General features: G+C 40.1%; 3 protein-coding genes, 2 long non-coding RNA genes and 5 pseudogenes across 6 annotated transcripts; 3 read left to right on the plus strand and 7 right to left on the minus strand.

The window, feature by feature from the left end:
- The first annotated feature begins 5712 nt into the window (after window positions 1-5712).
- Window positions 5713-6395, plus strand: LOC129366345 (uncharacterized). Its single transcript, XR_008606609.1, has 3 exons — window positions 5713-5917; window positions 6007-6173; window positions 6250-6395. It is a non-coding gene; the product is annotated as an uncharacterized LOC129366345 (long non-coding RNA).
- A 7812-nt stretch (window positions 6396-14207) lies between these two features.
- LOC129366654 (general transcription factor II-I repeat domain-containing protein 2B-like) lies at window positions 14208-19246 on the minus strand (annotated as a pseudogene).
- Window positions 18594-40632, minus strand: LOC129366344 (NACHT, LRR and PYD domains-containing protein 12-like; annotated as a pseudogene).
- Window positions 40633-46661: 6029 nt separating this feature from the next.
- LOC129366342 (NLR family CARD domain-containing protein 3-like) lies at window positions 46662-54521 on the minus strand (annotated as a pseudogene).
- Window positions 54522-56310: 1789 nt separating this feature from the next.
- Window positions 56311-58343, plus strand: LOC129366347 (uncharacterized). The gene is made up of 3 exons (XR_008606611.1): window positions 56311-56426; window positions 57971-58192; window positions 58274-58343. It is a non-coding gene; the product is annotated as an uncharacterized LOC129366347 (long non-coding RNA).
- Window positions 58344-60114: 1771 nt separating this feature from the next.
- On the plus strand, window positions 60115-65550 carry LOC129366337 (uncharacterized). 2 transcript variants are annotated; one of them, XM_055040116.1, is made up of 8 exons: window positions 60115-60135; window positions 60225-60429; window positions 60795-61023; window positions 61112-61176; window positions 61350-63321; window positions 63424-63489; window positions 63601-63690; window positions 63815-65550. In XM_055040116.1, exon 5 carries the CDS (start codon window positions 61826-61828, stop codon window positions 62858-62860), a length of 1035 nt encoding a protein of 344 aa, XP_054896091.1. In that variant the 5' UTR covers window positions 60115-60135; window positions 60225-60429; window positions 60795-61023; window positions 61112-61176; window positions 61350-61825; the 3' UTR covers window positions 62861-63321; window positions 63424-63489; window positions 63601-63690; window positions 63815-65550. The 2 variants fall into 2 exon arrangements, with proteins under 2 accessions (XP_054896091.1, XP_054896090.1); XM_055040115.1 differs by lacking the exon at window positions 60115-60135 and having other exon boundaries at window positions 60173-60429.
- Window positions 65551-88606: 23056 nt separating this feature from the next.
- LOC129366656 (NLR family CARD domain-containing protein 3-like) lies at window positions 88607-93659 on the minus strand (annotated as a pseudogene).
- A 2323-nt stretch (window positions 93660-95982) lies between these two features.
- Window positions 95983-97724, minus strand: LOC129366657 (protein TsetseEP-like). The gene is made up of 3 exons (XM_055040628.1): window positions 97566-97724; window positions 97225-97434; window positions 95983-96106 (listed from the first exon to the last, which is right to left on the minus strand). Exons 1-3 carry the CDS (start codon window positions 97652-97654, stop codon window positions 95983-95985), a joined length of 423 nt encoding a protein of 140 aa, XP_054896603.1. The 5' UTR covers window positions 97655-97724.
- Window positions 97725-106367: 8643 nt separating this feature from the next.
- The window catches only part of LOC129366658 (NACHT, LRR and PYD domains-containing protein 3-like), a 42228-nt pseudogene continuing 4416 nt past the window's right edge, over window positions 106368-144179 (minus strand).
- LOC129366341 (uncharacterized) lies at window positions 117957-125294 on the minus strand. The gene is made up of 5 exons (XM_055040120.1): window positions 125246-125294; window positions 121881-122012; window positions 121621-121746; window positions 118678-118808; window positions 117957-118556 (listed from the first exon to the last, which is right to left on the minus strand). The coding sequence occupies exons 2-5, from the start codon at window positions 121967-121969 to the stop codon at window positions 118237-118239; spliced, it is 666 nt and encodes a 221-aa protein (XP_054896095.1). The 5' UTR covers window positions 121970-122012; window positions 125246-125294; the 3' UTR covers window positions 117957-118236.

Below are 144179 nucleotides of genomic sequence, written 5' to 3' on the forward strand. Positions count from 1 at the left end.
ATACAGTTTTATATGTCAAAATATACAAAAAAACAGAAAATTAAATCACTTGTTAGAATATATTTACAAAGTTTTTTCCACGCATTTTTAAACTTTCTAACATCTTTCCTGCAGTTACAGGGTGAGTCTTTCTTCTGGTACCATAACAAATTAAAGGGAAGCAACATGTGGTATAACTTAAAATAGGATTTATTTAACAAAAATCATAGCTGGTTGGAGAGGAAAGGGAAAAAAAGAGAAGTTGACAGACAGAAAGAAAAGGGCTGGGTTGATGAGAAAAAGGTGGTGCATTTTAAGCTGATCTGATGTCATTCATGGAGACACTGGCCAGCTCCCTCCACTTCCAATCAGCACCAATGAGAAGATCTAGAGCAAGGATGCTAAACCCCAAAGCAATAGCCTTGGGCCATAACAGGACGCAGAACTGCAGGAGGGTGTTGGAGTCCCAGCATGTGAAAGGTCTGACCTCGAAGAGGGGGTGTCAAGAAAATCTGAGATCATCCCACTTCCCCATGCTGGAGATTTTAGTTAACAGTAACAACAAATAAAGTTACCTTTAAAATTGGTCACACAAGTGACATCTAGTAGACCCAGACTGCAATAAAATATATCTGGTTGTGTGTTTTGTTTTTGTCTCCTGCAAACAGCTTTAATTATACTTATTTTTCTATCTAATCATCAGAAATCATAGTCAGAGTGTCAGGATCCAGGGTTGTTAGGTTCTCGCTGTAGGGGTTTTGGGTGCGTGCACCACCTCTGTTTTCCCACCAGATGGCGCCATCAGTTTGACGGAGGGCGTGGATGACTTCATCCACCACACGGGCCTCGGATTAGCTCATCAGCGACAGGTTTTGAGGAGCGGTCTGCCAGTCCTTCGGCGCCTGAGTGTTGCCCAGTTTATGGTACCTCCGAGCCTCCTCGAGTTTGTACTCTGTTTTTTTTCTCGCTGTCTGACCCGTCAGTGATTCCTTTGTCTACCTCTCCGCAGTCCCCTTGGATTTCCTCGACTGGAAGACGCGCCGTTTCTCGCTCCTCCCGGATCCCGAGCCTACCTGTCTGCCCTCCAGCGCGCACACGCCCCACCCAAACCCCAGAGAGACCGGACCCTGGACCCAGCAGCCACCCGCCGCTAGCTTTTCACTGCTCTGCTCAAGTAAGATCTGTCCAGTGTTATCGACACTCCACTTTCCCACAGCCTTCGAACTCACCTTTCCTGCTCTGTACTCCTAGTGAGCCGATCGCTTCCTGATCCTTCCCTTCCCGTGGACCAGACCAGAGTTTTCATTCCCTGCCACTGTGTTCCGTTTCTTTCTCAAATAAATTCACTATATTTTCACCCACCGTATCCTAGTGTTGTGTTCTGCATATGGGCTAGAATCAAATCCTCCCAATATGACAGAACACTCAGGCCAACCACTCAGCCCCGCAGACGCAATACGGAAAACGCTGACAGAGCAGCAGTCTGTAATCCAAACACACGAGTCTGCAATACGACAACTCCACACCCTACAAACAGAAACCAACCAGCGTCTGGCAGATCTAACAACTTTCCTTCAAAACTCTCTACCGCAGATCCCGGCTACAGCTCCTGCTCCCTCTCCCGCTCCGGCTCCGGCACCCTCAGTTCAGCCCGTGTTTTCCGACGTCCGACTTCCTGGGCCGGAGAGATTTTCAGGTGACCGGAATAAATGCAATGGTTTCCTCCTGCAATGTTCAATAATATTCAATCATTCCCCGCAAAGTTTTACACACGATGGCGCTAAAATAGCTTACGTCCTGTCTCAGTTATCTGGTCAGGCCTTATTATGGGCAGAGACTCGTTTTCCTAATCCCACTGATTATGGTTGTTCCTTCGAGAGTTTCATCAAGGAGTTTAAGCTGGTTTTTAGCCTTGACTCCGACAAGGCTCATAACTCACGAGAGATATGGGACTTAAAGCAAGGCAAGCAGACAGCGGCAGACTTTGCCATAGAGTTCCGTATTAAAGCGGCTGCTACAGAGTGGAATACAGCAGCGTTAAAAAGCGCATTCTACCATGCACTTAATGAGTCGCTAAAAGACGAACTAGCCACCCGGACGAACCAGGACTCTAGAAGAGCTAATTAACCTGGCGATCAGACTCGACAACCGTCTCCGCTCCCGAGCCAGAATCAGAGATCGACGCAGCTCACCGGAGAGAGACAATGGTGGAGCTAGCATCGCCCGGGTCGCCCTCCTCTTCGTGCTCCTCCGGCACCGGAGCCCATGCAGTTAGGGGGAACGCGGCTCTCACCGGAGGAGCGACAACGCCGTTTCTCTGCTCGACTCTGCATTTACTGTGGTTCCCCCGGTCATTTCCGTGCGTCGTGTCCCCTCCGTTTAAACTCCCAGGTCCGCCAGCAGAAGTGAGGAAGCTGGCGGACCACCAGAATAGTGAGAATCTTCCTCAGCTTTTACTGCCTGCCACTTTAAGATATGCGACTCAGTCTTTCTCCGTATCTGCCCTAGTTGACTCAGGTTGCGAACAAAATTTATTGGACGAGGCCTTAATCAAACAAATGGGGGTGGAAACCGTGCCGTTGCCGGTTCCGTTCAAGGTCACCGCCTTGGATGGGAAAACCTTACAATCCATAACTCACCAGACCAAACCTATCCACCTAATAATATCCGGCAATCACACTGAATTTATTTCATTTTTTGTGTTCCCCACCTCCAACTCTCCAATGGTTCTCGGTTTTCAGTGGCTTCAGCAACACAACCCTCAGATTGATTGGTCAGCTAAGCGCATCACCTCCTGGTCCGTCCGTTGCCACTCTTCTTGTCTCCATTCAGCGCTACCTCCAGGACCACCACCGTTCAGCAGCAGGAGGTTGACCCCGTAGACCTGTCTACCATACCTACCGATTACCATGACCTTTCGGCCGTTTTCAGTAAGTCTAAGGCGCTCTCTTTACCACCGCACCGTCCCTACGATTGCTCCATCGATCTGCTCCCCGGAGCTCCTTTGCCGTCCAGTCGCCTTTACAACATTTCCCGTCCGGAGAGAGAGGCCATGGAAAGATATATTAAAGAATCCTTGGCTGCTGGAATAATTCGCCCGTCTTCATCACCCTTAGGAGCGGGTTTTTTCTTTGTTGGAAAGAAGGACGGGTCCCTTAGGCCCTGTATTGATTACCGAGGCTTAAACAACATCACTGTGAAAAACAAATACCCGTTGCCCTTACTATCATCAGCGTTCGAACCCGTTCATGAGGCCACCATCTTTTCTAAGTTGGACTTAAGGAATGCCTACCATCTGCTTCGCATCCGTGAGGGAGATGAGTGGAAGACTGCTTTCAAAACGCCTATTGGCCATTTTGAATATCTGGTGATGCCATTCGGACTGTCTAACGCCCCCGCTTTTTTTCAGGCCCTGGTCAATGATGTTCTCCGAGATTTCTTGAATGTGTTTGTGTTTGTTTACCTCGATGACATTTTGATTTTTTCCAAGTCCTTAGAAGAACACAGACATCATGTCCGGCAAGTGCTGCAGCGGCTGCTCGAGAACAGATTATATGTTAAGGCTGAGAAATGTGCTTTTCATCAGACCTCTGTGTCATTTCTCGGATTCATATTAGGGGGCGGACAGGTGAGGCCTACGGAGGAGAAGATCCGGGCGGTTCTGGAATGGCCGACTCCTGAGACCCGCAAGCAGTTACAGCGCTTTCTTGGTTTTGCCAACTTTTACCGGAGATTCATTCGAAATTATAGTCAGACTGCTGCACCCCTTACAGCCCTGACCTCTTCTAAGATCTCGTTTCGTTGGACCTCTGACGCAGAGGCTGCGTTTACTCGTCTGAAGCACCTCTTTGCAAATGCACCAGTTCTCATTCAGCCGGATCCAGCCAGACAATTCATCGTGGAGGTCGACGCATCAGATATGGGAGTAGGAGCAGTCTTGTCTCAGATTTCACCTCTCGACAATAAAACTCACCCCTGTGCCTTTTTTTCACGTAGGTTAACTCCCCCCGAGAGAAACTACGATGTGGGGGACCGAGAGCTGCTCGCCATAAAGCTGGCCTTGGAGGAATGGAGACATTGGCTGGAGGGGGCGGAACTCCCCGTGCTGGTCTGGTCCGATCACAAGAACCTTTCCTATCTGCAGTCAGCCAAAAGGTTAAATGCCCGACAGTCACGCTGGTCACTTTTCTTCTCTCGTTTCAACCTGTCCATATCCTATCGTCCTGGTTCCCGAAATATAAAACCAGATGCCCTGTCACGTCTCTATTCTTCCGATGATTCCGACAACCTTCCTGCCCCCATTCTGCCACCCAGCTGTACCGTGGGAACTGTAACTTGGGAGATTGAGGATATCATCAAGCAAGCACAACAAAACGAACTGACACCAGACTCCTGTCCACCCAACAAAATATTTGTTCCGTCCTCCGTACGCACCCGCTTTCTTCAATGGATCCACGCCTCCAAATTTTCAGGACACCCTAGGGTGAGCCGGACTATCGCCTTAGTCAACAGAAGGTTCTGGTGGCCGTCAGTCCACAAGGATGTCCGTGAGTATGTCCTGGCCTGCACTACCTGCTCACGCAACAAGTCCTCCCATCAACCTCCGCCTGGTCTCCTCCAACCTCTTCCCATTCCTAAACGCCCCTGGTCCCACATCGCCATAGACTTTGTTACTGGGTTACCTCCATCTAAGGGCATGACAGCCATCCTCTCCATAGTCGACCGGTTCTCCAAGGCCTGCCATCTCGTTCCTCTTCGCAAACTTCCTTCTGCCTTCCAAACGGCTCAACTTCTAGTGAAACATGTATTCCGGCTTCATGGCATCCCGGTGGACATACTGTCAGACAGAGGTCCACAATTCACCTCTCAGGTTTGGCGCAATTTTTGTTCAGCATTAAATGCTAAGGTTTCACTAACTTCAGGTTTTCATCCCCAGTCCAATGGGCAGACTGAACGCCTCAATCAGGACCTTGAAGCCACTCTCCGCTGTTTCACATCCTCCAATCCTTCCGACTGGTTCCAGTATCTTCCTTGGGTAGAGTATGCTCACAATTATCACGTCTCATCCTCCACAGGCTTATCGCCATTCGAAGCATCCATTGGCTACCAACCACTCCTGTTGCCGTCCGATGAGGAAGACATCTCAGTCACTTCTGTCCGTCACCACATCCGTCGCTGCCACAAGGTTTGGAATTCCACCATCCACAATCTTAACCTCACCACAGAACAAATCAAGCGGCAGGCGGATCGTAAGAGGCGTCCTGCCCCTGTTTACTCACCCGGTCAACAAGTCTGGTTGTCGTCCCAGGACATCCCGCTCAAATCTGTGTCTAAGAAGCTCTCTCCCCGTTACATTGGCCCTTTTGAAATTGAAACGATAATCAACCCATCCGCTGTTCGCCTCCGTCTACCCACTTCCCTCCGCGTCCATCCCACCTTCCACGTCTCTCGGATAAAGCCCGTCCGGACCAGCCCGCTCTGCCCTCCAGCCGAACCCCCTCCGCCTCCCGTGACATTGCTGGTCATCCCGCCTATTCCGTCCGCCGGATCGTGGACTCCCGTCGACGAGGTCGGGGTTGGCAATATCTTGTTGACTGGGAGGGCTACGGTCCGGAGGACCGTTCTTGGGTTCCGGGTTCATTCATATTGGACCCGTCACTTGTCTCGGATTATCGTGCGTCGCTTCCCTCCAGCTCGTCTAGGCCGCCAGGTGGCGGTCATTAGGGGGGGGTACTGTCAGGATCCAGGGTTGTTAGGTTCTCGCTGTAGGGGTTTTGGGTGCATGCACCACCTTTGTTTCCTCACCAGATGGCACCATCAGTTTGACGGAGGGCGTGGATGACGTCATCTCCCACACCGGCCTCGGATTAGCTCATCAGCGACAGGTTTTGAGGAGCGGTCTACCAGTCCTTCGGCGCCTGAGTGTTGCCCAGTTTTGGTACCTCCTAGCTACCTCGAGTTTGTACTCTGTGTTTTTCTCGCTGTCTGAGCCGTCAGTGATTCCTTTGTCTACTCACCTCTCCGCAGTCTCCCCTTGGATTTCCTCGACTGGAAGACGCGCCGTTTCTCGCTCCTCGCGGATCCCGAGCCTACCTGTCTGCCCTCCAGCGCGCACACGCCCACCCAAACCCCCAGAGAGACCGGACCCTGGACCCAGCAGCCACCCGCCGCTAGCTTTTCACTGCTCTGCTCAAGTAAGATCTGTCCAGTGTTATCGACACTCCACTTTCCACAGCCTTCGAACTCACCTTTCCTGCTCTGTACTCCTAGTGAGCCGATCGCTTCCTGATCCTTCCCTTCCCGTGGACCAGACCAGAGTTTTCATTCCCTGCCACTGTGTTCCGTTTCTTTCTCAAATAAATTCACTATATTTTCACCCACCGTATCCTAGTGTTGTGTTCTGCATATGGGCTAGAATCAAATCCTCCCAATATGACACAGAGAGAGAGATGAGACAGGAAGAGCAGGTTTCCTGGAAAAAGAGGAAGTAAGTTTCCAGCTTGTAGCTGTATAAAAATAGCTGAGACTATTCCTTGTTTAAAAGCATAAAAGTTTTAAAGGATAAAATCTAAACATTTTGAGTAATTAGATAAGATTTAAAGTAAAGTACTGATATTAATATTGGTTTACTTATAACAATACTTACTTACACTTGGAAAAACGTACAAGTAAAACAAGTAACTGTAACTTTGGTATCAAATAAGAAAAAACTAAAAGGTTGTGGTTATCATAATATTATAAATGAATGTTAAATCAGAAAAGCTAAAAGGTTATAGATGTGATTTTGACATTGAACTTGAAGAGAAGTAAAATGTGTAACTGCAATTAAAAATCACTGATGTGTTGGAAGTAGATAATAGGTGAAAGGTTAGGGGTAAAATGGGGACTAACGGAAAGCAGAGATGACCAATGTCTTATTAGGACCTAGATTGTTGAACAACTTAAACGTGTCAGAGAACGGACAACAACGTTGAGCAACCCTGGCTTAGACTTAGACTAGACTGAGACTCATACTTTATTGATCCCTTGGGAAGACTCCCTCAGGAAATTGAAGTTACCAGCAGCTTACAGGCAGAAAAGTGGCATGCAGTGCGTAAAATACAAAAGAATACAAATACAAATTAAATACAAAGGTACACACTAAATGTGAGTAGCCAAACCTAAATTAAGCAAAAATAAATAAGAAATAAGAATATAAATAAAATATAAATAAAAAATATAAATACAACACAAAAGAGACATTAGCCAAGACATCAGGACAAGTCCTCTAAGACCTTTTGTCCTGATGGCTGAAAAGATGACATGAGTTCATCTGTCCAAACAAGTTACCAATAAAGCAAGCACAGCAACAGTGTTAGCCAATGAAAATGTACTGAAAGCGGGTATAAACCCTATATAAGGGGAGAGCAAAAGAGGAATCTTTGGTTGGATCCTCCAGGCAGCTTCGAGCCAAGACCAAGATGGACAAAGAACTCTTCAGCTGAAGAAGAGCCGGGGCCATAGAGCCGAAGACTGTCCTGCACATGGGGACCAACCCATCAGCCCTGCAACATGTGGCTTCAAATCGCACTTCTCTCATCGGCTGGGTTCAGACCCCAAAGACAATGGTGAAGACCAAGGTAAAGATTAAGACCAAGGCAAAGATAAAGACCCAAGTCCTGTGTGACGTCATCATCCATGCAGAGATTACAGCTCATCAGACCAACAGAGATCCCTGCCTTCGTCAATCAACCTCCTCCTCCTGCTGCAACACCTTCTTCATCATCGATCCAGTTCTGGGGTTCGAAACACCAAACTTCGTCTGTCTCTCTAAAGGTTCCCATTTTAGTTCTTAGTGTCAGCGTTAGGGAAATATAGGCTAGATGATTGATTTTTTTATTTATTTGATTATTCTGCTACTTAATTAAGCTGTACTGACCCTTGCAAAATTGCTTTACCAATAAAATAATAGCATAAAGAAAATCTAAAATATGTTGTGGACATTCAATTAATGAGTCATCTCAAAGTTCTTTGATGGTGGTAAAATAGCTGTGATGTTTGATTCTGGGGAAGAAAAGTAGGTAATGTTTTATAGATTTTTTTAGCCCAAATCTAAAACAACATCCTTGGGACTCACCCGAGTCATTAAAACCATCCTGGTTCAGTAACAAGTGGAAGTTGTAATAAAGAGAAGGAGCGACCGTTAACAGATGTGCTCTGTGAAACTAGTTGGCTGTAGGCTGCTCAGTCTGGCTAATTCACGGGGGAAGAAGGGTGAGACATCTGGATGTAGGTCGTAGAAATCATGCGAATCCTTTCTCGAAACCAGCTTAAATGGAGTTTACTTCAGTTCTGGATAGGGTAAATCTCAGCAGATTTAGGAAACTCAATTTACCCTTTAGATGGAGAGATGGTAGCACATCTCCCCTCTCAAGAGAGGAAGAAGTGACTGAGAGAGTAGAGAGTGAAGGAAGGGGGGAGGAGAGGTGTCGTGGCAACTACAGTTATCAGATGTAAAATATAGCAGAGATGCAGCGATCAGACCTTTTCTGTCCAACACTGATCTCCAGTTTTTATTCTGCTCTGATCTTTCAGTTCCTGACATTTTTTCTCCAAAGAGTAAAATGTTCTGCGGGTTCTGAGTTTCAGGTAGAAGTTCTGAATGAAACAGAAAATATTAAGATTTTCCCACTTTATGCTTCAAAGCATTGACCTCTGACCTTCATGGGAGGGGAATGTTTTACTTTAACTAGGATTTTCTGAAAGGCAGAGTTGATGAAAAAATATTTTTAATGCAAATATTTAAATTTAAACAGGGAAAGAACAAAATGAGCAGCAAATGAACCAAATGCAGAAGAAAAAATGTTTTATTTAAAACACATTAAGAAGAACTACATCAAATTTACAAAAGGAAGATTTAATATTCAAATCTGACATGTTGAGAAAAATAGGAGCCAATAGAAACAGAAAATGATCAGATTGAGAAAAACTGATCAATATTTCAATAAAATCTGATGAATGAAAGGACAAGAAAAGAAAAATAACATCTTGATATTCAGTGTGAAGCTTTGAATGGAAACAAATAGAAAAACATGAGGATCCTGGAATAATCCTAAATAATTCTGGAATAATCCCAGTTTCCATCTTTAAAGGACAGGAAGAAGAAAAAGTTTCCAAGGACTCAATCAGAATCATTTCACCAAGAAATAGATTTTAGAGACTGAACTATCTGTTCAACAGTGAGAGAGTTTCTCTGACAAGACAAAAAACTTTAGACTTTTTAGACTCAAATCAGCTCAGAAACACTGAAGAGGAACCAGAACTGGACCACAAGAGCCGAAATCCAGGAATCAGAGGTTCAGTGAATGTGATGTTGAAGGTTTGGAGGAGGATCAGTGAGTCAGAGGAGACTCTGTAGAAGGACAGAATGCCAGCAGGACAGTCCACATACACTGCTACTCTGTTAGAGACAGAGGAGGAGAGACGAGTTCCTCTGTTATTGTGACAAACAGAGTAACCATAATCATCAGAGCAGATCAGACTCCAAGAATGATCATTACATCCAAACCAACAGTATCTACTGTCTCCTTTCCTCCTGATTCTTCTGTAACTCACTGATATATTAACATCTCCTCTCCACTCGACCCCAGTAACAGCGACCAGTCAGACCAGTTCTACACAGCAGCTGAGGACAGTAATCAAATCTGTCTGGATGATCAGGATATGACTGAAGCTTCTCCTCATATGTCACCTTCCTGTTGTCTTCAGACAGTTTGAGGAATCTGCTCACTGTGTTTGTGTCGATGGTGAGTTGACAGGAATCTGATGGAGAGAACAAACACAATCCAGCTGCAGTTATTGATCATTTATTGACACTTTGACTCCTGAATGAGTGATGTGACAGTTTGAAGATGGTTGAATGTGAGCTGCTTTGTTGTCATGAATCAGATGAAAAACACACTTACATTTCCATGGACCTGGAGTCAAGAATCGGCCTCCAGCAGGCTCCACCCTGAAAGGAGGAGGGGGGTCAGACCATCAGTCTCTTTCAGCAGCAAACCACTGGCAGCAGCCACAGAAGAACCTCCTCTGAAGCAGAGTATTTCTTCAGGTCAAACACATCCAGATCTTTTCCTGATGACACTAAGATGAAACCCAGAGCTGACCACTGAGCAGGAGACACTTTATCTGTGGAGAGACTTCCTGAACTCAGAGACTGTTGGATCTCCTTCACTAGAGAAACGATCATTCAGTTCATTCAGACAGTGGAACAGATTGATGCTTTTCTCTGCAGACACATTCTCACGAATTTTATTCTTAATGTACTGAACTGTTTTCTGATTGGTCTGTGAGCTTCTTCCTCTTTGTCATCAGACCTTGTAGGAGTCTCTGATTGGTCTGCAGTGAAAGTCCCAGGAGGAACCGGAGGAACAAGTCCAGGTGTCCATTTGGACTCTGTAAGGCCTGGTCAACAGCTCTGTGATGGAGAGACTTTAGTTTAGGTTTATTAAATAATCTAGATTTTTTAGATGTTTCTTTTTCTTCCATCAGATTGACACCAGAGTTGATGAAGGTCAGATGAACATGAAGAGCAGCCAGAAACTCCTGAACACTCAGATGGACGAAGCAGAACACCTTGTCCTGGTACAGACCTCTCTCCTCTTTAAAGATCTGTGTGAACACTCCTGAGTACACTGAGGCTGCTCTGATATCGATGCCACACTCTGTCAGGTCTGATTCATAGAAGATCAGGTTTCCTTTCTGCAGCTGATCAAAAGCCAGTTTTCCCAGAGACTTGATCATCTTCCTGCTCTCTGGACTCCAGTGTGGATCTGTTTCAGCTCCTCCATCATACTTGACCTTCTTCACTTTGGTCTGAACCACCAGGAAGTGGATGTACATGTCAGTCAGGGTTCTGGGCAGCTCTCCTCCCTCTCTGGTCTCCAACACATCCTCCAGAACTGTAGCAGTGATCCAGCAGAAGACTGGGATGTGGCACATGATGTGGAGGCTTCGTGATGTCTTCATGTGGGAGATGATCCTGCTGGCCTGCTCCTCATCTCTGAATCTCTTCCTGAAGTACTCTCCTTCTGAGGGTCATTGAACCCTCTGACCTCTGTCACCATGCCAACACACTGAGGAGGGATCTGATTGGCTGCTGCAGGTCGTGTGGTTATCCAGAGAAGAGCAGAGGGAAGCAGTTTCCCCCTGATGAGGTTTGTCAGCAGAACATCCACTGAGGTGGACTCTGTAGCATCAGTCAGGATCTCCTTGTTGTGGAAGTCCAGTGGAAGTCGACTCTCATCCAAGCCATCAAAGATGAACAGAACCTGGAAGTGTTCAAAGCTGCAGATTTCTTTGGTTTCACTAAAGAAATGATGAACAAGATCCACCAAGCTGAACTTTTTCTCTTTCAGCACATTCAGCTCTCTGAACGTGAATGGAAATATGAACTGGATGTTCTGGTGAGCTTTGTCTTCAGCCCAGTCCAGAGTGAACTTCTGTTAGGACTGTTTTCCCAATGCCAGCCACTCCCTTTGTCATCACTGTTCTGATTGGTTGATCTCTTCCAGGTGGGACTTTTAAGATGTCTTCTTGTCGGATTGTTGTTTCTGGTCTGTGTGGTTTCCTGGATGCTGTTTCAATCTGTCTGACCTCATGTTCATCATTGACCTCTCCAGTCCTTCCCTCTGTGATGTAGAGCTCTGTGTAGATCTGGTTCAGAAGGGTTGGACTTCCTGCTTTAGCAATTCCCTCAAACACAGACTGGAACTTCTTCTTCAGAACAGATTTAAGTTGATGTTGACAAACTGGAGCAAAATATCCTAAATTAACACAAAAATGAAAATAAGATTTGAAAAGAAATTATGTTTTGAATTTGATTACATCACTTCAGCAAATGTGTAATTTATCCATCAAATCGAATCTCTGAAGAAATCCTCTTACTGGTCTGCAGACAGTCAGCCAGCTTTTCCTCCTTCATCCTCCTCAGGAAGTTCAGTGTGATCTTCATCACTGCCTCTCTGCTGCTCCTCCTCTGCTCTTCATCATCACCTTCCAACACCTCATCATCTCTCTGACTCTCTGAATGTTCTGGGTAATCTGGACTCAGAACTTTCTGGATCTTCTTCAGTTCTTTCTTCACAAAAGTAACAATGTTGTCCTCCAGCAGCTGGAACAGAATAATAGATGAAGGAAACATCAGAGTGAAATCATGGAGCCAAACACCAGATGGATGTTGGACAGACTGACAGTCCTCTGATCTACAAAGTGCAGCATGAAGGTGACTTTGAACAGAACTCATGGAAAATAGTTGTTGTTGTTCATATACAGACCATAAATATGGAGTCCAGCTGTGTTTGATGCTGCTAGAAGATGGACCCCTGGGAACCTCTGAGCTCTGCTGGTCCACTCTGTGGAGGAACCATGAACAATTAGGAAGTCAGGAAATATTCATCCAGCAGTATTCACAGAGGAAATCACCAGGAGTTTCAAATTAAAAGTCCTTGATATATAAAAACAGAGCATCACATGAACATAATTCAAAGTTAGAAAGAGGAAGATGATCTACACTGATGAATACCAGTAACACCAGAATAATCCAGTGGACATTTTAAAAAGTTGATTTTGAACTTGGACTCCAAACAGTCCAAACTGTAAGCAGATCTGATGCTGGTGGAGACGGTTTCCCAGAGCTTGGGGACAGTGGAAGTGAAGGCTCTGTCCACACAGGTCTTCAGGACAGTGTGGGACATCCATAAGGTTCTGATGACTAGATCTGAGGTGATGTGGACATGGAGGAGGTCTGAAATATGTGGATGTGTCCATGTGGGATCCTCTCCTGGATGTTATAGTGAGGATTTAAAATGGATCCAGTAGATCCCTGGAAGCCAGTGAGCTCACATTGTATCTGTCCACACAGAGACAATCAGAAGGTAAAGGTCCATGAAGTGATATCTGGATGTGAGCAGTGAACCAGGTGATCTAAGTAGTTGTAAAGATTTAATGTTCCTGCTGATCCCATTAAGAACCAGCAGAACCTCTGATGGTCCACATCAGCTCAGTTTGGTTGAGTTCCAGCAGATCTCACCAACCACATCATGAAGCTTTCCTTCCCTGCTGAACTGCTCTCACAATGCACACAGGAACCAAGTCCTGATGGACCAGAATGGCTTTACCAGGTATTTCCCAGTGGAAATGTGATCCACTGTTAGTCTGACATAGAGCCAGGAAGCAACAGAACATCATCATCAACATCCAGAGATAAAGATATGAAGGTGTTTTCATGAGAACAGAGCAGCTGATTTCTGTAGATAATGGATCAAACCTCTGAAAATATAACTGGAAACATCTGAGTTCTTACTGGTTCAGTTTCCAACGTTACAGCAGTTAGATACAGCTCACCTCTTGATGATGGAGATCCAGGAGATTTAAAGTCAATGAAACGATTCATTGACCTGTCACTCTTAAAGGACACACAGCTGGGTTCTGGTTCCGGTTCTGGTTTGAATCTCTGATGGATCCTGAAAGAAAACTCTCATTAGAAATTTTCTGTTTGCTTTCAAGACAATTTTTTATGTGACTGTAACATAAAAACAGAACCAGACAGATCATCAACCTGATGTTCTAAATCAGGGGTGTCAAACTCATTTTCACCGAGGGCCACATGGCATCATGGCTGTCCTTAAAGGGCCAGATGTAACTTATAAATGTAACTAAATGTAATCGAATGTAATGTAAAATAAATGTAACTACTCCTTAATGTTAAATAACTCATTATTTATTATAACTTATTCAAGTGACAATTACAGTTGCATAGAAAAACATGTTTGCTTGTTGCTAACATAAATCCTTTTAAATTTTGTCAGCTTATGAAAACACACATAACTCCATCAATGAAGGATCAAACTGTTCAAGTGAATAAAGAAAAATAACAAATAGTGAAATAGCTTTGAAGTTTAAAACTGAGCTGCAAAGAACATGTATGACACATGTATCATTTTACAAAAAAAGGCTACACACAGCCTTGCATGCAACTGATGGTTTGATGACAATTTGCCTGCATACACTCATAAGACCTGCAAACATTAAATAATTACAACAGCAGCTATAGATAAATAATATGTAATCAACTAAAAACACCAAAATAAGGTTGACTCAGTTCACAAATATTACTCAAGTTTTTTGGTTAGTCTTTGATGAGGAGATGCTGCCTGTCCTTGAACACACCCAAGTGGATTCTCTCTCTGCTATCGATTGATCATGTTCTGAAAATGATGAACACAAAACAAAATGCAAGCACAATCATTAAATTGAACACAGTTCAACTGTTCTTCTTCTTAGTTGAATTACATTTGATTATATTTTAGTTTTCAAAAAAATGCTAACCTGTGTGTTTCTGACCAGATGTCTGACATCTTTTTCCGTTGCCAGTGTGTCTATGTCTGGCTTCAGGTCCTGTGCTGAGGCAATGCGTAGAACAGCATGGAGGTTGTCCATGAGGCGTGATCTGTGCTTGTTTTTGTTCAGATTCATTATGGACAAAAACTGTTCGCACAGATAGGTGCTTCCAAACATGGACAGAACACGGGCAGCATGAAGTCGAAGCTGTGGAATTAAACCAGGGGGCATCAGACGGTAAAAGTCCTGAATTGCAGCATCTTGGAACTTTGCTCTCAGGCCACTGTCCCTTTGAAGCTCAATTAGCTCCATCTGAAGGTGTTGGGGTGGTGAAAAGATTGGCAAAGATGTCAAAGCCAGACTGTTGAAGTCAGAGATCAAACTCAGTCTTTAACCAGCTCAGTTTGGCAGCTAACTGAACACATGAAAAGTCTCGGGCAACGAGGCTGACATGCTCTGACAAACAAGAAAGTGGACAAGATTGTCCTGTTTCACTTGCCGCATCCATAAGTCCAATTTACGCTGGAAAGCCGCGTGATGACTTGTTTGCGTCCCTGCAGCTTCTGATTCAGCTGGGCGAGATGGTCGGTTATATCACACAACACAGCAAAGTCACACAGCCACTTGGATCTGATAGTTCAGACATGAGTTTTCCTTTACTCTGCATAAAAAGAGCAATGTCTTCTCTGAGCTCAAGAAATCCCTATAGGACTTTGCTCCTACTCAGCCACCGTACTTCTGTACGGTACGGCACATCCCCGTGTTCCGAGCCCATCTCCAGCAAAAACTGCTGGAACTGACGGTGATTCAGGCCATGCACCCGAATGAAATTCACTGTTTTCATGACTGTGGTCACAATGTCCTCCATCCCCAGCATCTTCCCACACAAAGCTTCTTGATGGATAATGCAATGATACTTTATCAGAGGCGTGTGACAGTTCATTTCTTGCATTTCCCTCTTCATTAGTCCAACCAAGCCCACTTTTCCTCCACATATTGCCGGTCTTGTGCGAAATTCGGTTCCCCTGTGAAAATCTGCTCCCCCTGCGTCGGGAGCGCGCATTACAGCCAGAGAGGCGAAAGAGGCGGATCTGATCATTTTCTCGGTAAAAACAACTAATATAACCATGTCAGTGTTGTAACATTCAGTTTAATTTGCAGCTGTTGTTTAAAAATTGTATAATAAATAAATAAACAAGATCTTCTGACGCTGTTTTGTGTTATTTTAAACACCAAGAGAATCGCTCTTTTTCCAACTTTTCTCACGTAAGCCTGGCAGAAATAAGTCAGTCACCAAACAGTTTTCCCAACACGTAGTGTGTATGTAAAGGTTTTTGAGAATTTGGAAACAGTTGTTCTTTATTCCCCAAGGTTATGGGGTAAGGAGAGGAAAGAATGGATGATTCAGCAGCCTGAAATAATCTGTTCCCCCTCAAAATGGGAACAAATTATTTTACCTGCAAATGCTTAACTGTGTTTATTCCTCTCATCAACAACAATAATCCTGTGATTTTGGTAGCATTTGCTTTTTTTTGCCAGAGTTATGAGGGGGGAACCATATATTTCAGCTGTTTTACCTCACTGAAATTATCCGTTCCCCCTCAAAAACATGGAAACAAATTTATTTATCAACAGTAATCATCAACAGCAAACTGGCTGTTTTCAAACAGCAAGTTTGAAAACATTTCATCACTATTCGCAAGAGTTATGAGGAGGAACCATACATTTTAGTCATCTGAAATAATCCGTTCCCCTATATAACAAGGTAATAAATCAATAAATCCATTGAATTTTTGATAGTTGGTCATTACTTTTCTACATAAAAATAAAAAGTTATTTAATTGTTTAACATCCAAAATAGTTCAAATAAATATGAGTGTTGTTTTGATGTTATTTATAAAAAAAAAATTCTGTTTAAATGTTTCTCTACCAATTTACAAATATTCTAGAAGATAATCTATCTTACAATATAAACAAATAACGTGTTTTATGGAAAGTCAAAATCACGTGATCTTCTTCCTGCAATCAATTATGCAAATGTGCAGGTGTTCTCTGTTTTCCTCGGATAGCTTATCACGTTTTTGCTTAAAGTTAAGCCAAGTATTTCTTTAAGTCGACACTTTTCGTAAATATGGACAGTGTGGAATATGAAACACTCTTTAACTAAAGTTAAAGGCGAATATCCACCACACTTGACAAAGCAAAAAAAATATGTCATTCGAAGGAAAGCCTCGTTTTGCAAGATTGAAGGTAAGTGTCTTTATCTTCAATAAAATTGTCTTGAAGATAACCTCGACATTAATATGTATTTAATAGTGGAATGTTATCTAAAGACAGTTACATAACACTCAATACGTTTTTAAAATTGAATAATGCATTTAATGTAGATTGATATGTGTCCACACGAACGCTCCAAGTTATAACGTAGTAATTACGTACAATCTTCTTGTCTGCAGTTGTTATAAATGTGAATTACACTTGTACTCCATTTTTACTTATAATTTTTGTAGTATAAAGTTTGCTGTACTAATAAATTAATAAATAAAAGTCATAAATCTAACAAAGTGGACAATTGTGAACAAAAAACATAACGTAAACAAATTAAAACACATTACTTCCCATTAGCAGTGTTTAGTTTATTTTTCAAAATTTTTTACCTTAAAAAATGAAGCAACTACATCTTATTTCATTTTGTGTTTATTTCATGTTTCTTGTTTCAACCTCTACGTGTAACTCATGCAGTAGTTTGCATTTTCATATTTTCATAAATATAAATGTTTTGTGACAATATAATTTCATGCTTCAGTCTGATTTTTATTGGTGTACTCTATCTTTTCCAAGGAAATGAGCTTTTCTATATTCGACAAAAAGGCAGTCATTCCTCCACAACGGTCAAAGTTGTTAAAGGAGCTGAAAAAGCTGGAAGAATATGTGTTGACTTCCATGCCAGCCCTACTGACATGGAAGTTATTTGTGCACATTGTGGACAAATAAAAACAACTGATGCCATCTCCAAGAGATTTTATTGGCCAGGAATGTCCGTGGACATCAAGAAATGGGTATGTTACATAAAGCATAGGATTAAGTAAAGAATTTTCTTTAGTAATACCAACTAAAACATTTACATTTTTGGCAAATAAATGTGTAAGCCTTATTCATATTAACAATATGAATCTGTAATTGTACAATAATGTCAACTTTGCATGTGCAAAATTCTTTTTTTGATTTGGTCTTTAATTAACTTCATAGGTCTCTGAGTGCTCATCCTGTCAGGCGAGTTCCCAAGCACTGAAACAACCGTCAGTGTACACTCCCATAAAGGTAAAATAATTCATAGGAAAAAGAAACATATTCATTGAAATACATGATAGTGGGCATCAGTGGTTGGTTGTCCTCTTTGCCTGTGTTCTCATAATTAAGTTTGTGCATCAGTTTGAAGCACCAAAAAGGATTTTGACTGACCAAGGGAGATAATTTGTAAATTCTGTAAGTATTTGTTTTCAATCTCTTACAGAAATTTAACACTCTTAATGTTCTTCTTTTACGCTATTTTGTTTAAATTTACTGGCTGTTTTGTCTTAGTTATTTTTTTAACTATATTTTCAGATAAACCAAGAAGTGTGCAAAATTCTCAATATAAAAAGAAGTTTGTGTTCCCCATACCATCCCCAAACAAATGGATTGGTTGAGAAAATGAATGGGACTATTCAAAGGTGAGTACTGTGTCCAATGCATACAAGTTCAAAGAAAGATCACAAAACAAAATGTGTATTTGATAAACTACTTTCATAATAAGGCAAATTATAAGACATCTTGTCTTATGTGTGACATATTATACCTTTCACGTATCTCAGAGCTCTGAGTAAGGTTGTGGATGGCCATCCACACACGTGGGATGAATATTTGGATGCTGTGATGTTTGGGATACGCACCAAAAAGCAAATTACGACACAGTATTCCCCATACTTCCTCATGTATGGAAGAGAAGCGCACTATCCCTCGGAAGTCCCTGAGCATTACATGGTAGGATTATTGCAAATTTTTCAATGTCATGGTTGTGGACAGAAGTCCAACAGTATAGTATTAAATTAACTCTTTAGTTTCTTCAAAAAAAAAAATTATGTTTTGTTGCTTAGTCAGGAAAACTTCACATTCGAATTAACGTTCAGTTATGTCACCAACTTATGTGAACCATGTTCTTGAAAGTGTGTCACTCACAAAGCACTTTCTTCAGAGAAGTTTTAAATTTTTTTATTGAACAATGTGAAATTTGCATAAACACTATCAAGTGACATTAAAAGGATTATTTTGCAGAATATGTTACAATAACTCACTGTAGCATGTCATAGAAATTATGCCGATATGCTGTGTAAATGACAGATTTGAACTGACATTTGAAATATTACATTTGTGTTGAAAGATTGACGGTGCTGTGGAGGACATCATTGGTGGAGGAGCTGGCAGAGGACCTGAAAGTCCAAGAAACACTGCGGAACATTGTTATTGAAAGTGTTTCCAAAAAACAGGAAAAAAGCAAAGGGCAGAGCACAACAGAATGCTACAGTGTTTAAACCTGGTGACCGAGTGTGGAGGCAGAATATACGGAGTCAGCAGAGAAAAGGTGGGAAGTTGGATGCTGGTTTTCTGGGCCCCTTTACCGTCATAAACATCCAAGGAAAAAATGCCGATATCAAAGATGACAATGGTGTGGTCTTCAAGAAAATAAACACTGACCATCTGAAAATGTACATTGCAGAGAGTCCCCGAATGCCACATTATTTAAAAAATCAAGGAAGTAAAAGAAATTATGCTCAACCCCTTGCTGATCCAGTGTCACCTCCCCCCGCTCCATCACCTCCCCCTGCTCCATCACTTCCCCCTGCTCCATCACCTCCCCTGCTCCATCACCACCTCCTGCTCATCACCATCTCCCTCTGCTCTGCCATTGACTCCTGTCCAGTCAGCTATCCAGAAAAAAACTCAGCTGAGAAATGTAAATTTGTGAATGGCTACAAGTTGTTCTACTCTGACATAAATAAAATTGGTCCTAATATGGAACTGGAAAGTCAGGTAAGTACAATGGCTATATTTATTTGAACTTTCACAACTGATACAGTATTTAAATTATCTTTTTTATCATGGTATATTTGCAGTCTATTAATGCATTTCTGGCAGTACTGGTGAAGGAATACAACAGCCAGAACACTGGAGAGGCTGCCTTCATCGATTCCTTTATGGTGACATCAATGTGGCAGAGGAAAAGTCCCAGACTAAGAAAGGTAATCTTATACATTCCACTGTGTGTTTTTTGTTACTCTTACATGTGTAATAAGTATTTTTTAATCAATGAAAAGAAAATGTGTTAATGGTTACATGTTTTCAAAGATTTTTATGTGTCACCTATGGATCAATAAAATGCTAGTGCAATGTGTCTGTGTGTGACACTAAACATGTTTTGGTCTTGATAGGACATATATTTTAATATCTTTATTATTCGCAGATGGAGCCAATGAAATATATTATTATTGTCGGAGTCACATGAAAACCACCACTGGACTCTAGTGGTAATAATTATTTTTTACACTTTGGCTATTATATCATTCTTATGTCATAGACAAAAGACCACATGAAAACTATGGTATGCACACTTTATAGGTAATCTACCCAAAAGAGAAGAAGTCTCTGTTCTTAAATCCCCTGGGGGAATCTAAACAAGATACAAAAATGCTTACAAGTCACGAGGTATGGTTGAAAATGTAGTGCAAACTGAAGCATGACAATAAATAAAGTTGTTCTTACTAATATGTCTATATTTACAGAGCATTTATGAGGAAAAGGAGTGCAGTGTCTCACGCTGGAAATGTGAGACAGTAAAGCACCCTAAACAACCAGACAGCACCTCATGTGGTGTTTTTGCACTGAAGGTCCGTAAATATTGTCACACAGTGAATAACTTTACGATTTTTATATTTTTTTTGGAGAATATACAGTGACTTACTTTCTTTGTCACTTCAAATTAGATCTATCACATTAAACATTACATTTCAGTTTGCGAAAAAATCCTGGCTAAGACATTGTGGACTTTCCAGTATCCAGAGCTGACATAAACAACATGAGGTTTGACATAGCTCTCAGACTGATCCTTAGCAGTGTGAGGATAACATTAACATTATTGTTTTGATTGTTTATAAAAATTGTGATTATAATTACCAATATTTTTATTGTTTGCAACAATATCTGTACTGAGCCCAAAATTTATCCATTAACATTAAATGTGAACAAAATTATGAAAGGAAAATTTTTGTATATGAAAAAAAAAAACCAAAAATAATTTCATTTTATATGGTTATATTGTATGAATTTGATTTTGTGGATATGTATGTAATTATTATTATTATTTTTTTTTTTCCTGTTGTGGGCAACGGGGCCCGGCGAATACCCGTGGTTAAACGGACGGCGGAGTCCGGCAGTAACAGGCGCTTAAATTCCGTGTCAAAGGGAAGGGGGAAGAAAGGGAAAAGAGAGGGAGGAAAAAAGGAGAAAAAAAAACCTTGGTATTTTATTCTATGTTGCATGCCTTTGTGTTTTGTGTTTATGATGTAAAGCACTTTGAAATGCCTTGTAGCTGAAATGTCATTCAAACTGCATTTGCCTTGTTTTACTTTTTACTTGTACTTTTCATTACATTACTTGAGTACATCCATTGTTACAGTAATTTTCATACTTAAGTACAAGACATTTCAGATACTTTAAGACTTTAACTCAAGTAACATTTCAATCAGTGACTTTTACTTTTACCAAAGTCATATTTTGGAGCGGTACCTATACTTTTACTTGACTCCGAGATTTCAGTACTTTATACATCACTGGAACTATCTGTTCAACAGTGAGAGAGTTTCTCTGATAGGAGGAAAAACTTTAGACTCTTTAGACTCAAATCAGCTCAGAAACACTGAAGAACCAGAATTGGACCAGAACCCAGGAATCAGAGGTTCAGTGAATGTGGTGTTGAAGGTGTGGAGGAGGATCAGTGAGTCAGAGGAGACTCTGTAGAAGGACAGAATGCCAGCAGGGCAGTCCACATACACTGCTACTCTGTTAGAGACAGAGGAGGAGGAGAGACGAGTTTTTATGTTATTGTGCCAGACAGAGTAACCAATCTCAGAGCATCTCAGACTCCAGGAATTATCATTCCATCCAAACACACAGTATCTACTGTTTCCTTTCCTCCTGATTCTTCTGTAACTCACTGATATATAAACATCTCCTCTCCACTCGACCTCCCAGTAACAGCGACCAGTCAGACCAGTTCTACACAGCAGCTGAGACCAGTGATCAAATCTGTCTGGATGATCAGGATATGACTGAAGCTCGTCCTCCAACCGTGTCACCTTCCTGTTATCTTCAGACAGTTTGAGTTTTCTGTTCACTGTGTTTGTGTCGATGGTGAGTTGACAGGAATCTGATGGAGAGAACAAACACAATCCAGCTGCAGTTATTGATCATTTATTGACACTTTGACTCCTGAATGAGTGATGTGACAGTTTGAAGATGGTTGAATGTGAGCTGCTTTGTTGTCATGAATCAGATGAAAAACACACTTACATTTCCTCAGACCTGGAGTCAAGAATCGGCCTCCAGCAGGCTCCACCCTGAAAGGAGGAGGGGGTCAGACCATCAGTCTCTTTCAGCAGCAAACATGGACATTACATGTCTCTCAGACACACATTGTCCTCCACTGAGACAGGAACAATCAGTAATGAACAAATTGCAGATAAATCATGTTTTATTGTGTTTTCTCTCTCTGACAGTTTAGATTAAATTTGTGATTTTATGCATCAGAATTTCAGGATGACCTGCGTCTCTCTATCATCCTTAACTACAGTCATTTTCAATAAATTACAATATTTATGAAAAGTATTTCAGTAACTCGGCTCACAAGTTAAACACATCATACAGATTAATTCCCCACAAACTGTTTTAAAGCTTTTATTTGTTAATGATGATGATTTATTGCTTACAGCTCATGAAAACATTTCTGATCAGATTACAGATCAATAAAAACAATGAATATAGAAATGTGGGTCAAATGAAAAATATGTTTAATTTCTGCTGAAGTTGTTTTACAACCTGACAAACGAGCCTCATTGGAACCATATTCTAATTTATTGAATATGACTGTAAATATGAGATTATTGACATTAATCCAGTAACAGGATGTGGAGGAGTTTAACGTTACTGGGACATTCATGGCAGGAGACGCTGCGCTCCATGCAGATCAACTTGTGCTGTGATAAATAACTGAGGTGGAATTGGTGACTGTGGAACCGTAAAACTAAACTGGAACTGGTTCAGACTGAAATTGTGAGCTTTTAAGTCCCCAATCCATCCAAAGCTATTACAATCAGATTCATGATGTTCCCAACAGTCCTGCAGCTCAGCCTTAGTTGGATGATGGTAATTATGTCCCTGTAGATTTACCCAATACACATTCATCAGCTTCAGTCTTCTTCATCTTAAAGGAAGCTCACCAGTTTCAACTTGCAAAGCAGCTAAAGGAGATGATCTGAAAGCTCCACAATATGTCCGTAACCCTTGTGTTTGTTCGCTATCAAGTTTTCTCCACTGATGGTCAGCAGCTGCTATATATGCTACACCTGCATATCTAAGGAAGATCTCATGAGAGCCTGATAAACTCCCAACAACCACTTCTTGAAGCTCCACATTCCTGTCCAGAAAGACAACAAATTATTCACTTTTTACATTTATTTTGAACTAATTCTATTTACTGTCTCCAGGTTAATTTTTCATCAAAGATGACGCCTAAAAATCTCACTTTATTCACTTGATCAAGCTTCTGATTATAAGTTTTAAATTAACCCTCTTCTGTAAAAACATCACTTGAGACTTTACAACTGACATCCTAAATCCCCATTTATTTGCCCAACTTTCAAAATGTCCTCCTGCATCTTTTTCTGTAAATATATGAGATTATGCACCCCAGAGAGCCCCATCATCAGCAAATAAAGATTTCCCTATACTTCTATCTATCTCATCAAAAATATCATTTACCATAATATTAAAGAGAATTGGACTACACACACGACCTTGTGTGGTAGTTTGTGTATCTAGAGGAAAAAGCAACTCTAACTTCCATTTCTCTACCAAACAGAAAATCTAAAACAGTTAAAAACCTTCCCCTAAAACCAAGTTTTCTGGTTTAATCAACAATCCGTCTTTCCATAACTATCATATGCCTTTTCTATATCAAAGAACACAGCTATCACCATTTATTTGTTTGAGCTTTCCTTACTTCTGACTCCAGGCACAGTTTCGCATCCATCGTATTTCTTCCTGCACAAAAACCACTTTGATATGGACAGAATACATTTTTACTTTCAAGAAAATATGATAGCCTTTCTGTTACTATCCTCTCCATTATTTTCTCAGATTGAGATGTAAGAGCTAAAGGTCTATAGTTTGAAGGGTCTGTAGGATTTTCACCTGGTTTCAACACAGGAATTATAACTGACTGTTTCCATGCAGCAGGAATTATTTCTGTCTCCCAAATCAGATGAAAACATTTTAAAATAACAGTAAGCGACATATCATTTAAATGTTTAAGCATTATATAACAAAGTCCATCTTTTCCTGGTGTTGACTGTTTAGCATTAAAGAGCTTTTTTCAGCTCATACATAGTAAAAGGCAAATCTAGCTCTTGATTTGAGATGATTTTATTAGTGACTCCTGGATTTTCAGCTAAAATCTAAAGAAATCATCTTTTCCCCATCTGTGATCCTTCTGTAAGGTTTCAAAACTCTGCAATATCCCTTTGTGGGAAAATGAATATAGTATGTAGTTAGTCCTGTTGAGGTCCATAGTTTGAATCTGTTATCAGTTCTGTTTGGTGCAAAATCTGAGTCATAGGCACACCATCTCATAATTTTAGATACGTCTCCGATTCTGCAGATTTGAACCAATTCCTGCCAGGACTTAAGAAAGCGACCTGTTATGGAGTCTTGTGGGATCTGCTGTTCTTCCTGTAATTTATAATCACTAAGTAGGGCTGTTATTGGGATTCCTTTTATCGTGGTGCCTTCTATGTCCTTCCATGCTGTGCTGTATGATGGTGAGCACAGACAGACTAAAGGTCTCAGTTGGGCTGCATGGTAATATTCCTGTAGGCAGGAAAGGCCCATTCCTCCCTTTTCTTTTTTTAACTGCAGTTCTAAACTTAATTCTGGCCTTTTTACCCTGCCATAAATACCTCGCTATTAATCTATCCCATCCTAAAAATTGTGTAGGTGGGATTCTGACAGGTAAACATTGAAATAAATACAGCAACTGTGGAGGATTTCATCCTGATGGATTCTATCAGGGAGCTTAAACTTAAAAAGGGAATAACATTTCATCTGTGTAAATCAGATTTTATTTTCAAATTTAGTGGCCCATAATTTATATCATATAGTTTTGAGAAGTCCCTCGGCAGAGAGACTCCCAAATACTTGATAGACTCAGCCCCCCAATTCCAGTTGTACTTTGTTTTAATAGAAGACGGTGTTAAATGTTGATACTTGGGTTTTATTTATGTTAATTTTGTAGCCATAAATCAAACTAAACTCTTCAAGTAACTTCATCAGTTTGGGGAGAGTCAGTGTGGGCTGTGTTATACTTATCAATAAATCGTCTGTGAACAAGGATAGTTTCTGCTCCGTCATTGTAACCCCCTTTATATCCAGCCTTTGCCTGATCAGCTGACTCATGAGATCAATAAACAAGGCAAAGAGGAGCAGCTCCCTGTCTCGCACATAAAACTGAACACAATTTGTCCATACAGCTTCCTAGGTAGGGGTCTATTAACCTGACCCTGTTGAGTCCCCACCAGGGGGTCGAAGGAAAAAGTCCCCCCTCGGTCCAGAGGGACAGGCCCTTATCTGCAACAGTCACATGTTGGAAAAACAGAAAAGGCAACAAAAATGTCCCAACTCCAAAGAAAAAAAGGTTCTGGTTGAACTGAGTTATTTTATAGTTTTTTTCACCACTAATTACAGATTTGGTTGAAGATATTTCACATTTCCTCCCGCCATCTTCGGTCTGGGGAAGATCCGCTAGATCCCAGAGGGGCCCTGGATCCCAGAGGGGCCCGCTAGAATCCTCTTCTCAGCAGGTCCTCTGATGCCTCCTCCACCGTATTGTAGGTTTTGGATCCGTCCTCGTATCCAACGCGTAGCCTCGGGGGGAAGAGGGTCTGGTGGAGGATGTTATTTTCCTTCAATACTTTGCAGATTTCTGCATATTCCCTTCGTCTCGTTATGACCTCCTCCGAGAGGTGGATAGTCGTTATCCAGGTTGATGTGATTTTCTTGTAAAGCCCTTCCTCTGCCAGGCTTTGCGGAGAATCATCTCTTTAGTTCTAAAGCTCAGAAACTTGATAATGATGGAGCATGGCGGCGCGTCGGCTGCGGCCCCGCTGACCAATGAGCTCTTTCGATGATGTTCAGGGGAAACCTCGTTCAGCTCAAGACCTTGACAGAGAAGGTTTTTGACAAATGGGATCATTGTAGATTCTTTCTCGGCTCCCTCTCAAACCCATTATGTTCTCCCGTCTGGATCGATTCTCCAAATCTGTCAGCTTGTCCTCCAGCTTAGCGTGTAGCTTTAGCATAGCCGTTATGACCTCCTCCGTATTTAGGATCCTTTCTTCTGCTTTCTCGATTCGTCCCTCCACCTCCTCCATTCTGGTATTCACCTTTGCAATTTCTTCTTTTATCATCTCCAGTTGTTCTTTATTTTCTTGGCGAAACCATTTTAGTTCTCGCAAGATCAGTTGAGAGTCGGCCATTTTTAGGCGTTGCACCTCGTGGCTTGTTAGCTTCAACATGTTAGCTGCTATTTGCAGCTGCGTCTCTTTAGTCGGCATTTATTTCTCAAAATAGTGGTACGATCTTATCCCCTCTTAATTATTATATTGGCATATTTACCCAGATTTCATGGGGAAAATTTCTATAATTACTCTGGTTCAACCAGGAGCGCTCTTGCTATGTGACCATAGTGGTGGTCGTCCAATCCGGAAGCTGTTTTCTTCTCTTTTTATGTAATTTATATTTGATTAAATCCTGAAAGTTGTGAGTTTTGTTTAAAATCTAAAGTTCTTTATTTTTCTCTCCCAGAACTTTAAACATCCATCTGACCAACATGGAGTTACTTTTCTTCTCACCTTTGCTTCTTGGGGCTGATTGGTCTGGAGCTCCATCAAATATTGTTTTAAAGTCTTTCTGCCATCAGTAGATCATCATGGAAATCTAACTGAACTTCTGTTACTAATTTAGTCAGAGACCCTATTAAACCGTCCCACTCTTTAATTTTCCTTGTGAGCCGTTCTTAGTCTGGAGAATATTCCAGAAAACTGGGTGATGATCTCTGCCTCCAGATGAGGCGTCTAAATATTTAATGATCAAATTAAACATTCAGCTTCAAACTAAATGTTTCCCAGCAGACTGACTAAAGACATTTCTCCCTCTTCCTGCTCTATCAGACCTTCTCTGCTCCTGCAGCAGGTTCCTCCATACCTGAAAACTTCCAGTCTCCAGTGTGGATCCATCAGTCCAGCCGACAGCAGCTTCACTTCTGAGTCTCCTGGATGATTGTAGCTCAGGTCCAACTCTTTCAGATGGGAGGGGTTGGAGGTCAGAGCTGAGGCCAGAGAAGCACAGCCTTCCTCTGAGACCAAACAGCCTGATAAGCTGCAGACACACAATTCATCACATGATGAGAAAATGAGAACATGGAGGTAGAGACCAAGGACTGAACGGATGGATGGACGGACGGACGGACGGCCCAGAGTTACCTGAGAGTTTCCAGGTTGCAGTTTGGACTCTTCAGTCCAGCAGAGAGAAGCTTCACTCCTGAATCCTGCAGGTTGTTGTTACTCAGGTCCAGTTCTCTGAGACTGGAGGACTGGGAGCTGAGAACTGAGGACAGAGCTTCACAGCTTCTCTCTGAGAGGTTACAGCCACTCAGTCTGAGGAGACAGGGAGGAAAATATGTTATTAAATAATTCATCAAAATGTCTTTTTTCCAGTCAACAATGTTCCTCTTTACTGATTTCATGAACTGTTTTATATATAATCATGTTGCCTTTTGTTGTGAACTGGTTCAGTCTATATTTGGGTCTCCAGCCATGAAGGACTGAACTAAAGGCAACAAGGAGGCTGGCAAGAGAAATATTAAATTCCTCTATGAACTAAATGAATCCATGTCAGTTTTAACAGAAAGAGTCCAATGACGCCTGAGAATCAAGGCTGGGCTGAAGATCAGCATCAGGCTCAGTTTGAGGATCAGCATCAGAGATGGTTTGAGGGAAAACAGCAGCTTGAATCAAAGCAGAGCAAATCTCCAGTTTTTTATCTTTACATGTTTTAACTGTTGGATACAGAGATGGAAAACTGAGCAGCAACTGACAGAAAACTATGTTTTGAATAAGAATCAAATTACTCAATAAAGGGAGTGAAAAAAATCTGTGTGTATAAAACTGGATTTGTAAAACTTAACAATAAAATTAATATTCTTTGCACAAGTCACCTGGTTGACACACACAAAACTGCATTTACACACAGATCAGGTTATGAGTGCACAAGTATTTCTGAGACTCACTTCAGCTTCAGGAGATTCCAGATTTGTGTGTAGATGGTGCATTTACATGCTAGTACAAAGCTGGGTCATCTGAGTTTTGATCCTAGTCTGGTATTTTTATCCTCCAAACGTTTCACTGTGCTTGTGGCAAATACCATAGTTCAGTGGAAACAGTAAATCTCAGCACTTCCTTATAATGTCCCAAATTATTTATAGACATATTTTGCATTTTTGAGTGTTACAGGCAAGGATGTAACTTTGTGTTGCAAGTTGGTGGGATGAAGAGGAGAAGGGGTCAGAAGGTCAGGGGGGTTGGGCTGCAGATGCAACTAATGTCACTGGACGACTTTTTCTTTACTGCTAAGAATAAAGCCAAAATTTACATGTGAATTCCAGACACTCATATTCAATAAATTAGGATCAAGCTTGTCAGATTAATAATACCTTTTGAAAATAATCTATTAGAAGGTATTAAACATATACAAAATATAAATAGGTTAAAATAAATGTAATCTAATTAATCTATATAATTTCTTTCACTTGCTGATGGAATTAGTAATAAAGTGACTTTTCAGTCATATTCTAATTTATGGAATGAGTCTGTATAGTTACTTAATTTTTACCTATTGAAAACAATTTCAAAATTCAGTCATATTTTTTGTGAAGAATTATCACATAGTTTTCTTTTAATGTCTGATTTTATCAAGTGGTAAAAACATGAAACAACATGTAACAATCAAAATGTTATCAAACATTTCAAAAGTAGAATAAGTAACTTCTGTGTAACCAAATGAATCCTTGTCAGTTCAAACTTTACATTTAACAATGATGTGATTCTGACTCCACAGCTGGTTGTAAAAACATTTTGTCCTGCTGATTCACACATAGCAGATGAGATATGATGTGTCTTTAAAAGAGCATTTCTCCCTCTTGCTCCTCTATCAGACCTTCTCTGCTCCTGCAGCAGGTTCCTCCATACCTGAGAGCTTCCAGTCTCCAGTGTGGATCCTTCAGTCCAGCCGACAGCAGCTTCACTCCTGAGTCTCCTGGATGATTGTAGCTCAGGTCCAACTCTTTCAGATGGGAGGGGTTGGAGGTCAGAGCTGAGGCCAGAGAAGCACAGCCTTCCTCTGAGACCAAACAGCCTGATAAGCTGCAGACACACAATTCATCACATGATGAGAAAATGACAACATTGAGGTAGAGACCAATCGATGGATGGATGGATGGATGGATGGATGGATGGATGGATGGATGGATGGATGGATGGATGGATGGATGGATGGATGGATGGATGGATGGATGGCTGGATGGCTGGATGGATGGATGGATGGATGGATGGATGGATTTATAACATGTGGATTAAATAATAAAGCCAACCAACTGCTAGGATCTGTAATTATGCTTCTTTTTGCACCAAAGATGCAGCAATTTGTCAAGAGCCCAGAGTTACCTGAGAGTTTCCAGGTTGCAGTTTGGACTCTTCAGTCCAGCAGAGAGAAGCTTCACTCCTGAATCCTGCAGGTTGTTGTTACTCAGGTCCAGTTCTCTGAGACTGGAGGACTGGGAGCTGAGAACTGAGGACAGAGCTTCACAGCTTCTCTCTGAGAGGTTACAGCCACTCAGTCTGAGGAGACAGGGAGGAAAATATGTTATCAAACAATTTATTAAAATGTTTGTCTTTTCTCCAGTCAACAATGTTCCTCTTTACTGATTTAATGAACTGTTTTATATATAATCATGTTGCCTTTTGTTGTGAACTGGTTCAGTCTATATTTGGGTCTCCAGCCATGAAGGACTGAACTAAAGGCAACAAGGAGGCTGGCAAGAGAAATATTAAATTCCTCTATGAAGTAAATGAATCCATGTCAGTTTTAACAGAAAGAGTCCAATGAAGCCTGAGAATCAAGGCTGGGCTGAAGATCAGCATCAGGCTCAGTTTGAGGATCAGCATCAGAGCTGGTTTGAGGGAAAACAGCAGCTTGAATCAAAGCAGAGCAAATCTCCAGTTTCATCTTTACATGTTTTAACTGTTGGATACAGAGATGGAAAACTGAGCAGCAACTGACAAAAAACATTCTTTTGAACAAGAATCAAATTACTCAAAGTATTGTATAAAATACTCTAAATTAAACTCATGTCAGGTAAAACAAACATTGAGAAAACCAATGAAGTGGGAAATACGCATCTCACAGTAAGACATCTATTATTATTTTACTCTATTATTGAAAAACCATTTGCATCATAACTGATAGAATATAATGGACAGAAATCTGGTTTCACCAGGATTGAGAAGATTTTACCTGAGAGTTTCCAGGTTGCAGTTTGGACTCTTCAGTCCAGCAGAGAGAAGCTTCACTCCTGAATCCTGCAGGTTGTTGTTACTCAGGTCCAGTTCTCTGAGACTGAAGGACTGGGAGCTGAGAACTGAGGACAAAGCTTCACAGCTTCTCTCTGAGAGGTTACAGACACTCAGTCTGAGGAGACAGGGAGGAAAATATGTTATTAAATAATTCATAAAAAATATTTTACTTTCCAATAAATTATGGCCTTTTTTGAAAGATTGAAGGAACTATCTATTGTTGCACATATTTATGTTGCCTATTGTGAATTGATTTGGTCAATGGTTGGGTCACAATTTTTGAAGTACTGATCTAAAAAGAACAAGGAGGCTGGCAACAAAACTTATGAATTCCACAATAAAAATAAATTCAACCAGTCTCAGTTTTAGCAGAAAGATGAGTTTTGCTTCTTTAATAATGTATAATGATGATGAGGTTGTTATGGTGATAAAGTTAAATATTAATAGACTTTCTTCCCAATGTATCCCTGTGGGAAACATCTGGGAGACAATGAATCAATAAATAAACTAAAGCAACATGAATCAATATTTAGAACATCATTAAATGTTTTCACTTCATCAATAACAACTGCAGTAACAATCTGTGTCCTTACAGAGCTTTGTTGGAGGCTTTAACCACTGGCAGCAGCCTCAGAAGAACCTCCTCTGAAGCAGAGTATTTCTTCAGGTCAAACACATCCAGATCTTTTCCTGATGACACTAAGATGAAACCCAGAGCTGACCACTGAGCAGGAGACAGTTTATCTGTGGAGAGACTTCCTGAACTCAGAGACTGTTGGATCTCCTCCACTAGAGAACGATCATTCAGTTCATTCAGACAGTGGAACAGATTGATGCTTTTCTCTGCAGACACATTCTCATTAATCTTCTTCTTGATGTACTGAACTGTTTTCTGATTGGTCTGTGAGCTACTTCCTGTCTCTGTCAGCAGACCTTGTAGGAGTCTCTGATTGGTCTGCAGTGAAAGTCCCAGGAGGAAGCGGAGGAACAAGTCCAGGTGTCCATTTGGACTCTGTAAGGCCTGGTCAACAGCTCTCTGATGGAGAGACTTTAGGTCAGATTTATTAAGTAATGAAGATTTCTTAGACATTTGTGTTTCTTTCATCAGGTTGACACCAGAGTTGATGAAGGTCAGATGAACATGAAGAGCAGCCAGAAACTCCTGAACACTCAGATGGACGAAGCAGACACCTTGTCCTGGTACAGACCTCTCTCCTCTTTAAAGATCTGTGTGAACACTCCTGAGTACACTGAGGCTGCTCTGATATCGATGCCACACTCTGTCAGGTCTGATTCATAGAATATCAGGTTTCCTTTCTGCAGCTGATCAAAAGCCAGTTTTCCCAGAGACTCAATCATCTTCCTGCTCTTTGGACTCCAGTGTGGATCTGTTTCAGCTCCTCCATCATACTTGACCTTCTTCACTTTGGTCTGAACAACCAGGAAGTGGATGTACATGTCAGTCAGGGTTCTGGGCAGCTCTCCTCCCTCTCTGGTCTCCAACACATCCTCCAGAACTGTAGCAGTGATCCAGCAGAAGACTGGGATGTGGCACATGATGTGGAGGCTTCGTGATGTCTTCATGTGGGAGATGATCCTGCTGGCCTGTTTCTTATCTCTGAATCTCTTCCTGAAGTACTCCTCCTTCTGAGGGTCATTGAACCCTCTGACCTCTGTCACCATGCCAACACACTGAGGAGGGATCTGATTGGCTGCTGCAGGTCGTGTGGTTATCCAGAGGAGAGCAGAGGGAAGCAGTTTCCCCCTGATGAGGTTTGTCAGCAGAACATCCACTGAGGTGGACTCTGTAGCATCAGTCAGGATCTCCTTGTTGTGGAAGTCCAGTGGAAGTCGACTCTCATCCAAGCCATCAAAGATGAACAGAACCTGGAAGTGTTCAAAGCTGCAGATTTCTTTGGTTTCACTAAAGAAATGATGAACAAGTTCCACCAAGCTGAACTTTTTCTCTTTCAGCACATTCAGCTCTCTGAAAGTGAATGGAAATATGAACTGGATGTTCTGGTGAGCTTTGTCTTCAGCCCAGTCCAGAGTGAACTTCTGTGTTAGGACTGTTTTCCCAATGCCAGCCACTCCCTTTGTCATCACTGTTCTGATTGGTTGATCTCTTCCAGGTGGGACTTTAAATATGTCTTCTTGTCTGATTGTTGTTTCTGGTCTGTGTGGTTTCCTGGATGCTGTTTCAATCTGTCTGACCTCATGTTCATCATTGACCTCTCCAGTCCCTCCCTCTGTGATGTAGAGCTCTGTGTAGATCTGGTTCAGAAGGGTTGGACTTCCTGCTTTAGCAATTCCCTCAAACACAGACTGGAACTTCTTCTTCAGACCAGATTTAAGTTGATGTTGACAAACTGCAACAAGATGTCCGAAAATAACACAATAACAAAAATCAAACATGAAAGAAAAATCATCTTTTGAATTTGATTACATCACTAAAGCAAATGTGTAATTTATTTATCATTTCAAAGTTCTTTATAAATCCTCTTACTGGTCTGCAGATGGTCAGCCAGCTCCTCCTCCTTCATCATCCTCAGGAAGTTCAGTGTGATCTTCATCAGTGCCTCTCTGCTGTTCCTCCTCTGTTCTTCATCATCACCTTCCAACACCTCATCATCTCTCTGACTCTCTGAATGTTCTGGGTAATCTGGACTCAGAACTTTCTGAATCTTCTTCAGTTCTTTCTTCACAAAAGTAACAATGTTGTCTTCCAGCAACTGGAACAGAATAATAGATGAAGGAAACATCAGAGTGAAATCATGGAGCCAAACACCAGATGGATGTTGGACAGACTGACAGTCCTCTGGTCTACACAGTGCAGCATGAAGGTGACTTTGGACAGAACTCATAGAAAAGTATTTGTTGTTCATATACAGACCATGAATATGGAGTCCAGCTGTGTTTGATGCTGCTGGACAGATGGACCCCTGGGAACCTCTGAGCTCTGCTGGTCCACTCTGTGGAGGAACCAGGAACAATTTGGAAGTCAGGAAATATTCATCCAGCAGTATTCACAGAGGAAATCACCAGGAGTTTCACATTAAAAACCCTTAATATAGAAAAACAGAGCATCACATGAACACAATTCAAAGTCAGAAAGAGGAAAATGATCTACACTGATGAATACCAGTAACACCAGAATAATCCAGGAACCGTTTTAAAAAGTTGATTTTGAACTTGGACTTCAAACTGTCCAAACTGTCAGCAGATCTGATGCTGGTGGAGACAGTTTCCCAGAGCTTGGGGACAGTGGAAGTGAAGGCTCTGTCCACACAGGTCTTCAGGACAGTGTGGGACATCCATCAGGTTCTGATGACTAGATCTGAGGTGATGTGGACATGGAGGAGGTCTGAAATGTGTGGGTGAGTTCCTTGTGATCCTCTACTGGATGTTATAGTGAGGATTTTAAAATGGATCCTGTAGATCCTTGGAAGCCAGTGAGCTCACATTGTATCTGTCCACACAGATACAATCTGAAGGTAAAGGTCCATGACGTGATATCTGGATGTGAGCAGTGAACCAGGTGATCTAAGTAGTTGTAAAGATTTAATGTTCCTGCTGATCCCATTAAGAACCAGCAGAACCTCTGATGGTCCACATCAGCTCAGTTTTGGTTGAGTTCCAGCAGATCTCACCAACCACATCATAAAGCTTTTCTTCCCTGCTGAACTGCTCTCACAATGCACACAGGAACCAAGTCCTGATGGACCAGAATGGCTTTACCAGGTATTTCCCGTGGAAATGTGATCCACTGTTAGTCTGACATGGACCCAGGAAGCAACAGAACACCATCATCCACATCAAGAGATAAAGATATGAAGGTGTTTTCATGAGAACAGAGCAGCTGATTTCTGTAGATAATGGATCAAACCTCTGGAAATATAACTGGAAACATCTGAGTTCTTACTGGTTCAGTTTCCAGAGTTACAGCAATTAGATACAGCTCACCTCTCTGATGATGGAGGTCCAGGAGATTTAAAGTCAGCAAAAGGAAGATCCATTGACCAGTCACTCTTAAAGGACACACAGCTGAGTTCTGGTTCTGGTTCTGGTTCGGGTTTGAATCTCTTATGGATCCTGAAAGAAAAACTCTCATTAGAAACTTTCTGTTGTTTGCTTCCAAGATAATTTTTATGTGACTGTAAACTAAAATCAGAACCAGACAGATCATCAACCTGATGTTCTAAATGATTCCTATCAGAACCGGTCCAATCCTCCAACATGTTCCTGATCATTGATTCTCCTGAATAATGTCCAGCCTTCTTTAAAGAGCAGAAAGATTTGTTTCTGAGACCAACATGTTGGTTTAAATGACTGAGAGAACAGTTTGGTGATCTTAGTGTTGAGCTCTGACATGGAGCAGAACCAGGAATCATTTCCACTCTGACCATCCAAGGAGGATCTGATGGAGCTTCAATCTGAACCAGATGGTCCGTTAGAGACACTGAAGCCCACTGCTCAATCAGACCCACTAAATATTTAGTTTCACTGTAGAAATGGTGGATAATCTGCCATGTTGGATGATGTTTGAACTTCAGAGGTGGAATCATAAAATAATTCATAGAAAATATTTTATTTCAGAATGAATCTGTCTTTTCTCAGATTTTAGAGAAAGATGCAAATATCAACCTAGAAATAAAATTCACTTCTGTCTAATTAGGCCCGAGAAGCAAAGCGCTGCAAAGGCCTACTGTTCCTATGTTTTTTGCCCTCCTAAAGAGGGACATTTTTAAGGCCTTTTTCATTTTCAAGGACTCACCAGACTTGGCGCACGCGTCAACCCTTTTAAAAAATTTCGTATTTTAAGGTTGATGCAGAAATTGCAAAAGTAACGGCTCGACGGCGCCACCTAGCAACTTTCAAAAGACCCTGTGCTATGACCTTACTTCATCATAGAGACATTAAATTAATTTAGTACACTTGTATAGCTCCCCAAGATGCTCAGGAATTACAATCAACGTCGTCGTGCAAGTATCACAGGAAGTCGGCCATTTTGAATTGAAGTACTGATTTTGACCCCATTTTTGCTGATTATGGCCTTCGCATTTGATCAAACTCCTCCAAGGGATTTTGATGGAGCGGCTTCAAACTTGGGTCAGTCTGTTCATAATGCATGTCTGATCTAAAGTTATCAAATGGGGAGTTTTTGAGCATGCTGAAAAAACCAGGAGTTACCAGGGGTCAAAGTTCTCCTACTCGCCATGAAAAAAGAAACTGTTATATCTCCTACAGCAAAACTCACAGCACCACCAAACTGTCACTGATTGATTATCAACCGGTGTCCGAAAAGACCAAATGATCAATGATGACATCACTTAGGTCACGCCCCCTGACAACAGGAAGTGTAATATTTTACAGTGATCGGCCGCAGTGAAATATTAATGAAATCTGTATCTCTTTCACCTAATCAACGTGAAACTGTGTACGGAGACAGAAGATATGTTGGGGTGTTGTGGATTACAACCCTGAGCGGTTTCGATGGAGCTGGTGGATGTGGCGGCGTGGCAAAGTGACCCGTCATGCAATTGCCATATGTTTGGCTCTGAATTCCACTGTTTCAAGCCAAGCTGCTCAAAACTCACTAGGATGAATCCTTATTCACTCCACAAGAGGAATCCATAACAAAATTTGATGGGCATAGCCTCATTTCTCTATAGCACCCCTAGAATATTTTAAATCATCAGCCCCAAGCTATGCTTTAACCTAAAAATATGAAACTTGGAATACATGTGTATCTTATCTGGATATATAAAATAAGTCTCTTGGAACCATGGTTTAACCCAACAGGAAGTCGGCCAATTGGATCATATTTTCTTGTTTATAGATGTCCCACAGTTTTTGAGACACAGATTTCAGGATCACTAAGCACAAACTTGAGGCGTCGAATGTGAAAAGTTAACGAAACAGTTCATGTACATCAAAGCACGTGGGCGTGGCTAAGAGTCAAACTTTGACTATTCGCCATGAAACATCAAGGTTCAATAACTTACGCATGCAAAGTCACAGCTGCATCAGACGTCCTATGTCTCTCTACAGACCAGTCTTGAACACATTATCATGTTGAATTGATGACATCACCTTAGCCCCACCCCTTTCCAACAGGAAGTCACCTGTTTCTTTTTTTCTGTATCTCTTACTTTTACTTTGTTATTTATATGTGTTTCATCCTGTACAATCTGACTTCAAATGATAATCTGGTTAACGCGGTGAATGCTGGCTGCTGGCTGAACCGTGTGGGCGTGGCCAAATGGCAAATTGCAATTCCTTGCCACATGTATTCAATCGTCTCTACATCACACGTGGATCATCCGGATGGCGTAAAACCGGATGTGCGTCAAATGTGATTTCACTCCGCTACATCCCCTAGGTTAGGGGCGCCCAAAGTCGGTCCTTGAGGGCTGGCATCCTGCATGTTTTAGTTCTCTCCCTGGGTCAAATGATGGCTCGTTAGAGGCCTAACAAGAACACCGACATACTGAAAAGGTTGTTGGTACTACCAGGGAGAGAACTAAAACATGCAGGATGCCGCCCCTCCAGGACTGACTTTGGGCCCCCCTGCCCTAGGTTAATCCGTATACTGTAGCTCCTCGCCACATCGGCCAATCAATGCCAGATTATCTGTGCGTTGTCAGGGGGTGCCAGCAAACGCATCAATGAGTATCCCCCGACGAACGGGCGCGGGAACAGCGTCAGCGGTGACCAACAGGCCGGCGCGGCCATTGGCGACTTAATTAAAATGCTTTAAGTATGCTGACAATAACTGTCCTGTTAACCAGCGAAGCTCTGGGTAGAGACTGTGGATCTAAACCAGGGGTGGGCACTCCTGGTCCTCGAGGGCCGGTCTCCTGCAACTTTTAGATGTATCTCTACTTCAACACACCTGAGTCAAATAATGAGGTTATTAGCAAGGCTCTGGAGAACTTGATTGCATTTAGGAGGTGATTCAGCTATTGGATTCAGGTGTGTTAGACCAGGGAGACAACTAAGAGTTGCAGGACACCGTCCCTCGAGGACCAGGAGTGCCCACCCCTGATCTAAACGGACCTGTTTGATTTTTATACAAAGGATCCAGTTGAACTTTATTGTGTTCATAGTAACATGTTCATTATTGGAACATGTTTCCATGGTGACATCATACGTATTACATCTTTGACGTATGAAAAGAAAAATAACCTCAAATTCAGTCCAATGTTTTCATGACAACAGAACCCAACAGAACTTATCATCACATGGCCACAATAACAGATATAAACAGAAGTTACAGCAGTTAGAAACAGCTCACCTCTCTGATGGTGGAGATCCAGGAGATTTAAAGTCAATTAAACCATGCTTTGACTTATTGCTCTTAAAGGACACACAGCTGGGTTCTGGTTCTGGTTCTGGTTTGTGTTTCTGATGGATCCTGACAGAAACATGATGATTAAAACTTCATCAGCAAAGAGGAGCAGCAGCAGCTTCATCACCACGTCTGTTCTGGCCTGATATAGTGAACGCTGTGTGAAAAGGGCTGTGGACAGTTAGAGATGGTGACCTCACCTCTGACCTTTGCTCTGGCTCTCATCTTCCCCACACAGAGTGGTTTTAGAGGGAGGGACTCCCTCCTCTCTGTCCTCACACTGATCCATGCTGCTGAATCCACATCAGCTCACACACACTTTCTAGCTTCACCTGCAGAGGAAACACACATCATTCAGCTGCACATCAACTCTGATCATCCTTTACATCATTAGTGCTGGAAAAAGATCAGCTGCTCCTCCTCTGATTGACTCTTCTTCTCTGCTTCATATCAGTGTCAGGTGAATGCAGTCAGACAGCAGAGAGGCAGAGGAAGCTGCCATCAGCTGCTGCACTTCTACTATCAGTCCACTAGATGGAGACATGGAGCAACATTTACATTCACTGATTCAACCTGAACAAGTCTTATAGTTCAGTTATTAATTTCTACAAGTGGATTATTTGCTTAATTAAAGATGAACTATTTAATCATCTGACTGAATCAAACCCATTTTAATAATATTTTATTTTGAAAGGAAGCAACAGGAAACTGTTGCTGACATTAATGGTGGAGACTAGAGTTCAGTACCAGGAAATAAAAACATGAATCAGTTTGGAGAGGAAAACAGTGAAACATCAGCTGTTCATCATGTTGATTGATTCCAGTTCATCAATAATCTAATAATCCTGTAGATTAGCCTTCAAACAGCAGATATTAAAGTTCATCTGAAATCAGAAATAAAACTTTTCTCCAAACATCAGAGATTAGAAACAATCAGGAAAAAGTTAAAGTGAAGAAAAAATTTAAGAAATAAACAAATCAAACTTACAGTTTGTTCAAACGATCCAAAGAGTTAAAGAAGAAAATTTAAACAACAAACTCAGACCAAACTAACGGTCTGCAGCCGCAGCCGAACATGCAACATGAAACCGGAAGTAATTCACGGATGTTTCGTAACTGATTGTAACACGTGGCACTTTCCTTCTCCTTCTTCTTCTTAATATTTATTGGCGGTTGGCCAGAAACGTTAGGTGAGAATTCGCGCCACCACCTGGTAAGGAGTTTGGTCCACTTGACAAAAACAAGAAGAAACAAACTATGTCCTATTATATAACTTAATCTGTTTCAAAAATCTAACATAGCCTGATATCTTCTGCTTCCTGAGTCCTTTTGCAGTAAATCAACAATATTAAATTTTCTTTTCATGTTTCTGAGGTTCGTAATTAACTTGTTTCTCTGAATCATATAATTCCTGCAACTCAAAATAACATGTTCCACTGTTTCATCTTCCCCACAGTCACATTTCTCTGCCTGATGTTTCCCTATCAATAATATTGATATATTCAATCCACTGTGTCTGATTCTAATAATTATCTCTTCTCTCCTGTTTCTTTCTGTTCTTCTCATTTGTCCAATTCTCTTTTGGATTTTATAAAACCACCTTCCTTTCTTTTCTTCTACCCATAACTTTTACCACCTCTCTTTTCTTTGTTTTATTACATCCTTTATTTCTATTATAACTAACATTAATATTCATCCTTAACTGATTGGTTCTCTCCTTAGCCATCCTGTCTGCCATTTCATTCCCCTTAATCCCATAATGTGCTGGAACCCAAACAAAATTTACTGTTAGTCCATCATATTGATTCTGTAGAGAGTTTATTGTATTTCATTTAATATATCTGGTTTACTGTCTGACTGATTATTTTGCAAACTGACTAATGAAGAGCTAGAATATGATTTTAATGGTTTTATTCTTCCAGCCATTGAACAGCTAAAAGCAAAGCAAAGCATTTCTCCTGTTTACACAGAGACTCCATCACTAATCCTCTTTCCTACCTTCATTTGAAACTATGGACCAGTAAACGCTATTCCTGCCCTATTAGCTGGATTTTTGATGCATCTGTGTATATTTGTAAATAGTTATAATATTTATTTAAGTATTCTTGTACTATGTATTCATTCATAATGTGAATTTTGTCTTTGTTCTTTTTTCCTAATAATGAAAAATCCACTTCAGCATCAGGAAGGATCCGAGGTGGAACTGCAGGTAATGAATCTGACATATAACTGATTTAAATCAATTTCATTAAATTTAGAGTTTATTATCCATCCAAAGCTCTTTAACTGTTTCTTTTCCTTTTCCCATCCAGGTTTAAGTGCCTCTAATGTTGGATGATCTTTTCTTTGTCCCTATAAATTTGACCAGTAGTTTAAAGATAATTGATCCCCTCTAAGTTTAAGAGGCATTTCTCCCATTTCAGCCTGTAGTGCTGCTGTTGAAGATGTTTTAAAGCTCCAGGTCATTTTCATTTTGGCCTGATGTTGGATAATATTTCAATCTGGATGGACTCACACAGACAAAAATAGCAGTTAGAAGATTTAATGGTACAAAGTTCTTTGGTGCTCGAACCCGGTAGACGGTTTCTGAGCTGAGGATCACCGAGGGCAGGCAGTCTTCTCTCCCTAAAAGAGGCCCGGGTCGAGGCCTGCTGCTGCCTGCAGTCTGCAAGATTGAGGCACAGCTGTATTGCGGGGGCCCGAGGGGCGCGTGCTGCGTTTTGAGCTGTGAAAGATGAGTTAGCTGCACTAAGCTGAGGGCCGAGGACCGCTGGTCTGGCCGGATCTCTAGTTAATGTGTTAAGAAAGGTCAGTGCTCCATCAACAGGCATTTGAAAGATACTCACGTTGCGGATAGAGAACGTTGGGCTTCAGGCACAGCCGAAAGAAGAGGTCTTGTGCGAAATTCGATTCCCCTGTGAAAATCTGTTCCCCCTGCGTCGGGAGCGCGCATTACAGCCAGAGAGGAGAAAAAGGCGGATCTGATCATTTTCACGTCGCTTCTGATTGATTTCTCGGTAAAAACAACTTATATAACCATGTCAAAGTTGTAACCTTCAGTTTAATTGGCAGCTGTTGTTTAAAAAAGAAAACACATTTATCTGTTCAAAACATTTATTCAGTGAGGGGATGGTGGGCAAAAACATATGGTTCCCTCATCATAACTCTGGCACACAAGGAGCAAATTCTACCAAAATCACAGGAGTTATTGTTGATGATGAGTGGAATAAACAGCGAAAGAATCTTGCTGGTAAGTTAAGTTGTTCCCATATTATGGAGGGAGAACAGATTATTTCAGGCTGCTGAATTATCCATTCTCTCCTCTTATTTATTCCCCATAACTTTGGGGAATAAAGAACTGTTTCCATATTCTCAAAAACCTTTACATACACACTACGTGTTGGGAAAACTGTGTTTGGTGACTGACTTTTATTTCTGCCAGGCTTTACTGAGAAAAGTTGGAAAAAGAGCGACTCTCTTGGTGTTTAAAATAACACAAAACAGCGTCAGAAGATCTTGTTTATTTATTTATTATACAATTTTTTAGAGAACATCTGCCAATTAAACTGAATGTTACAACCTTGACATGGTTATATAAGATGTTTTTACCGAGAAATCGATCAGAAGCGACGTGAAAATGATCAGATCCGCCTCTTTCGCCTCTCTGGCTGTAATGCGCGCTCCCGACGCAGGGGGAACAGATTTTCACAGGGGAACCGGTCTGACGTAACTGCTGAGAAAGGCCAGCGGCCGAGCAGTGGAGAGAAGCTGTAGGAACACTTTGGACAGCAGTGATGCTTCTGAGCTGAGGGTCACCGAGGGCAGGACGTCGGCTCGGTGAAGCTCAGGCAGTCTTCTTCCCCCGGTTCGAGTCCTGGTGATGGAGTGAGCCTGAGGCAACGGAATGCAGAGGGAGCCTGGAATGTGACCGCTGGGATGAAGGAGGAGTTGGGGAGGTGGTGGGTCGAAGCCCAGCTGACGAGCTATGGCAAGCCGTTTTAACATAAATTCGGTTTTGCCGCCCTTACATTCCAGATATCTGAAATTGTTTTATGACCAGACGTTTTAGCAATTTAAGATATCTCCAATTATATTTTGACTAGACAAAATACCTATTTGAGATATCTCTAATTACATTCTGACTAGTCAAAATGACGTCAAATTTACCATTGAGTTGGATGAGGACTTGAATTCAAGATATCTACAATGAATTACTGACTATCTGAAAGACACATTTCAGATAGCTACAATTTAATTATGACTAGTCAAAAAGTAAATTCAAGATATCTCGATTGTAGTTTTCACTAGTCATAATTCTAATTAAAGATATCTCTAATTAGTCCATAATTCAAGATATCTTAAATGTATTTTTGGATAGGACAAATGTAGTTTTGACTAGTGGAAATTAAATGATAGATATCTTAAAAGCAAAAAATGACAAGACAAAACTAAATGAGAGACATCTTGAATTATAATTTTGACTAGTCAAAATTCCTTTTAAGATATATCTAAATGAATTAGAGATATCTTGAATTATTCAACTTTTCTATTTAAGATAACTTGAATTAATATTCTGTCTAGTCAAAACGTGTCTAGTCAAAACGTAGCATTTTGGCGGACATCATTCTAGCCTGAGGCTACTTGACTGTGCTGTTCAGTGGTTCACAATGTCAGGTCAGTCCAGCTCAAATACTCGTGTTTTTAACACAATATTCAGCACGGCAGCTCGTGCTCGACATGAATTAAGAAGTACCGATAAGTTAAGAAGTATGGATAATTTATTCTCTGCAACAACAAGACTTTTTGACGTGAAGTGCAGAGAAGTCAAGGTAAGTGGACAGAGAGCCAGTCCATCGCAGTCTTTGTTCATTATGAGAAATCAAATTATTGGCTTTCACATTTTAATTTAATTTCACTGTTTTCATAATTATGTGAGAAGCCGTGGTAGGCGTTCCTTATTGAAACTTGTGAGAGTGGCAACCCCAGTTAGCATACTCAATGTTACAGAATATCAGTTAGCATGAATGGAGCATCAATGGTGTGATTCTGTTAGTCTAATTGTCTTTCTTGCTACTAGTAGCAGAAAGAGCAACAATATGTAACATTGATGTTTAGTGAGTAAATCCTTGGTGTTTATGTCCAGCAGAAACAGAAGAGGCTCCATGGGGAGATCTGTCCTCAGAATGTCCTCAATCTCCTGTTTCATTTCCTCCCAGAAGGTTTTTATTTGTGGTCAGAACCAGAAGACGTGTGTGATGACTGACCATTCAGCACATTCCTCCAACATCTATCTGTGGTTGGAATCCTGGGAGTGAACGTTTTTAATGGAGATCTATTAAATCTGGTTTGTACTTCCCAGTCAAACTCTTTCCAGATTTGGTTTCCTATCCCTTTATGGCACAAAAACGCACAGAAGAAAACTCCACTCCATGTTTTATCAATCTCCAGTTCAGTCCAGTAAATTGATGCTCTCAGTTTTCCCATCAATCCACCAATGGAGACTCCAAACTGTTGATGTCGTCTCTTCCAGAATCCAATGTGATCATGTTGATCCGGGTGGATTCCACATCCAGAGGTTCTGCTGCTGTCAGGACCGTCCTACCATCCAACCGGGTCGTGACCCTAATCTGTTGTTCAGATGTTCTTCATCTATTTGGATCCTTTGAACAAATAATAAGTTTGCTTTATTTCCTAGTTGAACCTTTTTTTCAGGAGCTTTTCTGCTTGTTTTTTCTCTCTGTTTGGAGAAAATGTTCATTTCTGATTTCTACTCAAAGTTTGATCTCTCTTCCTTTTAATCTACAGGATTATTAGATTACTGATGAACTGGAATCAAACAACATGATGAACAGCTGATGTTTCTTTTTCTTCTCTGAATAAACTGATTTATATTTATGCTTCATGGTATCAAATTCTTGTCTCAATCATTAAAGTCAAAATCAACAGTTTCCTCTTACTGCCTTTCAAAATAAAACAAATATTGTTAAAATATGTTTGATTCAGTCAGATTATTAAATAGTTAATCTTCTCCACTTGTAGAGTTTAATGATTGTGAACTAAAATACTTCCTGTTGTTCAGGTTGAATAAGTGAATGTAAATGTTGCTCCATGTCTCCATCTAGTGGACTGATAGTAGAACTGCAGCAGCTGATGGCAGCTTCCTCTGCTAATCTTTTTTAGCTGCTGTTGCCAGTTTCATCTAACAGAGCTTGGAAATTAATTTCTTTCACAACAATTTGTGCCAACCTGGACACTCGGCTCCAGAGAGTGTCCAGGTGAAAGAGAAAAGAAAGAGAAAGACAGAAAAATGCTAAACAAATGGAAATGCTTCTATTTCTGAACAAGAATCTTTAGTCTATAAATTATAGGCCTCCATCTAGAAAAACAACAAAATGAACCCAAATCGATTTCTATTGGCTTCTTCTTCTTCCCTCTGTCTGAGCCTCGCTGAGGTGCATCTGACCTCTGACCTCCACCCTGTCCTCCTATAGACCAGATGATGTCCCTCTCACACCACCAGCTGATGAAAGTGATCCAGTAGATCCAGTGGATCAAGAAGATCAGGAAGATGAAGAAAACTTTCATCATCTCCAGGCACTGAAGTGTCTGTTGATCCTAATTTTAATGTTTGACCCCAGAGAACTGATGAAACTTTTCCATCCAGGGTACAACTGTCAGGTCTCCTGTTGGACATTTGGACTGAAACTGTGTGACTGAACTTTAAGAACCTCTGCTGGTCTGCTGTCCAGCATCAGCATAGAGAAAGAAAATATAAATAGGATTCAAAGCTGAGAGAGGAGAAGACACAACTCTGAACTGGTGATGCTTGTTTCATCTGTTGACAACATGGATATCAACTGAGGAACGATCTGGACAACCCAAAGATCCAAGACCAGAACCAGTTGGACGGACAGAGAGCCGGAGGAGAGAGACGGGGAGGATTTCACTGCAGCGACGCCGACAGCAGGAGGGAGAGAGAAGAAAAAGGAGACATTTAAGATATACACACACACACACACACACACACACACACCCCCCCCCCCCACACACACACACACACACACACACACACACACACACACACACACACTGCTACTGCATGAAGACTGCTGGCTTTTAGCCCCGTTCATATTTATAAATTCTTTAGTGAGAAAAGAATGACTTCAATAGATTTTACGCTCAATAAATAGAGAAACTCTTTCAAACTCTTTTAATTCTAAATTCTGAACAGAAGGACCAACACTAATGATCCTCTAAGTGTCCATGAACCACAGATTGAGAAACTGTGAAGGGAAACTGCAATCACTTCAATTCTGCAATGAAATAACTAAATTGACCCTCAGATGGTTGAGTTTTATTTTTGTTCTCCTTGTTGAAGATCTATGCTGTAGTTACATATTACTATGGGAATAAACAAAACATCTTTCAGGGTTAAGAATCTGAGATCATTAATACTGCAGTGTTTATAACATTTTGGTAAACCAGATGATATTTATTGCATTTAAACTGAATAGAAGAAAATTCTTATAAAATAGAGCTGTGATACATTTGAACTAAGATGTTAAAAATACCTTTTGTTTTCCTGGAACTATTTTTTATAACAAAATCTAAAATTAGTGAAGCTTCAGCAGAAACTTGATCAATTTGTTGTTGTGATCCTAAATTATATTGAGATTTCTGCTTTGACTGTAAACACATCACTTAAAACAGGATCCTGTAGATTAGAGTTCAGTTGAAACATTAAAACATGTTAAAAGGAGAAAAATCAGACAATCTTGAAGCTTCAGTCAATTTGATAATTACAATTTGAGAAAATAGACAAAATGAGGACTGAATGGAAATTATTAACTGGGATGAAATTTTGACTGGTTCCAAATTCTGACTATTTGTTTGTCTGTTTCATGTTGGAGTGAATGTTTGTGTGTTTTGTGTTTGATAAATATTGTTCACTAAACTAAAATTAGTTAGTGGTGTTTGATTAAGCAGCTTTAGTGAGAACGCGAGCAGCAGCGTTCTGCATCACCTGCAGCTGTTTGATTGATTTATTGGACAGGCCTGTGAAGATGCTGTTGATCCAGTAGCTGCTGCTTGCATTCTCACTAAAACTAGGAAGATAGAGACATAACACCAGTTTTAAAGTCCCTCCACTGGCTCCCTGTAGCTCAAAGAATAGACTTTAAAATACTGTTGTTAGTTTACAAATCACTGAACGGTTCTAGCACCACAATACAGCAAAGATCTGCTTTTGTATTAACCTTCCCAACCTCTCAGTATTCTGGTTCTGGTCTGCTCTGCATTTCCACTTTGGTACCCTTTGCAGCTCAGTGTTAATCTGTTTAATCTGAGAGATTAGCTCCAGTCTAACACTGCAGTGAGGATTAAAAGAGGTCAGATAAGGTGAGGGACGGAGGAGAGGTCACCATCAGGAAGTTTGAACCTCTGCAACAAACTGCATTTTAATCACAACCAGCTGCTGATTTTACTGTGTTTTGGGATTTCCAATTAAATCCTTTATTTTCCACTTTGGGTTGAATCAGGTGTGGCCCACATTGGCGCTGTGGCGGGTCATATCCATGTTGATTTATTCTCAGCTAAAAACAGGTTTACTTTTTGTTATCAGATGTAAAATATAGCAGAGATGCAGCGATCAGACCTTTTCTGTCCAACACTGATCTCCAGTTTTCATTCTGCTCTGATCTTCCAGTTCCTGGGATTTTTTCTCCAAAGACAAAAATGTTCTGCAGGTTCTGAGTTTCAGGTAGAAGTTCTGAATGAAAAAGAAAATATTAAGATTTTCCACTTTATGGTTCAAAGCATTGACCTCTGACCTTCGTGGGATGGGAATGGTTTAGTTTAATTAGGGCTTTCTGAAAGGCAGAGTTGATGAAAAAGTCTTTTTAATGTAAATATTTAAATTTGAACAGAAAAAGAACAGAATGAGCAGCAAATGAACCAAATGCAGAAGAAAAATGTTTTTATTTAAAACACATGAAGAAAAACTGCAGCAAATTTACAAAAGGAAGATTTAATATTCAAATCTGACATGTTGAGAAAAATAGGAGCCGATAGAAACAGAAAATGATCAGATTGAGAAAAACTGATCAATATTTCAATGAAATCTGATGAATGAAAGGAGAAAAGAAGAGAAACAACATCTTGATATTCAGTGTGAAGCTTTGACTGGAAACAAAGAGAAAAACATGAGGATCCTGCAATAAACCTGGAATAATCCTGGAATATCCTGAATAATCCTGGAATAATCCCAGCTTCCATCTTTAAAGGACTGGAAGAAGAAAACGTTTCCAAGGACTCAATCAGAATCGTTTCACTAAGAAATGGATTGTAGAGACTGAACTATCTGTTCAACAGTGAGAGAGTTTCTCTGACAGGAGGAAAAACTTTAGACTCTTTAGACTCAAATCAGCTCAGAAACACTGAAGAACCATGAAACCAGAATCCAAATCCAGGAACCAGAGGTTCAGTGAATGTGGTGTTGAAGGTGTGGAGGAGGATCAGTGAGTCAGAGGAGACTCTGTAGAAGGACAGAATGCCAGCAGGACAGTCCACATACACTGCTACTCTGTTAGAGCCAGAGGAGGAGAGATAAGTTTCTATGTTATTGTGCCTGACAGAGGAACCATAAATATTAGAGCATCTCAGACTCCATGAATGATCATTATCCCCAAACAAACAGTCTCTACTGTCTCCTTTCCTCCTGATTCTTCTGTAACTCACTGATATATCAACATCTCCTCTCCACTCGACCTCCAGTAACAGCGACCAGTCAGACCAGTTCTACACAGCAGCTGAGGCCAGTAATCAAATCTGTCTGGATGATCAGGATATGACTGAAGCTCCTCAACACGTTTCACTTTCCTGTTGTCTTCAGACAGTTTGAGTTTTCTGTTCACTGTGTTTGTGTCGATGGTGAGTTGACAGGAATCTGACGGAGAGAACAAACACAATCCAGCTGCAGTTATTGATCATTTATTGACACTTTGACTCCTGAATGAGTGATGTGACAGTTTGAAGATGGTTGAATGTGAGCTGCTTTGTTGTCATGAATCAGATGAAAAACACACTTACATTTCCTCAGATCTGGAGTCAAGAATCGGCCTCCAGCAGGCTCCACCCTGAAAGGAGGAGGGGGTCAGACCATCAGTCTCTTTCAGCAGCAAACATGGACATTACATGTCTCTCAGACACACATTGTCCTCCACTGAGACAGGAACAGTCCAACATGTGGATTGCAAACTGCAGTGGATGTAGGAAGGACAGTTGGTGCTGCAGCACAACTCATTTCTCCAAACACAGGAAAAGCTCCAACAGAGAGGAGAAAGGAAATCCCTCAGTAACAACCTGAAGAAACTCACTGAAGCCTAAAAGGACATCAGGAAACTAAGGAAACATTTCTGGAAGCTCAACCTGATTTAATAATCAGCATTAAAATACAATCAATCTAAACTCTGATCAACACCTGGATACCTGATCCATCCACACTCCCACACACAGATGAAGGAATGAAACACTAAACAGCCCTGCTGCTGAAAACCTGCTGTGGCCTCACTGTAATATCCAGAAATACAAACATTAAAAAGGAGAAGCTGCATCACATTCAACAAAGATTCAACAAGAATCAAAGATTTGATCTCTGAGCTCAGACTCAAACCAGGGAGAGGCTTCCATCATCACACACCTCTGACAAACACCTCCAACCTTTCAGCACTTCCTCTACCAACCAGCACCACCAGGTGGCGCTGCACACATTTTACAATGAGCCCAAGAAGAAGAAGCAGCATCCTGAATCCAGCAGCTGCAGTAATGGCTTGAAAGTGTCCAAGGAGCATCTGGAACCAGAACCAGCAGATCCAACAGTCCAGAGAGTCTTTGTTTGCATCTTTCCTCTCAGATTTCCAAGCTGCTCTGAGAAGGAAATGACATCATCACTCTACTGATGATGTCACGCTCTGATGTCACTGATCAGGAGCTGCTGGTCTTCTACATTTCCAGCATGGAGGACAGAGAAGATCTCAGCTCTGATGAGGAGCTGGCCTGCCTTCACACTGATAGAGGTCAAAGAAATATTTCCAGATGAAGTCAGACTAAAATGTTGGATTGTCCTGCTGTTGCAATCAGAGGCCAAGAAGAAGCTTCAAGTTCTTCTCCTGTTCAGCTCCACGTTCCTGTCAGAGACTTCAGCTCCTCATGAGGAGAACAACTAAAGCCTGGAACAGACTGACACCAAACATCCTGACATCTCATCCCTGAACAAAGCTTTGCAGCATCAAGGTGACTCTTAGCACCATATATGGACAGATTTCCTCTAAAGGGGGCGGAGCCTGGATTGGAGGAACCAGCAGCTGCTTCCAGGAACAAACCTTGGGAACCTCTGGAGGAGAACATGGAGATGAGATTCCTGCTTTAATCAGTGGATTCATTGATAGAAAACAAGACAAATGAAATATCTGAGAGCTGCAGCTCCATTTTCTACAGATCTGCTGGAACATCAGATAGAAATGAAGAATTTCATCATTTCACATCAAATCTGTTCATTTTCCACAGACACAACTGAATTATTGATCTGAACTGGTTCTAAAGGTCTGGATGGTAAAAACATCCATTGTTTTTCTGTCTCATTAGCTTCCAGAAAGAGTTGAAATGTTTCAAAAGCTTTTATCCAGCAGCTCAGTAAAGATCTCTCCTCTTTCCAACCTGATTAGTCCATGAAGCAGAACATCTCTGCTGCTGCAGCAACAGGAGGAAACTTCTCCAGATCTCAACTTCTACACTCTGACTGCTTGGAAACGATCAGGGAGGAACAGCCTTTTCTCCAGGCTGTTCCTCCTGACTCTAGCGCCACCTACTGGCTGTTCACCTGAGGTGGAGAAAGAACTCAAACAATGAACTGAAGTAAACTACAAAGAAACAGACAAAATGTTCTCTAGTAAAAGAACCACAATAACAGTTTCACTGGAGTAAAAGTAATGAAGCACTGGCTTTATAAATACTTAAAGTTATTAAAGTAAAGTACTTGCTGAATGTATTACCTAATGGCTAATATAATATCATTAAGTGCACTGATCAATATTTAATTTTAATACATCAGTAATGAGCCATTTAATGATCAATGCTGCAGATAAATCATGTTTTATTGTGTTTTCTCTCTGTGACAGTTTAGATGGTAATAAAATCTAACTGAACTTCTGTTATTAATTTAGTCAGAGTCCCTATTAAATGATTAAACCATCCAACTCTTTAATTTTCCTTGTGAGCCGTTCTTAGTCTGGAGAATATTCCAGAAAACTGGGTGATGATCTCTGCCTCCAGATTAGGCGTCTAAATATTTAATTATCAAATTAAACATCAGCTTCAAACTAATGTTTCCCAGCAGACTGACTAAAGACATTTCTCCCTCTTCCTCCTCTCTATCACCTTCTCTGCTCCTGCAGCAGGTTCCTCCATACCTGAGAGCTTCCAGTCTCCATGTGATCCTTCAGTCCAGCCGACAGCAGCTTCACTCCTGAGTCTCCTGGATGATTGTAGCTCAGGTCCAACTCTTTCAGATGGGAGGGGTTGGAGGTCAGAGCTGAGGTCAGAGAAGCACAGCCTTCCTCTGAGACCAAACAGCCTGATAAGCTGCAGACACACAATTCATCACATGATGAGAAAATGAGAACATGGAGGTAGAGACCAAGGACTGAACAGATGGATGGATGGATTTATAACATGTGGATTAAATAATAAAGCCAACCAACTGCTAGGATCTGTAATTATGTTTCTTTTTGCACCTTAGATGCAGCAATTTGTCAAGAGCCCAGAGTTACCTGAGAGTTTCCAGGTTGCAGTTTGGACTCTTCAGTCCAGCAGAGAGAAGCTTCACTCCTGAATCCTGCAGGTTGTTGTACTCAGGTCCAGTTCTCTGAGACTGGAGGACTGGGAGCTGAGAACTGAGGACAGAGCTTCACAGCTTCTCTCTGAGAGGTTACAGCCACTCAGTCTGAGGAGACAGGGAGGAAAATTTGGAATTAAACAATTCATAAATATTTACATCTTTATTTCCAATCAACAATGTTCCTCTTTACTGATTTAAGGGACTGTTTTATATATAATCATGTTGCCTTTTGTTGTGAACTGGTTCAGTCCATATTTGGGTCTCCAGTCATGAAGGACTGAACTAAAGGCAACAAGGAGGCTGGCAAGAGAAATATTAAATTCCTCTATGAACCAAAAGAATCCATGTCAGTTTTAACAGAAAGAGTCCAATGAAGCCTGAGAATCAAGGCTGGGCTGAAGATCAGCATCAGGCTCAGTTTGAGGATCAGCATCAGAGCTGATTTGAGGGAAAACAGCAGCTTGAATCAAAGCAGAGCAAATCTACAGTTTCATCTTTACATGTTTTAACTGTTGGATACAGAGATGGAAAACTGAGCAGTGACTGACAACAATTATTATTTGAACAAGAATCAAATTACTCAGTAAATGTATTGTATAAAGAAATCTCCTCTTGTTTGAGGAAAAATTACAACAAAACTAATGTTGGAAAAAACAAAAAATTCGCTCCTAAACTAGTCCAAAAACAAGCATTAGCCAAACATTAAAATTTAACCCAGTATTTAAATTAAAGAGTTGTGAAACTTAACTCTGATAGGAAACAGTTTCAACTGATTTTCTCTCTCCAACCTCTTGGTTCCACATGGAGGTATATTTGGCCCCCTGCTGCTCTGAATACCATGTTATTGTGATTCCAGTAGATGGGTTGGTTTCCCAGGTTCATTCAGAACCATGTAAAAATGGAGCTATATGGTAATAGGATGTTCTTTGCAAAGATACAAAGTCAAAATTAACAGAAATTATTTTAGTTATTCAACTGTCATAAAAGACAAAATGATGTTCAGAATATCAAGTTATATTTTCACCATGTGATTCATTCATTTATAAATCCCATCGTTCCAAACTAAATATTTAATTGTCAAACTACAAATTTAGCTTCAAACTAAATGTTTTTAGTCACCCAGCAGACTGACTAAAGACATTTCTCCCTCTTCCTCCTCTATCAGACCTTCTCTGCTCCTGCAGCAGGTTCCTCCATACCTGAGAGCTTCCAGTTCAGTAGGAAATAAAAATCAACATCAGTCACATATACAATGGATGAGGAAATCTAACAACTGCTGGGAGGAAGGATCTGCACCAGGATGCAGCAACCTGTCAAATATCCAGAGCTTCACTATCAATTTTAGCCTGAACCCAACCTTTCTAAATTTCTCTCTTCTTGGTTCATTCAGGCTGCAGCAAAGGAAAAACAGCCATGTTTGTTTGTTGAGACTTAGCATGATTACCCATCTCACAGTAAGACATTTATTATTATTTTACTCTACAATTGAAAAAAACATTTGCATCAGAACTGATAAAATGAAATGGACAGAAATCTGGTTTCACCAGGATGTAGAACATTTTACCTGAGAGTTTCCAGGTTGCAGTTTGGACTCTTCAGTCCAGCAGAGAGAAGCTTCACTCCTGAATCCTGCAGGTTGTTGTTACTCAGGTCCAGTTCTCTGAGACTGGAGGACTGGGAGCTGAGAACTGAGGACAGAGCTTCACAGCTTCTCTCTGAGAGGTTACAGACACTCAGTCTGAGGAGACAGGGAGGAAAATATGTTATTAAACAATTCATAAAAATTAATATTTTTTAATGTTTCTCGTGGACAGAGAAGGATCTATCTTATTTTATACATATTTATGATGCCTTTCATTGTGAAATGGTTCATTCTATAATTGGTCCTCCAGCCTTACAGTTTAGAACTACAGCCAACAAGGAGGGTGGAAAGAAAATTAGAAAATTCCACAATTAACTAAATTAATACAATTTAAATTTAAACATAAAGAGGGGTTTTGCTGCTGTAATATGTAATAGTATTCTCTGTTGCTGTATCTCCTTTACATATCCCCCCAGTGAGACACTTTGAAGAGACAATGCACCAATATATAAACTGAAACATGAATTTACATTTACATCATTTTATGTCTGTCAAAAATAACTGCATTAACATTCTGTGTCCTTACAGAGCTTTGTTGGAGGCTTTAACCACTGGCAGCAGCCTCAGAAGAACCTCCTCTGAAGCAGAGTATTTCTTCAGGTCAAACACATCCAGATCTTTTCCTGATGACACTAAGATGAAGATCAGAGCTGACCACTGAGCAGGAGACAGTTTATCTGTGGAGAGACTTCCTGAACTCAGAGACTGTTGGATCTCCTCCACTAGAGAACGATCATTCAGTTCATTCAGACAGTGGAACAGATTGATGCTTTTCTCTGCAGACACATTCTCACGAATTTTATTCTTAATGTACTGAACTGTTTTCTGATTGGTCTGTGAGCTTCTTCCTGTCTTTGTCATCAGACCTTGTAGGAGTCTCTGATTGGTCTGCAGTGAAAGTCCCAGGAGGAACCGGAGGAACAAGTCCAGGTGTCCATTTGGACTCTGTAAGGCCTGGTCAACAGCTCTCTGATGGAGAGACTTTAGTTTAGGTTTATTAAATAATGAAGATTTCTTAGATTCTTGTTTTTCTTCCATGAGGTTGACACCAGAGTTGATGAAGGTCAGATGAACATGAAGAGCAGCCAGAAACTCCTGAACACTCAGATGGACGAAGCAGAACACCTTGTCCTGGTACAGACCTCTCTCCTCTATAAAGATCTGTGTGAACACTCCTGAGTACACTGAGGCTGCTCTGATATCGATGCCACACTCTGTCAGGTCTGATTCATAGAAGATCAGGTTTCCTTTCTGCAACTGATCAAAAGCCAGTTTTCCCAGAGACTCAATCGTCTTCCTGCTCTCTGGACTCCAGTGTGGATCTGTTTCAGCTCCTCCATCATACTTGACCTTTTTCACTTTGGTCTGAACCACCAGGAAGTGGATGTACATGTCAGTCAGGGTTCTGGGCAGCTCTCCTCCCTCTCTGGTCTCCAACACATCCTCCAGAACTGTAGCAGTGATCCAGCAGAAGACTGGGATGTGGCACATGATGTGGAGGCTTCGTGATGTCTTCATGTGGGAGATGATCCTGCTGGCCTGTTCCTCATCTCTGAATCTCTTCCTGAAGTACTCCTCCTTCTGAGGGTCATTGAACCCTCTGACCTCTGTCACCATGCCAACACACTGAGGAGGGATCTGATTGGCTGCTGCAGGTCGTGTGGTTATCCAGAGGAGAGCAGAGGGAAGCAGTTTCCCCCTGATGAGGTTTGTCAGCAGAACATCCACTGAGGTGGACTCTGTAGCATCAGTCAGGATCTCCTTGTTGTGGAAGTCCAGTGGAAGTCGACTCTCATCCAAGCCATCAAAGATGAACAGAACCTGGAAGTGTTCAAAGCTGCAGATTTCTTTGGTTTCAGTAAAGAAATGATGAACAAGTTCCACCAAGCTGAACTTTTTCTCTTTCAGCACATTCAGCTCTCTGAAGGTGAATGGAAATATGAACTGGATGTTCTGGTGGGCTTTGTCTTCAGCCCAGTCCAGAGTAAACTTCTGTGTTAGGACTGTTTTCCCAATGCCAGCCACTCCCTTTGTCATCACTGTTCTGATTGGTTGATCTCTTCCAGGTGGGACTTTAAAGATGTCTTCTTGTCTGACTGTTGTTTCTGGTCTGTGTGGTTTCCTGGATGCTGTTTCAATCTGTCTGACCTCATGTTCATCATTGACCTCTCCAGTGCCTCCCTCTGTGATGTAGAGCTCTGTGTAGATCTGGTTCAGAAGGGTTGGACTTCCTGCTTTAGCAATTCCCTCAAACACAGACTGGAACTTCTTCTTCAGACCAGATTTAAGTTGATGTTGACAAACTGCAGCAAGTTGTCCTAAATTAACACAATAACAACATTCATATATGAAAGTAAATCCTTTTTGAATTTGATTTTGTCACTTCAGCAAATGTGTAATTTATCTATTATTTCAAATCTCTTTAGAAATCCTCTTACTGAGCTGCAGAAGGTCAGCCAGCTTTTCCTCCTTCATCCTCCTCAGGAAGTTCAGTGTGATCTTCATCACTGCCTCTCTGCTGCTCCTCCTCTGTTCTTCATCATCACCTTCCAACACCTCATCATCTCTCTGACTCTCTGAATGTTCTGGGTAATCTGGACTCAGAACTTTCTGGATCTTCTTCAGTTCTTTCTTCACAAAAGTAACAATGTTGTCCTCCAGCAGCTGGAACAGAATAATAGATGAAGGAAACATCAGAGTGAAATCATGGAGCCAAACACCAGATGGATGTTGGACAGACTGACAGTCCTCTGGTCTACAAAGTGCAGCATGAAGGTGACTTTGAACAGAACTCATGGAAAAGTATTTGTTGTTCATATACAGACCATAAATATGGAGTCCAGCTGTGTTTGATGCTGCTGGGCAGATGGACCCCTGGGAACCTCTGAGCTCTGCTGGTCCACTCTGTGGAGGAACCAGGAACAATTAGGAAGTGAAGAAATATTCATCTGGAGGTGAGCAGTGAACCAGGTGATCTAAGTAGTTGTAAAGATTTAATGTTCCTGCTGATCCCATTAAGAACCAGCAGAACCTCTGATGGTCCACATCAGCTCTGTTTGGTTGAGTTCCAGCAGATCTCACCAACCACATCATGAAGCTTTCCTTCCCTGCTGAACTGCTCTCACAATGCACACAGGAACCAAGTCCTGATGGACCAGAACGGCTTTACCAGGTATTTCCCAGTGGAAATATGATCCACTGTTAGTTTGACATGGAGCCAGGAAGCAACAGAACATCATCATCAACATCCAGAGATAAAGATATGAAGGTGTTTTCATGAGAACAGAGCAGCTGATTTCTGTAGATAATGGATCAAACCTCTGGAAATATAACTGGAAACATCTGAGTTCTTACTGGTTCAGTTTCCATCGTTACAGCAATTAGATACAGCTCACCTCTCTGATGATGGAGATCCAGGAGATTTAAGGCTGGGTGGTTCGTCCTTTGACATGTCACTCTTAAAGGAGACACAGCTGGGTTCTGGTTCTGGTTCTGGTTTGAATCTCTGATGGATCCTGACAGAAACATGATGAATTAAACTTAATCAGCAAAGAGGAGCAGCAGCAGCTTCATCACCACGTCTGTTCTGGCCTGATATAGTGAACGCTGTGTGAAAAGGGCTGTGGACAGTTAGAGATGGTGACCTCACCTCTGACCTTTGCTCTGGCTCTCATCTTCCCCACACAGAGTGGTTTTAGAGGGAGGGACTCCCTCCTCTCTGTCCTCACACTGATCCATGCTGCTGAATCCACATCAGCTCACACACACTTTCTAGCTTCACCTGCAGAGGAAACACACATCATTCATCTGCACATCAACTCTGATCATCCTTTACATCATTAGTGCTGGAAAAAGATCAGCTGCTCCTCCTCTGATTGGCTCTTCTTCTCTGCTTCATATCAGTGTCAGGTGAATGCAGTGAGACAGCAGAGAGGCAGAGGAAGCTGCCATCAGCTGCTGCACTTCTACTATCAGTCCACTAGATGGAGACATGGAGCAACATTTACATTCACTGGTTCAACCTGAACAGGAAGTATTTTAGTTAGTTAATTTTTAAACTCTACAAGTGGATTATCTGCTACATCAAAGTTCAACTAATTAATAATCTGACTGAATCAAAGACATTTGAAAAATAATATGTCATTTTGAAACAAAGCAGTGAGAAACTGTTGTGTTTGACATCAATTGGTGAGTCTGGAGATTGATTTCAGGAACTAAAATGATGAATTATTTCAGAGAGGAAAACAGTGAAACATCAGCTGTTCATCATTTTGATCGATTCCAGTTTATCAATGACCTAATAATCCTGTAGATTAGCTTTCAAACAGCAGAGATTTTAGTTGTTTAGCTGAAATCAGAAGTGAACATTTTGTCCAAACATCAGAGCAGAAACAAGCAGGAATATCCTGATGACAAAGTTCAAGTAGGAAACAAAGCAAACTTACAGTTTGTTCAAATGATCCAAAGAATTGATGAAGAAAATCTGAACAACAAGCTGAGACCCAACAGAACCACGGTAAATCCAGACTGGTGCCACAAATAAACAGGTTAGTTTAAACTTTCAGTTTAAATTTTCCAGTCCTGACTTGTTTCTCCTTCAGAGGAGAAACAAGTCAGGACTGGTCTGACTGAGTGGGAGACAGAGGAAAGTTATTATGTTGACGCCTGAAGACAGGATCACTTCTCATAAAACTGGATCTGCTGTTATTCTGCTGATCCAGGTTCTGTTCAACACCAATGGAACCAGAACCTTTTTAACTTGGAACCAACTGAACTCTTTGAGTAAAATGAACTTTGTTCTTTTATTTTAAGAACTACTGACAACATTTCATTTTAATTTATTAGCAGAAAATGAGAAATGGTGAAAATAAGGAAAAAGATCTTCAGACCTCAAATAATGCAAAGAAAACAAGTTGATTTAGAAACAATACTAATATATGAACTCAGGAAGAGATCAGAAATCAATATTTGCTGAATAACCAGGAGGTTTTCAATGAGCTTCAGTGCAGTGGCCTCTTCTTTTCTTCCAGAGCTGCATGTCAGAGACGGTCAAAAGTGATCAGAACCAGAACCAGTTCTAAGGTTTCATTATGAATGACTTTAGGGTTTGTTTGTTTCTGCTCACCTGGAACACCAGCTGGGTGGAGTCAGTCTGAGTTCCTTCATCATCTAAAGAGAACATTGAAGATCCTCCTGGAAAAATGGAGCTTTGGAAAGAAATCAGCAGGAAGTGAAAGAAAAATGGATCTTCATCACTTGTGAAGTGGACGACATCAGAGTTGGATTCAGTGGAGTCACATGAAGAACAGAAAACTGAGGCTAGAATAATAAACATCATGCTAAATATCAGCTGCAGCTAATCTGTCAGAAGAAGCTTCAGGTTGAATCTAAAGGAGGCTGAAGATCTCAAAGTGGATGAGAGGAAACCTGATGAGCTCTACAGTCCACTAGATCCAGATCAGAACCCTGGAGAACATCTACGCTGGAAGCAGAACCACAAGCTAGAAAATATCCAGGTTTCTATCCAACCTGAACACAGGAAGTCCTTTCTTCTTCTGCTGCAGCTGAGAAGGTCCTGCTGCAGAACTGGAGCCACACAGTTCCTCCACAGCAGAACAGAAGAGGTTCTGGAGGAGACCAGGGTCCACATCTGGACTCAGAGTTCTCCTGAGCTTCAGCAGAGCTGCTGGCTTTGGTTCTGATCCGCCTCTGTTCTGGTGTCTGATCTCCAGAGAGGATCTGAACCGACCCATCAGAACTCAGTGGAGGTGGTGGAGGATGAGGATGGGGCGCGGCGAGGTTTTTGCTACCAGAAACATCGAGCCAGGAGAATTCTTGCTGGAATATGTTGGAAGACACATCACTGGCTCTGAGGGAGAGAAACTGTTTGAACAGTATTCAGAAGTGGATGCAGCATTTTTGTATTTTAACAAATTCCAAGGACAAACCCACTGGTAAGTTCAAATAAACCTCCAAACTATGAGTCTAAGTCCAGGAAAAAGTATAATTTTGTCTATTTATTCATTTTTTTATAGCATTGACGGCAGTAAAGATACAGCAAGACTTGGAAGATTCATGAATGATGACCATGTCAAACCAAACAGCAAAATTAAAATTGTAAGTATCATAGTCAGAAGTCACTCTTTGTTAATTTATTATCTGTTTCATTAAAAAAAAAAAACAGACTGAAATTAATTTGTGTTTGTGCCTTTGTGATCAACACGTGTTGGATGAGCAAAAAAAAAAATGCATCTCTGTCCATTTGCTATCACAAAAATACATGCAGGGGAAGAAGTGGTCTTTGATTATGGTGATCCTAACTGTGAATGGCGACAGGTATGTAACTTTTATTTACATATATTTATATTTTCTTCAAAGCATGTTTTCCCAAATAACATAAATCTTAGCGATTATATCTTCATATTTGATTTTTGTGCTATATAAACCTTCACAAATTCCTTTAAACATCTGAAAACTCAAAATTCAAAGTAAAATTTCAAAATACTGTCCATGATTAAACAAACCATTGTTTTAATCCTGCATAATTCATTTAATGCTGTAATTGTAATTTGTTTTAGAAGCCCGCTTCATCATCTGGGAAGAGCAGATGGAAAAGAAGGTAAAGATGTGTGGCAGTTTCATTCTTCATCTACATTCACTGGAGAAATTCTATAATTTTTCTAGTATATTACATGCTTGTTCTATGTATTTAATTGGTTTTCTATCAACTAATTGAGATTTTTTTTGCTCAACATTAAAGGAATCCCGGTGGAAGAGCTCTCTGGAAAATCTGCAGACTGAGCCTGACGTGAAAAAAATTGATGACCTTGTCTACAATCTGAACACTAAGATTAAAATGGATGCAATGGAGCAGAAGTCTTTTTAGGACTCTTGTCTGACCGTGCTGTCGCAGTGAAGAGAGTTGTCAAACATGTTGCCAAAAACGAATTGAAAATTCCAAACTTTTTATGTTCAGAAAAATTACAGATGAAACATTTGTTGCAGCTCCTTGCTGTGTTGGAAGACTCAGACTTTGTCTATTTTCTCTCCCCTCTTTGTGAGTATAATCTCAAGGACTTGATCGAGAATAAGGATTTTCCGGAACGACAAAACCTGACTGACCAGTGGAGATTGAAAATCTGCGAGGAGTTATTGCTTGGACTTCAGGAACTCAACTCGCATGGAATTTTGCACATGGATCTGAAGCCTGAAAACATCCTGTTTGGTGAATTAAGCTGAATGGGCAAATTGTACTGTACTGTGTATTTTATGGTTTCTCCTACATAGTATGTTGTTTTTAAGTTATTTAAATGTTTGTATTATCATTATTATTATTATTGTTTTAATTTACACACATATTGAAACACATAGAAAGGTGTATATATGTGTGTGTGTGTGTGTGTGTGTGTGTGTGTGTGTGTGTGTGTGTGTGTGTGTGTGTCTGTGTGTGTGTGTGTGTGTGTGTGTGTAAAACAAAAGTGCACACTTTGATAAGATTATGTTGTGATAATTTTATGACAAATTATATTTTATTTGTCTACAGATATAAACAATAAGATATATATTGGAGACTTTGGGGCAAGCAAACTGGATCCAGCACAAAGCACCACATTTTCCAACATGGTTGTAACTGTATCCTGGATAAGTTATGAGTATGCTATGGAACACAAATACAAGAAGGGTCAGAAGTCCAGGTATGTTGACATTGAAATACTAATAAAACTGTCGGGTGTTGGAGTTAGGCTGGGTGGGGAACCTTTTCTTTCCCACCAGATGGAGCCAGAGGGTGGCAGTCGTTGGAGGGTGGATCCCGCGCACCTGTGCGTAATCGCATCATCGCAGCCAGCATAAGAAGAGCGGGCAGGCGGTTCTCCAGCTTGAGTGTTATCCTTCAATGGTACTCAGAGCCCCCTCTGAACCTGGTGTCGGTGTTGTTGTGCGTGTTTGCAAGCAACTAGAGACTATTCTGAAATTTCTCTCTCACAGGATTATCTCCCGCGGAGCCGCGGAGAAGTTCTTCCTGAGACCGTGAAGCCTGATCCAAGAACTGCCGAGACTGGCCGAGACCCGCTCTTTACCTGCCTGCCCTCCAACGGCAAACCCATCTGACGCCAACCCTCGGATCTGGACCGGACCCCTCCACCTGTCAGTCACTCCCCCCCTCCTCCCAGCGGAGACCACATCCATACCAGTAAGCCCGTTCCTGTACTCTGTTGATTTTTTCCGTATTATTTCACTTACCTCATCTCTCACCGTATTTAGCACGGAGACGACCCTCACCCAAGACCCCCCTCCGAGACACATCACAGAATTTCTATTTATTTTTGTTCCAATAAACTTATTTCATTTTTCCAAATCGCTTCTCCTCGTTTGTGCGCCTGCATGTGGGTCAGGCGTGTTGCTTCAAATATGACAAAAACTGCATATGATGTTTGTTTTTTGCTTATCATTTTTCACTATGCATTGTTTGGCAAGTACATTTTCAACAGTTTATTAAAGAAAGGTTATTATTGTGACTGCTACAGAACATTGTTTTAATGTAATCTGTAATTTTAGGTTGCGGGATGCTTGTTGCATTACATCCTGACAGATGGCCAACATCCCTTTCAAACCACAACACCATACTTTGAGAAACCCTTTCAGATATTTGAAAATGTCAGAATGGGAAAATTCACTCTTCTATGTGATGAAAAATGGAGCAGCCAAACAAATATGATTTCCCGGATGCTGAGTACATCACTTAAAGATCGTCCCACCATTGAAGAAGCCCTTCAGGCATTCATGTGTGAGTACCATTGCTTTAAATATGCCATATAATGCTATGGGCTAAAAATACTATTTAACTCATCAAAACTGATTAACTTTGTTTACAGGTTTGACACATCAGGTAGAATATACTGAAATCACAAACAACACTGGGTCTGAGAATCAAAATAAAGTAAGCAATTATTTTAATTACTTTAGGGTAGAGCAATACAATGATCATTTCATATAAGAGACTACAGATCTTTCCACAGTGGAGATTTTGTCTTACTTTGTATTCCACAAAATATATTTATTGTTACTTGATATAGACATTTATTCACTACTTTTTGTTATCATTACATACAGGATGGATCCCATTCAACAAATTTCAGTGTTGAATCCTCTGATGGCACAAACAACCAGAGTATGGTTACAGATCTTGCTGACACTGCTCCCAGTAACCTGCTGCCTTCATCTCCGACAACAGAAGAGGAATTTTCTGATTGTGGAAAGGTAAGAAAGGGTTTAATTACTCAAGAACAAGGTTCCCTTTCTCAGGAAATGTCAGAGGATGATGACCAACCACCAGGGGGAGAAGAAAGTGCAACTGAAGTACCCCACAGAAAACCACCTTCGACAACTGACATCATATTTAAAATGTCATCCAATACTGCACATGTGTGTATGACAAGAAAAACTGTTGTCTTTACTGTGAGAAGCTTTACTCAAAAATAACAAGACATTTAAAACAGAGGCACTCAGACAAACCTGATGTGGCCAAGACGCTTGCACAAAAGCAAGGATCAAAAAAGCAGTCCTTGCTTTTTAGTAAAATAAGAAACATGGGAAACTTCCAACCCAATTGTTCTGTTACAAAGTCTGGAAAAGGACAAATCATTCCAAAACGGCAAGCAACATATCCAGCAGCTGCATCCGACTACTTTCCTTGCAAGTTTTGCTTTGCTATGTATGTCAAATCAGATCTCTGGAGACATCATAAGCACTGCAAACTTCGCTCAAAAGAAGACATTGCCACAAGAAATGTTCAGGCAAGTTCTTCCATGTTGCTGCCCACGAACACTGTGATTTCCACTGGACTTCAGACGGTTCTCCAGGAAATGAACTATGACAATGTAACTCAATTATTAAAGGCTGACTCCCTTATTATTTCACTGGGTGAGAGAATGTTCCTCAAAAATGGAGAAGTTGGACCGCATCGAGCAGACATCAGAAATAAGATGAGGGAACTTGCCAGACTTGTTCTGACAGCAAGAAATATTGACAAAGACATTGTCTTTTTGAAATACTTGATCTGTCCAGGAAAATTCAACACAGTCCTCGAGACTGTAAAACAGGTGACTGGCTTTAATGCAGTTTCCAACAGGTTCACAGTGCCCTCAACTGCACTGAAACTGAGGCATTCTCTTGTGAAAGTGTCATGTATTTTGCAAGGAGAGGCGCTGCGTCAAGAGAATCTTGATTTAAAATCAAAAGCACAGCAATTTGTCGAGTTAATTGAACTGGAATGGTCAACACATGTGTCATCTAATGCCCTGAAAACACTGTATCAGAAGAAATGGAATACGCCACAAATACTGCCTTTGTCAGAAGACATCAAAAAGCTCCAGGACCATCTGAGAAACCTTGAGATAGTCCACAAAAGAAATCTCAATGATCAGCCAACACAACATTCATGGAGTCAACTCTCTCAAGTCACTCTGACACAGCTAATACTGTTCAATCACCGTCGTGAAGGAGAAGTCTCAAGAATGGAACTCCGAACATATTTAGAAAGGAGCACACACTGTAAGTACGATAAAGTTTGGAGAGCCTTTCAGCATTTGAAAAAAAACTTTGTGAGAATCTCACCAGAGTAGAGATACGGGGAAAGACGGGCTGCAAAGTGCGTGTGCTGTTCCCAACAAATATAAAAGAGTCTGTGGATCTTCTGATTAAAACGAGAGAAGAGGCTGGAATCTCCTCCACCAATCCCTACATTTTTGCTCTTCTATTTTTTGGATCCCAAGAGAGCATTTGTGGATGTGACTGCTTAAAACGGTTTGCAGAAAGCTGTGGAGCTCAACAACCACAGAATCTCACGTCAAGCAAACTACGGAAGCATGTAGCTACAGTTTCACAACTCTTAACCTACAAAACCATAAACTAGACCAGCTGGCAACATTTATGGGCCATGACATGGAAACCCACAGGGAATTTTACAGACTGCCTGAAGAAACACTCCAACTGGCAAAAGTCAGCAAACTTCTTTTTGCTCTCCAAGGTGGGATGAGCAAATTTAAAGGGAAATCCCTAGAAGAGATTACACCAGACATCAACTGTAAGTAAAGGATTTAAAATATGTCTCTTTTGAATTAAATAATGCAATTTGTTAGCAAAAAATAAATGTGTTTAAATATTTTTTGAAAACATTTTGTTACAGCTGCGGACTCCAGTGACTCCGATGCAGACTTTCAAACTAAGGGAACGGTTAACAACAGTCAAAAAGGTAAATTTTCCCACTCCTGTGGTAAAGGAAAACATCTGCACTTAATGAAGTTTTTAAATTATATTGTTTTAATCTGATGTAAACTTTTCATTGCCACATATATTTTTTCAGAAACTTCCAAGGTTGATCACGGCAAAGTGAGACCATCATCCAAAGCGACTGAGGGCAGGAAAAAGGCATCATGTCCATGAAGTCAAAAAGGTATGTTTATTCAGTCCTTTCCATAATATCCTGTCTGCAAAAAAACTTGACTTTTATTTCCTAAATTTGGTGTTGGTGATTTTTATAATCAATTTATTCATTCTTTTCTCTCATTTTCTTACAGGCAAATCCAAACGGCAATGGACGGAGGCAGAAAAAAAGATTCTCATTCACCATTTCAAGGACTCCTTAAAAGAAATGAAGATCCCTGGGAAAGCAGACTGTGAGAGATGCTTGAACGACAATCAGATCCTAAGGGATAATGGGAGAAATTGGAAAGCTGTGAAATATTTTGTACACAACAAAATAACAGCTGTGAAGAGGACTTTGTGCCAAGAATGACAGCGCAAATGCTTGGAACCATGTATTCTTTCACATAATCACAAATATTATGAAGCATCAATTTTTTGTCCCTGAAAGCTGACAGCTTCTTTAATGGAGCATCAGTGTTTTGGGCTCCAATGCTGGTAGCTCGCATTACGGAGCATTAGCATTTTATGCCTAAAAGCTGATAGTTTACATCAGGGGTCACCAACCTTTTTGAGACTGGGAGCAACTTCACGGGTACAGAGCAACACGAAGGGTACTTGTTTGATGCAGCCTTTATAAGTATATAAAAAAAATCCCTTCTCACCCACCGCGGGTGGTTCTTATCCTCTGAGCTCGGTCCTCTACCAGAGGCCTGGGAGCTTGAGGGTTCTGCAGTATCTTGGCTGTGCCAAGGACTGCACATTTCTGGACTGAGATGTCTGATGTTGTTCCTGGGATCTGTTGTAGCCACTGCTCCAGTTTGGGGGTTACTGCCCCGAGGGCCCCGATGACCACAGGCACCACTGTGGTCTTCACCTTCCAGGCCCTCTCCAGTTCTTCCCTGAGGCCCTGGTATTTCTCCAGTTTCTCGTGCTCCTTTTTCCTGATGTTGCAATCACTTGGTATTGCTACATCTACCACAACGGCTTTCCTCTGTTGTTTATCCACTACGACAATGTCTGGTTGGTTCGCCATTACCATTCTGTCTGTCTGGATCTGGAAGTCCCACAGGATCTTAGCTCTGGCGTTCTCCACCACCTTTGGGGGTGTTTCCCACTTTGATCTTGGGGTTTCCAGTCCATATTCTGCACAGATGTTTCTGTACACTATACCTGCCACTTGGTTATGTCGCTCCATGTACGCTTTCCCTGCCAGTATCTTGCACCCTGCTGTGATGTGCTGGACTGTCTCAGGGGCCTCCTTGCACAACCTACACCTTGGGTCTTGTCTGGTGTGGTAGATCTGGGCCTCTATTGCTCTGGTGTTTAGGGCCTGTTCCTGGGCGGCCAGGATGAGGGCCTCTGTGCTGTCCTTGAGTCCAGCTTTTTCCAGCCATTGGTAGGATTTACTGATATCAGCCACTTGGGTTATTTGCTGGTGGTACATCCCATGTAGGGGCTTGTCCTCCCATGATGGTATCTCTGGCACCTCAACCTCCGTTCCCTGTTGTCTGAGACATTCACTGAGCACATTGTCTGTTGAGGCTTTGTCCCTGATGTATTTATGGATCTTAGTTGTTTCGTCCTGGACAGTGGTTCTCACACTCACTAGTCCTCTGCCTCCTTCCTTGCGGCTCGTGTACAGTCTCAGGGTGCTGGATTTGGGATGGAACCCTCCATGCATGGTTAGTAGCTTTCTAGTCTTAATATCTGTGGCTTTTATCTCCTCCTTTGGCCAGCTAATTATTCCAGCAGGGTATCTCATACCATGAGAGATACTAAGTTGCATAACATGCCGGCTCAGACGTCGCCCGGCCAAACAAGGTCTGCGTCAGTTGTTGGGGAACCAGAGCACCTTGATGACAAATGGGCTACTGGAACAAGACGGAAATGGGCGAGAGAACATATATATATATATATATATATATATATATATATATATATATATATATATATATATATATATATACATACACATACATGTTGAGAAAAATAGGAGCCGATAGAAACAGAAAATGATCAGATTGAGAAAAACTGATCAATATTTCAATGAAATCTGATGAATGAAATAAAAAAATAAGAAAAACAACATCTTGATATTCAGTGTGAAGCTTTGACTGGAAACAAAGAGATAATCCTGGAATAATCCGGGAATAATCCCAGCTTCCATCTTTAAAGAACTGTGTTAGGGTTAACACCTGTTGAACATACTTAAACAAAAACAGAAAAGACAAGAGTCAGTTATTCTTTCTTACTCGCGAGGAGAACGGACAGAGATGTGCTTCAGTTACAATCTCCTACCGCTCTGAAACACATTTGTCTGCTCCTCTCTTTTTATTGTTTTCAGGATCCCTAATCACAAGGACACTGTAGCTCTAAAGAAAGGGGAAAACAATTCATCACACAGCTACAGTGCCAGTTCTTATTTCCTAACTAAGTCAAATACTCAAGACCAGGAGACTACAATCCCTCTGGGATCTGTATTTCTTTTATCTTTGAATCAAGGAGTCTGTCACCTCGGAGACGGATGGCCAGAGCGACACCCAGCCTGGTAGGAAGAATGGGTCGTTTGCATACAATCCAGAGTCTCAAGACCTGAACTTTACGACCCCAGAGAGACAACAAACAACTGCAATCTCAGGAAATGCAAAGACAGTACCTTGAGAATGTGTATTGTGTTTGCCACTCCTTCTATGCAACACAATTATCTTGCACGTGATAATCTCGTTCCGTACACATATGGTAGTAAATCTTCACAGTAACAGTTTTACAGCATTCCAGCAACTCAACAAAACAGAGCACTTCACCAGAAATAACCCTTCAGGAAAACACTATCTCTGCTTAATGATCAGAGTAAATCAACAACATAGAAACATTCTTAATCCTATAATGAGATTAACTTAAAGGAAAGCATAAAATAAAGATACATTGTAAAGATCAATGAAATAACAAATATTTGATTAATTATATCACAATTTCTCCAACAGACTGGAAGAAGAAAAAGTTTCCAAGGACTCAATCAGAATCGATTCACCAAGAAATAGATTGTAGAGACTGAACTATCTGTTCAACAGTGAGAGAGTTTCTCTGACAGGAGGAAAAACTCAAATCAGTTCAGAAACACTGAGGAACCAGAACTGGGCCACCAGAATCGAAATCCAGGAATCAGAGGTTCAGTGAATGTGGTGTTGAAGGTGTGGAGGAGGATCAGTGAGTCAGAGAGACTCTGTAGAAGGACAGAATGCCAGCAGGACAGTCCACATACACTGCTATTCTGTTAGAGTCAGAGGAGAAGGAGAGACGAGTTTCTCTGTTATTGTGACAGACAGAGTAACCATCAATATCAGAGCAGCTCAGACTCCAGGAATGATCATTCCATCCAACACACAGTCTGCACTGTCGCCTTTCCTCCTGATTCTTCTGTAACTCACTGATATAAAAACATCTCCTTTCCACTCGACCTCCCAGTAACAGCGACCAGTCAGACCAGTTCTACACAGCAGCTGAGGACAGTTATCATATCTGTCTGGATGATCAGGATATGACTGAAGATCCTCCACATATGTCACCTTCCTGTTGTCTTCAGACAGTTTAAGTTTTCTGTTCACTGTGTTTGTGTCGATGGTGAGTTGACAGGAATCTGATAGAGAACAAACACAATCCAGCTGCAGTTATTGATCATTTATTGACACTTTGACTCCTGAATGAGTGATGTGACAGTTTGAAGATGGTTGAATGTGAGCTGCTTTGTTGTCATGAATCAGATGAAAACACACTTACATTTCCTCAGACCTGGAGTCAAGAATCGGCCTCCAGCAGGCTCCACCCTGAAAGGAGGAGGGGGGGTCAGACCATCAGTCTCTTTCAGCAGCAAACATGGACATTACATGTCTCTCAGACACACATTGTCCTCCACTGAGACAGGAACAGGCCAACATCTGGATTGCAAACTGCAGTGGATGTAGGAAGGACAGTTGGTGCTGCTGCAGCACAACTCATTTCTCCAAACACAGGAAAAGCTCCAACAGAGAGGAGAAAGGAAATCCCTCAGTAACAACCTGAAGAAACTCACTGAAGCCTAAAAGGACATCAGGAAACTAAGGAAACATTTCTGGAAGCTCCACCTGATTTAATAATCAGCATTAAAATACAATCAATCTAAACTCTGATCAACACCTGAATACCTGATCCATCCACACTCCCACACACAGATGAAGGAATGAAACACTAAACAGCCCTGCTGCTGAAAACCTGCTGTGGCCTCACTGTAATATCCAGAAATACAAACATTAAAAAGGAGAAGCTGCATCACATTCAACAAAGATTCAACAAGAATCAAAGATTTGATCTCTAGCATAAGAACCACATTAACATTTTTACTGCAGTGAAAGTAATAAAGTACTGGCTTTTATAAATACTTAAAGTATTAAAAGTAAAAGTACTTACTGAATGTATTATGTCATGGCTAATACAATATCATTAAATGTACCGATCATATTTAATTTGAATACATTAGTAATGAGCCATTTAATGAACAAATTGCAGATAAATCATGTTTTATTGTGTTTTCTCTCTGTGACAGTTTAGATTAAATTTGTGATTCTATGCATCAGAATTTCAGGATGACCTGCGTCTCTCTAGCATCCTTAACTACAGTCATTTTCAATAAATTACAATATTTATGAAAAGTATTTCAATAACTTGGCTCACAAGTTAAACACATCATACAGATTAATTCCCCACAAACTGTTTTAAAGCTTTTATTTGTTAATGATGATGATTTATTGCTTACAGCTCATGAAACCATTTCTGATCAGATTAAAGACCAATAAAAACAATTAATGAAGAAATGTGGGTCTAATGAAAAATATGTTCAATATCTGCTTTATTTGTTTTAAATCTGACAAACTAGCCTCATGGGAACCATATTCTAATTTACTGGATATGACTGTAAATGTAAATCTGATTCTTTCTCTTATTACGTCACATGCAGGGTCTTTAAGTATTTTTAAAAGCCAGTACTTTCTTACTTTTTCCAACATGTTGGGAATTTTTCCCAAACTTTATTGAACATTCCCAAAAGCTTTTCCAAGTACTGAAAACCTGAACACATTAGTCTTTTCTTGGATCTGTCTAAAAGGTTTTATTATTGTTTTTTAATTTCTACCAGTCAACAGAGAACAAATCTACTTTTTCACAATCATTCACTGCAATTCTTCATTTCCTCTGGAAAACAAGGGATTTCCATTCTCTCCTGATTCCTTTCATTCTTTGATCATTTTCCAGATGTCGCCCCCTGGTGGAGATAAAACTACTAAATGGATGAAACTGTTAAAATTTTTCACTTTCTTTCTTTGCCTCATGAATTCTTTTCTTCACTTTTTATGTCATTTATATTTGATTAAATCCTGAAAGTTGTGAGTTTTGTTTAACATCTAAAGTTATTTATTTTTCTCTCCCAGAACTTTAAACATCCATCTGACCAACATGGAGTTACTTTTCTTCTCATCTTTGCTTCTTGGGGCTGATTGGTCTGGAGCTCCATCAAATATTGTTTTAAAGTCTTTCTGCCATCAGTAGATCATCATGGAAATCTAACTGAACTTCTGTTATTAATTTAGTCAGAGTCCCTATTAAACTATTAAACCATCCCACTCTTTAATTTTCCTTGTGAGCCGTTCTTAGTCTGGAGAATATTCCAGAAAACTGGGTGATGATCTCTGCCTCCAGATGAGGCATCTAAATATTTAATGATCAAATTAAACATTCAGCTTCAAACTAAATGTTTCCCAGCAGACTGACTAAAGACATTTCTCCCTCTTCCTCCTCTATCAGACCTTCTCTGCTCCTGCAGCAGGTTCCTCCATACCTGAGAGCTTCCAGTCTCCAGTGTGGATCCTTCAGTCCAGCCGACAGCAGCTTCAATCCTGAGTCTCCTGGATGATTGTAGCTCAGGTCCAACTCTTTCAGATGGGAGGGGTTGGAGGTCAGAGCTGAAGCCAGAGAAGCACAGCCTTCCTCTGAGACCAAACAGCCTGATAAGCTGCAGACACACAATTCATCACATGATGAGAAAATGAGAACATTGAGGTAGAAACCAGGTCTGAACGGATGGATGGATATCCATCCATCCATCCATCCATCCATCCATCCATCCATCCATCCATCCATCATTCAGACCTTGGATGGATGGATGGATGGATGGATGGATGGATGGATGGATGGATGGATGGATTGTAACATGTGGAATAAATAAGAAAGCCAACCAACACTGCTGGGATCTGTAATTATGCTTCTTTTTGCACCTAAGATGCAGCAATTTGTCAAGAGTCCAGAGTTACCTGAGAGTTTCCAGGTTGCAGTTTGGACTCTTCAGTCCAGCAGAGAGAAGCTTCACTCCTGAATCCTGCAGGTTGTTGTTACTCAGGTCCAGTTCTCTGAGACTGGAGGACTGGGAGCTGAGAACTGAGGACAGAACTTCACAGCTTCTCTCTGAGAGGTTACAGCCACTCAGTCTGAGGAGACAGGGAGGAAATCTGTTATTAAACAATTCTACAAAATTGATGTTGTTTCAAATCAACAATGTTTGTTTGGACAGAGAAGGATCAATCTTATTTTACACAACCTTTGCATTAGTTGTGAACTGGTTCAGTCTATAGTTGGACCTCCAGCCTTAAAGGACTGAACTACAGGCACAATGAGGTTGGAAAGAGCATCTTAAAATTCCACAAAATTCCTATTTCATTTTTAACAATGCAGAGTTTTGCTGCTTTGATATGTACACTATATCCAGCTGCTGAAGGAAGTCTGTTTTTTTTTTTTGCCCCCCCCCCTCCCCCAATGGGACACTTTGAAGAAACATTGAAACATGAATATTTCCCTCATACTTAACAGATTTCTGTCTGTCAATAACTACAGTAACAGTCTGTTTGCTTACAGAGCTTTGTTGGAGGCTTTAACCACTGGCAGCAGCCTCAGAAGAACCTCCTCTGAAGCAGAGTATTTCTTCAGGTCAACACATCCAGATCTTTTCCTGATGACACTAAGATGAACCCAGAGCTGACCACTGAGCAGGAGACAATTTATATGTGGAGAGACTTCCTGAACTCAGAGACTGTTGATCACCTCCACTAGAGAACGATCATTCAGTTCATTCAGACAGTGGAACAGATTGATGCTTTTCTCTGCAGACACATTCTCATTGATCTTCTCCTTGATGTACTGAACTGTTTCCTGATTGGTCTGTGAGCTACTTCCTGTCTTTGTCAGCAGACCTTGTAGGAGTCTCTGATTGGCCTGCAGTGAAAGTCCCAGAAGGAAGCGAAGGAACAAGTCCAGTGTCCATTTGGACTCTGTAAGGCCTGGTCAACAGCTCTCTGATGGAGAGATTTTAAGTCAGATTTATTAGGTAATGAAGATGTCGTAGATATTTGTGTTTCTTTCATTAAGTTGACACCAGAGTTGATGAAGGTCAGATGAACATGAAGAGCAGCCATGAAACTCCTGAACACTCAGATGGACGAAGCAGAACACCTTGTCCTGGTACAGACCTCTCTCCTCTTTAAAGATCTGTGTGAACACTCCTGAGTACACTGAGGCTGCTCTGATTCAATGCCACACTCTGTCAGTCTGATTCATAGAAGATCAGGTTTCCTTTCTGCAGCTGATCAAAAGCCAGTTTTCCCAGAGACTCAATCATCTTCCTGCTCTCTGGACTCCAGTGTGGATCCGTTTCAGCTCCTCCATCATACTTGACCTTCTTCACTTTGATCTGAACCACCAGGAAGTGGATGTACATGTCAGTTAGGGTTCTGGGCAGCTCTCCTCCCTCTCTGGTCTCCAACACATCCTCCAGAACTGTAGCAGTGATCCAGCAGAAGACTGGGATGTGGGCACATGATGTGGAGGCTTCGTGATGTCTTCATGTGGGAGATGATCCTGCTGGCCTGTTCCTCATCTCTGAATCTCTTCCTGAAGTACTCCTCCTTCTGAGGGTCATTGAACCCTCTGACCTCTGTCACCATGCCAACACACTGAGGAGGGATCTGATTGGCTGCTGCAGGTCGTGTGGTTATCCAGAGGAGAGCAGAGGGAAGCAGTTTCCCCCTGATGAGGTTTGTCAGCAGAACATCCACTGAGGTGGACTCTGTAGCATCAGTCAGGATCTCCTTGTTGTGGAAGTCCAGTGGAAGTCGACTCTCATCCAAGCCATCAAAGATGAACAGAACCTGGAAGTGTTCAAAGCTGCAGATTTCTTTGGTTTCAGTAAAGAAATGATGAACAAGTTCCACCAAGCTGAACTTTTTCTCTTTCAGCACATTCAGCTCTCTGAAGGTGAATGGAAATATGAACTGGATGTTCTGGTGGGCTTGTCTTCAGCCAGTCCAGAGTAAACTTCTGTGTTAGGACTGTTTTCCCAATGCCAGCCACTCCCTTTGTCATCACTGTTCTGATTGGTTGATCTCTTCCAGGTGGGACTTTAAAGATGTCTTCTTGTCTGATTGTTGTTTCTGGTCTGTGTGTTTTTCTTGATGCTGTTTCAATCTGTCTGACCTCATGTTCATCATTGACCTCTCCAGTCCCTCCCTCTGTGATGTAGAGCTCTGTGTAGATCTGGTTCAGAAGGGTTGGACTTCCTGCTTTAGCAATCCCTCAAACACAGACTGGAACTTCTTCTTCAGACCAGATTTAAGTTGATGTTGACAAACTGCAGCAAAATTGTTCTAACAACACAAAAAGTAAAATTAGTAACTAAACAAAATGATGTTAATAAATGTGATTCCATCTCTTCGAACAGCAGATCAAATCTTTGCAGAAATCCTCTTACTGCTCTGCAGATGGTCAACCAGCTTTTCCTGCTTCATCCTCCTCAGGAAGTTCAGTGTGATGTTCATCACTGCCTCTCTGCTACTCCTCTTCTGTTCTTCATCATCACCTTCCAACACCTCATCATCTCTCTGACTCTCTGAATGTTCTGGGTAATCTGGACTCAGAACTTTCTGGATTTTCTTCAGCTCGTTCTTCACATAAGTGACAATGTCTTCCCCAGCACCTGGAACAGAATAATAGATGAAGGAAACATCAGAGTGAAATCATGGAGCCAAACACCAGATGGATGTTGGACAGACTGACAGTCCTCTGGTCTACAAAGTGCAGCATGAAGGTGACTTTGAACAGAACTCATGGAAAATAGTTGTTGTTGTTCATATACAGACCATAAATATGGAGTCCAGCTGTGTTTGATTCTGCTGGGCAGATGGACCCCTGGGAACCTCTGAGCTATGCTTGTCCATTCTGTGGAGGAACCAGGAACAATTAGGAAGTCAGGAAATATTCATCCAACAGGTAACATTAAATCATCAAAAGTTTCACAATAAAAGCCCTTAAAGCAGAAAAATAGACACAATACAAAGACTTAAGAAAGAGGAAGATTAACTACATAGATGAAGAAAAGTAACACCAGAATAAACCAGTAGACATTTTAAAAAGTTGATTTTGAACTTGGACTTCAAACAGTCCAAACTGTCAGCAGATCTGATGCTGGGTGGAGACAGTTTCCCAGAGCTTGGGGACAGTGGAAGTGAAGGCTCTGTCCACACAGGTCTTCAGGACAGTGTGGGACATCCATCAGGATCTGATGACTAGATCTGAGGTGATGTGGACATGGAGGAGGTCTGAAAATATGTGGGTGTGTCCATGTGGGATCCTCTCCTGGATGTTATAGAGAGGATTTTAAAATGGATCCAGTAGATCCTTGGAAGCCAGTGAGCTCACATTGTATCTGTTGACACAGATACAATCAGAAGGTAAAGGTCCATGAAGTGATATCTGGATGTGAGCAGTGAACCAGGTGATCTAAGTAGTTGTAAAGATTTAATGTTCCTGCTGATCCCATTAAGAACCAGCAGAACCTCTGATGGTCCACATCAGCTCAGTTTGGTTGAGTTCCAGCAGATCTCACCAACCACATCATGAAGCTTTCCTTCCCTGCTGAACTGCTCTCACAATGCACACAGGAACCAAGTCCTGATGGACCAGAATGGCTTTACCAGGTATTCCCAGTGGAAATGTGATCCACTGTTAGTCTGACATGGAGCCAGGAAGCAATAGAACATCATCATCAACATCCAGAGATAAAGATATGAAGGTTTTCATGAGAACAGAGCAGCTGATTTCTGTAGATAATGGATCAAACCTCTGGAAATATAACTGGAAACATCTGAGTTCTTACTGGTTCAGTTTCCATAATTACAGCAATTAGAAACAGCTCACCTCTCTGATGGTGGAGATCCAGCAGATTTAAAGTGAATGAGAAAATTCTTTGACCTGTCGCTCTTAAAGGACACACAGCTGGGATCTGGTTCTGGTTCTGGTTTGCGTCTCTGATGGATTCTGACAGAAACATGATGATTAAAACTTAATCAGCAAAGAGGAGCAGCAGCAGCTTCATCACCACGTCTGTTCTGGCCTGATATAGTGAACCTGTGTGAAAAGGGCTGTGGACAGTTAGAGATGGTGACCTCACCTCTGACCTTTGCTCTGGCTCTCATCTTCCCACACAGAGTGGTTTAGAGGGAGGGACTCCCTCCTCTCTGTCCTCACACTGATCCATGCTGCTGAATCCACATCAGCTCACACACTTTCTAGCTTCACCTGCAGAGGAAACACACATCATTCATCTGCACATCAACTCTGATCATCCTTTACATCATTAGTGCTGGAAAAAGATCAGCTGCTCCTCCTCTGATTGGCTCTCTTCTCTGCTTCATATCAGTGTCAGGTGAATGCAGTCAGACAGCAGAGAGGCAGAGGAAGCTGCCATCAGCTGCTGCACTTCTACTATCAGTCCACTAGATGGAGACATGGAGCAACATTTACATTCACTGATTCAACCTGAACAAGTCTTATAATTCACAATTAGTAATTTCTAAAATTGGATTATTTGCTCCATTAAACATGAACTTTAATCATCTGACTAAATCAAAGACATTTTAATAATATTTTATTTTGAACGGAAGCAACAGGAAACTGTTTTGATATTAATGGTGGAGACTAGAGTTCAGTACCAGGAAATAAAAACATGAATCAGTTTGGAGAAGAAAACAGTGAAACATCAGCTGTTCATCATGTTGATTGATTCCAGTTCATCAATAATCTAATAATCCTGTATATTAGCCTTCAAATAGCAAATATTAAAGTTTCAGCTGAAATCAGAAGTGAAACTTTTCTCCAAACATCAGAGATTAGAAACAATCAGGAAAAAGTTAAAGGAATGAAAAAGTTAAAGAAATAAACAAATCAAACTTACAGTTTGTTCAAACGATCCAAAGAGTTAAAGAAGAAAATTTAAACAACAAACTGAGACCCGACAAACAGACTGGAGCCACACCTGAACAGGTAAATTCAAACCGAAAGTAAATGTGATGGACGTTGTATAACTGATGACGTCACAGATCACCTGACTTGTAGTTTTTTCCTTCAGAGCAACAGAACCAGAAAGTAGAAGCTCTGAGGTAAAATCAGAGGCAGGTTGATAAATCTTCATGAGGAAGGAGAGATGTTCTGATGAAAATGAGGGTGTACTTAATTAACATAACATAATAACAGAAAATCTGTTATTAAACAATTCTTCAAACTATATTTCTTTTTCCCAGTCAACAAAGTTTTTCTTAGACAAAGAAGGAACTATCTAGGATTTCTATCTATCCAAATTAAAGCAGCAACAATCTGTGTCCTTATAAGAAACATTGTTAGAAATGAAAGAAACTACAAACTAATAAAACTAATTAATTTAGGATGAATATTAAAACTATTGTAGTTCAGTTAGAGGGATTTCTAGTTTGCAATAATTCAGTGAGGAGAAAAGTTTTTTCTCTCTTTAAAATATTTGCTAAACAAATAAAATGAGATTTATGATGTTTTTTTAGTTTCTCTACAAACTTAGCTGGAAATCCTTGAAGATGTTTTAGAAAAATAAACAGGAAATATTTTGCTGCTTTGATTTGGATGATTTATGTAGAAAAGAGTGAAAGTTTGAAAAGTTTTTTTTCTGTCTGAACTTTTTTCAGTCTACACTTTGTATTCTTGCCATTAACAGTAATTTGAACTATTTCTATAATAAAATTGCCCCTCCCTCTGCTTTTTGGACAGCTGGCTAAAAACCCTTGATCCACCGACTCTCTTTTTAATTTCTGCTGCTCCAAGTCGTTAAGATGAGTCTCTTGCAATAGAGATATTGAACTTTTAAGCCATTTTAATTCAGCTAATATTTTCTTCCTCTTTATCGATGGCCCAGTCCTCTCACATGATAACACACAATATTTAAATCACTCATAATATATAGTTGTTTTAATCATGTCAACCTCGACCTCTACTTTTTGACCCTTTGACCTTAATTCTGGATGTTGCATCTGATGTGTTTCTGCTCCTGTTGGTCACTCAGTGTGGCCACAAACATGTCAAAGAACAAGAACATAGTAACACAGAAATAGTTTGAACACATGAAGCCCAAGGACTCCCATCAACCCGCCTGGTTCTATTAAGACCACATATAATCTGTGGTGGCCTCCTGACCAGCCCCGATGTAACCAAGGCAGAGCGCCGTGTGCCCGTAGTCGCTCTGGGGAAAAAGCACTAAGTGCTTCCAGATCACAAAGAACAGCAATAATTCCCTGCTGAGATCTCCACCCAATTGGGAGAACGATAGTAACCAGGTGATATTGGCGACCCGTGAGATCAGAACCATTTGAAATACAGAGTCACTATATAACTATGTAACATTGGCTGTTTCCATAACGTCTTCTTCTCCCCTAATAATTGTTCCTAAAACATCCCTTATATCCTCCAGAGTTCCTCTGTTTATCAACATTTTGTTCTCCTCAGTCTTCAATGTAAACTTTTAGATGTGCATCAGGTTGTCCCCTTTTCCATGTCTCCTGTTGTTGACTCTCGGAGTCCAGGCCTCTCTGGAGGCTCCGCTTCCATCCTCTCTCTCTCACTCATCTGCACCGAGACGTCCAACCTCTCCAACGTCTGTACCGCGTCCACAAGAGGAGGGAAGCTTTTCGTTCCCAAGTCCATTCTGAGTTGTGCCGGAAAACCACATTTTGCCTGTTTTCGTTTAAGTTGCTTGATGAAGCTCCGCAGTCTCACTCTCTTCTTTTGGAGCTCTGGAGAGAAGTCCTAGTCAAAGTATATTGTTTTCCCTTGGTTCTGATTCTGATTCATTCCTTTACAAAGCCGATCATGTCCTGTTTCTGGCTTCCCTCCCTCCAGAACCTGCTAGATTCTTAGATGGTTCCCGCGCAGACGGTTCTGTGGGTCATCACATTGGTTAGTGAGTAAAGCCTCACGTCTCAGCAAGGACCGAAGCACTCTCTCGTTTCTCCGGCTAACTCCTTCCGCCGAGCCGGTCCTACTTTCTGCTTCTTCCATTCGTTGCTCTAACGTGTCCAAGATGTTTCCAGTCTTGTTAGAGCAGCTTTCGTCTCAGCAAACGCTCTCTGGTTCTTCTTCTTCTTCTATAGTGTTTCTTGGCAGTTTACAAACTTTGTGCATTACCACCAGATAATTTAGTGTCTTTTAAATATTTAATAAGTGTTTGAATTATATCAATTGATTGCTGCTTTCCTAATAAATTATCCATATTTACTGACCTCCCATCATCCTTTCCAATTCTTTCCTCTCTTTATATATTTCCTACAATAAATCAACATTTTCTGTTTCCCTGCAATAAGAACAATCACCTGATGGATGTTTCCCTATTAATTTTAATCCTCAACCTGTTAATCCATACTTCCTCTTTACTATTCATTATACTATTGTTATTCATGATGACCTCCTTCTGTATTTTATGTCATTTCTTTCCTCTTTCTTCTAAATTCCATCTCTCCTGCCACATGTTATTTATTTTATCTTTAATAATTACTGTAATTTCTGTTGTACTTGGTGGGACTTTATATTAACTTCTGTCTCTTTAACAGCTTCTTTAGCCAATTTATCTACTTTTTTATGACCTGCAATTCCTTTATCTGCTGGAATCCATGTGAATACAATATTTATTGGTTTTTGCTTTATACCATATATCAAATAATGAACTTCATCCAGAAGAACTTGATGACTATCAGATTTTTCACTTATAATTCTGATTAAACAAGACATTGAATCTGAACATATATCAGCCTTACTGGACTTCACCTCCAGCAGCCACTGCAATGCCAAAATAACTGCCAACATTTCTGCTGAAAACATTGATAGATTATCTGTTGTTTCTTTCATGATAACTTTTTGTTTCAGAATATAAACTGCTTTTCCAGTTTTACCATTTTCCTCTTTTGATGCATCTGTATATACATTATTTCTAAATACTGCTGAATAATTTGATATAAACCTCCACATGTCTGTTCTAGTTTTTGGTTTCTAAGTGTACTATTGGCCTTTCAAATGACCATGGGCCAATTTTAGATTTAATTAGTTTTACAACTTGCTATATTGTGTATCCCCAACTGATCTGTGTAAATATTTCCTTCCCATCCAAAACTCCTTATATTATGGCCAAACTCCCAACATTCTCTGAATATTTGTTTAGTGAGTGATTTTCTTCATGCCCTTGTAAATTTATCCAATATATTGCTGACAGTTTCATTCACCTTCAGTCTAATGGCATTTATCCAGTAATGACCTGAAGAGCAGGAATTGGAGACGTTCTAAAAGCTCCACAACAGATCCTGAGGCTTTAGTTTGGATTTGATCTGAATCTAATCAGGAATTTGCAGCTGACTTATAAACATTACATCCATAATCCAACACAGAACAAATTAAAACATCATATATTCTTTTCAAAGATGTGCTTGATGCCTCCAATCATTCGCTGACAAACATCTCAAAATATTAATGCCCTTTTTACATTTATCAATAATCTTCTGAACATGCATCTTAAATGAAAGTTTTACATCAAACCATATGCCAAGGTACCTTACAATATTTACCTGCTTTAACTTTTGCCCATATAATCTAAGATCTACTGTAGGATTAATTATTTTCTTTGAAAAACTTATTACTTGTGTTTCTCAACAGACAAATGAAACCCCCATTCATGCAACCATCTTTCAACCCTATTAATTGCTGATTGGAGTCTATTTTTTTAAATAATAATATTGCCTCTTCTCACCTATAATGCTCCATCATCTGCATATCAAGCTTTACTAATTCTAAAATCTGTATGATCAAAAATATCATAAATCATTATATTAAAAAGCAATGGGCTACATACACTGCCTTGTGGAGTTCCATTTTGTATAGCATATATATTTGAATCAATTACTCCAACTCTTACTTCTATTGTTCTATTCTTTGAAAAATCCTTAATCAAATTAAACATTTTTCCTTTTATTCCCATTTTATCCATCTTAATTAATAAACCCTCCTTCCAAAGCATGTCATACGCTTTTTCAATATCAAAAAATGTAGCTAGGAGAATTTATTTATTTATCTGAGCCTTTTTTATCTCAATTTCTAAACAAACAATTGGAACTATAGTTGTCCATCCTGAAATCACTCTGATAAGGAGATAAAAACCTTTTTTTCTAATTCATACATTAATCTCTTAGTTTTCATTCTCTCCATCAATTTACATAAATTAGATGTAAGAGCTTTAGGCCTATAACTTTTTACCGCTACTTTATTCTTACCTGGCTTTACTATTGGTAAAACGACTGAATGTTTCCAACTGGAGGGCAATTCACCTTGTTCTCATACTTTATTGTATAACTTTAAAACTTCTCCTTTAGCAGCATCTGATAACTGCTCCATCATCCTATAGCAGACGCCATCTTTACCTGGGGATGTATTCTTAACTCCAATCAAAGCTCTATTCATTTCAAACAATGTAAAATCTTTATCTAAAACACCTAAAATCTCTCTATTATCTTCAATCATTTCCAATCTCCATGATAATTCTTTCTTTGGTCAATTTTTACAACTACGTAGCTCCACAAAGGATCTAGCAAACATCTGCTTTTTCCTTGTTTGTGAAAGCTTCACACTGATTCTCTTTAATTATAAGTAAAGAAAAATCCCTTCTGATTCCTCCCATCTTTCTAATCATTCCCCAGATCTCGTTACTTTAACTTCTGTTCCAATTATATTTAAAAAAAAAAACCTCCAATAATTCTTTTTAGATAATTTAACTATTCTCTTAAATTTAGACTGTGATTTTTGTATAATATTAAATTATCGCATGAATGATTGAATTTTAACCTTCTAAATGCTTTATTCCTAACTTTTATAACTTCTTTACATTCATTGATTCACCAAGGAACCATTTGCTTTTCCTTTAATCCAGTAGATTTGCCAATGGTCTTTTCTGCAAATTCACATATTATATTTGTAATCATTGAATTTAATTCTTCAATATCATTGCTTAAATTTGGCATAATCTCAATAAGTTGATCACTTGCCATCTTATGATATGTTGCTCAATTAGCCTCCCTCATTCTCCATTTAGATACCAATTTTCTTCAGTTACTACCTTAAAACTGCAACTTAAGCAGAATAGGATGTTGATCACTTCCAAGGTGTTATCATTAATTACTTCCCATTGTAAATAACTACCAAATAGTAAAATTCTCATTTTGTTCATTGGTCCAACAGTGACACCTATTAGTTGATTTGTGCTTTTATTTTGAAGAACGGTAGATTTTTTCTTTGTGTATTTTGTTATACGCTTCCTGTTTTGCTAACCACGAGTCAGTGTTAGAGCCTTAAGAAAACCGATGACAATCTGTAAACTAGCGCCCTTGGAAAGCAGAATGAGGTATGAGTGATAAATTGTGATAAAACAAGTTTATTTAAAAGTAGTAGGAACGGCAGTAGTTTATTGTTTATTAACAAAACTGTGTATGATAACGAATTTGGACACGACGTATTTTTTGTACGTGTGGACGTTTATGTTTATTTGTACAGGGATTGAGCATGCCCAACAGTTATGTATCTTTATTTTATGTACAGTTTTCATGGTGTCTGACAAGGAACGTGAAGATTAAACTGCACCCGTTTGGAACTCCCTGCGTCTGGCTGTTTATTCCAAGAGGCCGCTACAGTGAAAACTCACCGCAAGAGACCAGATCTTTCTGCAGTGAAGACGACAGCATCTTACCTGGAACCCAGCTGTCGCTGCTTGCATCAATGATGTCACACAGGCAAGATAAAGCATCAAATTAAAATGGACAATCACATGAACAAGCTCACAGCATTACTGAATTGGCATAGTGTGTCAAAGGATAGTTAAAAGGTCTTCGGTGAACCAAAGCAGTTACAGGAAGCAAATAAGATGTCATTTCCAACAGAGGAAACGGATAATCCTGTAGACATGCCGCTCAGGTCTAGCTCCAGAGAAAGAAAACTAACAGAAAAAGGCCAAGAGATGCACGTCCAAGAGAACAAAAAACGTGAGAAAGCGTTTCACAAGGTTTATGATTCTTGGAAGTGGGTAGCAAGGGAAACGAGGAAAAAACTAAAGGCCCTCTGTACATTAGAAGACCTCAATGATTTAAAAGAAAACATTCAAGCAAAGTACGATGCTGTAAGAATGCAGTACGAGCCCATCCTACGTAACAGTAACACCACAGCAGAGATTGTCAAAAAGATGGAAGCTTGTGTTACACTCACAAAGGAAACTTGTGACCTTATAAACAATCGTACAGAGACTATTGATAAAGATTATAATAGTCATCTTGAGAAAGAAAGAGTGAGAGAAACATTAAACAAAGATGAATATGGCTCTATCTTTGGTCACACTCAAACTGAAACCGTAAGCTCATCAAAATCTTCAGAGAATTCAAGCAGCAATTCCAGTTCATCTAGTACCAATAACAGCAAAGTAGATGCTCAAGCAGAGCTAGCTGCTAAAGTGGAGCAATCAAAGGCCACCAAAGAAATTCAAGCACAACAAGCACAGCTCCAAAAATTAGAAAACGAATGGAAACTTAAAGAGTCAAAAATGCTGTCAGAAATGAAGCAAAAAGAAGTGGAAATGCACCAACAGCTGGATCAGGAAAGAGCAAAACTGCAGCGGTTAAAAGAAGAAAAGGAAATAGCTGTAGCAGCGGCTCGTGTGAGAGCATATGATGAATTTGAACGCTGTGAAAACAATGTTGAAGATATTAATTACAGAACTAACCCTGTCTTCTCTAGAGATAAACCCTGCTTGAATCCAGAAGCTACATCGTTCCAGCCTTACCAATCAGCTCCTGAGGTGACAATAAATCCAGAGTCATCCAATCTAGCTGAAGCAATCGCCAGCTCATTAAGTATGAGTCGCTTACCGGTCCCTGAACCAACTGTATTCAGTGGGGATCCTTTAAGGTTTACTGATTGGAAAATGTCATTTATGACTCTCATTGACAGAAAGCCCCTCCCAGCTAGTGAGAAGATGTTTTATCTCAGAAGTTATATTGCTGGAGAAGCACGCAAAGCTGTTGAAGGTTCTTTTACCGAGACTCAGAAAGTGCTTACATTGGAGCTTGGAAAGTTTTGCAGGACAGACATGGGAACACGTTTATTATACAGAAAGCTTTTCGTGACAAGCTTGCAAGATGGCCAAAGATCAATGCAAATGACTCACTTGCACTACGTGAATTTTCTGACTTCCTCCAAGGTTGCAAAGAAGCAATTCCACATGTCAAGGGATTAGCTATCCTCAGTGACTGTGAAGAGAACCATAAGTTGCTCAAAAAATTACCTGAATGGATTGTTCGCAAGTGGAGTCGAATAGTTGTGGATGAACTTGATGAATCAGGTGATTATCCAGATTTTAAATGCTTCACAGAGTTCTTAAGCAAAGAGGCAAAAATAGCCTGTAATCCCATTGCCTCACCCCTGATGGGAAATTTCAAGTTTGCCGATGACAGAACCCAAAGGAGAGCCAAGACTTTCAACACAAATGCACAACAAAAGAGTTTCAGTCATGGAATGCAAGATACAAATGACTGTAAATCAAAATCATTGCTATGTTTGTAAAAGTGAAGCTCATGGCATCACCAGATGTCCCACTTTCGCTACAAAGAGTGTTGAAGACAAAAGGACATTCATACACGAAAATCGGCTCTGCTTTGGATGCCTGAGAAAAGGTCACGTGACCAAGGAATGTAAGAGACGACACACATGCAATATATGCAGACGTCGTCATCCAACCTGCTTACATGAAGAGAGGAAGGAAAGACATGTGGAGACAACAACAAATAACTCCACTTCCACAGAAGAACATGCAAGCCAAGAAACACAGAGTCGTGTCCCAGACATTAACTCAGCATGCTTCTGCCACTACCAGTATTGTACCAGTACTTGTGTCTTCACTACGAGAGCCACACAGAGAAATATTAATATATGCAATGCTGGACACACAAAGCGATTCAATGTTTTGTTAGAAGATGTAATTGACAGACTGAATGTGAATTACCATCCAACAAAGCTGAAACTGAGTACTATGACTGCTGTCGACACAATCATTTCCAGCAAGAGTGTTCATGGTCTACAAGTTCGAGGACTTAACTCTGAGAGTAGCATCCAACTACATCAAGCTTATAGCAGAGATTTTATCCCAGTGGACAAATCTTATATCCCGACGAAAGAAACTGCATTAATGTGGCCTCATCTCAGAAACTTGGCAGATAAGTTACACCCCGTTCAGGACTGTGATGTAGGGCTTCTCATTGGATATGACTGTCCAGCTGCTCTAGCTCCACTTGAAGTTATAACAGGTGATAAAAAACAACCATTTGCAAAGAGATCAGAACTAGGATGGAGCATAATAGGCTCATCAAACCCCCACCTAGACAGACAAGGAAGTCGAAGTTTTGTGCATCGACTCACAGTAAAGGAGCTACCAATCCTGTCTTCAACTGATGTTTTAAAGGTCTTAGAGTCGGATTTTATGGAGAGAAGTTACGACGAAAAATATGTGTCCCAAGATGATGTTAATTTTATACAGTTTCTCAGTAACAACATCACACAGAGGGATGACGGGCATTACGAGATGCCTCTCCCGTTCAAAGGCAACAGCCCGCCTAACCTACCAAACAACAAAAGACTAGCCCAAGTTCGCCTGCAGGGTCTTAAGAAAAAATTAAAGACCAGCAAACAATTCTATGAGCAATACAAAACATTCATGGAAGAAACTATAAATAAGGGTGATGCAGAGCCTGCTCCTACAACATCTGAAGGAGAAACAGAGTGGTACCTTCCACATCATGGCATCTACCATCCCAGAAAACCAGATAAGCTGAGAGTTGTTTTTGATTGTTCAGCCAAATTCCATGGTGTTTCACCTAACGACACATTGCTAACTGATTAATCAATCAATCCTTTGTTAGGAATACTATGTCGCTTCAGGAAAGAGACCATAGCTATAATTTGTGACATAGAAAGAATGTTTCACCAATTTTCTGTCACTCCTGAATCCAGAAATTATCTCAAGTTCCTCTGGTGGAAAGGTGGAGATTTGGAGAAAGAACCACAGGAGTTCAGAATGGCAGTTCACCTCTTTGGAGCTGCTTCATCTCCAGGATGTGCCAATTTTGGGTTAAAGCATCTGGCACAGCAACACAAAGCTAACTATCCTCAAGCAGCCACATTTATTGAGAAAAACTTTTATGTGGATGATGGCTTAGTCAGTGTGCCATCAGTTGAGGAAGCCAAGAAAACTGATCATTGAATCACAAGAGTTGTGTAAGAAAGGAGGCTTAAGGCTTCATAAATTCAACTCAAACAAGGACGCTGTTATCACCTGCTTGGATTCTTCGGAAGTAGCAGCAGCCATTGAGCCTCATGGTTTGGATCCATCCTCATCTGAGCGTGCACTCGGTATTCAGTGGTTGATAAAAAATGACACCTTTGTTTTTAACATCGGCTTAAAGGATCAACCTTCAACCCGCCGCAGCTGCTTGTCCTTCATTGCTTTGCTTTATGACCCTCTTGGCTTAATTGCTCCATTTAGCCTTAGTGGAAAACTGATTCTTCAAGAGCTTTGTCACAGAGGCATAGGATGGGACGATCCTCTCCCAGAAGACATAAAGCCACGGGGGAGAAATGGACACATGATCTACTGAAATTGAAAGAGATCTCAATTCCCAGATGTTATCACCCCCCTGACTTCCACAACATTGTCAGAGTAGAGCTGCACCATTTTCTGATGCTAGTTGTGTAGGATATGGTGCATGTTCTTACCTGAGATACATAAATGACGAGGATGAAGTCCACTGCAGTCTTGTGATAGCAAAGGCAAGGGTTGCTCCCTCAAAGATCACAAGTATTCCAAGATTAGAACTTACAGCAGCAGTGATTTCTACAAAGGTCAGTGTTATGCTCAGATGTGAACTTGACCTGAAGATTGATCAAGAATTTTTCTGGACTGACTCACGAGTTGTACTAGGGTACATCAATAATGATGCTCGCAGGTTCCACATATTTGTTGCCAACCGTGTTCAACTGATTAGAGATAACAGTGATCCTAATCAATGGCATTATGTTGAAACGTCAGAAAACCCAGCCGATCATGCATCCAGAGGTCTTTGTGCTTCAGATATTCATTCGACAAACTGGCTGCAAGGTCCAAGGTTTCTTTGGGAGCATGAGTTACAACTGACATCCAGCACTCCAACAGAATTACTTGTCGGTGATCCTGAAGTAAAGACAATTCAGGTGCTAGCAACTGAAGTCAAAGATAGTAATGATATCCTCAATCGCCTGAATCGATTTTCCTCTTGGACAACACTTCTCAAGGAAACTTCTCAACAAACAAACTGGTTAACAAAGCCGTGTCCCACCCCCAACGGTGTTGTCACTGCTCACTCCTACAAACAGGAAAAAGGTAAATGAAAACGTCACACACTCGAACCAACAATTTTCCAAATTGCAAAAGTCTTGTGTTTGACGAGCCCCCATTTGTTACGGCCCGGCTCGGAAAGCCGCAACAAATTAGGAGGACACGGCAACCAGTCAGTGTTAAGCCCATGAGAGGCGTTTATTTTTTAAAAGAATGGAGTTGTCTAGGAGACATCAATAGACGGCCAAGGGGTGATCAGTCCGCGCCCTCCAGTCTGGACTCACCCTGGCCTGGATCTCCGGGTCGTCTGCACATGGTGGCTTCTGACAGTCACACACATGAATGGAACGGCGCTCCTTATATACCATCCAGGTGTCTGATGGAAGCGCCTCCACATTGAGGACCTTAATTGATAGTAAATCACATGACACACAGGACTGCACAGCAGGGCCGTTACAGTGGCCAAACAACATGGCGCTCAGATCCGTTCGCCTAGAGCAGTGACGTCACGCTGCAAAGCTCTATGGGAGAAGACGAAAATGTTTTTATAATTAATCTGCTGTTTCGCTGCCTCTGACTGCAGACTGAAGCTGCTGTGAATAAAACATTAAAGTTCATTAGAGAAAACTCTCTTTCTTGGTGACTTTTATTGGGTTTCTTTTTATTTGCCACCAAGCGGCTCCACGCTGCCTCCACTTCTCTCAGCTTTCTGCTCCGTTCTGCTTCCTGAAACGTTTTGCTAAAGTAATGAAAACCCAACAGCACGAAAAAATGGAGGAAAACCAGAGATTTAAAATATGAGGGGATGAAGCATTTTAACCCCTAAACTGATGCTTCAGCTTGATTTAGTTTTTCATTCTCAGAAGAAAAATATTTTGTGCCAAAAAGTCCCAGATGATCTGATATTTCTCAGATAATATTGTATTTCAGCAGTTTTGCAAAAAAAATGCTGAAGAGAATAATGATTGTTAGATTGTATGTTAGGAAAATGATTATCTTAGTACATTTACTTTATATTGAATGGTTATGTTTTCATATTATTCCGTGTGTTTTCTTTCCCTTTCCTTTATTGTATATTCTTAACTGTCTTTTAGGGTTTTCTCTTGATGGTTGGAAATGTCACACATTTCTGTGTTAACAAGCCACAATGATCTTTATCTGTATCCTGAGAGTGGTCATTGTTGTGTCCCAATGATGGGACATCAACGGAAGACTCCCAGAACATCCTGTAGGATAGTGTACTGGTCAATTGTTTGCATGTCTGAGTGAGAAAGCCAACCTCTTTGTGTATTCACATAATAATAAAAGGCAGTTGGGGACTGAGAACCGACGGAGTTGACCTCAGACAGCGTTTGGCAGCGGTTCTCTGCGTCGGGCTCTTCTCCCTTTTCTGCGTAAAAGTAATTTGTGTCTTTCGTTGATTCTTGCAGGTTGGGGAACAACATAAACCCAACACTTATATACCATCCAGGTGTCTGATGAAAGCACCTCCCACATTGAGGACCTTAATTGATAGCTAGTAAATCACATGACACACAGGACTGCACAGCAGGGCCGTCACTTAAGCATGCAAATCCTCAGATTTTGTTAATTCAAACAAGGATTAAATTTCTCATTTAATTAATCTAAAAAACTGAATTTAAATGTTTTGTCACATGTAAGCAAATTTATAAAATGTGATTATCTAATTTGAAACATGATGAATGTTTTTCTGTTGTGTAAAAACATTTGAATGATTGATGAGGAAAAGCCAAAAATAAAAGAAACAAAAAAATTCAATTGGCCGAATCTGATTTTTATTTTTTCAGTTAAGACAATTTAATTTATTTCAAATTAAGGTACTGCGGATTAGTTCATAGTTAATAAGGAAGAAATACTTTGTTTGAAACTTGACTATTTTGCTTCTGTGACAAAAAGTTTGTTACATCAAAACATAGTCATGGATTGGAATGGCCTAGTCAAAGTCCAGACCTGAAACCTACTAAATCTTTTTTCAGACTTGAAAATAAATGTTTATAGATAATTTCCATCCTTCTGACTGAGTTTAGATGTTTTGTAAAGCTGCTGTACTTCCAAATAAAAATAAGCAAGAAACTGATTTCTGATTTTTTGTTTTCCAGGTTGACATTCTGAATGAAACCGAAACTATTAAAATTTCTTCATTTTATTATTCAAAGCATCATCATCAGCCCTTCATTACAACTAATAACTAGCGATCAGACCAAAACCTGGGAGTAGTGATGGACTCGGACTTGAACCTCCAGAGCCACATAAAGACAATTACAAAGTCGGCCTTCTATCACCTGAAGAACATCTCCAGGATTAGAGAACTAATGTCTCAGCCAGATCTAGAGAAAATCATCCATGCGTTTATCTTTAGTCACATTGATTATTGCAACAGTGTCTTCACAGGTCTGTCCAACAAATCAATCAAACAGCTGCAGCTGATCCAGAAGCTGCTGCTCACGTTCTCACTAAAACCAGGAAGATAGAGACATAACAGCAGTTTTAAAGTCCCTCCACTGGCTCCCTGGAGCTCAAAGAATAGATTTTAAAATACTGTTGTTAGTTTATAAATCACTGAATGGTTTAGCACCACAATACATCAAAGATCTGCTGTTGTTGTTTCAACCTTCCAGACCTCTCAGGTCTTCTGGTTCTGGTCTGCTTTGCATCCCCAGAACCAGAACCAAGAGAGGAGAAGCAGCTTTCAGCATCTATGCACCAAAACTTTGGAACAAACTTCCAGAAAACTGTAAAACAGCGGAAACCCTGACTTCCTTTCAATCTCGACTAAAAACACACCTGTTTAGAACTTTATTTGAAATGTAATATGTAACAATGTATTGTCTATTATATGTTGCATGACTTTATGTTTATGATGTAAAGCACTTTGAAATGCCTTGTTGCTGAAATGTGTTATACAAATAAAATTTGATTGATTGACTGATTGATCAACTGGTTTCAAGATGGGAATGTTTTACTGTAAATAAGTTATTTATGAAAGTCAGAGTTGAGATTTTAAAAAATCTGTTATTGACATTTAAACAGAAACAGAACAGGAAGGAAAGCAAATTAATCAAATATAGAAAATGTGTTTATTGTTCACTAAATACATAAAGTTTAACTGCAGCAAAAATACAAAAGGATCATTTAAGATTTGAATCCAAGATGGATTAAAGAACATAGAGAAAAACTGTATTAAATTAAAATAATATTTGACTGGAAACAGAAAAACAACCTGGAATAATCCTGGAATAATACCAGCTTCCATCTTTAAAGGACGGGAAGAAGAAGAAATTTCCAAGGAATCTTGTTGGAGTTTCCCCAAGAAATAGATTGTAGAGACTGAACTATCTGTTCAACAGTGAGAGAGTTTCTCTGACAGGAGGAAAAACTTTAGACTCAAATCAGATCAGAAACACTGAGGAATCAGTTCTGGACCACAAGAACCCAAATCCAGGAATCAGAGGTTCAGTGAATGTGGTGTTGAAGGTGTGGAGGAGGATCAGTGAGTCAGAGGAGACTCTGTAGAAGGACAGAATGCCAGCAGGACAGTCCACATACACCGCTACTCTGTTAGAGACAGAGGAGGAAGAGAGACGAGTTTCTCTGTTATTGTGCCAGACAGAGAAACCATGACGATCAGAACAGTTCAGACTCCAGGAATGATCATTACATCCAAACCTACAATCTGTACTGAATCCTTTCCTCCTGATTCTCCTGTAACTCACTGATATATAAACTGGTCCTCTCCACTCGACCTCCCAGTAACAGCGACCAGTCAGACCAGTTCTACACAGCAGCTGATGATCATCAAATCTGTCTGGATGATCAGGATATGACTGAAGCTCCTCATGTGTCACCTTCCTGTTGTCTTCAGACAGTTTGAGTTTTCTGTTCACTGTGTTTGTGTCGATGGTGAGTTGACAGGAATCTGATGGAGAGAACAAACACAATCCAGCTGCAGTTATTGATCATTTATTGACACTTTGACTCCTGAATGAGTGATGTGACAGTTTGAAGATGGTTGAATGTGAGCTGCTTTGTTGTCATGAATCAGATGAAAAACACACTTACATTTCCTCAGACCTGGAGTCAAGAATCGGCCTCCAGCAGGCTCCACCCTGAAAGGAGGTTAAAATAGCAAATAGATAGAAATATTATACTTTTGAATTTCCATTTTTCTTTCTTTATAAATGGTTTTTTCTAGATGCTGCTTCATGTGTCATATATTTTAACTCAATTTTATCAAATTTGTGAGTTTGCTTTAAATCCAAAGTTAGTTATTTTTCTATCTGAGAACTTTAAACATCCATCTGACCAACATGGAGCTCATTTTCTTCTCATCTTTGCTTCTTGGTGCTGATTGGTCTGAAGCTCCATCCAACATGGTTTTAAAGTCTTTCTGCCATCAGTGGATCATCATGGAAATCTAAATGCTGAACTCCTCAGAGTCTTTGATGAATAATGTGACAGTTTGAGGAAGAATCTGAATATTTTCATTAATATATTTTAGGTCCATTAAAGATCCTCTACTCTTTAATTTTCCTTGTGATAAGTTCTTAGTCAGGAGAATATTCCAGAAAACTGGGTAATAATCTCTGCCTCCAGATTATTAGTCTAATAATCTCATTTCATAATCATCTGAATTCTTCCTGGACACTATAGTGTTAAATCAAGGACTGATCCATTTCCTGGATCAACATCTGTTCTTGTTTCTCTTCCATCATTCAAACATCATCAGTTTGTTTCCTCTAAGTATTATTTTACTGTTTGTTCATTTACATGTCTTCTGTTTTCATCCCATTGTATTTGCATTGGGATTATCTAAATATTTGATGTGGACTAACTGATTCTAATCTAACTTTCATAATTATTATCTCTAGATAATTTCAGCTCATTTATTATTGTCTCTATTGCTACATAATCTAGATCAGTTTCTCTACTTCAAGGGTCTCAAACTCCAGTCCTCGAAAGCCGCAGTCCTGCAACTTTTACATGTTGCTCTGCTGCAACACCTGAATATAATAACTAGGTCAATAGCAAGGCTCTGGAGAACTTATCTACACAAGGAGGAGGTAATTAAGACATTTCATTCCAGCGTTTTGTACGTGTGGCACATCGAAAAACTGCAGGACATCAGTCCTTGAGGACAGGAGTTTGAGACGCCCTGCTCTGCTGGTTTCTCTGAACATAGAGAATCTTTTCTAAATGTTGCTCATCTTCCTTTCACTGAAACATTTCTACTTATTCTAAAATCTACATTTGCTTCAGTACCAATAATATCTGATTTACGATGTTATTAATCTTCATATTTTAACTTCCTGTCCATCAGCCAATCAGCTTCTTGTATTTCCTCAGTAGATCATCAGTGGAAGCCCCGCCCAGCCCATGATGCTCCTGGTTTGTGAAGACAGAGAGACAAACTGAACTCTGATAGGAAACAGTTTCAACTGATTTTCTCTCTCCAACCTCTTGGTTCCACATGGAGCTATATTTGGCCCCCTGCTGCTCTGAATACCATGTTATCGTGGTTCAGTAGATGGGTTGGTTTCCCAGGTTCATTCAGAACCATGTGGAAGATTCTTATAGTTTAAATGGGCTGCTATTCGAAAAGTTACACAACCAAAATGACCAGAGATAATTTGAGTTATTAAACTGTAATAAGAGACAAAATGGGTTCAAAATGTTATCCATTCATTTATAAATGACATGACTGTATACTAAATATTTAATAAGCAAACTAAATGTTTGCTAGCAGACTGACTAAAGACATTTCTCCCTCTTCCTCCTCTATCAGACCTCTCTGCTCCTGCAGCAGGTTCCTCCATACCTGAGAGCTTCCAGTCTCCAGTGTGGATCCTTCAGTCCAGCCGACAGCAGCTTCACTCCTGAGTCTCCTGGATGATTGTAGCTCAGGTCCAACTCTTTCAGATGGGAGGGGTTGGAGGTCAGAGCTGAGGCCAGAGAAGCACAGCCTTCCTCTGAGACCAAACAGCCTGATAAGCTGCAGACACACAATTCATCACATGATGAGAAAATGAGAACATTGAGGTAGAACCCAAGGTCTGAAATGGAAATGTTCACAACAGGAAGATACTCAAGAAACTACTGCTTAACCTATTAATAATATGAAATAATAAAACTGTACATTCTTTTGTAGGTAATGAAAACCAACATTTCCCTCATGATGGTTGAGAAAGTCTAACAACTGCTGGTTGTAAAGATCTGCATTGATGCTCCTCTGTTCAACTAGGATGCAGCAATTTGTCAAATATGCAGATTTACACTATCAGTCAAAGCCTGACCTCCACTTTTCTTAATAAATCTCTTTTTGGTTCTTTCAGCCTGGAGTAAATGAAAATTATCAATTAATATGTGTTGAGATTTAACCTGGTCAACCATGCAACAGTCAGACATCTATTTTTATAACATATAATTACATCAATTTTAAAAGCAGGTAATAAACAGAAATCTGGTTTCACCAGGATTGAGAACATTTTACCTGAGAGTTTCCAGGTTGCAGTTTGGACTCTTCAGTCCAGCAGAGAGAAGCTTCACTCCTGAATCCTGCAGGTTGTTGTTACTCAGGTCCAGTTCTCTGAGACTGGAGGACTGGGAGCTGAGAACTGAGGACAGAGCTTCACAGCTTCTCTCTGAGAGGTTACAGCCACTCAGTCTGAGGAGACAGGGAGGAAAATATTTAATGATTCTTAAAATGTATGATTTTTGTCCCCAGAACAAATTATATCAATATTACTTTTGAACAGATTAAAAAAATATCATATTTTCCACATCATTAAGATACATGTACTATGAAATGGTTTATTCTATATTTGGGCCTCCAGTCTTAAAAGACTGCAGTACAGCAGCCATCAGAGGCTGGCAAGAGAAACATTCATTTCTGCAATGAACTGCATTAATCCAGTGTCGGCTTCAATAGGAAAATTTATTTCTGTTGCTTGAACATGTAGCATTATGAATTGTCACCTATGAGAGCTGGTCTCTCTTTTACTCATCATCTGCTAGCAGCGAACATTGCGGAATAAACAAACTGATAAAGCATGACTCAATATTTATCTCATCATTGACAGATTTTTATCAAAAACAAATGCAGTAACAATCTGTGTCCTTACAGAGCTTCTTGGAGGCTTTAACCACTGGCAGCAGCCTCAGAAGAACCTCCTCTGAAGCAGAGTATTTCTTCAGGTCAAACACATCCAGATCTTTTCCTGATGACACTAAGATGAAGATCAGAGCTGACCACTGAGCAGGAGACAGTTTATCTGTGGAGAGACTTCCTGAACTCAGAGACTGTTGGATCTCCTCCACTAGAGAACGATCATTCAGTTCATTCAGACAGTGGAACAGATTGATGCTTTTCTCTGCAGACACATTCTCATTGATCTTCTCCTTGATGAACTGAACTGTTTCCTGATTGGTCTGTGAGCTACTTTCTGTCTGTGTCAGCAGACCTTGTAGGAGTCTCTGATTGGTCCGCAGTGAAAGTCCTAGGAGGAAGCGGAGGAACAAGTCCAGGTGTCCATTTGGACTCTGTAAGGCCTGGTCAACAGCTCTCTGATGGAGAGAGTTTATATTTGGTTTGGAAAAAATTTAGATAAAAATGATGGTTGATTTTCTTCCATCAGGTTGACACCAGAGTTGATGAAGGTCAGATGAACATGAAGAGCAGCCAGAAACTCCTGAACACTCAGATGGACGAAGCAGAACACCTTGTCCTGGTACAGACCTCTCTCCTCTTTAAAGATCTGTGTGAAACTCCTGAGTACACTGAGGCTGCTCTGATATCGATGCCACACTCTGTCAGGTCTGATTCATAGAAGATCATGTTTCCTTTCTGCAGCTGATCAAAAGCCAGTTTTCCAGAGACTCAATCATCTTCCTGCTCTCTGGACTCCAGTGTGGATCTGTTTCAGTTCCTCCATCATACTTGACCTTCTTCACTTTGGTCTGAACCACCAGGAAGTGGATGTACATGTCAGTCAGGGTTCTGGGCAGCTCTCCTCCTCTCTGCCCTCCAACACATCCTCCAGAACTGTAGCAGTGATCCAGCAGAAGACTGGGATGTGGCACATGATGTGGAGGCTTCGTGATGTCTTCATGTGGGAGATGATCATGCTGGCCTGTTCTCATCTCTGAATCTCTTCCTGAAGTACTCCTCCTTCTGTGGGTCATTGAACCCTCTGACCTCTGTCACCATGCCAACACACTGAGGAGGGATCTGATTGGCTGCTGCAGGTCGTGTGGTTATCCAGAGGAGAGCAGAGGAAGCAGTTTCCCCCTGATGAGGTTTGTCAGCAGAACATCCACTGAGGTGGACTCTGTAGCATCAGTCAGGATCTCCTTGTTGTGGAAGTCCAGTGGAAGTCGACTCTCATCCAAGCCATCAAAGATGAACAGAACCTGGAAGTGTTCAAAGCTGCAGATTTCTTTGGTTTCACTAAAGAAATGATGAACAAGTTCCACCAAGCTGAACCTTTTCTCTTTCAGCACATTCAGCTCTCTGAAGGTGAATGGAAATATGAACTGGATGTTTGGTGGGCTTTGTCTTCAGCCCAGTCCAGAGTGAACTTCTGTGTTAGGACTGTTTTCCCAATGCCAGCCACTCCCTTTGTCATCACTCTTCTGATTGGTTGATCTCTTCCAGGTGGGACTTTAAAGATGTCTTCTTGTCTGACTGTTGTTTCTGGTCTGTGTGGTTTCCTGGATGCTGTTTCAATCTGTCTGACCTCATGTTCATCATTGACCTCTCCAGTCCCTCCCTGTGATGTAGAGCTCTGTGTAGATCTGGTTCAGAAGGGTTGGACTTCCTGCTTTAGCAATTCCCTCAAACACAGACTGGAACTTCTTCTTCAGACCAGATTTAAGTTGATGTTGACAACTGAAAAAATTTGTTCTAATAACACAAAAAGTAAAATCAGTAACCAAAAGATATTATTTTCTGAAGATGATGTTGATAAACATTATTCCATCTCTTCAAACATCAGTAAATGTGCGATTTATTCATCAGGTCAAATCTTCATAGAAATCCTCTTACTGTTCTCCAGACGGTCAGCCAGCTTTCCTGCTTCATCCTCCTCAGGAAGTTCAGTGTGATCTTCATCACTGCCTCTCTGCTGCTCCTCCTCTGCTCTTCATCATCACCTTCCAACACCTCATCATCTCTCTGACTCTCTGAATGTTCTGGGTAATCTGGACTCAGAACTTTCTGGATCTTCTTCAGTTCTTTCTTCACAAAAGTGACAATGTTGTCCTCTAGCAGCTGGAACAGAATAATAGATAAGAAAGTGGTCAGAGTGAAATCATGGAGCCAAACACCAGATGGAGGTTGGACAGATTGACAATCCTCTCTACAAAGTGCAGCATGAAGGTAGCTGAACAGAACTCTTGGAAAAGTAGTTGTTGTTCAAATACAGACCATAAATATGGAGTCCAACTGTGTTTGATGCTGCTGGGCAGATGGACCCCTGGAACGTCTGAGCTCTGCTGGTCCACTCTGTGGAAGAACCAGGAACAATGAGGAAGTTACAAACTATTCATCCAGCAGAATTCACAGAGGAAATTATCAAATGTTTCACAATAAAAACTCTAAAAGCAGAAAAATAGGCCATCACATGAACACAATACAAAGACATTAGAAAGAGAAAAAAGATGAACTACAAAGACGAAAAACATTAACACCAGATTGAACCAATACACATTTGAAAAAGTTGATTTTGAACTTGGACTTTAAACAGCCCAAACTGTCAGCAGATCTGATGCTGGTGGAGACAGTTTCCCAGAGCTTGGGGACAGTGGAAGTGAAGGCTCTGTCCACACAGGTCTTCAGGACAGTGTGGGACATCCATCAGGTTCTGATGACTAGATATGAGGTGATGTGGACATGGAGGAGGTCTGAAATATGTGGGTGTGTCCATGTGGGATCTCTCCTGGATGTTATAGAGGATTTAAAATGGATCCTGTAGATCCTGGAAGCCAGTGAGCTCACATTGTATCTGTCACAGAGACAATCAGAAGGTAAAGGTCCATGAAGTGATATCTGGTGAGCAGTGAACCAGGTGATCTAAGTAGTTGTAAAGATTTAATGTTCCTGCTGATCCCATTAAGAACCAGCAGAACCTCTGATGGTCCACATCAGCTCAGTTTGGTTGAGTTCCAGCAGATCTCACCAACCACATCATGAAGCTTTCCTTCCCTGCTGAACTGCTCTCACAATGCACACAGGAACCAAGTCCTGATGGACCAGAATGGCTTTACCAGGTATTTCCCAGTGGAAATGTGATCCACTGTTAGTCTGACATGGAGCCAGGAAGCAACAGAACATCATCATCAACATCCAGAGATAAAGATATGAAGGTGTTTTCATGAGAACAGATCAGCTGATTTCTGTAGATAATGGATCAAACCTCTGGAAATATAACTGGAAACATCTGAGTTCTTACTGGTTCAGTTTCCAGAGTTACAGCAACTAGATTCAGCTCACCTCTCTGATGATGGAGATCCAGGAAATTTGAAGTTAATGGGAAGATTCTTTGACCAGTCACTCTTAAAGGAGACAAAGCTGGGTTCTGGTTCTGGATCGGGTTTGAATCTCTTATGGATCCTGAAAAAAAAACCTCTCATTAGAAACTATCTGTTTGCTTTCAAGATAATCTTTTCTGTGACTGTAAAATAAAAAGTTGTAAACCAAAAACAGAACCAGTCCGATCATCAACCTGATGTTCTAAATGATTCCTATCAGAACCGGTCCAATCCTCCAACATGTTCCTGATCATTGATCCTCCTGAATAATGTCCAGCCTTCTTTAAAGAGCAGAAAGATTTGTTTCTGAGACCAACATGTTGGTTTGAAATGACTGAGAACAGTTTGGTGATCTTAGTGTTGGGCTCTGACATGGAGCAGAACCAGGAATCATTTCCACTCTGACCATCCAAGGAGGATCTGATGGAGCTTCAATCAGAACCAGATGGTCCGTTAGAGACACTGAAGCCCACTGCTCAACCAGATCCACTAAATATTTAGTTTAACTGTAGAAATGGTTGATAATCTGCCATGTTGGATGATGTTTGAACTTCAGAGGTGGAATCATAAAAATTCATAGAAAATGTTTTATTTCAGAATGAATCTGTTTTTTGTCAGATTTTAGAGAAAGATGAAAATATCAACCTAGAAATAAAATTCACTTCTGTCTATTTGTTCTTGTGTTAATATTAATATCAGACTAAATAAATTAATGTTTCATTTGGAAAAATTAGGCTAAAACAAAACAGAATAAAACAGAGTTAAATGTTTCTGGTCCAAATGTCATGTCAACATAATAGTTTATAAGAGTGAGTCCTGACTGAGGATTTATAAGATTCTTTCTGTATGGAGTCAATAACTGTCCAATGAATGATGGTTAAATTCATGTCAGGTAAACATCAGATCAGATTTTGAGATTCTGTTAACTAGTGAAGCTCTGGGTAGAGACTGTGGATCCAAACAGACCTGTTTGATTTTTGTACAAAGGATCCAGTTGAACTTTATTGTGTTTATAGTAACATGTTCATTATTGGAACATGTTTCATGGAGACATCATAAGTATTACATCTTTAACATAATACAAAAAAAGAAAAATAACCTGAAATTCTATCCGATGTTTTTATGACAACAGAACCCAACAGAACTTATCATCACAATAACAGATATAAACAGAAGTTACAGCAGTTAGAAACAGCTCACCTCTCTGATGGTGGAGATCCAGGAGATTTAAAGTCAGGAGAAATTTCCTTTGACCTGTTGCTCTTAAAGGACACACAGCTGGGTTCTGGTTCTGGTTCTGGTTCTGGTTCTGGTTCTGGTTCTGGCTCTGGTTCTGGCTCTGGTTCTGGCTCTGGTTCTGGTTCTGGTTCTTGCTCTGGTTCTGGTTCTGGTTTGCGTTTCTGATGGATCCTGACAGAAACATGATGATTAAAACTTAATCAGCAAAGAGGAGCAGCAGCTTCATCACCACGTCTGTTCTGGCCTGATATAGTGAACGCTGTGTGAAAAGGGCTGTGGACAGTTAGAGATGGTGACCTCACCTCTGACCTTTGCTCTGGCTCTCATCTTCCCCACACAGAGTGGTTTTAGAGGGAGGGACTCCCTCCTCTCTGTCCTCACACTGATCCATGCTGCTGAATCCACATCAGCTCACACACACTTTCTAGCTTCACCTGCAGAGGAAACACACATCATTCATCTGCACATCAACTCTGATCATCCTTTACATCATTCATGCTGGAAAAAGATCAGCTGCTCCTCCTCTGATTGGCTCTTCTTCTCTGCTTCATATTAGTGTCAGGTGAATGCAGTCAGACAGCAGAGAGGCAGAGGAAGCTGCCATCAGCTGCTGCACTTCTACTATCAGTCCATAGAGACATATTCAAGCCTTTATCACGTCTGATGGGATTTAGAGGAATTTGGATAAAAAGGAAAAATAGAGAGCAAGGAAAAATGAAAAACTGGACGCATATTTTGTGTGTTTTTGTTGGCAATGATTCAGGCCCGCACAAAACTGCCAATCCAGTGAAGGAGTTGGATTAAAAAGTTAATATTCTGACTGAATCAAACACATTTTAATATTTTATATTGAAAGGAAGCAGCAGGAAACTGTTGCATATGAATTTAATGGTGGAGAGCTCTTTTACAAAAGTCTGATTCAGAAATCCAGGATGAGAGATAAAGCCAAGCTTGACACAACACCATCAGTTCATTCTAGTTTTTTATCCATTTCACAAAAACAAACCAAACTAAGGAGGTGTGACTCACTTAGTTTGAGCCCGGCCTAAATAATCAGATGACTATATGTTAACAAATGTCTTAAAGAAACCATGGGTTCGCTCACAGGCTCACTGATGCTATAATAGATAATTTCCATTCACCAAACCGCACACCAACAAATGTTTTGATGGAAGATTATGAGGAATTGAAGAACATCAAACTCAAGGCAAAAATACTGCTGGTACAATAGTAACCAATAGTGGATTGAATGATTGAAGGCATAATTTGCTCAAATGTACATTTTCAAACAATTTCCTATTAAAAATCATCATAATCAGCCATTTGCTCAATTTAACAACTTTAAATTTATAAATCAGTAGTGAAAGTCAATATTTTATGCTTTTATTCTCCTATTATCTTCCTCGTCTGCTGTGCGTTTTGCTCTGTGTTTTCTAATATCACTTTTGGATCCTCTCTTTCATATCTTCCAAATTGTAAACAATGGATCTGGGTTTGATGAGGAGAATTTGCAAAGAAGAGCCTTTTTTACCCAACAGGATATTTATACATAATGAATCCCTGGGCGAAGTGGAAGACCCTCCATCTGTCCATATTGTTGGTTGAGGATTTTAAGATGTTATATAATTAAATGTATGATAACAGGATTTCTGCTTTTTGGGCTTGTCAGTTATCTGGTATATCATACAATTCAGAAAACATTGGCAGCTGTTCTGCCCATTGAGAGGCTGCCTGTCTTATACAAGAAAATGCCTTGCTGTGAACATTCAGACTCAGATGCTGTGTAGCAGAACCACAAACAAGAACTGGTTCCTAATGAGAGAACAGTTCAGTTGCAGTTCCTGAAACCTCAGGAATAAACCTCTGAGAATTTGCAAGATCAGCAGAACCGATCATAAGTTTGTCTGTCTGGAGTTGGCATTGAGGTGTAATAGTGAGAACAATTATTGTCATCTGAGTCTGGCTCCCCACTGAGATGCTGGTTGCCGTTCCCCTCCCTCATCCCCCAGAGCAACCCAGGTTGCTGCAACGCACCAGGTTGCTGCAATGCACCAGGTTGCTGCAATGCACCAGGTTGCTGCAATAAACCAGGTTGCTTTGTTGCTCACCTCATTTCTCCGACATTTCTCCCTCTCATACAACATGTCCTGTTTTTTATATTGTCAACATGTTGCTTTTCATATCTAGAGGTTTTTTACAACCTCACTGTGTAATTAGACAAAGTTAGAACATCAGTCTTCAGAAACAAACTGTGACATAAATCTTTTTAAGCTTGATAATAGTATTTTCTACCATCATAATGTTAAAAATAATAATAGTACATGACTGAATATCAACATGAATTTGCAGCATTTTATTTCAGGAAGGGAAAAAAGACCAAAACATGCAGACAAGATGGTGAATCACTGATAAACACTTTGGTTTCTGATGGGTTTGGGGAACCAGGCTGAACTAAGAACAGCAATTTATCCTCTGCCAGGTTATTGGCAGAGGATAAATTGTCACATATGTGGATAATTGGATAAATGTAACATATGTGTTATTGCTTTTGAGAAACCAAATCAAGGTGTAATTAAGTCAGGATATCTGATAAATCCTGGTTTAATCTTCTATCTTTTTTTGGGAAACAACTCAAGTTTGAATCCAGGAAATAGAAACATGAAATAATTTGTTCAGAGAAAACCAAAGAAACATCAGCTGTTCATCACTAATCTAATAATCCTGAAGATGAAACTTTAAAAGGAAGAGAGATGAAACTTTGACCAGAAATCAGAAGTGGATGTTTTCTAAAAACATGAGAGAAAAAAAACAAACAAGAAAATCAAGTTCAATTAGAAATACAAGAAAACTTACAGTTTGATCAAATGATCCAAAGAGTTGATGAAGAATATATGAACAACAGTCTGACTCTCAAACTGAAAGTAAATGTGAGGGATGTGGTGGGACTGATGACATCACAACTCACATGATTTTTAGTTTCTTCTTTCAGAGCAGCAGAAAATCTGCAGTGAAATTAGAGACATGTTGATAAAACCTTCATGAGGAAAAGAGAAGTTCTGATGAAAATGTTTCATGATGGAATCATGAGGAGAAAAAAGTCCAGAGGAAAATAACAGCTGATTCCTGCAGCAGTAACTGAACTGACTATAAATACAAACTGAAAATAATCAGAAACAATAATCAGTAGTTCCTGATATCACCAAACTACTGCAGCTGAAATAACATTATTATAATACAGATTATTACTATAGCTCATATAAACTGTCTCCAATATATATTTATATAATTATTCTCTTATTTCTGAATCATGATTCATTTCACATTCCTGGGTAAAAGTTACTCAAAACATCAAAATGTACAAATAATATGAATTATAATTTACTAGAAGTTACCTGTGGAAAACCACAAGGGTCAGAACTGGATCCTAAACTTAATTACTTTACATAAATGATTTATGCAATGAATCTAATTTGTTAACATTTACTTTATTTGCTGATTCATTATTTTGATCTGGTCAGTTTTGGAGCAGCAACAGTTTAATGGAAGGAGAATTACAAATATTAATGATGTGACAAAAATAGATTAACACTAAATTGGAAACATTTTAATATTTAGTAAGAAAATAAATAAATGAAAGTGCAAACTTTAAATGTTCTGATTTAGTAGAGATCAGAACAACATTGATTATTTACAAAGTCTATAATAAACTTTTATGGTGTAAAGAAACATTGTTAGAAATGAAATAAACTATAAACTAATAAATGATTTATTTAGGATGAATATTAAAACAATTGTAGTTCAGTTAGAGGGATTTCTAGTTTGCAATAATTTAGTGAGGAGATAAAAGTGTTTTTCTCTCTTTAAAATATTTGCTAAACAAATAAAATGAGATTTATGATGTTTTTTTAGTTTCTCTACAAACTTAACTGGAAATCCTTGAAGATGTTTTAGAAAAATAAACAGGAAATATTTGCTGCTTTGATTTGGATGATTTATGTAGAAAAGAGTGAAACTTTGAAAAGTTTGTTTTTCTATCTGAACTTTTCTCAGTCTACACTTTGTATTCTTGCCATTAACAGTAATTTGAACTATTTCTATAATAAAATTGCCCCTCCCTCTGCTTTTTGGACAGCTGGCTAAAAACCCTTGATCCACCGACTCTCTTTTTAATTTCTGCTGCTCCAAGTCGTTAAGATGAGTCTCTTGCAATAGAGATATTGAACTTTTAAGCCATTTTAATTCAGCTAATATTTTCGTCCTCTTTATCGGATGACCCAGTCCTCTCACATGATAACACACAATATTTAAATCACTCATAATATATAGTTGTTTTAATCATGTCGACCTCGACCTCTACTTTTTGACCCTTTGACCTTAATTCTGGATGTTGCATCTGATGTGTTTCTGCCTCCTGTTGGTCACTCAGTGTGGCCACAAACATGTCAAGGAACAAGAACATAGTAACACAGAAATAGTTTGAACACATGAAGCCCCAAGGACTCCCATCAACCCGCCTGGTTCTATTAACCACATATAATCTGTGGTGGCCTCCTGACCAGCCCCCGATGTAACCAAGGCAGAGCGCCGTGTGCCTGTAGTCGCTCTGGGGAAAAAGCACTAAGTGCTTCCAGATCACAAAGAACAGCAATAATTCCCTGCTGAGATCTCCACCCAATTGGGAGAACGATAGTAACCAGGTGATATTGGCGACCCGTGAGATCAGAAACATTTGAAATACAGATTCACTATATAACTATGTAACGTTGGCTGTTTCCATAACGTCTTCTTCTCCCCTAATAATTGTTGCTAAAACATCCCTTATATCCTCCAGAGTTCCTCTGTTTTGAACATTTTGTTCTCCTCAGTCTTCAATGTAAACTTTTAGATGTGCATCAGGTTGTCCCCCTTTTCCATGTCTCCTGTTGTTGACTCTCGGAGTCCAGGCCTCTCTGGAGGCTCCGCTTCCATCCTCTCTCTCTCACTCATCTGCACTGAGACGTCCAACCTCTCCAACGTCGGTACCGCGTCCACAAGAGGAGGGAAGCTTTTCGTTTCCAAGTCCATTCTGAGTTGCGCCGGAAAACCACATTTACCTTGTTTTCCTTTAAGTTGCTTGATGAAGCTCCACAGTCTCACTCTCTTCTTTTGGAGCTCTGGAGAGAAGTCCTAGTCAAAGTATATTGTTTTCCCTTGGAGAACGATGTGTTTTAGTGACCCGGCCCGTTGCAGCAGCGCTTCTTTTCTGGTGTAATCCATGAAGCGGCCAATGGAGCGAGGCGGGTTGGTGTCAGCGGGCCTCGGTCCCGGCGCTCGGTCTGCTCTTTCAATGCGGAAATCCTCCTGCAGAAGAAGCGAGGTTCTGATTCATTCCTTTACGAAGCCGATCATGTCCTGTTTCTGGCTTCCCTCCCTCCAGAACCTGCTAGATTCTGAGATGGTTCCGGCCCAGACGGTTCTGCATTTCAGGGTTTTTCAACCTTTTCTGAGCCAAGGTTCATTGTTTTCATTGAAAGAATCACGAGGCAAACCACCGACCAAAAACATAAACAAATAATACTCTATAGCCGCAGATATTAAATATATAGTAATTATTATCAAAGTGTCTTGAATAGAAATCAAATAAACACAAATATTTATGTTTGTCATATTTTATATTTTTTATTTCAAATTGCACTTAACATGTTCACTTCAAAAATACAGCTGAATAGAGGCACAACAATGTGGTCTTAAAGTTAAAGAGGTTAAACTGCAGTTATAAAACACTGTAGAAAACTTCAGTGTTTTACAAACTAATTCTGTCCACAAGCATTCTGTTGGCCAGAAAACAGAAAATAACTCCATATGAAGAGTTGAAGCAAAATGTCAATATGTGTATATTTTAGTCACTTAGTGTGAAACCTGCATGTTGGGATGAACACAGGGCTGAGATCCTGGCAGGAGTTGAAGAAAGACACACGAAGCTCTTCCTCCACAGCTCTCAGTCTCTCTCTGTTTTTATAATAGCCAGGCTTGAGAAGCTCACTTCACACAGATATGGTGTGGAAAATGGGAGCAACATCAAAATAGCTTTGTTTGCCAGAACAGGGAACTCCTTGGCAGCAGTGAACCAAAAACTGTCCAAAGGTCGATCAGCAAAGCTCAGCTTTAAACCACCATTTTGTCTCAGTTCAGTTAGTTCCTCCTGCTCCTGTAAAGTCATGTTCTTTCCAATTGCTGAGCTGTTTGGGTCCCTAACCCAGTCAAGGCCTTCAGTGAAGGCTGAAATAAAATGACATCTTCTCCTCCAGAATGTTTAAATGTGTCCCTATTATTTCACACAGAGCAACAGTGTGAACATTTTGCCATTTCTTGGTTAGTGGGAACATTTCCAGGTTGCCACTTTCCACATGTTGCTGCCAGAGGTGCAGCTTTGAGCAGAATCCTTTTATTTCATTCGTACTTGTGAGCAGGTTTTCATTTGGGTCTTCAGTTCATTCAGATGATGAAAAATATCCGCCAGGTTTGCCAGCTTTGCACACCACTCATCACTTGCAAGCAGCTTTGCGTAATTGGACCCTCATTTGTCAGATATACTCTGAGTTCCTCCTGCAGCTCATCCACACGAGTCAGTACCTTGTTACCATCGGACCTCCGTAGGAAACGGCAAGATTTGATGCTCCGCTCCCATTTCCTCACACAAAGATGCAAATATGCGGTTTTTCACAGGTCGGACTTTCATAAAGTTTTCCATCTGCACAACTTCATTCAAGGTGTTGGGTCTGCTGGTAAAGTGTTGGACATGAGGGCCTCACGGTGTGAGAAACAGTGCGTAATGATTACATCTGGGTTTCTTTCCTTCACTCTGCTTACAGAGCCTTTGGTGCCCGACCATGACTGCAGCTCCATCAGTGCAGAGACTCTGCAGTTTTCCCACTTAAGTCCTCCATGTTCAAGATGTTCTGATGGGACCCGAAACATTTCCCCTCCTGTTGTCCTTTCTGGCAATGCCTTGCAAAATAGGAAGTTTTCTCTGATTGCGTCTCATCCACAAAACGCACATTGGCCAAGAGTTGAGCATGTCCACTAATACCAGTGCCTTCATCAAGTTGCAACGTAAATTTCTCTCTGATGTGGATCTTTTCCAGAACCACTTTGGATGTGTGCAGACATGTCATCAATAGAATTTGTTATCTGAGAGGAACTTTTGCTATTTCTGGAGCCGCTTCAGGTCCGAGCGTCTCATCTGCAATGGCTTTACAGGCGGGTAATATGAATGTCTCTGCCACAGTGTGGGACCTTTTTGATTTAGCTACAGGTTCAGCTACATGCTAGCTAGCTAGCTAGCTTTCAGGCTCTTGTTGAAATAGGGTTTTAAATTAGCACAATAGTGCACAGGATAGCCTTGATGCATGTGAGGTATGCCATGGAAGGTTGGAGTGCACTCTATGTTCACATAAAATTAGATAAAGATCCAAACTAAAACAACTGCTCACTCTCTGAACTTACGTAAATCTATAAGGAGGGTTTTACAGATAGACAGGCCTGCACTCCCTTAACAAACAGGGAGGCTGTCTGCCAGGCAATTAACAAATTCTTTTAGTATGGTTCAGAAGTTCACCAGGACATTAAAACTTAAAAAAAAATCTTATCATACTAGAATTAAATATGTATATTAAGAGATGTTCCTTAAGCATTAAACAACATGTTTTGAATTAGTTATTTTGTAATCACACTATTTGCATGCATTTTATATTACAATAGATTTAGAAAAACTACTTTTTTCTAAAAACTACAATCTAAAAAATAATTTTCTCTTTAAATAGAAAACACTTTAGTTCTTAGATCCAAACTTATAGTTATTATTTAGCATTAGATTTTGTGTGAGTGTGTTTAAAAATACAAACTATTTTCTTGTTGAATCATTTTGAGGCAGAGAAAAATCCAGCTGCACGTCATAAATCATGGTCTGGGCAAGAGGCTGGTAGAGAAGATCTGGGTGTTTCAGTGGGCCTCAGGGGTAATAAAATTAACATTAAGACAGCCCCCACAAAGGAAAAAACACACCTTCTAATTGCATATAGAAATACACAGTTTTTTAAAAAGCTTTGCTTACAACAGAGGAGTTGAATCTCTTTGTGCTGAGTGAGTGATTCCCAAAGATGCATCTTTGTTTTTCTTTTCAAACTCATTGCAAGTATTTTTCTATTTGTCATTTTTGTGGACTTTTAATTTCTGGGTGAGATGCTTTTTGTAACATTCTGTATGCATTTGAATTCTCTGGATAAACTCTAGATATCTGAAGTCTGATGTCGTATGATTGCTCTTTCTCACTGCGCACGCCAAGACTCAAGAATCCGAGACAACAGAGGAAAATCAATGAGCTAAATCAAGTTATTCCTCTTTAATTCTTAACACACATTTACTTCTGTGGTTTTTCTCATTAAAGTTACCTGTTTCTCAGTGTTTACGCAGGACAATAAAATAGTCTTTATTCTTGTTTTGAAGCGAAGGCTGTTTCGTTTTCAGATTAACTTTAAGCTGCTCGGTACCGTAGAACCGCTGGATCGCTTCTCACCGCACACCGAGCACAACGGAGTCGGTGTCGTTGTTTCCCAGTCAAAGTAAATCCACATGAAATGGAACTATCACAATACTGTCTCCAGCTCACAGGATTTGCCTTCTTATTATATTAAATAATGTCCAGTAAATATGGAAGCCCGTTCCCGTTATTCTGTTAAAAAAAAAAAATCTCATTATAATGAGATAGTGTTTCTGGTTAGCTGGCTGATTAATGCAGGTTCTGAGTTTCAGGTAGAAGTTCTGAATGAAACAGAAAATATTAAGATTTTCCCACTTTATGCTTCAAAGCATTGACCTCTGACCTTCATGTAATGGGCATGTTTTACTTTAATTAGGACTTTCTGAAAGGCAGAGTTGATGAAAAAATCTTTTAATGCAAATATTTCAATTTGAACAGGAAAAGAACAGAATGAGCAGCAAATGAACCAAATGCAGAAGAAAAAATGTTTTTATTTAAAACACATGAAGAAAAACTGCAGCAAATTTACAAAAGGAAGATTTAATATTCAAATCTGACATGTTGAGAAAAATAGGAGATGATAGAAACAGAAAATGATCAGAATGAGAAAACCTGATCAATATTTCAATGATATCTGATGAATGAAAGAAAAAAATAAGAGAAACAACATCTTGATATTCAGTGTGGAGCTTTGACTGGAAACAAACAGAAAAACATGAGGATCCTGGAATAATACTGGAATAATCCCAGCTTCCATCTTTAAAGGACTGGAAGAAGAAAAAGTTTCTAAGGACTAAATCAGAATCGTTTCACCAAGAAATAGATTGTAGAGACTGAACTATCTGTTCAACAGTGAGAGAGTTTCTCTGACAGGAGGAAAAACTTTAGACTCTTTAAACTCAAATCAGCTCAGAATCACTGAAGAACCAGATCTGGACCAGAACCAGAATCCAGGAATCAGAGGTTCGGTGAATGTGGTGTTGAAGGTGTGGAGGAGGATCAGTGAGTCAGAGGAGACTCTGTAGAAGGACAGAATGCCAGCAGGACAGTCCACATACACTGCTACTCTGTTAGAGACAGAGGAGGAGGAGAGACGAGTTTCTATGGTATTGTGTCTGACAAAGTAACCATGACGATCAGAGCAACTCAGACTCCAGGAATGATCATTATATCCAAACAAACAGTCTATACTGTTTCCTTTCCTCCTGATTCTTCTGTAACTCACTGATATATTAACATCTCCTCTCCACTCGACCTCCCAGTAACAGCGACCAGTCAGACCAGTTTGACACAACAGCTGAGAATAGACATCAAATCTGTCTGGATGATCAGGATATAATCGAAACTCCTCCACAAATGTCACTTCCCTGTTGTCTTCAGACAGTTTGAGGTCTCGGCTCACTGTGTTTGTGTCGATGGTGAGTTGACAGGAATCTGCTGGAGAACAAACACAATCCAGCTGCAGTTATTGATCATTTATTGACACTTTGACTCCTGAATGAGTGATGTGACAGTTTGAAGATGGTTGAATGTGAGCTGCTTTGTTGTCATGAATCAGATGAAAAACACACTTACATCTCCATGGACCTGGAGTCAAGAATCGGCCTCCAGCAGGCTCCACCCTGAAAGGAGGAGGGGGGTCAGACCATCAGTCTCTTTCAGCAGCAAACATGGACATTACATGTCTCTCAGACACACACTGTCCTTCACTGAGACAGGAACAGTCCAACATCTGGATTGCAAACTGCAGTGGATGTAGGAAGGACAGTTGGTGCTGCTGCAGCACAACTCATTTCTCCAAACACAGGAAAAGCTCCAACAGAGAGGAGAAAGGAAATCCCTCAGTAACAACCTGAAGAAACTCACTGAAGCCTAAAAGGACATCAGGAAACTAAGGAAACATTTCTGGAAGCTCCACCTGATTTAATAATCAGCATTAAAATACAATCAATCTAAACTCTGATCAACACCTGGATACCTGATCCATCCACACTCCCACACACAGATGAAGGAATGAAACACTAAACAGCCCTGCTGCTGAAAACCTGCTGTGGCCTCATTGTAATATCCAGAAATACAAACATTAAAAAGGAGAAGCTGCATCACATTCAACAAAGATTCAACAAGAATCAAAGATTTGATCTCTGAGCTCAGACTCAAACCAGGGAGAGGCTTCCATCATCACACACCTCTGACAAACACCTCCAACCTTTCAGCACTTCCTCTACCAACCAGCACCACCAGGTGGCGCTGCACACATTTACAATGAGCCCAAGAAGAAGAAGCAGCATCCTGAATCCAGCAGCTGCAGTAATGGCTTGTGAAAGTGTCCAAGGAGCATCTGGAACCAGAACCAGCAGATCCAACAGTCCAGAGAGTCTTTGTTGGCATCTTTCCTCTCAGATTTCCAAGCTGCTCTGAGAGGGAAATGACATCATCACTCTACTGATGATGTCACACTCTGATGTCACTGATCAGGAGCTGCTGGACTTCTACATTTCCAGCATGGAGGACAGAGAAGATCTCAGCTCTGATGAGGAGCTGGCCTGTCTTCACACTGATTGAGGGTCAAAGAAATATTTCCAGATGAAGTCAGACTAAAATGTTGGATTGTCCTGCTGTTGCAATCAGAGGCCAAGAAGAAGCTTCAAGTTCTTCTCCTGTTCAGCTCCACGTTCCTGTCAGAGACTTCAGCTCCTCATGAGGAGAACAACTAAAGCCTGGAACAGACTGACACCAACATCCTGACATCTCATCCCTGAACAAAGCTTTGCAGGATCAAGGTGACTCTTAGCTCCATATATGGACAGATTTCCTCTAAAGGGCGGAGCCTGGATTGGAGGAACCAGCAGCAGCTTCCAGGAACAAACCTTGGAAAAACCAGCAGACTGACTAAAGACATTTCTCCCTCTTCCTCCTCTATCAGACCTTCTCTGCTCCTGCAGCAGGTTCCTCCATACCTGAGAGCTTCCAGTCTCCAGTGTGGATCCTTCAGTCCAGCCGACAGCAGCTTCACTCCTGAGTCTCCTGGATGATTGTAGCTCAGGTCCAAATCTTTCAGATGGGAGGGGTTGGAGGTCAGAGCTGAGGCCAGAGAAGCACAGCCTTCCTCTGAGACCAAACAGCCTGATAAGCTGCAGACACACAATTCATCACATGATGAGAAAATGAGAACATTGAGGTAGAACCCAAGGTCTGAACTGATGGATGGATGGATGGATGGATCTGTAATTATGCTTCTTTTTTCACCTTAGATGCAGCAATTTGTCAAGAGCCCAGAGTTACCTGAGAGTTTCCAGGTTGCAGTTTGGACTATTCAGTCCAGCAGAGAGAAGCTTCACTCCTGAATCCTGCAGGTTGTTGTTACTCAGGTCCAGTTCTCTGAGACTGGAGGACTGGGAGCTGAGAACTGAGGACAGAGCTTCACAGCTTCTCTCTGAGAGGTTACAGCCACTCAGTCTGAGGAGACAGGGAGGAAAATATGTTATTAAACAATTCATCAAAATGTCTTTTTTCCAGTCAACAATGTTCCTCTTTACTGATTTAATGGACTGTTTTATTTATAATTATGTTGCCTTTTGTTGTGAACTGGTTCAGTCTATATTTGGGTCTCTAGCCATGAAGGACTGAACTAAAGGAAACAAGGAGGCTGGCAAGAGAAATATTAAATTCCTCTATGAACTAAATGAATCCATGTCAGTTTTAACAGAAAGAGTCCAATGAAGCCTGAGAATCAAGGCTGGGCTGAAGATCAGCATCAGGCTCAGTTTGAGGATCAGCATCAGAGCTGGTTTGAGGGAAAACAGCAGCTTGAATCAAAGCAGAGCAAATCTCCAGTTTCATCTTTACATGTTTTAACTGTTGGATACAGAGATGGAAAACTGAGCAGAAACTGATAAAAACTATTATTTGAACAAAAATAACTACAAAACTAATGTGGAAAAAATAGAATCAAATAAAATCAAATAAAAACCAATATGCATGTAAAACAATCCAAAAACAAGCACTAGCCACCGTTAAATATCAGGACATTTAGTTCAGCATTTAAATTAAAGAGCTCTGAAAACACCAACCTGACACTAAAGGTCACTAAACACATGAAAAACACACTTTCAGAATCAACACAATTAAAATTGCATTCATAAATGTCACAACGTTGAGCGAAGCCCCAAATATGCTTTAAATATTTTGTTGCAATAGGATGGGCCACCAATATGTTACGATCCTCATGTCATCACACAGAACTCACTAAATACAAAGTCCAGACCAGATGATGTTTTTAACAAAGAGGTTTTATTAAACCCAATCTGGACACAAAGTGGTTCTGGCAGACCCAACCCAGAATCCATCAGATTCTGGTTTGTGTCAACACTGTTGCCGCCATCCTAACACCCGGGACGTGTAACATATTCTAGATAAATTCCTCTAAAATAAAAGGGAGAGAGACGAACAAATAAGGCAGCAGTTGGCCATCGGATTCAGGCTGTGGGGCTCAAACTGATTCTAATCTAAGGTTCATAATAATGATCTCTTCTTTAATTTCAAATAATTTATTGTTATTTATTTTGATATATTTAAATTCAAATTAAAAAACAACTTATTGATCCCAAAAGGAAATAAAATATTCTGGTGACTCATATTAATTCAAATTCATATTTTAGATATCAATGACTGTTTAGCTTAAAATCTCTTATGGTCTGAATAACAGTGAATTTCAAGAAAGTTTTGGTTTCATATTATATATATGTGGTGCACCTAGAAATCATCACCACAATATTTAGGTTTTTTTATATTTAATACTTTAATAATTAGTTTTAAGCACAATTTGTTCTCTATTAACAAATTACATTTTGTTACGGTTAAGCATGTTCATCTGCTCACATGTTCAATACTTTCCTGAGGTAGGGACAGGAGCGGTGGTGACGAAGCAGAACCTTTGTGTGTTGGGTGGTGTCACTTCCAGATTAGTTTTGGAGATGGTATCAAAGTGGTATCAAAACGTGCGGCTCAATCCCGGCATTATTGCTTTTACTTTTATTGGGATTCTGAGTTACGATGGTGACGTAAAAAGCAAGAAACGATCAAAAATTTTTGTCAGTTCCGTTAGAGTGTGGGAAGCAATGCGATTTTGATCCCAAATAAATTTTGAAATCGCCGTCATGTCCATAAATATCGCCCTATCGGTAACAAACTCTGTCATGACATTGATACGAGTGCCTGCTCCGGTAAAATATTTTCAAAATTTCTCTAGGGCTTACAGTTTTCTGTGAAGGTGCTTCAGAGCAAAATCATGCAACAGGATTTCCACACGCTCAGCCTGATTGACTTCCATGTATTTCTGAAAAATGTCAAACCTCAGCGCACACCATCTTTGTCTCATCACTGTTATTACTGTGAGTGAGCTGCAGATATGAATTGCGGTACTATCGGAGACGACACATAGTCTTCTCAGACGCTTCAAACGGTTTTCCGATATGTATCACGGTTCCCGAACGGGAAGGAGTTGTTTGGACTGCTATGTTTAGATTTAGTCACTGGGTGTCTCACAAAGATAGAATTCTTTCTCCACCTTTCTGTCTCACACACAAGATAGTTGACAGAGGATTAATTACCATAGCAATGGCAGACGGGAGGGGAGGGCTGTTGATTAGGACTACAAATTCTCCATATTTGTAGTTCTAAATAAAAATCAGTGAAAACAGAGGGCTGAACTGACATGTAGAACTACTTGCTGTTTTGGCCAATATATAACTGATTTCTCCTAAACACTGTTACTCATAGGGTTAGGGTAGCACTTTAAAATAAAGCTTACTGAAAATTTCAAAATAAAATCCTGAAACTTACTCTCAGGCCTTTCACAAAAACTAACTGCTTCAAACAGTTAGAATTATGTCTCTCCTTGTGTGTCTCACTCACATGATAGTTGAGCTGCTCTTTAGAACTACAATGACTGAATTGAAGAACTACAACATGGCGGAACTGTCACTTTCTACTGAGGAGGACTAAGCTGTCCTTTAGAACTACTTGTGTTTTATAACTGAGATTAACCAACTGTTGTTACAGATGGGATTACCTCTGCAATTTCAAATTAAGCTTAATGAAACTTTCAAAATAAAAGCCCTGACAATCTTTATATCAGATAATTGCTCTTTGGAGCAAAATATAACTGATTTAACCCAATCACTGTTACACATGGGATTAGTTTGGCCCTTTGGAATGAAGCTTCCTAAAAATTTCAAAATAAAAGCCTTTACATTTTTACATCAGATTATTGTTATTTTTGCAATTACGAAACTGATTTAACTGAATCATTGTTACACATGGGATGAGTTGGGCCCTTTGAAATGATGATTACTGAAAATTTCAAAATAAAAGAGGTGACAATTTTTGAAACAGGTAATTGCTCTCTTGGGCATTATGTGAGTTCTTCAACAAAACTACTGTTACACATTGGATATGTGTGGCCATTTAAAATGAAGCTTATTGAAAACTTCAAAATAAAAGCCCCCAAATTACCCTGAGGTTAATGCACTGCCATGACATCAGTCAAATGTACAACAATGGATTAGGAAGTCTAACAACTGCTGGGAGGAAGGATCTGCAATATTGGTCCTTTTGTGCACCAGGATGCAGCAACCTGTCAAGAATCAGAAGCTACACTATCAATGTTTGCCTGAACCCAACCTTTCTAAATATCTCTCTTCTTGGTTCATTCATTCTGCAGGAAAGGAAAACTTGCCAGGTTTGTGTATTGAGATTTAGCTTGGTTACTCATCTCACAGTAAGACATCTATTATTATTTTACTCTACTATTGAAAAACAAATTAAATCATAACTGATAGAATGAAATGGACATAAATCTGGTTTCACCAGGATTGAGAATGTTTTACCTGAGAGTTTCCAGGTTGCAGTTTGGAGTCTTCAGTCCAGCAGAGAGAAGCTTCACTCCTGAATCCTGCAGGTTGTTGTTACTCAGGTCCAGTTCTCTGAGACTGGAGGACTGGGAGCTGAGAACTGAGGACAGAGCTTCACAGCTTCTCTCTGAGAGGTTACAGACACTCAGTCTGAGGAGACAGGGAGGAAAATATGGTATTCAGCAAATCAAACATATTTATTTCTTGATTTGCAGTCAAGAATGTCCTTCTCGGAAAGACTGAAAGTATATTTACTTCACATATTTTTATGTTGACTTTCATTGTGAACTGGATCATTTTGGAAATGGTCCTCCTGTCTTCAATGATTGAACAACAGACAATAAGGAGGCTGGCAAGAGAACTCCTTATTAATCCTTATTAAATTAAACCAGTGTCAGGTTAAGCAGAAGGAGTCCAGTGGAAATCTAGTCTGAATAACAGCATCAGCGCTGGTTTGAAGGAAAACACCAGCTTCAAGCAAAGCAGAGATAATCTCAGATTTTATCTTTCCCTTTTTAACTGTTGGATACAGAGATGGAAAACTGAGCAGCAACTCACAAAAGCTGTTCCTTTGAGCAACAAGTTAACTATTTAGCTTCAAACTAAATGTTTCCCAGCAGACTGACTAAAGACATTTCTCCCTCTTCCTCCTCTATCAGACCTTCTCTGCTCCTGCAGCAGGTTCCTCCATACCTGAGAGCTTCCAGTCTCCAGTGTGGATCCTTCAGTCCAGCCGACAGCAGCTTCACTCCTGAGTCTCCTGGATGATTGTAGCTCAGGTCCAACTCTTTCAGATGGGAGGGGTTGGAGGTCAGAGCTGAGGCCAGAGAAGCACAGCCTTCCTCTGAGACCAAACAGCCTGATAAGCTGCAGACACACAATTCATCACATGATGAGAAAATGAGAACATTGAGGTTGAGACCAAGGTCTGAACTGATGGATGGATGGATGGATGGATGGATGGGATGGATGGATGAATGGATGGATGGATGGATGGATGGATGGATGGATGGATGGATGGATGGATGGATGGATGGATGGATCTGTAATTATGCTTCTTTTTGCATCTTAGATGCATCAATTTGTCAAGAGCCCAGAGTTACCTGAGAGTTTCCAGGTTGCAGTTTGGACTCTTCAGTCCAGCAGAGAGAAGCTTCACTCCTGAATCCTGCAGGTTGTTGTTACTCAGGTCCAGTTCTCTGAGACTGGAGGACTGGGAGCTGAGAACTGAGGACAGAGCTTCACAGCTTGTCTCTGAGAGGTTACAGCCACTCAGTCTGAGGAGACAGGGAGGAAAATATGTTATTCAGCAAATCATAAAAATGTTTGCTACTTTCCAGTCAATAATATCCTTCTCTGCTCCTGCAGCAGGTTCCTCCATACCTGAGAGCTTCCAGTCTCCAGTGTGGATCCTTCAGTCCAGCCGACAGCAGCTTCACTCCTGAGTCTCCTGGATGATTGTAGCTCAGGTCCAACTCTTTCAGATGGGAGGGGTTGGAGGTCAGAGCTGAGGTCAGATAAGCACAGCCTTCCTCTGAGACCAAACAGCCTGATAAGCTGCAGACGCACAATTCATCACATGATGAGAAAATGACAACATTGAAGTAGAACTGATCATTTTCACAAGACAAAAAAAGTCAACATATTAACTTGTCAATAAGATGAAATAGTAATAACACTCTAAATCTGTAACATTACTAATTAAAAGCAACATTTGTCACTTATAGACCGGATCAGAATAGAAACATCCTTCATTGAGCTACAGCAGGCAGTTCAGGTTTACCAGCAACAACTTTAAGATAAATGGAAAAATAAAACATTGAAGAAAAGGTAAAAATAAGCCATTATAGGAGACTGTAGAGTAAGGACACATCTATAATAGAGGAATATAAATGCTGTACATTTAATAAAAACAGAATAACCAGTTTGAAAAATGCACAGCTGAGTAAAAAAAATTATAATCATATGTAAAATGTGTATATTTGTATGTTGAAACGTCAATAGATTATTTAAAAGACAGTTAATATGACTGCATTAACAGCCAGGATGTAAATAATTAATGAGTTTTTTGGCAGCAGTTCTGGTTAGAAAGTCTAACAACTCCTGGGAGGAAGGATCTTCATTAATCCTCTTTATTTTTTACAAAGCTGGATATCAAGAGTCTTTGTTGCTCTGAGCGTTTCACTGGCCTGGTGGAGCAGATTTATTCCTATTGATATGTTTATAGTTGATGCATTTAAAACAAGGAGAATGAACCAATCAGAAAGCTGGTGCCTCTACATGTTGCCTCCTGCTGCCACTGCTTGATCCTTTAAGCTTGGATCACCTGCACCTCTTTTCACTCAAACTGGACACAGGCTGACCTGAATGGATATGGCCGTAAATCCCAGGTGGGTTCGGGGACCCCTGCAATCTTACAATTGTCCACCCAAATAAATCATGAAAGAAACTTTTATATTGAAACAATATCAATATAAAAATGCAATAGAAACAAAGAATGGCATAAATCTGCCATTCATTTAAGAAAAGAATAAGAATTAATTTTAACGTACCCCCCACCATTCTTAGAACAATGGTTCACTTCAAAGTGTAGGAGGAGCAACAAGCTCTATTCGAGCCCCTGGAGTGAGGAGCTAGCTGTTAGCTGTTAGCTGTGGCTCTGCAGCACCAAACAAAACATCCAGTAAATAAATACTTAAAGCAAAAGACATGTAAGACATTTTATTTACTTTCACTGCTCAGTCGGAAGAAACACACTAAAAACTATCAGACTGCAGTTTGTTCATTTCATCACTTTGGCTGAATCATGATAAACTGCATTATTATGCCTTGAATCAAAAGTAGCGCAACTGACTTCATGGCTTTCATAGACTTGCTCCTTTTTCTGTCAAATGTGGCCAATGTTTCAATTCTGTTTAGCTCTCTAACTCTTACTTTAATAAAGAAAAGAGTTTGAAACTGGAGGGGCTGAGTGTTTCCACTAGCCGACAGCTCCGTATGTGAGCCGAGAGCAGAGGGGCTATTGAAGCTGATAGTAATACAAAACAAAGAATGACTTTATTTCATATCGTCTTCAATGTAGAGACTTTAAAACAAAAAAATAAAATGCAACAGTTTTTCTAGAAAACTCTGGTGCTCAGCCTTAAGTTCTAGTTATGATAGTTGGAATTATAACAATTCAATTTCTACATATTTATCAGTTCTCAGTTGTCTAGGATATGAAATAAAACATTTGTTGCACATCCTATTACAGTTCCACACTGGAATTCACTGAGTTCCTGAGAGCAACACATTCTTTCACAAATGTTTGAAAAAACAGTCTACATACTGAGGTGCTTACTTTCATACACCTGTGGCAATATAAGTCATTCGAACACCTGATTACGAACATTTGGAAGGGAGGTCAAATACTTTTGGCATCTCTGCTAGCAGCTAGTGGATAGAAATCACTAGGACTGAGAACATTTTACCTGAGAGTTTCCAGGTTGCAGTTTGGACTCTTCAGTCCAGCAGAGAGAAGCTTCACTCCTGAATCCTGAAGGTTGTTGTTACTCAGGTCCAGTTCTCTGAGACTGGAGGACTGGGAGCTGAGAACTGAGGACAGAGATTCACAGCTTCTCTCTGAGAGGTTACAGACACTCAGTCTGAGGCGAAAGGGAGGAAAATCTGTTATTAAACAATTCCAATAAATTTATGTTCTTTCAAATCAAACATGTTTTTATTGGAGAGAGAAGGAACTATCTTATTTCACACAACCTTTGCATTTATTGTAAACTGCTTCATTCTATAGTTGGACCTCCAGCCTTAAAGGACTGAACTACGGAGAGTGCATTATAAAATTCCACAATTAACTTTATTAGTCCACTTTCAATATTAAAAGTGGAAGAGTTTTGCTGCTTCAATATGCAACACTATGTCCACCTGCTGAAGGAAGTCTATTTCTTTTTTGCAACTCCCCAGTGGAACACACTGAAGAGAGCATGCGCAATGCACTCATATTTACCTCATAATTAGCAGATTTCTATCTATCAAAAAATGCAAAAACAATCTGTGTCCTTACAGAGCTTTGTTGGAGGCTTTAACCACTGGCAGCAGCCTCAGAAGAGCCTCCTCTGAAGCAGAGTATTTCTTCAGGTCAAACACATCCAGATCTTTTCCTGATGACACTAAGATGAAGATCAGAGCTGACCACTGAGCAGGAGACAGTTTATCTGTGGAGAGACTTCCTGAACTCAGAGACTGTTGGATCTCCTCCACTAGAGAACGATCATTCAGTTCATTCAGACAGTGGAACAGATTGATGCTTTTCTCTGCAGACACATTCTCACTGATCTTCTCCTTGATGTACTGAACTGTTTTCTGACTGGTCTGTGAGCTACTTCCTGTTTTTGTCAGCAGACCTTGTAGGAGTCTCTGATTGGTCTGCAGTGAAAGTCCCAGGAGGAAACGGAGGAACAAGTCCAGGTGTCCATTTGGACTCTGTAAGGCCTGCTCAACAGCTCTCTGATGGAGATTATTGATATTTGCTTTGTTAAAATAAAATAAAATAGTAATAGTAAAAAATGATGGTGGATTTTCTTCCATCAGGTTGACCCCAGTGTTGATGAACGTCAGATGAACATGAAGAGCAGCCAGAAACTCCTGAACACTCAGATGGACGAAGCAGAACACCTTGTCCTGGTACAGACCTCTCTCCTCTTTAAAGATCTGTGTGAACACTCCTGAGTACACTGAGGCTGCTCTGATATCGATGCCACACTCTGTCAGGTCTGATTCATAGAAGATCAGGTTTCCTTTCTGCAGCTGATCAAAAGCCAGTTTTCCCAGAGACTTGATCATCTTCCTGCTCTCTGGACTCCAGTGTGGATCTGTTTCAGCTCCTCCATCATACTTGACCTTCTTCACTTTGGTCTGAACCACCAGGAAGTGGATGTACATCTCAGTCAGGGTTCTGGGCAGCTCTCCTCCCTCTGGTCTCCAACACATCCTCCAGAACTGTAGCAGTGATCCAGCAGAAGACTGGGATGTGGCACATGATGTGGAGGCTTCGTGATGTCTTCATTTGGGAGATGATCCTGCTGGCCTGTTTCTCATCTCTGAATCTCTTCCTGAAGTACTCCTCCTTCTGTGGGTCATTGAACCCTCTGACCTCTGTCGCCATGCCAACACACTGAGGAGGGATCTGATTGGCTGCTGCAGGTCGTGTGGTTATCCAGAGGAGAGCAGAGGGAAGCAGTTTCCCCCTGATGAGGTTTGTCAGCAGAACATCCACTGAGGTGGACTCTGTAGCATCAGTCAGGATCTCCTTGTTGTGGAAGTCCAGTGGAAGTCGACTCTCATCCAAGCCATCAAAGATGAACAGAACCTGGAAGTGTTCAAAGCTGCAGATTTCTTTGGTTTCACTAAAGAAATGATGAACAAGTTCCACCAAGCTGAACTTTTTCTCTTTCAGCACATTCAGCTCTCTGTACGTGAATGGAAATATGAACTGGATGTTCTGGTGGGCTTTGTCTTCAGCCCAGTCCAGAGTGAACTTCTGTGTTAGGACTGTTTTCCCAATGCCAGCCACTCCTTTGTCATCACTGTTCTGATTGGTTGATCTCTTCCAGGTGGGACTTTAAAGATGTCTTCTCGTCTGATTATTGTTTCTGGTCTGTGTGGTTTCCTGGATGCTGTTTCAATCTGTCTGACCTCATGTTCATTATTGACCTCTCCAGTCCTTCCCTCTGTGATGTAGAGATCTGTGTAGATCTGGTTCAGAAGGGTTGGACTTCCTGCTTTAGCAATTCCCTCAAACACAGATTGGAACTTCTTCTTCAGACCAGATTTAAGTTTATGTTGACAAACTGCAGCCAAATGTCCTTAATTAACACAATAATGAAAATCAGATATGAAAGTAAATCCTTTTCTGAATTTGACTACATCACTTCAGTAAATGTGTAATTTATCTATCATTTATAATCTCTGAAGAAATCCTCTTACTTCTCTGCAGATGTTCAGCCAGATTTTCCTGCTTCATCCTCAGGAAGTTCAGTGTGATCTTCATCACTGCCTCTCTGCTGCTCCTCCTCTGCTCTTCAGAGGAAATCTCCAGGAGTTTCTCATTAAAAGTCCTTGATATATAAAAACAGAGCATCACATGAACATAATACAAAGTTAGAAAGAGGAACTTGATCTACATTGATGAATATCAGTGTACAAAAGATTGTTAATTGTTTATTTTCAGCCCTCTAGCTTAGTTTTTCGTTCATCGAGGTTTTCTAGATGTAGTATTTTATTTCAGTCACTGGGTGGCTTTTTGTTCATATTTGATACATCTTGCTTATAGATCTGAACATTGAGTGTTCAGATCTGGTGGCTCTGACAGCAAACTTCATTTATCACCTCTTTCTAATGTGTCCGTCCTTTGACTCAAAGTATTACTGTTGGTGTTTTAGTTCAGTTTCATACATTTCTAAGAGCTGTATTTGCACTTTGTCCTGTTGAATATTATGATCGTTTATTGTGGTTTACTCTTATTGCTAAAAGTTAACTGTTTAACATTAAGCTATTAGGTTTCGATTAATTAGATGCAGCTGTTATTCCTGTTACCATTTCCAATTGAAATGCCTTATTTCTCTTGTGTGTTTTATTGTGTGATGCTATAATTTGCAGGGTTGATTATTATTGATTTGTAATTATTGCTTACGTTCTCAGAGTCAGATATTAAACAGTTGCTAGTCTTTAGTAATCTTCAAACATGTTTATTCATTTTGAGGACATTTGGTGTATTTGTTAAAGTATTTATAGGCAAGTTCTCATGATTTGTATTTTTTTATCTTTATAGAAAACCACACAAACACACCACATGTAAATGCATGGAGGAACCTCAAGAGCTAATTAAAATCAAGTAAAGCTCAATTCTGGACTCGGAAATTCATTTCACCAACTCACCTAAACTTATATATAAGACACCCTGGAGTGATTGCAAACCCATAACCAAACTGGCTTCAGTCTTCACTACAACCAGTAACACCAGAATAATCCAGAAGCCATTTTAAAAAGTTGATTTTGAAGTTGGACTCCACAAAGTCCAAACTGTCAGCAGATCTGATTCTGGTGGAGACAGTTTCCCAAACCTTGGGGACAGTGGAAGTGAAGGCTCCGTCCACACAGGTCTTCAGGACAGTGTGGGACATCCATCAGGTTCTGATGACTAGATCTGAGGTGATGTGGACATGGAGGAGGTCTGACATATGTGGGTGTGTCCTTAAAGGATCCTCTCCTGGATGTTATAGTGAGGATTTTAAAATGGATCCTGTAGATCCCTGGAATCCAGTGAGCTCACATTGTATCTGTCCTCACAGAGACAATCAGAAGGTAAAGGTCCATGAAGTGATATCTGGATGTGAGCAGTGAACCAGGTGATCTAAGTAGATGTAAATATTTAATGTTCCTGCTGATCCCATTAAGAACCAGCAGAACCTCTGATGGTCCACATCAGCTCAGTTTGGTTGAGTTCCAGCAGATCTCACCAACCGCATCATGAAGCTTTCCTTCCCTGCTGAACTGCTCTCACAATGCACACAGGAACCAAGTCCTGATGGACCAGAATGGCTTTACCAGGTATTTGCCAGTGGAAATGTGATCCACTGTTAGTCTGACATGGAGCCAGGAAGCAACACAACATCATCATCAACATCCAGAGATAAAGATATGAAGGTGTTTTTCATGAGAACAGAGCAGCTGATTTCTGTAGATAATGGATCAAACCTCTGGAAATATAACTGGAAACATCTGAGATCTTACTGGTTCAGTTTCCAGAGTTACAGTAATTAGATACAGCTCACCTCTCTGATGATGGAGATCCAGGAGATTTAAAGTTAATGGGATGATCCAAAAACAAAACCAGAACCAGACAGATCATCAACCTGATATTCTAAATGATTCCTATCAGAACCGGTCCAATCCTCCAACATGTTCCTGATCATTGATCCTCCTGAATAATGTCCAGCCTTCTTTAAAGAGCAGAAAGATTTGTTTCTGAGACCAACATGTTGGTTTGTAATGACTGAGAGAACAGTTTGGTGATCTTAGTGTTGAGCTCTGACATGGAGCAGAACCAGGAATCATTTCCACTCTGACCATCCAAGGAGGATCTGATGGAGCTTCAATCAGAACCAGATGGTCCGTTAGAGACACTGAAGCCCACTGCTCAATCAGATCCACTAAATATTTAGTTTGACTGTAGAAATGGTTCATAATCTGCCATGTTGGATGATGTTTGAACTTCAGAGGTGGAATCATAAAAATAATTCATAGAAAATGTTTCATTTCAGAATGAATCTGTCTTTTGTCAGATTTTAGAGAAAGATGCAAATATCAACCTAGAAATAAAATTCACTTCAGTCTATTTGTTCTTGTGTTAATATTAAAATCTGACAAAATAAATGAGTGTTTCATTTGGAAAAATTAAGTTTAAACAAAACAGAATAAAACACAGTTAAATGTTTCTGGTCCAAATGTCATGTCAACATAATAGTTTATAAGAGTGAGTCCTGACTGAGGATTTATGAGATTCTTTCTGTATGGAGTCAATAACTGTCCAATGAATGATGGTTAAATTGATATCAGGTAAACATCAGATCAGATTTAGAGATTCTGTTAACTAGTGAAGCTCTGGGTAGAGACTGTGGATCCAAACGGACCTGTTTGATTTTTATACAAAGGATCCAGTTGAACTTTATTGTGTTCATAGTAACATGTTCATTATTGGTACATGTTTTCATGGAGATATCATACGTATTACATCTTTGACGTATGAAAAGAAAAATAACCTGAAATTCAGTCCAATGTTTTCATGACAACAGAACCCAACAGAACTTATCATCACATGGCCACAACAACAGATATAAACAGAAGTTACAGCAGTTAGAAACAGCTCACCTCTCTGATGGTGGAGATCCAGCAGATTTAAAGTGAATGGGGTTTTCCTTTGATCTGTCACTCTTAAAGGAGACACAGCTGGGTTCTGGTTCTGGTTCTGGTTCTGGTTTGAGTCTCCGATGGATCCTGACAGAAACATGATGATTAAAACTTAATCAGCAAAGAGGAGCAGCAGCAGCTTCATCACCACGTCTGTTCTGGCCTGATATAGTGAACGCTGTGTGAAAAGGGCTGTGGACAGTTAGAGATGGTGACCTCACCTCTGACCTTTGCTCTGGCTCTCATCTCCCCCACACAGAGTGGTTTTAGAGGGAGGGACTCCCTCCTCTCTGTCCTCACACTGATCCATGCTGCTGAATTCACATCAGCTCACACACACTTTCTAGCTTCACCTACGAGGAAACACACATCATTCATCTGCACATCAACTCTGATCATCCTTTACATCATTAGTGCTGGAAAAAGATCAGCTGCTCCTCCTCTGATTGGCTCTTCTTCTCTGCTTCATGTCAGTGTCAGGTGAATGCAGTCAGACAGCAAAGAGGCAGAGGAAGCTGCCATCAGCTGCTGCACTTCTACTATCAGTCCACTAGATGGAGACATGGAGCAACATTTACATTCCCTGATTAAACCTGAAAAGGAAATATTTTAGTTAGTTAATTATTAAACTGAATTAAATGTGCCACTAAAGATGAACTATGTAGTAATTTGACTGAATTGAACACATTTTACTGTAACAGCTTTTAGTTCTGAAAGGAAGCAGGACAAACTTATTGTGTCTGACTTTAATGGTGGAGACCAGATTTTGATACAAGGAAAGAAATATCATGAATGAATTTGTTCAGAGAAGAAAAAAACATCAGATGTTCATCATGTTTGATTTTAGTTCATCAGTAATCCTGTAGATTAACTTTCAAACAGCAGAGATTAAAGTTTGGTCACTGGAAATTAAAAGCAATTAATGATTAGGTTTATAAATCAGTCCACCAATTAAATTTTGTCATGAGGGTGTCTATAAGGTCTCTTGGTAAGAAAATACCAAACCAAACCAACTTTATTTATAAAGCACTTTAAAACAACCACAGCTGAAACAAAGTGCTGTACATAAAATAGATAAAAACAAATACAGTTTAAAACAAACAAACACAATATAAAACTAGATCTCGCTGGAGTTGAAAGCCAAGTAAAATAAATGGGTTTTAAGACGAGCTGAATGTGAATGAATCCCTGATTCATTCACATTCAGGAAAATAAAACATATCTTCACCACATTAATGTAGCATCTAAACACAGACATTGTGGAGATGAGCTGCAGAACAGGAATCTGAAGAAAATCAGCTCCAGCTCTGGTCCTTATGGACCTGTCCTGATGAAATCCCCCCGGTTCCGTCTCCGCGCTGCTCTCTGGATTAATGGACTGGTCATCTTCGGCCTCTTCTTCCTACATTAACCCAGATCTTTCCAACCGTGCTCGAAGCTCAACGCTCTATGTCCCCAGAGATCCTCGGCCTTCAGCTTGGCCGCAACCGGTCCTTTCTCCGCATCATGTAACACATCTGTGCTCATCAAGCTATATACTTCCGTAAGTCCCTGCCAACACGGCTCACGTCTAACAGTCCATTAGTCTGTAACTCCCCATCGGTCCATAGGACGGCATGCCAGCTAGGCCTCGTCTTTTGGGGGTAATACTATCCTGAGCTTTGCCAGAACGATCATCTGCCCTCGGCGATCCTCAGCTCACAAGTCTTCCGCCGGGTTTGAGCGCCAAAGAACTTGTAATTACAAATCTTCTAACTGCTATCTTTCTCTGCGTGAGTCGATACAGATTGAAATGGAGCCTAGGCGTAAATTCATTCTGGGAGACAGAACACAACTGATCCCCATCACTCACGCCGCAGCCAACCAGGATCGGCTCCTCGCGCCGCTCCAGCCAATCATCTTTAAGCCGGTCCCTTTAAGGAGCCTAGACACTGGGTGTCTGCCTGCTCGTCAGCTGTGCTTCATCCCGCCTCCTCCCCATCTCCACCTTCAGCCCGACGAACATCCTCCAGGCCCACTCTTCGTTCCTCCATCCAAGGCTGCGCTCCATCACCAGAATTCGGACAGGGGGTAAGAATGATCATCTGCCCTCGGTGATCCTCAGCTCACAAGTCTTCCGCCGGGTTTGAGCGCCAAAGAATTTGTTCATTAAAATCTTCCAACTGCTATCTTTGTCTGTGTGAGTCGATACAGATTGAATGTTTTTAATCTACACAAATCATGACAAACATCTTACAGACAGCTGACATACCTTAAAGTGGTTTCTCATTGCCTCTCCCTCTTTAGAAAAACAACAGTATAAAACATGTGAAAAGCCCTGCATCTGTCCATATTGTTGGTTGAGGATTTTAAGATGTATATAAAACTCAGTTTTTCATGACAGGATTTCTGCTTTTTGGGCTTGTCAGTTATCTGGTATATCATACAATTCAGAAAACATTGGCAGCTGTTCTGCCCATTGAGAGGCTGCCTGTCTTATACAAGGAAATGCCTTGCTGTGAACATTCAGACTCAGATGCTGTGTGAGCAGAACCACAAACAAGAACTGGTTTATAATGAGAAAAACAGAACAGTTGCAGTTCCTGAAACCTCAGGAATAAACCTTGGAGAATTTGCAAGCTCAGCTCAGCAGAACCGATCATAAGTTTTTCTGTCTGGAGTTGCATTGAGGTTTAATAGTGAGAACAATTATTGTCATCTGAGTCTGGCTCCCCACTGAGATGCTGGCGTCGCCGGCTCCCCTCCCTCATCCTCCACAGAGCAACCAGGTTGCTGCAACGCACCAGGTTGCTGCAATAAACCAGGTTGCTGCAATGCACCAGGTTGCTGCATTACTCACCTTTTTTCTCCATCATTTCTCCCTCTCTCATACCACATGTCCTGTTTTTAATATTGTCAACATGTTGCTTTTCATATGTAGAGGTTTTTTACAACCTCACTGTGTAATTAGACAAAGTTAGAACATCAGTCTTCAGAAACAAACTGTGACATAAATCTTTTTAAGCTTGATAATAGTATTTTCTATCATCATAATGTTAAAAATAATATAGTACATGACTGAATATCAACATGAATTTGCAGCATTTTATTTCAGGAAAGGAAAAAAGACCAAAACATGCAGACAAGATGGTGAATCACTGATAAACACTTTGGTTTCTGATGGGTTTGGGGAACCAGGCTGAACTAAGAACAGCAATTTATCCTCTGCCAGGTTATTGGCAGAGGATAAATTGTCACATAAGTGGATAATTGGATAAATGTAACATATGTGTTGTTGCTTTTGAGAAACGAAATCAAGGTGTAATTAAGTCAGAATATCTGATAAATCATGGTTTAATCTTCTATCTTTTTTGGGAAACAACTCAAAGTTTGAATCCAGGAAATAGAAACATGAAATAATTTATTCAGAGAAAAACCAAAGAAACATCAGCTGTTCATCACTAATCTAATAATCCTGAAGATGAAACTTTAAAAGGAAGAGAGATGAAACTTTGACAAGAAATCAGAAGTGGATGTTTTCTAAAAACATGAGAGAAAAAACAAACAAGAAAATCAAAGTTCAATTAGAAAAACCAAGAAAACTTACAGTTTGATCAAATGATCCAAAGAGTTGATGAAGAATATATGAACAACAGTCTGACTCTAAAACTGAAAGTAAATGTGAGGGATGTGGTGGGACTGATGACATCACAACTCACATGATTTTCAGTTTCTTCTTTCAGAGCAGCAGAAAATCTGCAGTGAAATTAGAGACATGTTGATAAAACCTTCATGAGGAAAAGAGAAGTTCTGATGAAAATGTCTCATGATGGAATCATGAGGAGAAAAAAGTCCAGAGAAAAATAACAGCTGATTCCTGCAGCAGTAACTGAACTGACTATAAATACAAACTGAAAATAATCAGAAAGATCCAACAAAATCAGTAGTTCCTGATATTACCAAACTACTGCAGCTGAAATAACATTATTATAATACAGATTATTACTATAGCTCATATAAACTGTCTCCAATATATATTTATATAATTATTCTCTTATTTCTGAATCATGATTCATTTCACATTCCTGGGTAAAAGTTACTCAAAACATCAAAATGTACAAATAATATGAATTATAATTTACTAGAAGTTACCTGTGGAAAACCACAAGGGTCAGAACTGGATCCTAAACTTTATTACTTTACATAAATGATTTATGCAATGAATCTAATTTGTTAACATTTACTTTATTTGCTGATTCATTATTTTGATCTGGTCAGTTTGGAGCAGCAACAGTTTAATGGAAGGAGAATTACAAATATTAATGATGTGACAAAAATAGATTAACACTAAATTATGGAAACATTTTAATATTTAGTAACAAGAAAATAAATAAATGAAAGTGCAAACTTTAAAATGTTCTGATTTAGTAGAGATCAGAACAACATTGATTATTTATGAAGTCTATAATAAACTTTCATGGTGTAAAGAAACATTGGTAGAAATGAAAGAAACTATAAACTAATAGGAAATGATTTATTTAGGATGAATATTAAAACATTGTAGTTCAGTTAGAGGGATTTCTAGTTTGCAATAATTTAGTGAGGAGATAAAAGTGTTTTTCTCTCTTTAAAATATTTGCTAAACAAATAAAATCAGATTTATGATGTTTTTTAGTTTCTCTACAAACTTAGCTGGAAATCCTTGAAGATGTTTTAGAAAAATAAACAGGAAATATTTTGCTGCTTTGATTTGGAAGATTTATGTAGAAAAGAGTGAAAGTTTGAAAAGTTTGTTTTTCTATCTGAACTTTTTTCAGTCTACACTTTGTATTCTTGCCATTAACAGTAATTTGAACTATTTCTATAATAAAATTGCCCCTCCCTCTGCTTTTTGGACAGCTGGCTAAAAACCCTTGATCCACCGACTCTCTTTTTAATTTCTGCTGCTCCAAGTCGTTAAGATGAGTCTCTTGCAATAGAGATATTGAACTTTTAAGCCATTTTAATTCAGCTAATATTTTCTTCCTCTTTATCGGATGACCCAGTCCTCTCATATGATAACACACAATATTTAAATCACTCATAATATATAGTTGTTTTAATCATGTCAACCTCGACCTCTACTTTTTGACCCTTTGACCTTAATTCTGGATGTTGCATCTGATCTGTTTCTGCCTCCTGTTGGTCACTCAGTGTGGCCACAAACATGTCAAGGAACAAGAACATAGTAACACAGAAATAGTTGAACACATGAAGCCCCAAGGACTCCCATCAACCCGCCTGGTTCTATTAAGACCACATATAATCTGTGGTGGCCTCCTGACCAGCCCCCGATGTAACCAAGGCAGAGCGCCGTGTGCCCGTAGTCGCTCTGGGGAAAAAGCACTAAGTGCTTCCAGATCACAAAGAACAGCAATAATTCCCTGCTGAGATCTCCACCCAATTGGGAGAACGATAGTAACCAGGTGATATTGGCGACCCGTGAGATCAGAACCATTTGAAATACAGATTCACTATATAACTATGTAACATTGGCTGTTTCCATAACGTCTTCTTCTCCCCTAATAATTGTTGCTAAAACATCCCTTATATCCTCCAGAGTTCCTCTGTTTATCAACATTTTGTTCTCCTCAGTCTTCAATGTAAACTTTTAGATGTGCATCAGGTTGTCCCCCTTTTCCATGTCTCCTGTTGTTGACTCTCGGAGTCCAGGCCTCTCTGGAGGCTCTGCTTCCATCCTCTCTCTCTCACTCATCTGCACCGAGACGTCCAACCTCTCCAACGTCGGTACCGCGTCCACAAGAGGAGGGAAGCTTTTCATTCCCAAGTCCATTCTGAGTTGCGCCGGAAAACCACATTTTGCCTGTTTTCCTTTAAGTTGCTTGATGAAGCTCTGCAGTCTCACTCTCTTCTTTTGGAGCTCTGGAGAGAAGTCCTAGTCAAAGTATATTGTTTTCCCTTGGTTCTGATTCTGATTCATTCCTTTACGAAGCCGATCATGTCCTGTTTCTGGCTTCCCTCCCTCCAGAACCTGCTAGATTCTGAGATGGTTCCGGCGCAGACGGTCTGTGGGTCATCACATTGGTTAGTGAGTAAAGCCTCAAGTCTCAGCAAGGACCGAAGCACTCTCTCGTTTCTCTGACTAACTCCTTCCGCCGAGCCGGTCCTACTTTCTGCTTCTTCCATTCGTTGCTCTAACGTGTCCAAGATGTTTCCAGTCTTGTTAGAGCAGCTTTCGTCTCAGCAAACGCTCTCTGGTTCTTCTTCTTCTTCTATAGTGTTTCTTGGCAGTTTACAAACTTTGTGCATTACCACCAGATAATTTAGTGTCTTTTAAATATTTAATAAGTGTTTGAATTATATCAATTGATTGCTGCTTTCCTAATAAATTATCCATATTTACTGACCTCCCATCATTCTTTCCAATTCTTTTATATATTTCCTACAATAAATCAACATTTTCTGTTTCCCTGCAATAAGAACAATCACCTGATGGATGTTTCCCTATTAATTTTAATCCTCAACCTGTTAATCCATACTTCCTCTCTCCTATTCATTATACTGTTGTTATTCATGATGACCTCCTTCTGTATTTTATGCCATTTCTTTCCTCTTTCTTCTAAATTCCATCTCTCCTGCTACATGTTATTTATTTTATCTTTAATAATTACTGTAATTTCTGTTGTACTTGGTGGGACTTTATATTAACTTCTGTCTCTTTAACAGCTTCTTTAGCCAATTTATCTACTTTTTTATGACCTGCAATTCCTTTATCTGCTGGAATCCATGTGAATACAATATTTATTGGTTTTTGCTTTATACCATATATCAAATAATGAACTTCATCCAGAAGATCTTGATGACTATCACATTTTCCTCTTATAATTCTGGTGAAACAAGACATTGAATCTGAACATATATCTGCCTTACTGGGCTTCACCTCCAGCAGCCACTGCAATGCCAAAATAACTGCCAACATTTCTGCTGAAAACATTGATAGATTATCTGTTGTTCTTCTTTCATGATAACTTTTTGTTTCAGAATATAAACTGCTTTTCCAGTTTTACCATTTTCCTCTTTTGATGCATCTGTATATATACATTATTTCTAAATACTGCTGAATAATTTGATATAAACCTCCACATGTCTGTTCTAGTTTTTGGTTTCTAAGTGTACTATTGGCCTTTCAAATGACCATGGGCCAATTTTAGATTTAATTAGTTTTACAACTTGCTATATTGTGTATCCCCAACTGATCTGTGTAAATATTTCCTTCCCATCCAAAACTCCTTATATTATGGCCAAACTCCCAACATTCTCTGAATATTTGTTTAGTGAGTGATTTTCTTCATGCCCTTGTAAATTTATCCAATAAATTGCTGACAGTTTCATTCACCTTCAGTCTAATGGCATTTATCCAGTAATGACCTGAAGAGCAGGAATTGGAGACGTTCTAAAAGATCCACAATAGATCCTGAGGCTTTAGCTTGGATTTGATCTGAATCTAATCAGGAATTTGCAGCTGAATTATAAACATTACATCCATAATCCAACACAGAACAAATTAAAACATCATATATTCTTTTCAAAGATGCTTGATGCCTCCAATCATTCGCTGACAAACATCTCAAAATATTAATGCCCTTTTTACATTTATCAATAATCTTCTGAACATGCATCTTAAATGAAAGTTTTACATCAAACCATATGCCAAGGTACCTTACAATATTTACCTGCTTTAACTTTTGCCCATATAATCTAAGATCTACTGTAGGATTAATTATTTTCTTTGAAAAACTTATTACTTGTGTTTTCTCAACAGACAAATGAAACCTCCATTCATGCAACCATCTTTCAACCCTATTAATTGCTGATTGGAGTCTATTTTTTTAAATAATAATATTGCCTCTTCTCACCTATAATGCTCCATGATCTGCATATAAAGCTTTACTAATTCTAAAATCTGTATCATCAAAAATATCATAAATCATTATATTAAAAAGCAATGGGCTACATACACTGCCTTGTGGAGTTCCATTTTGTATAGCATATATATTTGAATCATTTACTCCAACTCTTACTTCTATTGTTCTATTCTTTGAAAAATCCTTAATCCAATTAAACATTTTTCCTTTTATTCCCATTTTATCCATTTTAATTAATAAACCCTCCTTCCAAAGCATGTCATACGCTTTTTCAATATCAAAAAATGTAGCTAGGAGAATTTATTTATTTATCTGAGCCTTTTTTATCTCAATTTCTAAACAAACAATTGGATCTATAGTTGTCCATCCTGAAATCACTCTGATAAGGAAATAAAAATCCTCTTTTTTTCTAATTCATACATTAATCTCTTAGTTTTCATTCTCTCCATCAATTTACATAAATTAGATGTTAGAGCTATAGGCCTATAACTTTTTACCGCTACTTTATTCTTACCTGGCTTTACTATTGGTTAAACGACTGAATGTTTCCAACTGGAGGGCAATTCACCTTGATCTCATACTTTATTGTATAACTTTAAAACTTCTCCTTTAGCAGCATCTGATAACTGCTCCATCATCCTATAGCAGACGCCATCTTTACCTGGGGATGTATTCTTAACTCCAATCAAAGCTCTATTCATTTCAAACAATGTAAAATCTTTATCTAAAACACCTAAAATCTCTCTATTATCTTCAATCATTTCCAATCTCCATGATAATTCTTCCTTGATCAATTTTTATAACTATGCAGCTCCACAAAGGATCTAGCAAACATCTCTGCTTTTTCCTTGTTTGTGAAAGCTTCACACTGATTCTCTTTAATTATAAGTAAAGAAAAATCCCTTCTGATTCCTCCCATCTTTCTAATCATTCCCCAGATCTCGTTACTTTAACTTCTGTTCCAATTATATTTAAAAAAAAAAACCTCCAATAATTCTTTTTAGATAATTTAACTATTCTCTTAAATTTAGACTGTGATTTTTTGTATAATATTAAATTATCGCATGAATGATTGAATTTTAACCTTCTAAATGCTTTATTCCTAACTTTTATAACTTCTTTACATTCATTGATTCACCAAGGAACCATTTGCTTTTCCTTTAATCCAGTAGATTTGCCAATGATCTTTTCTGCAAATTCACATATTATATCTATAATCATTGAATTTAATTCTTCAATATCATTGCTTAAATTTGGCATAATCTCAATAAGTTGATCACTTGCCATCTTATGATATGTTGCCCAATTAGCCTCCCTCATTCTCCATTTAGATACCAATTTTCTTCAGTTACTACCTTAAAACTGCAACTTAAGCAGAATAGGATGTTGATCACTTCCAAGGTTATCATTAATTACTTCCCATTGTAAATAACTACCAAATAGTAAAATTCTCATTTTGTTCATTGGTCCAACAGTGACACCTATTATTTGATTTGTGCTTTTATTTTGAAGAACGGTAGATTTCTTCTTCGTGTATTTTGTGTTGCGCTTCCTGTTTTGCTAACCACGAGTCAGTGTTAGAGCCTTAAGAAAACCGATGACAATCTGTAAACTAGCGCCCTTGGAAAGCAGAATGAGGTATGAGTGATAAATTGTGATAAAACAAGTTTATTTAAAAGTAGTAGGAACGGCAGTAGTTTATTGTTTATTAACAAAACTGTGTATGATAACGAATTTGGACACGTCATATTTTTTGTACGTGTGGACGTTTATGTTTATTTGTACAGGGATTGAGCATGCCCAACAGTTATGTATCTTTTATTTTATACAGTTTTCACGGTGTCTGACAAGGAACGTGAAGATTAAACTGCACCCGTTTGGAACTCCCTGCGTCTGGCTGTTTATTCCAAGAGGCCGCTACAGTGAAAACTCACCGCAGAGACCAGATCTTTCTGCAGTGAAGACGACAGCATCTTACCTGGAACCCAGCTGTCGCCGCTTGCATCAATGATGTCACACAGGCAAGATAAAGCATCAAATGGACAATCACATGAACAAGCTCACAGCATTACTGAATTGGCATAGTGTGTCAAAGGATAGTTAAAAGGTCTTCGGTGAACCAAAGCAGTTACAGGAAGCAAATAAGATGTCACTTCCAACAGAGAAAACGGATAATCCTGTAGACATGCCACTCAGGTCTAGATCCAGAGAAAGAAACTAACAGAAAAAGGCCAAGAGATGCACGTTCAAGAGAACGAAAAACGTGAGAAAGCGTTTCACAAGGTTTATGATTCTTGGAAGTGGGTAGCAAGGGAAACGAGGAAAAAACTAAAGGCCCTCTGTACATTAGAAGACCTCAATGATTTAAAAGAAAACATTCAAGCAAAGTACGATGCTGTAAGAATGCAGTACGAGCCCATTCTACATAACAGTAACACCACAGCAGAGATTGTCAAAAAGATGGAAGCTTGTGTTACGCTCACAAAGGAAATTTGTGACCTTATAAACACTCGTACAGAGACTATTGATAAAGATTATAATAGTCATCTTGAGAAAGAAAGAGTGAGAGAAACATTAAAGCTCATGGCATTAAAAGATATGGCTTTATCTTTGGTCACACTAAAACTGAAACCATAAGCTCATCAAAATCATCAGAGAATTCAAGCAGCCATTCCAGCTCATCTAGTACTAATAACAGCAAGGCAGATGCGCAAGCAGAGTTTGCTGCTAAAGTGGAGCAATCACAGGCCACCAAAGAAATTCAAGCACAGCTCCAAAAATTAGAAAACGAATGGAACTTAAAGAGTCAAAAATGCTGTCAGAAATGAAGCAAAAAGAAGTGGAAATGCACCAACAGCTGGATCAGGAAAGAGCAAAACTGCAGCGGTTAAAAGAAGAAAAGGAAATAGCTGTAGCAGCAGCTCGCGTGAGAGCATATGAAGAATTTGAACGCTGTGAAAACAATGTTGAAGATATTAATTGCAGAACTAACCCTGTCTTCTCTAGAGATAAACCCTGCTTGAATCCAGAAGCTACATCGTTCCAGCCTTACCAATCAGCTCATGAGATGACAAGAAATCCAGAGTCATCCAATCTAGCTGAAGCAATCGCCAGCTCATTAAGTATGAGTCGCTTACCAGTCCCTGAACCAACTGTATTCAGTGGGGATCCTTTAAGGTTTACTGATTGGAAAATGTCATTTATGACTCTCATTGACAGAAAGCCCCTCCCAGCTAGTGAGAAGATGTTTTATCTCAGAAGTTTATTGCTGGAGAAGCACGCAAAGCTGTTGAAGGTTTCTTTTACCGAGACTCAGAAAGTGCTTACATTGGAGCTTGGAAAGTTTTGCAGGACAGACATGGGAACACGTTTATTATACAGAAAGCTTTTCGTGACAAGCTTGCAAGATGGCCAAAGATCAATGCAAATGACTCACTTGCACTACGTGAATTTTCTGACTTCCTCCAAGGTTGCAAAGAAGCAATTCCACATGTCAAGGGATTAGCTATCCTCAGTGACTGTGAAGAACCATAAGTTGCTCAAAAAATTACCTGAATGGATTGTTCGCAAGTGGAGTCGAATAGTTGTGGATGAACTTGATGAATCAGGTGATTATCCAGATTTTAAATGCTTCACAGAGTTTTAAGCAAAGAGGCAAAAATAGCCTGTAATCCCATTGCCTCACCCCTGATAGGAAATTTCAAGTTTGCAGATGACAGAACCCAAAAGAGAGCCCAGACGTTCAACACAAATGCACAACAAAAGAGTTTCAGTCGTGGGATACAAGATACAAATGACTGTAAATCAAAATCATCTTGCTATGTTTGTAAAAGTGAAGCTCATGGCATCACCAGATGTCCCACTTTCGCTACAAAGACTGTTGAAGACAAAAGGACATTTATACACGAAAATCGGCTTTGCTTTGGATGCCTGAGAAAAGGTCACATGACCAAGGAATGTAAGAGACGACACACATGCAATATATGCAGACGTCGTCATCCAACCTGCTTACATGAAGAGAGGAAGGAAAGACCTGTGGAGACAACAACAAATAACTCCACTTCCACAGAAGAACATTCAAGCCAAGAAACACACAGAGTCGTGTCCCAGACATTAACTCAGCATGCTTCTGCCACTACCGGTATTGTACCAGTACTTGTGTCTTCACTACGAGAGCCACACAGAGAAATATTAATATATGCAATGCTGGACACACAAAGCGATTCAATGTTTTGTTAGAAGATGTAATTGACAGACTGAATGTGAATTACCATCCAACAAAGCTGAAACTGAGTACTATGACTGCTGTCGACACAATCATTTCCAGCAAGAGTGTTCATGGTCTACAAGTTCGAGGACTTAACTCTGAGAATCGCATCCAACTACATCAAGCTTATAGCAGAGATTTCATCCCAGTGGACAAATCTTATATCCCGACGAAAGACTGCATTAATGTGGCCTCATCTCAGAAACTTGGCAGATAAGTTACACCCGTTCAGGACTGTGATGTAGGGCTTCTCATTGGATATGACTGTCCAGCTGCTCTAGCTCCACTTGAAGTTATAACAGGTGATAAAACCAACCATTTGCACAGAGATCAGAACTAGGATGGAGCATAATAGGCTCATCAAACCCCCACCTAGACAGACAAGGAGGTCGAAGTTTTGTGCATCGACTCACAGTAAAGGAGCTACCAATCCTGTCTTCAACTGATGTTTTAAAGGTCTTAGAGTCGGATTTTATGGAGAGAAGTTACGACGAAAAATGTGTCCCGAGATGATGTTAATTTTATACAGTTTCTCAGTAACAACATCACACAGAGGGATGACGGGCATTATGAGATGCCTCTCCCGTTCAAGGCAAGCCCGCCTACCTACCAAACAACAAAAGACTAGCCAAGTTCGCCTGCAGGGTCTTAAGAAAAAATTAAAGACCAGCAAACAATTCTATGAGCAATACAAAACATTCATGGAAGAAACCATAAATAAGGGTGATGCAGAGCCTGCCCCTACAACATCTGAAGGAGAAACAGAGTGGTACCTTCCACATCATGGCATCTACCATCCCAGGAACAGATAAGCTGAGAGTTGTTTTTGACTGTTCAGCCAAGTTCCATGGTGTTTCACCTAACGACACATTGCTTACTGGGCCTGATTTAATCAATCCTTTGTTAGGAATACTATGTCGCTTCAGGAAAGAGACCATAGCTATAATTTGTGACATAGAAAGAATGTTTCACCAATTTTCTGTCACTCCTGAATCCAGAAATTATCTCAGTTCCTCTGGTGGAAAGGTGGAGATTTGGAGAAAGAACCACAGGAGTTCAGAATGGCAGTTCACCTCTTTGGAGCTGCTTCATCTCCAGGATGTGCCAATTTTGGGTTAAAGCATCTGGCACAGCAACACAAAGCTAACTATCCTCAAGCAGCCACATTTATTGAGAAAACTTTTATGTGGATGATGGCTTAGTCAGTGTGCCATCAGTTGAGGAAGCCAAGAAACTGATCATTGAATCACAAGAGTTGTGTAAGAAAGGAGGCTTAAGGCTTCATAAATTCAACTCAAACAAGGACGCTGTTATCACCTGCTTGGATTCTTCGGAAGTAGCAGCAGCCATTGAGCCTCATGGTTTGGATCCATCCTCATCTGAGCGTGCACTCGGTATTCAGTGGTTGATAAAAAATGACACCTTTGTTTTTAACATTGGCTTAAAGGATCAACCTTCAACCCGCCGCAGCTGCTTGTCCATCATTGCTTCGCTTTATGACCCTCTTGGCTTAATTGCTCCATTTAGCCTTAGTGGAAAACTGATTCTTCAAGAGCTTGTCACAGAGGCATAGGAAGGGACGATCTCTCCCAGAAGACATAAAGCCACGGTGGGAGAAATGGACACATGATCTACTGAAATTGAAAGAGATCTCAATTCCCAGATGTTATCACCCCCCTGACTTCCACAACATTGTCAGAGAAGAGCTGCACCATTTTTCTGATGCTAGTTGTGTAGGATATGGTGCATGTTCTTACCTGAGATACTAAATGACGAGGATGAAGTCCACTGCAGTCTGTGATAGCAAAGGCAAGGGTTGCTCCCTCAAAGATCACAAGTATTCCAAGATTGGAACTTACAGCAGCAGTGATTTCTACAAAGGTCAGTGTTATGCTCAGATGTGAACTTGACCTGAAGATTGATCAAGAATTTTTCTGGACTGACTCACGAGTTGTATTAGGGTACATCATTAATGATGCTCGCAGGTTCCATATATTTGTTGCCAACCGTGTTCAACTGATTAGAGATAACAGTGATCCTAATCAATGGCATTATGTTGAAACGTCAGAAAACCCGCCGATCATGCATCCAGAGGTCTTTGTGCTTCAGATATTCATTCGACAAACTGGCTGCAAGGTCCAAGGTTTCTTTGGGAGCATGAGTTACAACTGCATCCAGCACTCCAACAGAATTACTTGTCGGTGATCCTGAAGTAAAGACAATTCAGGTGCTAGCAACTGAAGTCAAAGGTAGTAATGATATCCTCAATCGCCTGAATCGATTTTCCTCTTGGACAACACTTCTCAAGGACAACACTTCTCAACAAACAAACTGGTTAACAAAGCCGTGTCCCACCCCCAACGGTGTTGTCACTGCTCACTCCTACAAACAGGAAAAGGTGAATGAAAACGTCACACACTCGAACCAACAATTTTCCAAATTGCAAAAGTCTTGTGTTTGACGAGCCCCCATTTGTTACAGCCCGGCTCGGAAAGCCGCACAAAATTAGGAGGACACGGCAACCAGTCAGTGTTAAGCCCATGAGAGGCGTTTATTTTTTAAAAGAATGGAGTTGTCTAGGAGACATCAATAGACGGCCCAAGGGGTGATCAGTCCGCACCCCTCCAGTCTGGACTCACCCTGGCCTGGATCTCCGGGGTCGTCTGCACATGGTGGCTTCTGACAGTCACACACATGAATGGAACGGGCGCTCCTTATATACCATCCAGGTGTCTGATGGAAGCGCGCCACATTGAGGACCTAATTGATAGTAAATCACATGACACACAGGACTGCACAGCAGGGCCGTTACAGTGGCCAAACAACATGGCGCTCAGATCCCTTCTGCCTAGAGCAGTGATCACGCTGCAAAGCTCTATGGGAGAAGACGAAAATGTTTTTATAATTATCTGCTGTTTCGCTGCTCTGACTGCAGACTGAAGCTGCTGTGAATAAAACATTAAAGTTCATTAGAGAAAACTCTCTTTTCTTGGTGACTTTATTGGGTTTCTCTTTTTATTTGCCACCAAGCGGCTCCACGCTGCCTCCACTTCTCTCAGCTTTCTGCTCCGTTCTGCTTCCTGAAACGTTTTGCTAAAGTAATGAAAACCCAACAGCACGAAAAAATGTGGAGGAAAACCAGAGATTTAAAATATGAGGGGATGAAGCATTTTAACCCTAAACTGATGCTTCAGCTTGATTTAGTTTTTCATTCTCAGAAGAAAAATATTTTGTGCCAAAAAGTCCCAGATGATCTGATATTTCTCAGATAATATTGTATTTCAGCAGTTTTGCAAAAAAAATGCTGAAGAGAATAATGATTGTTAGATTGTATGTTAGGAAAATGATCTTAGTTCATTTACTTTTATTTGAATGGTTATGTTTTCATATTATTCCGTGTGTTGTTTTCTTTCCCTTTCCTTTATTGTATATTCTTAACTGTCTTTTAGGGTTTTCTCTTGATGGTTGGAAATGTCACACATTTCTGTGTTAACAAGCCACAATGATCTTTATCTGTATCCTGAGAGTGGTCATTGTTGTGTCCCAATGATGGGACATCAACGGAAGACTCCCAGAACATCCTGTAGGATAGTGTACTGGTCAATTGTTTGCATGTCTGAGTGAGAAAGCCAACCTCTTTGTGTATTCACATAATAATAAAAGGCAGTTGGGGACTGAGAACCGACGGAGTTGACCTCAGACAGCGTTTGGCAGCGGTTCTCTGCATCGGGCTCTTCTCCCCTTTTCTGCGGAAAAGTAATTTGTGTCTTTCGTTGATTCTTGCAGGTTGGGGAACAACATAAACCCAACACTTATATACCATCCAGGTGTCTGATGAAAGCACCTCCCACATTGAGGACCTTAATTGATAGTTAGTAAATCACATGACACACAGGACTGCACAGCAGGGCCGTCACACTTAAGCATGCAAATCCTCAGATTTTGTTAATTCAAACAAGGATTAAATTTCTCATTTAATTTCTTTATATTAATCTAAAAAACTGAATTTAAATGTTTTGTCACATGTAAGCAAATTTATAAGATGTGATTATCTAATTTGAAACATGATGAATGTTTTTCTGTTGTGTAAAAACATTTGAATGATTGATGAGGAAAAGCCAAAAATAAAAGAAACAAAATAAATTCAATTGGCCGAATCTGATTTTTATTTTTTCAGTTAAGACAATTTAATTTATTTCAAATTAAGGTACTGCGGATTAGTTCATAGTTAATAAGGAAGAAATACTTTGTTTGAAACTTGACTATTTTGCTTCTGTGACAAAAAGTTTGTTTTACATCAAAACATAGTCATGGATTGGAATGGCCTAGTCAAAGTCCAGACCTGAAACCTACTAAATCTTTTTTCAGACTTGAAAATAAATGTTTATAGATAATTTCCATCCTTTCTGACTGAGTTTTAGATTTTTTGTAAAGCTGCTGTACTTCCTCCAAATAAAAATAAGCAAGAAACTGATTTCTGATTTTTTTGTTTTCCAGGTTGACGTTCTGAATGAAACCGAAACTATTAAAATTTTCTTCATTTTATTATTCAAAGCATCATCATCAGCCCTTCATTACAACTAATAACTAGCGATCAGACCAAAACCTGGGAGTAGTGATGGACTCGGACTTGAACCTCCAGAGCCACATAAAGACAATTACAAAGTCGGCCTTCTATCACCTGAAGAACATCTCCAGGATTAGAGAACTAATGTCTCAGCCAGATCTAGAGAAAATCATCCATGCGTTTATCTTTAGTCACATTGATTATTGCAACAGTGTCTTCACAGGTCTGTCCAACAAATCAATCAAACAGCTGCAGCTGATCCAGAAGCTGCTGCTCACGTTCTCACTAAAACCAGGAAGATAGAGACATAACAGCAGTTTTAAAGTCCCTCCACTGGCTCCCTGTAGCTCAAAGAATAGATTTTAAAATACTGTTGTTAGTTTATAAATCACTGAATGGTTTAGCACCACAATACATCAAAGATCTGCTGTTGTTGTTTCAACCTTCCAGACCTCTCAGGTCTTCTGGTTCTGGTCTGCTTTGCATCCCCAGAACCAGAACCAAGAGAGGAGAAGCAGCTTTCAGCATCTATGCACCAAAACTTTGGAACAAACTTCCAGAAAACTGTAAAACAGCGGAAACCCTGACTTCCTTTCAATCTCGACTAAAAACACACCTGTTTAGAACTTTATTTGAAATGTAATATGTAACAATGTATTGTCTATTATATGTTGCATGACTTTATGTTTATGATGTAAAGCACTTTGAAATGCCTTGTTGCTGAAATGTGTTATACAAATAAAATTTGATTGATTGACTGATTGATCAACTGGTTTCAAGATGGGAATGTTTTACTGTAAATAAGTTATTTATGAAAGTCAGAGTTGAGATTTTAAAAAATCTGTTATTGACATTTAAACAGAAACAGAACAGGAAGGAAAGCAAATTAATCAAATATAGAAAATGTGTTTATTGTTCACTAAATACATAAAGTTTAACTGCAGCAAAAATACAAAAGGATCATTTAAGATTTGAATCCAAGATGGATTAAAGAACATAGAGAAAAACTGTATTAAATTAAAATAATATTTGACTGGAAACAGAAAAACAACCTGGAATAATCCTGGAATAATACCAGCTTCCATCTTTAAAGGACGGGAAGAAGAAGAAATTTCCAAGGAATCTTGTTGGAGTTTCCCCAAGAAATAGATTGTAGAGACTGAACTATCTGTTCAACAGTGAGAGAGTTTCTCTGACAGGAGGAAAAACTTTAGACTCAAATCAGCTCAGAAACACTGAAGAATCAGAACTGGGCCAGACTGTAAATCCAGGAATCAGAGGTTCAGTGAATGTGGTGTTGAAGGTGTGGAGGAGGATCAGTGAGTCAGAGGAGACTCTGTAGAAGGACAGAATGCCAGCAGGACAGTCCACATACACTGCTACTCTGTTAGAGACGGAGGAGAGGAGACGAGTTTCTCTGTTATTGTGCCAGACAGAGAAACCATGACGATCAGAACAGTTCAGACTCCAGGAATGATCATTACATCCAAACCTACAATCTGTACTGAATCCTTTCCTCCTGATTCTCCTGTAACTCACTGATATATAAACTGGTCCTCTCCACTCGACCTCCCAGTAACAGCGACCAGTCAGACCAGTTCTACACAGCAGCTGATGATCATCAAATCTGTCTGGATGATCAGGATATGACTGAAGCTCCTCATGTGTCACCTTCCTGTTGTCTTCAGACAGTTTGAGTTTTCTGTTCACTGTGTTTGTGTCGATGGTGAGTTGACAGGAATCTGATGGAGAGAACAAACACAATCCAGCTGCAGTTATTGATCATTTATTGACACTTTGACTCCTGAATGAGTGATGTGACAGTTTGAAGATGGTTGAATGTGAGCTGCTTTGTTGTCATGAATCAGATGAAAAACACACTTACATTTCCTCAGACCTGGAGTCAAGAATCGGCCTCCAGCAGGCTCCACCCTGAAAGGAGGTTAAAATAGCAAATAGATAGAAATATTATACTTTTGAATTTCCATTTTTCTTTCTTTATAAATGGTTTTTTCTAGATGCTGCTTCATGTGTCATATTTTAACTCAATTTTATCAAATTTGTGAGTTTGCTTTAAATCCAAAGTTAGTTATTTCTCTATCTGAGAACTTTAAACATCCATCTGACCAACATGAAGCTCATTTTCTTCTCATCTTTGCTTCTTGGTGCTGATTGGTCTGAAGCTCCATCCAACATGGTTTTAAAGTCTTTCTGCCATCAGTGGATCATCATGGAAATCTAAATGCTGAACTCCTCAGACTCTTTGATGAATAATGTGACAGTTTGAGGAAGAATCTGAATATTTTCATTAATATATTTTAGGTCCATTAAAGATCCTCTACTCTTTAATTTTCCTTGTGATAAGTTCTTAGTCAGGAGAATATTCCAGAAAACTGGGTAATAATCTCTGCCTCCAGATTATTTGTCTAATAATCTCATTTCACAATCAGCTGAAATCTTCCTGGACACTATAGTGTTAAATCAAGGACTGATCCATTTCCTGGATCAATATCTGTTCTTGTTTCTCTTCCATCATTCAAACATCATCAGTTTGTTTCCTCTAAGTATTATTTTACTGTTTGTTCATTTACATGTCTTCTGTTTTCATCCCATTGTATTTGCATTGGGATTATCTAAATATTTGATGTGGACTAACTGATTCTAATCTAACTTTCATAATTATTATCTCTAGATAATTTCAGCTCATTTATTATTGTCTCTATTGCTACATAATCTAGATCAGTTTCTCTACTTCAAGGGTCTCAAACTCCAGTCCTCGAAAGCCGCAGTCCTGCAACTTTTACATGTTGCTTTGCTGCAACACCTGAATATAATAACTAGGTCAATAGCAAGGCTCTGGAGAACTTATCTACACAAGGAGGAGGTAATTAAGACATTTCATTCCAGCGTTTTGTACGTGTGGCACATCGAAAAACTGCAGGACATCAGTCCTTGAGGACAGGAGTTTGAGACGCCCTGCTCTGCTGGTTTCTCTGAACATAGAGAATCTTTTCTAAATGTTGCTCATCTTCCTTTCACTGAAACATTTCTACTTATTCTAAAATCTACATTTGCTTCAGTACCAATAATATCTGTTTTATGATGTTATTAATCTTCATATTTTAACTTCCTGTCCATCAGCCAATCAGCTTCTTGTATTTCCTCAGTAGATCATCAGTGGAAGCCCCGCCCAGCCCATGATGCTCCTGGTTTGTGAAGACAGAGAGACAAACTGAACTCTGATAGGAAACAGTTTCAACTGATTTTCTCTCTCCAACCTCTTGGTTCCACATGGAGCTATATTTGGCCCCCTGCTGCTCTGAATACCATGTTATTGTGGTTCAGTAGATGGGTTGGTTTCCCAGGTTCATTCAGAACCATGTGGAAGATTCTTATAGTTTAAATGAGCTGCTGTTCGAAAAGTTACACAACCAAAATGACCAGAGATAATTTGAGTTATTAAACTGTAATAAGAGACAAAATGGGTTCAAAATGTTATCCATTCATTTATAAATGACATGACTGTATACTAAATATTTAATAACCAAACTAAATGTTTGCTAGCAGACTGACTAAAGACATTTCTCCCTCTTCCTCCTCTATCAGACCTTCTCTGCTCCTGCAGCAGGTTCCTCCATACCTGAGAGCTTCCAGTCTCCAGTGTGGATCCTTCAGTCCAGCCGACAGCAGCTTCACTCCTGAGTCTCCTGGATGATTGTAGCTCAGGTCCAACTCTTTCAGATGGGAGGGGTTGGAGGTCAGAGCTGAGGCCAGAGAAGCACAGCCTTCCTCTGAGACCAAACAGCCTGATAAGCTGCAGACACACAATTCATCACATGATGAGAAAATGAGAACATTGAGGTAGAACCCAAGGTCTGAAATGGAAATGTTCACAACAGGAAGATACTCAAGAAACTACTGCTTAACCTATTAATAATATGAAATAATAAAACTGTACATTCTTTTGTAGGTAATGAAATCCAACATTTCCCTCATGATGGTTGGGAAAGTCTAACAACTGCTGGTTGTAAAGATCTGCATTGATGCTCCTCTGTTCAACTAGGATGCAGCAATTTCTCAAGTATGCAGAGTTACACTATCAGTCAAAGCCTGACCTTCACTTTTCTTAATAAATCTTTTTTTGGTTCTTTCAGTCTGGATTAAATGAAAATTAACAATTAATATGTGTTGAGATTTAACCTGGTCAACCATGCAAAAGTCAGACATCTATTTTTATAACATATAATTACATCAATTTTAAAAGCAGGTAATAAACAGAAATCTGGTTTCACCAGGATTGAGAACATTTTACCTGAGAGTTTCCAGGTTGCAGTTTGGACTCTTCAGTCCAGCAGAGAGAAGCTTCACTCCTGAATCCTGCAGGTTGTTGTTACTCAGGTCCAGTTCTCTGAGACTGGAGGACTGGGAGCTGAGAACTGAGGACAGAGCTTCACAGCTTCTCTCTGAGAGGTTACAGCCACTCAGTCTGAGGAGACAGGGAGGAAAATATGAACTGATTCTTAAAATGTATGATTTTTGTCCCCAGAACAAATAATATCTGTTCAATATTATTTTTGAACAGATTGAAAAAAATTATCACATTTTCCACATCGTTATAATACATGTACTATAAAATGGTTTATTCTATAGTTGGGCCTCCAGCCTTAAAAGACTGCAATACAGCAGCCATCAGAGGCTGGCAAGAAAAACATACATTTATATAATGAACTGCATTATCCCAGTGTCGCCTTCAATAGGAAAATTTATTTCTGTTGCTTGAACATGTAGCATTATGAATTGTCACCTATGAGAGCTGGTCTCTCTTTTACTCATCATCTGCTAGCAGCGAACATTGCGGAATAAACAAACTGATAAAGCATGACTCAGTATTTATCTCATCATTGACAGATGTTATCATAAATAAATGCAGTAACAAGCTGTGTCCTTACAGAGCTTTGTTGGAGGCTTTAACCACTGGCAGCAGCCTCAGAAGAGCCTCCTCTGAGGCAGAGTATTTCTTCAGGTCAAACACATCCAGACCTTTTCCTGATGACACTAAGATGAAGATCAGAGCTGACCACTGAGCAGGAGACAGTTTATCTGTGGAGAGACTTCCTGAACTCAGAGACTGTTGGATCTCCTCCACTAGAGAACGATCATTCAGTTCATTCAGACAGTGGAACAGATTGATGCTTTTCTCTGCAGACACATTCTCATTGATCTTCTCCTTGATGAACTGAACTGTTTCCTGATTGGTCTGTGAGCTACTTTCTGTCTGTGTCAGCAGACCTTGTAGGAGTCTCTGATTGGTCCGCAGTGAAAGTCCTAGGAGGAACGGAGAACAAGTCCAGGTGTCCATTTGGACTCTGTAAGGCCTGGTCAACAGCTCTCTGATGGAGAGAGTTTATGTTTGGTTTGGAAAAAAATTTAGATAAAAATGATGGTTGATTTTCTTCCATCAGGTTGACACCAGAGTTGATAAAGGTCTGATGAACATGAAAAGCAGCCAGAAACTCCTGAACACTCAGATGGACGAAGCAGAACACCTTGTCCTGGTACAGACCTCTCTCCTCTTTAAAGATCTGTGTGAACACTCCTGAGTACACTGAGGCTGCTCTGATATCGATGCCACACTCTGTCAGGTCTGATTCATAGAAGATCAGGTTTCCTTTCTGCAGCTGATCAAAACCCAGTTTTCCCAGAGACTCAATCATCTTCATGCTCTCTGGACTCCAGTGTGGATCTGTTTCAGTTCCTCCATCATACTTGACCTTCTTCACTT

The sequence above is a fragment of the Poeciliopsis prolifica genome, unplaced genomic scaffold, assembly GCF_027474105.1.
Source record: "Poeciliopsis prolifica strain line A6 unplaced genomic scaffold, Auburn_PproV2 SCAFFOLD015, whole genome shotgun sequence".
In the NCBI taxonomy this organism is placed as follows: Eukaryota; Metazoa; Chordata; class Actinopteri; order Cyprinodontiformes; family Poeciliidae; genus Poeciliopsis; species Poeciliopsis prolifica.

What these genes read in the sequence shown, in the direction of transcription:
- LOC129366657 (XM_055040628.1), bottom strand. Translation starts at nt 97,654, where the DNA reads ATGGATCAGTGTGAGGACAGAGAGGAGGGAGTCCCTCCCTCTAAAACC. An exon ending in AGCCAGAGCAAAGGTCAGAG is followed by an intron (nt 97,435 to 97,565) that starts GTGAGGTCACCA and finishes TGTTTCTGTCAG; the next exon opens with GATCCATCAGAAACGCAAAC. An exon ending in GGATCTCCACCATCAGAGAG is followed by an intron (nt 96,107 to 97,224) that starts GTGAGCTGTTTC and finishes TTTTTTTTTCAG; the next exon opens with GATCCATAAGAGATTCAAAC.
- LOC129366337 (XM_055040116.1), top strand. Translation starts at nt 61,826, where the DNA reads ATGGGAAACTTCCAACCCAATTGTTCTGTTACAAAGTCTGGAAAAGGA.
- LOC129366341 (XM_055040120.1), bottom strand. Translation starts at nt 121,969, where the DNA reads ATGGATCAGTGTGAGGACAGAGAGGAGGGAGTCCCTCCCTCTAAAACC. An exon ending in AGCCAGAGCAAAGGTCAGAG is followed by an intron (nt 121,747 to 121,880) that starts GTGAGGTCACCA and finishes TGTTTCTGTCAG; the next exon opens with GATCCATCGGAGACTCAAAC. An exon ending in GGCTGAACATCTGCAGAGAA is followed by an intron (nt 118,557 to 118,677) that starts GTAAGAGGATTT and finishes GTGTTAATTAAG; the next exon opens with GACATTTGGCTGCAGTTTGT.